This window comes from Saccopteryx leptura, chromosome 12 (assembly GCF_036850995.1).
Source record: "Saccopteryx leptura isolate mSacLep1 chromosome 12, mSacLep1_pri_phased_curated, whole genome shotgun sequence".
NCBI classification, from domain to species: domain Eukaryota; kingdom Metazoa; phylum Chordata; class Mammalia; order Chiroptera; family Emballonuridae; genus Saccopteryx; species Saccopteryx leptura.
Genome location: NC_089514.1, coordinates 13,763,425 through 13,899,671, shown reverse-complemented (window position 1 = coordinate 13,899,671; position 136,247 = coordinate 13,763,425). Strand labels below are relative to the sequence as shown.

The 136,247-nt window shown below is 51.9% G+C and overlaps 11 protein-coding genes, 1 long non-coding RNA gene and 1 pseudogene across 19 annotated transcripts; 2 read left to right on the top strand and 11 right to left on the bottom strand.

The window, feature by feature from the left end:
- The first annotated feature begins 2,434 nt into the window (after positions 1-2,434).
- LOC136383856 (ATP synthase subunit d, mitochondrial pseudogene) lies at positions 2,435-2,932 on the top strand (annotated as a pseudogene).
- A 15,328-nt stretch (positions 2,933-18,260) lies between these two features.
- On the bottom strand, positions 18,261-20,918 carry HOXA1 (homeobox A1). Of its 2 annotated transcripts, XM_066353991.1 has the most exons (3): positions 20,505-20,918; positions 20,207-20,301; positions 19,609-19,733 (listed from the first exon to the last, which is right to left on the bottom strand). In XM_066353991.1, exons 1-2 carry the CDS (start codon positions 20,859-20,861, stop codon positions 20,242-20,244), a joined length of 417 nt encoding a protein of 138 aa, XP_066210088.1. In that variant the 5' UTR covers positions 20,862-20,918; the 3' UTR covers positions 19,609-19,733; positions 20,207-20,241. The 2 variants fall into 2 exon arrangements, with proteins under 2 accessions (XP_066210087.1, XP_066210088.1); XM_066353990.1 differs by having other exon boundaries at positions 18,261-19,733; positions 20,207-20,918.
- Positions 20,919-25,195: 4,277 nt separating this feature from the next.
- HOXA2 (homeobox A2) lies at positions 25,196-27,657 on the bottom strand. The gene is made up of 2 exons (XM_066354038.1): positions 26,938-27,657; positions 25,196-26,300 (listed from the first exon to the last, which is right to left on the bottom strand). The coding sequence occupies exons 1-2, from the start codon at positions 27,317-27,319 to the stop codon at positions 25,561-25,563; spliced, it is 1,122 nt and encodes a 373-aa protein (XP_066210135.1). The 5' UTR covers positions 27,320-27,657; the 3' UTR covers positions 25,196-25,560.
- Positions 27,658-32,711: 5,054 nt separating this feature from the next.
- On the bottom strand, positions 32,712-76,939 carry HOXA3 (homeobox A3). 5 transcript variants are annotated; one of them, XM_066354022.1, is made up of 6 exons: positions 76,815-76,939; positions 64,480-64,583; positions 51,211-51,390; positions 46,430-46,939; positions 35,024-35,663; positions 32,712-33,631 (listed from the first exon to the last, which is right to left on the bottom strand). In XM_066354022.1, exons 5-6 carry the CDS (start codon positions 35,541-35,543, stop codon positions 32,826-32,828), a joined length of 1,326 nt encoding a protein of 441 aa, XP_066210119.1. In that variant the 5' UTR covers positions 35,544-35,663; positions 46,430-46,939; positions 51,211-51,390; positions 64,480-64,583; positions 76,815-76,939; the 3' UTR covers positions 32,712-32,825. The 5 variants fall into 5 exon arrangements, with proteins under 5 accessions (XP_066210119.1, XP_066210121.1, XP_066210120.1 ...); XM_066354024.1 differs by having other exon boundaries at positions 46,857-46,939; XM_066354023.1 differs by lacking the exons at positions 64,480-64,583; positions 76,815-76,939 and adding an exon at positions 52,490-52,623.
- Positions 52,964-55,180, bottom strand: HOXA4 (homeobox A4). Its single transcript, XM_066353993.1, has 2 exons — positions 54,507-55,180; positions 52,964-53,954 (listed from the first exon to the last, which is right to left on the bottom strand). Exons 1-2 carry the CDS (start codon positions 55,111-55,113, stop codon positions 53,602-53,604), a joined length of 960 nt encoding a protein of 319 aa, XP_066210090.1. The 5' UTR covers positions 55,114-55,180; the 3' UTR covers positions 52,964-53,601.
- On the bottom strand, positions 65,486-68,357 carry HOXA5 (homeobox A5). Its single transcript, XM_066354028.1, has 2 exons — positions 67,453-68,357; positions 65,486-66,475 (listed from the first exon to the last, which is right to left on the bottom strand). Exons 1-2 carry the CDS (start codon positions 68,345-68,347, stop codon positions 66,225-66,227), a joined length of 1,146 nt encoding a protein of 381 aa, XP_066210125.1. The 5' UTR covers positions 68,348-68,357; the 3' UTR covers positions 65,486-66,224.
- HOXA6 (homeobox A6) lies at positions 70,053-72,167 on the bottom strand. The gene is made up of 2 exons (XM_066354029.1): positions 71,714-72,167; positions 70,053-70,312 (listed from the first exon to the last, which is right to left on the bottom strand). Exons 1-2 carry the CDS (start codon positions 72,153-72,155, stop codon positions 70,053-70,055), a joined length of 702 nt encoding a protein of 233 aa, XP_066210126.1. The 5' UTR covers positions 72,156-72,167.
- A 1,393-nt stretch (positions 76,940-78,332) lies between the features above and the next one.
- On the bottom strand, positions 78,333-81,776 carry HOXA7 (homeobox A7). Of its 2 annotated transcripts, XM_066353970.1 has the most exons (3): positions 81,711-81,776; positions 80,776-81,363; positions 78,333-79,823 (listed from the first exon to the last, which is right to left on the bottom strand). In XM_066353970.1, exons 2-3 carry the CDS (start codon positions 81,152-81,154, stop codon positions 79,507-79,509), a joined length of 696 nt encoding a protein of 231 aa, XP_066210067.1. In that variant the 5' UTR covers positions 81,155-81,363; positions 81,711-81,776; the 3' UTR covers positions 78,333-79,506. The 2 variants fall into 2 exon arrangements, with proteins under 2 accessions (XP_066210067.1, XP_066210066.1); XM_066353969.1 differs by lacking the exon at positions 81,711-81,776 and having other exon boundaries at positions 80,776-81,641.
- A 5,205-nt stretch (positions 81,777-86,981) lies between these two features.
- HOXA9 (homeobox A9) lies at positions 86,982-90,160 on the bottom strand. Its single transcript, XM_066354224.1, has 2 exons — positions 89,354-90,160; positions 86,982-88,305 (listed from the first exon to the last, which is right to left on the bottom strand). Exons 1-2 carry the CDS (start codon positions 89,931-89,933, stop codon positions 88,067-88,069), a joined length of 819 nt encoding a protein of 272 aa, XP_066210321.1. The 5' UTR covers positions 89,934-90,160; the 3' UTR covers positions 86,982-88,066.
- A 6,149-nt stretch (positions 90,161-96,309) lies between these two features.
- HOXA10 (homeobox A10) lies at positions 96,310-104,651 on the bottom strand. Of its 2 annotated transcripts, none has more exons than XM_066354223.1 (2): positions 97,824-98,769; positions 96,310-96,661 (listed from the first exon to the last, which is right to left on the bottom strand). In XM_066354223.1, exons 1-2 carry the CDS (start codon positions 98,767-98,769, stop codon positions 96,387-96,389), a joined length of 1,221 nt encoding a protein of 406 aa, XP_066210320.1. In that variant the 3' UTR covers positions 96,310-96,386. The 2 variants fall into 2 exon arrangements, 1 of the variants encoding a protein (XP_066210320.1); XR_010747530.1 differs by lacking the exon at positions 97,824-98,769 and adding an exon at positions 104,125-104,651 and having other exon boundaries at positions 96,525-96,661.
- Positions 104,652-106,899: 2,248 nt separating this feature from the next.
- HOXA11 (homeobox A11) lies at positions 106,900-109,699 on the bottom strand. The gene is made up of 2 exons (XM_066354090.1): positions 108,970-109,699; positions 106,900-107,508 (listed from the first exon to the last, which is right to left on the bottom strand). The coding sequence occupies exons 1-2, from the start codon at positions 109,697-109,699 to the stop codon at positions 107,276-107,278; spliced, it is 963 nt and encodes a 320-aa protein (XP_066210187.1). The 3' UTR covers positions 106,900-107,275.
- A 296-nt stretch (positions 109,700-109,995) lies between these two features.
- LOC136384050 (uncharacterized) lies at positions 109,996-113,880 on the top strand. The gene is made up of 3 exons (XR_010747516.1): positions 109,996-110,160; positions 113,105-113,425; positions 113,543-113,880. It is a non-coding gene; the product is annotated as an uncharacterized lncRNA (long non-coding RNA).
- Positions 113,881-122,729: 8,849 nt separating this feature from the next.
- Positions 122,730-124,596, bottom strand: HOXA13 (homeobox A13). Its single transcript, XM_066354206.1, has 2 exons — positions 123,678-124,596; positions 122,730-122,974 (listed from the first exon to the last, which is right to left on the bottom strand). The coding sequence occupies exons 1-2, from the start codon at positions 124,594-124,596 to the stop codon at positions 122,730-122,732; spliced, it is 1,164 nt and encodes a 387-aa protein (XP_066210303.1).
- Between the last annotated feature and the right edge of the window lie 11,651 nt (positions 124,597-136,247).

Genomic DNA, 136,247 nt, shown 5'->3' with positions numbered 1-136,247 from the left:
TTTGTACAGTGGCCAAAAATACTCTAAAATGCACAGTGATTCTTAGGTACACATAAAAACACTCCATTATACAGTCTATATTAGGGTTAGAGTACAAAAAAATCTGGTATTTTTGGCTGTAGTTTCATAAGCATGTTGTCAGATGAACGATCACATTACAAGGCCCACCCATGGCCCACCCATAGCCCACCAGCTCAAACCTGTCTGGGGCTGTCAACATCAAGAATAACAGCTGAATCCCAAATGGACCCTTTGGCCTCACTATGTTTCCTGAAAATTATCTTTGACAATATAAAGCACATTTTTGCTCCAGACGTGCAAATGGACCCCACTCCACTTGTGGATTCTTTGCAGCCACCTTACCATTCTTGAATAAATTGATACAGGCTTCCAAAGCCTGTCTCAAATGAAAGAGAATAAATTCACCTACTTCTTCTGATAAGACTGATAGAGAAGAGTTTTCACCAGCTAACACCCTAGATGTTTTCTTCCAGGGAAACTGGGATTAAATAAATATTAAAGGGGAGGAGGGGAGATTGAATCAGGGAGGGATCCCCACCACTACCATTATTTCTTAGTGATCCAGGAATGATAAATTTTTAAACTCATGTCTTATTAGCAACAAAAGGTGGCTCCGTTACTGCTCGCCCCTGTTGGTTGTCTTATTATTGATCATTCCAGATTCTCCACATTTTTTAACTGCACTATTGGTATTGAAATTGCATATGTAATTTCACTCTGTTTAAAAGTACAGGTTACTAACATCCAGAATATATAGAGAACCCCTAAGACTCAACAATAGAACAAATAGCCCAATTAAAAAATGTGCAAGGACTTGAATAGACATTTCTCCGAAGATGATATACAGATGAGCGATAAGCACATGAAAAGATGTTCCATATCACTAATCATCAGAGAAATGCAAATCAAAATTATAAATACCACCTCACACTCATTAGGATGGTTACTATAAAAAAAACAAAAACAAATAAACAAACAAAACCAAGAGCCTGACCTGTGGTGGTGCAGTGGATAAAGCATCGACCTGAAATGTTGAGGTCACTGGTTCAAAACCCTGGGCTTGCCTGGTCAAGACACATATGGGAGTTGATGCTTCCTAATCCTCCCCCTTCGCTCTCTCTCCCCCCCTCCTCTCCTCTCTAAAAATGAATAAATAAAAAAGACAGGCAGCCTGACCTGTGGTGGCACAGTGGATAAAGTGTCGACTTAGAATACTGAGGTCGCCAGTTCGGAACCCTGGGCTTTCCCAGTCAAGGCACATATAGGAGTTGATGCTTCCTGTTCCTCCCCCCTTCTCTCCATTTCTCTCTCTCTCTTCTCTAAAATGAATAAATAAAAATAATTTTTAAAAGACAAGCAATAACAAATGTTGGCAAGGATGTGGAAAAACGGAAACTTTCATACATTGATGGTGAGAGTATAAATTGGTACAACCAGTTTAGAAAACTGTTTGGCAGCATTTATTAAAGCATAACATATACTTAACCTATGATCCAGCAATTCTACTCACAGGAATACACAGAACAGATATAAAAGCATATTCTCAAAAGAATATTGTCAAAGGACATCAACAAGGATGTTCATAATAGCTTTACTCAAGATAGTCAAATATTAGAAACAACCCAAATGCCATCATAGTAAGATGGATAAATGAAATGTGGTATGTTCATACAATGGAATACTGCACAGTAATTTTTAAAAAGAATAAATTATTATTACTAGGTATAACATGAATGAATCTTAAAGATATTACATTAAGAAAAACAGCTACACAGTAGCTATTATATGATTATATTTATATGAAATACAAATAAGACTAATACAATGGTAAAAGACATTAAGTGGGAAGAGGGTATTGACTGAAAAAGGACATGAGAATTTTTTGGGGGTGCTGAAAAAGTACTCTATCTTGATATAGGTGACAATTATACAGATATATGATCTATCTTAAAAGCATAATAAAAAATTCAGACAGAAAAGTCTATATATGATATGATTTCACTTATATGACATTTTGGGAAAGGTAAAATTATAGGGATAAAGAATTGATCAGTGGTCACCAGGAGCTTGGAGTGGAAGGAGGAGACTGACTGCAAAGGGAAACGAGAGAACTTTTGAGATGATGGAAATGGCCTCCATACTGCGTGACTGCTCTGCTGTTACACAACAGTATTCAGTTATCAAAACTCATCGAACTATATGTTTTTTAAAAGGCTGAATCTTATAATTAAATTATAATTTGATATCTACTTTTAAAATATTCAACAATATGTACACTTAAAATTAGTGTCCTTATGTACTTACTATATTATGTATATGTAATACTTCAATTTAAAAAGTATAAAAACCATTACTTGCTGCTGTGAACTATGGGCTGCCGCAGTCAGTGAAGGATCTCTAGACGGCTGAGTGAAAACTTGCTCTAAAAGCCATTGACTGGGTTGCTTTGGGGAGATCCACCCCAAAACCAGAAGGTCATTGCTAACTCCCTGAAATCCTGGAATGAGACTCTTACCTTCAGGCTGGCCACTCTACCTGAGATTTCACCTGATATCAACTAAGCTTACTCTAAGCCAATATAGTGAAGGCCAGTTTGGTAGATGACTTTGAGAAGAAGTTTAAAGCCCTGAAGGTTCTTGTGTGGAGAATAAGTATAGTGCCCTGGTAGATGCTAAAGAAAAAGAAGATGTGAAAAGTAGTGTTGAGTTTTTGTCTCTCTCAAAGAGCAGGATTGAGCAATATGAGAAAGAACTGGAGAAGGTGAAGAACATAATTCCACTTGATCAGATAACCGTTGAAGATTTGAATGAAATTTTGCCAGAAACTAAATTAAACAAAAAGAACTATCCCTACTGGCCTCACAAACCAATTGAGAACTTATAAACTTGAGTCTGGGGAAAAGCTCTGACCCTCATATTATAAACTCTGGACATTAAATAATAATAATAATAAAATATAAAACTTTTTTTTAAGTAGAGATTAAGGGTTATAAAATATGTGTTTCAATCCAAACTTGACTACTGTTTTGCTAGGTCAAATACTCTAGCTGTTGCAACTGGAGAGAAACATGGAAAGCGTAAGGTCTGGAATGAGGCCTGAGGATTATATAGTCTCTCAACTGGGCCCAGGAAGGAAAAGTGATATGTAATATGTTACATAGCTACACAATGTGGAGCCTGAAACCAAAACCTTGGACATCTGACTCTTAACCCAATACTCTAATACAATTCCAGTTCAAGGGAGATTTAAAAAACTGATTATTTGGCATTGCATAAGCAGCCAATTTTTAACCAGTTCTATAGCACTGGGCCTCTGTTGGTACATAATTACTTTCAATTTTCAAAGGTACTGAGAGAACTACCAGAAGTTTTCAAAGTGCCTTGAGCTATTTAAGCAGCTCTACCTGAATAATCTAAGGGAGCAGAGTTCCTTTGAAAACATAAATTTACCATAAAATATAGATTATGGCAGTGCCCATTAAGGTGGTTCTAATTCAAAATCAAATCCTGCCACAACTTCTACCCTTCCCTGTCCAAGGCCATCTCCAATATCACTTGGTCAGGCTAAGTGCTCAAATTGTTCTATTACTGGCAGAGATATTTTAGGGTAAAATCTAGATTATATGATCTTAAGTAACCTCTCTGAAAAATACAGTTCCTTTGCAGCAAAGTCAACTTTTTAAAGTACACACATGCACAAACACCCAGATCTTAATAAGTTCTATAAGGTAGTGTTGGTGTGCAAAATAGTTCTCAACACTATACTCACAAAACTGTAAACATGAGCAGTTGTATCATACTTCTCTCCAGAATCGAGACTCAGGAAGTGCTAAATCAGCGGCCTCTGGGTCCCCTTTCTGTGTCCTTTTTCTACCTAGATGACCCTTTGACCTCCCATCTTCTTTCACCCCCACTAAGCCCCAAGCACCAACTTTTCTCTGACCTCCTTCCCCTGTCAAAACAGAAAAGACTTTAGTATCAGTTATTTACACTTTTTGATTGACTGATTGGCTTCAGTTTAGTTTCAATGAGCTTTAGAGTCAGTATGTTAATTCAAGCAACATTTATATTTAAACCATTTTACAACTCATTGTATAATAAAAGGTCAATTCTCCATTAAAGAATTTTGCACTTCAAATTTAACTGGGGTAAGCAAATAAAATATTTTGGAAACAAGGAAGGACTTGAAATTACTGTTTGTGTTCCTAACCTTGGGGAGTCGTGAACCACAGCAGAATAGCTGAGAGGCTACAGAAAAAACCCAAAGAATTGTTCCCTCATTCACTCACTCATTCATATATTCAACAAACATTTATCAAGTACCTACCTTGTGCCAGGTATTACAAGGCAGAAAGAATCAATGATTAATAAGATAAGGCCTCTCTCCTGAATTAGTTTACAAAGAAGAGTCACAAACAGGTTAACAAAGTTTAAAGCCCCAGTGAGAAGTGGTCTGACAAATCAAAAATGCTAAAGGCACCCAGGGAACAGGCGTGCACCCTCCCTATCCCTGAGGCAGGTTTCACAGATGACAGACCCGTGAGCTCAACTCGTGGGAATGTGACAGGGCAAAAGGCAGAGAAAGGGGTGAAATGGGTTCCCTAATCTTCTGGCCAAATGGGAGAGGGGTGGTTACCTTTCCTGCACAGAGGGAATTTAAGGCAGAAGAGGCTCACACCAAGGCCAGTGTCTACTGCAGCCACAAACATAAAGATAGCTAATCAAGGCATATATGGGAGTTGATGCTTCCTGCTCCTCCCCCTTCTCTCTCTCTGTCTCTCTCTTCTCTCCCTCTCTCTCTCCTTTCTAAAATGAATAAATAAATAAAAAATTAAAAAAAAAAAAAGATAGCTGAGGCTGTGGCAGCAGCTGGGCCCCTTCCTCCTCTCTGCAGTCGTGTGGGGAGGTCGGCTGATGATAAGCCTTGCCAAGATGCCCTTAGCCACTTGTGGGAGGACAGGTGCAAGCATTGTCATACAACTCCACACTCAGACTACACTTGTGGAAATGTTATTTTTGTATCAGGATGCATCAGTGGGACATAAATTTTGTCCATATCCTTTAAAATCATTATTTGGTTTTGCTCTATTTCGGGCCTTAGAATTTCAGAACCTTTGTTAGTGTCAAATTTAGGATAACAGAGAGAAAGGTTGGTAGTCAAGTAACATCCATGCCTCAGAATAGCTCCTTTCCTGCCAGTGAAGGATTAGAAGGAAGTCTTATGTCACCTTAGCAGCTAAAAGCTGATTTCTGGAAGCTTGTTAAAGCAGACACTTTGGAATACTACTCAGCCATAAGAAATGATGACATCAGATCATTTACAACAAAATGGATGAATCTTGATAACATTTTACGAAGTGAAATAAGTAAATCAGAAAAAACTAAGAACTGCATGATTTCATACTTAGGTGGGACATAAAAACGAGACTTAAGAGACATGGACAAGAGTGTGGTGGTTACGGGGTGGGGGGGAGAGAGAGAGGTAGAGGGGGAAGGGGAGGGGCACAAAGAAACCCAAATAGAGGTGATGGAGGACAATTTGACTTTGGGTGACAGGTATGCAACATAATTGAATGACAAGACAACCTGGAGATGTCTTCTTTGAACATATGTACCCTGATTTATTAATGTCCTCCATTAAAATTAATAAAAAAATAAATAAACACAGTAAAATCCAAAAAAAAAAAAAGCAGACACTTTGTCCCGAAAGGAGAAACCAAAAATGTAAAACTACATTTGTAAACTGTGATAAGTATGTAAAAGAAACAAAGAGGGTTCTAACTTAAGGCCTCACTGAGGAAACATCAAGTAACTAAACTCAAGGATTTGGGAAAAAATGGGGAGGGAGCATTCATCCCAGGCTGCAAAGTCCTGAGGCAAAAAAGAGTTTACCTTTTGAATGGAACTCAAGAAGAAAGGTGAACAGTGTGGCATTAGGATGTAGGACAGTGATAGCCTGGTCCCTACCGCCCACTAGTGGGCGTTCCAGCTTTCATGGTGGGCAGTAGCGGAGCAACCAAAGTATAAATAAAAAGAGAGATTTAACTATAGTAAGTTGTTTTATAAAGATTTATTCTGCCAAACCTAGCAAAAATCCAACATAAAGTACTTGGTAAGTAATTATTATTATATGCTTTAACTTGCTGTAACTCTGCTTTATAAATTTTATAAAGTAAAGTTACTTCCCTACTTTATAAATCACCATTATTGTGGAACCAGTGGGTGGTTAGAAAATGTTACTACTAACAGAGATACAAAAGTGGGCGGCAGGTATAAAAAGGTTGACTACCCCTGATGTAGAATGAAAGGCTCTTCCTAAAGATATCTTTGTGTAGACATATCTTTATTTATATATACATATGAATGTATATAATTGCATAGACACATTCAATTAATTTTGGGTAAATTATTTTTGCTTTTATAGTTGTTCCTAACTCAATTTTCTTTTTTGAACTGGAAGTGTTTTCAACCTTCCTCTGGCCTGACCTGTGGTGGCGCAGTGGATAAAATGTCAACCTACGTTTAGGTCGCCGGTTGGAAACCCCTGGCCTGCCTGGTCAGGGCACAGATGGGAGTTGATGCTTCCTGCTCCCATCCCTTTCTTCTCTCTTTTTTTTTTTTTTTCTCTCTCTCTCTCCTCACTCTCTAAAACTGAATAAACAAAATCTAAAAAAAAAAAAAAAACTAGTTCAAACTTCCTCTGGTCTCTCCCATATCCCAGCACCAGATCTAGAAACACTGATACCCTTGAAGCTGTAAAACTCTGAGTTAGTAGCATCTTTAGATTCAGTCTATAGAATTTTCCCAAAATCAGATCTTCTTTTTCCTAAGCACACAATCTTCCCAGGGTCATTTCCATCTATTGTATGCTCCCTTTCCATCCTTTCCCACTCACAAACACTTGAAAAGCCCCACGTTTTTATAATTCTGACCCTCTTCTCCTTCCATTCTCTTGACTTTCACAGGAAAGCTAGGGGCATGAAGTTTATGTTAACATTTCCCACACACTTTGTCTTCTGCAGTAAAAGCCATCATAAAACCCAAATCACATGTTGATCACTGTCGCAACCATAATTAAAGGCTTTCTCTCAAGGTAAATTGGGGGAGAAAGAAATGCCGTTTCCAATTACTCTATAGGACTTTGATAATAAAATTCTAAAAGTTTAAATGTCTAACTAAATTCTAATAAAAATATTAATAAGTAATGTGATGTGACATAAATTAGGTAATAGGTTATGTTTTATAATGATTTGTACATTCTTTCAAAAGGGATGGTATCTCCCCACTGCAAAAATTCACATCACCGCTGAATAAATGTTTTCATTAATGAAGGAACAAAGCTATGAGACCAGATTCAAGTATAAGGCAGTAAGAAAAAAACCAGAGTAAGTAGGTGAGAGAAGTTCCAGGAGGGGGAAGAGACAGATTTAGGGGAGGTCAGGAAGAAGTGAGCCAGAAGGAATTCCTAGAACCAGAAGAACAAACACCTAGGTGCTTCTGAAGGGCACGTGCAGCGAATAGGTGCCAAGCAACTGAGCCCTCCCACAGTTATAGATGCTCATTCAGGGACTGGACTGGATGCCTTCATGTCACTTTCAAATAAAGGAAAAAATGAGAGAGGGGGTAGGAGTAAGAAAAGGAAAATCAGGTCAATCAATCAGTCAAACCAGTTAGGGGAAAGACTACATACAACATTATAAAGAACGAGTAGTCAGGCCTGACCAGGACATGGTACAGTAGATAGAGCATCGGCCTGGGACACTAAGGACCCAGGTTTGAAACCTCAAGGTTGCCAGCTTGAGCATCGCTCACCTGGCTTGAGTGAGGGCTCACTAGTTTGAGTGTGGAGTCACTGGCTTGAGCATGGGATCATAGATATGATGCCATGGTTGCTGGCTTGGGCCCAAAGGTTGCTGGCTTGAGCAAAAGGTCACTGGCCCCCAGCCAAGGCACATATGAGAAAGCAATTAATGGATAACTAAGGTACCGCAACTATGAGTTGATGCTTCTAATCCCTCTCCCTTCCTGTTTCTCTCTCTCTCTCTCTCTCTCTCTCTCTCTCTCTCTCTCACACACACACACACACACACACACACACACACACACACGCATGCACGCACACACTAAAATAAAAGAAGCTAGACTCAGGAGCTAGACTGCTAGGTTTAAAAGTAAGCTTCACCATTTTCTGGCTGGGTGACCTCTCCCCTCAGTATTGTCTTCTTTAAAATAGAGATGATAGCACCTACACCTCATCATAGTGTTGTGGAGATAATTCAAATGAACCAACTCGCATAACGTGCTTAGCACAACACAAGCTATCAACAAGCCTCCACTACTTTTGTATATATAGACTCAACCTCAAAAGAATAACTACTCACAATGAAAAACTAGGAAAGCTATAAAATAAAATAGAAAGTAAGTTCTTGTCTACAACTCAATTACATAAATTTGTGTTTTCTTGATGAGCAAAGAAAAAAGCCATCTTTGACTCTTTTTATGACTTTGTTTAGATTTTTCAAGGCAAAAAGGTATGCATTAAAAGAGCCCGAGGCTGGAGAAGGACAGAAAATGGAATTTGAAGAAGCTGCCACCTGGCCTATCTTATATAGATACTTTCTAAATCACATAGCCCAACTTTCATCTGACAATTCCAGAGCACTGCCCACAGGCCCTAAAAAATGTCAAAGGACCATCGTTTGGTATAACACATGGCACATGTATCAGGATTCTTAGTTGTAAGCAAAAGAAACTGACTGTTGTTGATTTAATTGGAAAAGGAACATCTGGGTAACTCATAAAATTGCTAGGAAAACTGGAAATACAGCTTAAAAAATGAAAAGCTTGCCAGTCAGAGTTAAGTGTCACCATAGAGCCAGTCTGGTGAGGGGACAACTGCCCTGGCCCCAAACCCTGACTCAGCTACCTGCCCTGCCAAACTTCTAGATCTGGTTGCTGCTAGATGCCATCTCTAGCACCTTCACCATGGCTCTGCTGGAAACAGCTGAGGCTACTGAGAGCAAAGATTTGGCCTTTCCTGACTCACAGTGAGAAATTACTTGAACATAAAAGGTTGAGATGTTGGTCAATCCTACAGAAAAAATGAAGGAAGGAAGGAAGGAAGGAAGGAAGGAAGGAAGGAAGGAAGGAAGGAAGGAAGGAAGGAAGGAAGGAAGGGAGGGAGGGAGGGAGGGAGGGAGGGAGGGAGGGAGGGAGGGAGGGAGGGAGGGAAAGAAGGAAAGAAGGAAGGAAGGAAGGAAAGAAGGAAGGAAGGAAGGAAGGAAGGAAGGAAGGAAGGAAGGAAGGAAGGAAGGAAGGAAGGAAGGAAAAGGGAGGGAGGGGAGGGGAGGGGAATGGAGGGGAGGAAGAAAAGAAGAAAGAAAGAAAGAAAGAAAGAAAGAAAGAGAGAGAAAGAGAAAGAAAGAAAAAAAGAAGAAAGAAAGAGAAAGAAAGAAAGAAAGAGAAAGAAAGGAAGGAAGGAAGGAAGGAAGGAAGGAAGGAAGGAAGGAAGGAAGGAAGGAAGGAAGGAAGGAAAAGAAAGAGAAAGTAAACTATCTGGTGCAATAAGTAATGGTACATTCACTGTTTTAACCAATCATTAAATAAAAAATATGTCACATAAACACAAATAATATTTATAATTAATCTTTATGATATAACATAAATGTATCTACATGTTTGTTTCTGGGTTTTTTTGTTCATTTATTTTGTTTTTTATATTTCACATTTAAGTGAAATCATATGATAGAAAGCAATTAAGTAGAAATTGCCATGCTGGCAAGTGGCACAAGGGACAGAGCATCTCCTGGAGAGCCAAGGTCACCCGCTTGATCCCAAGAATGCTGGCTTGACCCTAGGTCGCCGGTTTGAGCCCTGGTCAGGACATGTATGAGAAGCAATCAGTAGGTGGAACAATGAATTGATGCTTCTCTCTCTCTTGCTCTCTTCCCTCTTTTCCGTTTCTCTCTCTCAAAAAAAAAAAGAGTGAAAATTGCCACCTAAAAATAGTCACAGAAATGTAAAGAAAAGCATAGGGAATATAGTCAATAATATTGTTATATATAACTATGCATGGTGTTAGATGGGTACTAGAGTATCAGGCTGATCACTTATAAGGTATATAAATGTATAATCACTATGTTGTATACCTGAAATTAATATAATATTGTATTCATATTGCATATACTATAACATAATATTGTATAATTCTGTGATGCTAATTGTGATTGAAAAAAATTTTTTAATAAATTGTCACAATTTGCTAAAGTCTGGATCTCTCTCATTGAAGGAATATTTTTTATCTAAGTTAATGAATTGCAAGTGAAGTCCTTGTGCTCTATAGGGAACACACCAATGTAGCCAGAATTCCTCCTTGACTTCCATAGTTCCTGACCAAACAGCAAGCAGGGAGCTAACATGCTGTCTGAATGGCTGAGGCAGACAATTAAGAAGTTTGACTTTCCTCTTGGTTTTGTCTCTGTCTCAACTGTCAGACCATATACAGAATTTCTGAAATGAAAGAAATGAAATGAACTGGCCACTTTATCTTTACCCATGGGAGAGAAGAGACCTGGGCAGTCAGTCACCCTTTTTGTAGAATTCATGGAGGTAAGCAAAAAGGAAGTAACCCTCTGGCCATAAATCTCATTATTCAAACCTACTTATTCTTAATAACTTTTAGATCTTCAGTATCTAATTATTATGCTAATTAATTAATGTAATTACTATACTTAATACAATAATTAATTAATGTTATTAACATAGCTAGCCTGAGATTAATTTTTTACTGCAATTTTTAGACCCACTTAAGTTTATATTACAGATATAAGAAAATATTTTTTTTCTTACCACTATTGCCACTGGCACCTTTCTGGGACTTAGTTTCTTTACCTGTAAAATAGAAAAACCAGATTAGATGACTTCTAACGTCTCCTCTTGTCTTACTTCTGTCATTCTATGACTAAATATTAGAAATATTGTAATGTTTGTAATTATGCCAAGTCCTTGTTCACTTATAAAAGTTGGAAAAGTAGAAGAAAGCAAAGTTACATTCTTCTATATACAACTCAATCTGACTTTATGTCAAGTGAGTTCTGAGAAGAACTGGAATCTAAAGACTTGGTTCTCTTTCATATAGTTCTTGGCCTCATAATATAGTTATTTAAACTCTTGTTGAACCTGATTCCTCTGATTATTTTTAATCAAGAAGTGCTAAGAAGTAAACTATGAGGCCTAGCCCTTTTGGGTAAACATGAATTACTATTTTCTGTTGTTGTTGTTCAATATAGATTGTGACTGGGTTTGTAGTACATAAAATAACCAAATGAGAATTCTGGGGTGGAATATCATGCTTTCAAATGTTTCCAACCATATGGATGTTAGCTGTCATAGACAAAATATCTACATTTTATATTGACTATTTCCATTTTTGTCCACATAGTGGGTGTGCCGCAAACATAACTTGTGAATGAAGATAAATGGTTTCTTTCTTCTCTCTGCAAAGAATTCCCTCAATCGATTAGTGTCAGAAATGGAAAAAAGTCTTTTACTGTTAAAACAGTGCCTTCACTGACTTTATTGCTAAATTTAACCTCTCTTCAGCTTTGTTTTCACTCAAATATTTGTCATTTCCTTATTTTCTCAAGACTGTGTAGCAACAGTTTGTATATAAGTCTGATATTTAACAGTTTCTCCAACCCTCTAATTCTTTACCAGTAAGCAATTGCCCACTATAGTACCTGTATCAACAATGATAGTATGGTAACTCTTTGTTGAAGACTTGTGAAGTTATCCTGTATAAAAAGCACTACAACACGGTGGATAAGAGTTTGGGCTCTGGGTTCAATGGACAAGTAACCTGTCCATTTCTTTACATGTAAAATCAAAAATAATAAAAATACCTCCTTCTTGGTGCAGAGTAAGGACAAAATGACTTAAGGTATGTACAGTATTTGACACAGGATTGGACATCACTTGGCTCAGAATAATCCCAAATAAATACCAGCTTTTCAGCATACCGAAAAACCACATAAACTTTAGAGGTTGAAACTTAAAAATCAACAAGAACAGTCCCCTTAGTGTGTGATTTAAGAATCTGAAAGTGTAGAAAGGTTAAGCACTCTACAGGGGGTTATCTCTTCATGTTGCGGGAAGTCAAGGGCCCTGCCCTCAAGAAACATAGGATCCTTTAGGGAGAGTCAATACTACTAACACACGGGGACAGTCTGACTCACAATCCCTGGCTTCTGTGTGTGTGACGAGGTTTCCTGTGTAAAACGTGGAGTTCTGAGGAGGGGCTTCGCTGAAAGGGTGGGAAGTGGTGCAGACAACTTTCCAAAAAGAATCGAGACTTGAGGCGAGTCAGGGTTCGCCCGTGGAAGGAATGAAGACAGGGCCCGTGAGAAGGATGCGTCCCTGCCTGGAGGGGCGCTGGTCTCTAGGAACCCCCAATGTTCATCTCACCTGCACCCCCCACCTCTACCCTCCAAAACCTCCAGCTGAATCAGAAGGTGGGGGGATGTTGCTCAATTACATGTGTTTTGAAATATATCTGGGAGGAGGGGGCCGGCAGAGAGTAAGCTCTCCCTCCCCCTTTCAAATCTGAAGAACTTGAACGAGGAGGCCAGGCTTCCGACTCGAACTCTTCCTCCCGGGTTAGGAGTGTTGGGTCCCGCACGCTGGGCTGGCGGCCCGAGGAGCATGGCGGCCGCGCCCTCGGCCGCGGCGTCTCCTTTCCGGAGCACCTGGCAGCGCCCCGAACTCTTCCTCCCGGGTTAGGAGTGTTGGGTCCCGCGCGCTGGGCTGGCGGCCCGAGGAGCATGGCGGCCGCGCCCTCGGCCGCGGCGTCTCCTTCCCCGAGCACCTGGCGGCAGGGCGCGCTGGCGGGAAAGGAGTGAGGGGCCGGCAGGCCTCGTGGTCCCTTGAAGACAAAGGGGGGCCCTGGCAGCCTCCGGGGACGAGCCCCGACTCTGTGCCAACCCGCCCCGGCTCCGGCCGCGCCCCGCGCGGACGCCAGGCCGCCGGGCCGCGAGGTCCGCACGCCGGGAAGGGCCCGGATGCTGCTCGCTCCCCGCTCCGCGTGGGTCCGCGGGGACGAGCGAGCGCGGCGGCGGCCGCAGCAGGGTTCGGGGAGGAGGCGGGGACGCCAAGGAAACAGAGCCGTCTTCACCTTGCGGGGCCGCCACGGCCGGGACGCCGTCCGGCCTCCGCGCCCCGGCCCGGCCGCCTCGAGGCCGGCTCTGGGCCGCGCGCGACGCCACGCTGGCGGCGCCCGAGCTCTCGCGGCCGCGCGGCGGGGGAGCTGAGCGCGAGCGGCTCCCGCGGCTGCCCTTGCGCTCCTGGGGCCGGGACCCCGTTCGCTCCTCACGATGGACCACTTCCCGGAACCGCGCTGCTGAGAGTTCATGCGGGGGGGCAAGTCCCAACCATTCACAATCATCACTTACTGCATTTTTCCTACGGTTCTGTGGCGACTTTTCTTTTAAAAGGAAGTCTGTAATCGCTTGTAAACCGCCCAGCACGGCTAAAGAGTATCCTAGTTTAAAAAGAAAAAAAAGTCCTTTAATAATTTTTCTTTTATTTTCTGTTGCAAGCAGTTGCCTATTTTCCCCCTAACCAAAGAACCAACCAAGCCTAAATTGAAAACGCAAAACAACCTGATTTTCAGAGATTAGCATTGGGACTAGATGTTTTACGAACATATTTCTAATACTAAAGAATGTAATGGGCTGTTTAAAAAATGAAGGTTTATTTTGGTTGTGGCTGGATATGTTGAAAAGGGATGTTGGTCTTTTCATTTATTTCCAATAAACCGAAAATGCCTTCCTTTTTTGGAATATTTTGCAGGGCGTAATGGAGGTTTGGGGTTGTCTCCCCCCCCCCCCAAAGGGCATATTGTTCATAAACTAGAGTCTGTGGAGCAGAGTTGCTTCATTGATACTTGGTTTGCAGTTCTGCAATCGAAGCTATATCAGCTATATAGTTGATGACTGGTGTTATTAAAAATAAGGATATAAAACTCCAGGGATTCCAGTTCAGCTTTTCAAACAGTGACAGTCATAAATGTCCCGTTGGGCATCGGTTTCTGCTGAGATCAGTAGAACCCCACGGAGAAAAGAAAATGTAGAAATTTGTGTTGCAGGGAAACTTTAATTGTTCTGGCCGATGTGTGTGTGTGTGTGTGTGTGTGTGTGTGTGTGTGTGTGTGTGTTAGGCACATCCATAGGTCATGAGAAATTTAAGAAATATGGACCAGAGCAATTCAGGAGGCTATGCTGTGTCACACGAACCAAACGAAACTAGCAGGAAAAAGAAGATTCAGGGTTAAGTCACCTCCTGGACTATTTTTTTTGCATCTCCAGCCCTTTCTAGTTGAAAGCTCCTGACAATTTAGTGGAGGTTGATCTTGGGTGTAGGCAACTCCTCTTTCATTGTCTATATTTGAAAACAAGATAAATATGTGTTGAATTTTACCTGCTTATCTCTTTTAATGTTTTTAGAACATATGTCTTTAACAGCAAGTAGCCTGACATTTTATTGTTCAAACAAGATGGCAGAAACATTCAACTGGGAGGTGGTTTCAAAGATTCAGTAATCCTGATGGCCTCAAAATTGAGGACTTTACAAGTAAACCAGAAGGGGAAAAAACATAAACAATGTCCAGGCTGAAACAAATTCCATATAATAAATGAGAAAGGGCAAAATCAAATCAGGGATTTAGAATTAAGAAGTGCAGTGGCTCCAGGTTCTAAACCACCCTAGTTTACATTTAGAAAGTAAGAGTACTGATTCTATGGGCTCTAAGTCAAAACCATCCACCTCTAGATGTCTTGTCTTTCTGATCCATAAAATGAGAGGCTGGATAATGTGTTCCTTTTAATTCTGGATATCTAGGTACAAGTAGTCCTGAGGCAGAACTTTCGTGTACTCTCTCTCAGGCAAAAACTAGGCTTATCTACAGCAGAGGGTCACTAAACTAAGCCATCTAGTGAACAGCTTATCTGATAGGAACATGTTAACTTATGTCCTTGTGTGTATTGAAGAAGCAATAGCATTTCTAAGAGTTTGAGATGTATTTTACAGTCCCATTCAATATTTTAAAAAGATGCTGTCAATGTGCCCATTTCAAAATTTAAAAACAAAAGGTTTGCCTGTCATTCAAAATAGTAAATTAAAGACTCAGACTTCTAGAGCTTCTACTGCAAGAATGATTATTCTTCAGAAAGAAACACAAGCAGCAGTGACCGGTTGTGGTTTTTTTTTTTTTTCTTTCTCCCCACAGACGTGCTCAGCCATCAGGAAAGCTTAATAAATCCCTATTTAGTATGCATTTATGCAGTGATTACATGAACTTTGACCTCTGAAGAGCTGTAGCAATTAGCTTCAGTGTCCAGCATCTTCTCCCACCATTCCCCACTGGCTCCCTTCGGTCATCCTTTTTCATTTCAGTAATTCGTGCACTAGGAGAGCGTAAAATTTTAAAGTTGACTTTCCACCAGATTATTTGCTTCTTCTGCACAAGTCAATTCCTTCTTCTCATCCTCCCCCCCCCCCTCCTGTCTAAGCAGCCATCTCAGATGGATATTGGGGCTCTGATTGTCGATATTACTCAAACGCAAATGGATTTCAACTCAATCTTGCCCAGTACTTTCGCAAAGAAGATAAACTCTAATGGCCCAAAGAGCTTCGTTTCATAGCTCGTGGCATCTGAAATAAATCGGATCTCTTCTGTCAGGCTAATTTAACAATTTTTTTTTAATATTCAATGTAATTTATTTTAAGTCTTAATGAAACCTATAGTGGTTTGGCAGAAAGCAAGAGGAGGAAGCGAGAGAAAGGCAGCTGGAAGCTCCTCTCCCCCCTCCCCCAAAAAAAGAGCCAGGAAGGGAGATGAAAGTGTTTTAACTTTCTAGTAAACACTGTTTAGCAAAAGAATAATAGGAAAGTTGCCCCTTTCCTAAAGAGGGATGGAACTATAATTGTTGCCTTCAGCGGAGAGCTCAGATAAACCGCTGGGACTCATTCTAAAGTGACCCATCACTGCATTCATCTCTTCTTGAACTTTCGGTGAACCTGAGATTAAACAGGGGTGAGCAGCTAAGCAGTTTGTTGTTAGCAGCCTTTTCAACAACCCTTTCAGACTGAGTAAATATTGATCGGTTTGAATCTGATTGCCCCAGAGGAAAACACCACGGCATGTGAATAGCCTCCAAAAGTAAACTTTCAAAGGTGAAGCCGAGAGCAGAATTCAGAGCCACAGCGAGAGCTCAGCACAACCTAGTTCGGGGACTCCCAGAATTTTGAGAGCACTTTGAAGAAATGTGAGTGAAGAGAGGAAAAAACATCTGAAAACTGGAATTTTATATAGCATTTATCCCAAGTCCCTAATTGAGACTCTTGTCCTTTTCGAATCTATCAATAAAATGTTATTTTCTGTTTTCCCTCTTTTGTCGTTTCAGTTGCCATTGCTGCCATTTTTCAAGGCTCTAACTGTGCTCCTCAGAGACCAAAACAGTAAAAGAGAGACCTTGAAATAGGACGTGTTAAGCAGCTTTGATTTAATCGATTGGGACAACTACAAAGATACAAATGTTTTTTCCTTGTTGAAAGGTATATTAATGTTTCCTAGATGCATTGCTTATTAACTGATTTATTCCATGACCTAGAGAAGGCTTGGGATGTTTAGCTATAATTTATCGTCTCTCTCTCAGCTACATTAAAACCAGCACCTTGAAGATTGGAATCTCCGGATTCCCGCGGGTCGGGCCCTGCTTTTAGATATTGAAATCTCGGCAGTGGCATGCAAATGACACTTTAACACATTAAAGTATTTGAAAACCAGCCATCTGTTTTGCTGTGTGGCCTTACACTAATAAACAAAAGATACTATATAGGGCCAGGCCCGGGGAAATGAAAGAAAGAGTTGGCCCACTTTGAAGTTCTCCCCCATCCACTTGAGTCTTTTAGAAGCAACTCCAGAACCCAGGAGCCGCGGGGAGGACACCGGGTGCCCTTGATATGGCCGCAGCAACTGTGCCTGCCAAGTCCTGGCTTTCCCCTTTTGACTGGGAGGTACAGGAAATCTCAAAGGTGCTCTAGGATGCCTGCGAATTTCAAGATTTTGTAGGATTTCCTCCCCCCAGCCCTCCATTCTATCCTTTGTAAAACCCCCTTTCGAGAGGAAGGAAGTCATACGTCTGTATTTGTTTGTGATGCTATAAAATTTCCGCTCTACCCTGGTGCTAAATTTAAGCCTATAAAAATGTGTGAAAGTAAAGTAAAATTGGTAAGCAATCTAGCAGAGCCACTAGGAACTCTTTGATTCACCGGCTTCCTCTGTTAGAGAAACACAGGCTTTGGTCAGATGCAATTTGAATAGTGAAAGACTTCAGTTCTTTCAAGTTCACCTGGAAGAACCTGTTGAGCCCAGAGAAGAAAATCAAAACTGTTTTTCCTAGGGTCATGTGGCATGGAACTAAGAACTGAAGACCCATTACAGCCATGATGGCTATAAAATCAAAGCTGAATCTGATGGGAACGAGTGTGTAACCTAGAGGGAACGGGGGCATTGTGAAAGATGGCAGGAGGGGATATCTATATTGATGGCGGGAGGGACACAAGGGCTTCCTGAAAACAGACCACACTCAATTTAAAGGGTAGAATAGATTGTGACATTGACAACCCAAAAAGAAGGAAGAAGGGTAGGATTGGGTCCCCATCCTCAAACAGCTTTATATGGGAGCTAATTAAATGTGAATCTCTTAGCTCTTGGTTCACTGATGTGAGGAAAGACTTGACGGAAGAGTTTCTGCTTTTGAAGGGGGTTCTGTTTATATATACATCAACATTCAGTTGGAGGTGAAAAGGTTAGCACTTGACCCAGGAAGTACCCATGTTTGTTTCAAAAATAGATCTGCTTCATAAAATTTTTCACCATTTTTTTCCATTATGAGCTTTGATTATATTAATGGAACTATTGTTATTTTAAAGAAAACAATGTTATAGACATTGTTTAGGTCTAATTACACTGGTAAGGGAAGCTTCAACTATACATAGTGGAAAGCCCTTTTTGCCCCCAAGAAAAGTCCCACCTCTGAAAATGCACTGTCGTATTTCCCTTCCCCACACAAAGTGGCCCAACTTTGTAGAAATCAACAAACTGCAACCAAACCAAATACGCGGATCCTTAAGTATATCTGAAACTTGAATATATTTATTACAGACATCTTAAGACCCGTAAACTCTGCTCTAGATCATATCACTCAAGGATCTCAGAGCTATTCATGATTGTACAGGAAGTGGGGAATATCATAGGCTCACAAAGGATAACTGATAGAACTCAGTGTGGTACTTCAGGGACATCAAAACATTGTGCGACATGCAAAAGACTATTCACGAATCACACAAAATATACATTCATTGTGCCATCCATCACATTAACAATTGAGCTGAAAATACATCATATCCAGCTAAGATAACTGTGGAAGGAAAAAAGCTGGTTTGAATACTATCTTTCATTTCCAAATAATCCAGCATAAAGTTTAAGTAGAATGTGGCCAGAGAAATAAGAAAGGGGTGTGGATGGGGAGAGACTTAAGCACAGGAAGCAAGGCTTCTGAGCCTTGTGGTCTGCAGGCCTCCTTGACTCACTAAAAGAACAAATTGAGGCTACCTCAGAAGCATCCGATTGAGTTTAAATGAGAGCTTTGATTCTTTAACCTATAATCACATATAAAATTGTACCAGCTTTGAGAATTTGCCCACCCTGTTTTAGTTACTTAATCTAAACATTGCTAGAAAATCTGTATAAAGATAAATCTCTCAGGACAAAGTATTTACAACCAGCAAACTCACACATGAAACTGAATTAAATTAAAAGGCGAATGAATTGTGTAAACACGCTCATAGTGCATCTATCTCTTCTTCATGAGCTCCTGGACTCTCTCCTTCTTCTCTACCTTACTTTGAGGGCCAGGTAGGGGAGAGCTATAAATACGCAGATAGACTGAAGATGTGAAGACCCTTTTGACATTGCTTCTGCAGGCCAAGGAGGCTACTTCCCAAAGGGCACCTGAAAGGAACAGTGGGTTCTGTGGACATCTTCTAAAAGTAGGGGCCATCAGAAAATGGGTGCTGGCACCCAATCTGTCTTAAAGAGTTATACTCTCCCTCCTCAAATCAAGCATCTAGTCCAGAATTCTCTGGAAAGACATTATCCTGCCCAGGAGCTCCCCAGATAGGATCAGAAAGAAAGCAAGAGACTGCAAATAGAAAGGAAGATAAGCTGAGAATGTGCTTTGGGTAAGAAGTCCCAGCGCAAGAAGTAGCCTGGGCTATGGAGTCTGGGGCTGGGCCGGCCTCAGTGGGAGGTAGTCAGCGTGTCTGAGGTAGAAGACCCCGGGGAAGGAACGCAGGGCGAGGAGCTGGACTTCTCTGAGGATTCCTCGGCCTTCTCCTCGCTTCCCGGCGGGGTGGCGGGAGAGATGGGCAAGAGGCCTTCCTTCTCGCGTTTCTTCTGCTTCATTCGGCGGTTCTGGAACCAGATCTTCACCTGGGTCTCGTTGAGCTGCAGGGATGCTGCGATCTCCACCCTGCGAGCGCGCGTCAGGTACTTGTTGAAGTGGAACTCCTTCTCCAGCTCCGTGAGCTGCTTGGTGGTGAAGTTGGTACGCACCGCATTGGGTTGACCGACGTAGCCGTACTCTCCAACTTTTCCTGGGGTCAAGGTGGGAAGTGATGAGAGAAAATGGTAAAAATTTAAAGATCGATATGAGATCCCCTACACGTTTAGAACAATATTCAGACATAGAGGAGATCGAGAATTTCTCAGCACAAATCGGGCTAAGGAGCATGAGTGATGAGGTGTAAAGTGTTCATTTGAAGCCAACCATTAGCTTGGTCAGACCGGTGATTAATGGAGCCTAGAGATATTACCAGAACCCCCCCCCCACCCACCCACGCACACCTACCCGCTTCCTATTTCCAGAATCTCTAAGATTCAAGCCCTTTGGAAACACCACAGTCCCAGATACTCCTTTGCCCCAGCACATCTGGGCAATCCCCCAACGCCCTACAACACCCGTGGGAAGCAAGAACTTCTTTTTAAAATACTATTAATTTTCCTTGGAAGGAGCACAGCAGCTCCTCTCAGAATCATCAAGGAGCCCCTACGGAATGGCAAGACTGACCTGTTTTGGGTGGGTTTCTTTTGACTTTCATCCAGTCAAAGGTCTGCGCCGGAGAAGACGACTCTGACGCAGGGGAGCGACAGGCTTCTTGGTGGCTGGCGTGGAGAGGGGACAAGGAGTTATTATACGTGGCCAGGGCCAGGCTCTGGTGCTCTTGTCCATATGAGTGGTGAATGTACTGAGGCGAGCCCACCGCTCCCCCTGCATAACCCTGGTGGTGGTGGTGATGCTGGACCATGGGAGATGACAGATTTCCAGAGTAAACAGCGGGAGCGCACGAGGGGTACCCACCACTTACTTCTGCTTCCTGATTTAACGCGTAAGGGCTGTAAGGCGCGCCGAAGTTCTGCGCGCCGTAGCTTGGACCACAACTCGAGTGGGAATAGGACACCCCCAGGTTCCCAGGAGTCTGGTATGTGGCCGGCTGGGGGTGGTGATGGTGGTGGTGGTGGTGGTGGTGGTGGGGCGAGCTGATCTGCACTCCTCTGCCCACCAGAAAGCGGTCGTCGCCGCCACAGCTGTTGGCACTGACGGCGCACGACTGGAAAGTTGTAATTCCATGGTCGGAGGAATAGGCTCGCGCTGAGCAGGTCCCCGAGTCGCCACCGCTGAGCATTGGGTATTCCAGGAAGGAGCTCATTCTTGCATTGTCCATCTGTCACTGAGTGACCGGGTCCTGCGAAGCCCTAGGTGACCGTGCCAACTTTCTCACTTCCTCCATGGGGCCAGAGAAGAAAAATGATATGAATGTACAGTGCGCAGGAGGGGGGGCGGGAGGGCGGAGGGCGCTACGGGAGGGCCACGTGACTACGGCAGCCAATGGCGGAGCCCCCTGCGAAAGTTTGCTGGCTCCAGCGGTGATGGATCACCATTTCAGTGGCATTTAAATCCCTGGCGCTGCTCAGTCTAGGTGACGCGCAGTCAACCCCCCCAGGCAGCCCAGGCGGCGGCGGCAGCTGCGGCCGCTGCAAGGGCAGAGTCGGAGTGCCGGGGCGAAGGGGAGCAGAGGCTCCTTCTGCGCGCGCCGACTCCGCTCGCCCCCCTCCGGGAGGCGGGGGCCTGGGGGCCGGGAAGCATCTCTCCCCCGCGCGTCCGCCCCCCGCCCCACCGCGCACAGAAAGATGAGCTGGCGAGAGGTGAGAAGGGAAGAGGGCTCCGCGCGCTCTGGGGTGGGGAATCCGTGGGCCGGAGCTCGAATCGCGCCGAGCAGGAAGGGTAGGAACCTCGCCGACACCGCAGCCCAAGTTCCCCGAACGCTTTCACCGCACAGTCCCTGCTGTGCTGCCTCGGAGGAGCGAGGGGCGCCGAGCGCTGTGGCGGAGCACCAGGCTGGGCCCCCAGCCATCCTGGCTCCGATGGAGAGGAAAGTGCGCAGAGGGTCTGACTGGGAGGAACCCGGGTGGGCGTGGAGAAGACGTGGACAGGAATAGAAACTTCCCTTCTCTACGGAGGGTCTCCACAGCCCACCCCACCTCCCTCACACTGGCTGTTAGCATGGCAGTGAGGAGCTTCTTGTAATTCGACCCTAGAGCCGGGCCAGCCCTACGAGCTGAGCTTGCGGGAAAAGGCCAGGCCTGGTCGGGCTCATCGCCCTCCCTCTCTCCTCGCTCTCCGCCCCTTTCTCCTCCCCACTCAGCTTTGCCATGGGAGCCCTATGGGAGCCCGAGCCGCTCCGCCGCTGGATTTTGAGGGGTAGTAGGCGGGGGAGAGCGATGACGTGGCCAACGTGGGGGCCGGGGCGGTGCGCTGCAGGCCATCTGCCGGCGCCGCTGGACTCAGGAGCCTGCGCGTTCCGGCGGGGGCCTCGAGGGGCGAGACCACAGCTCCCACCAAGTGCGCGGACCCTGCCCCTCCCCCCCCCGCAGCGTTTCTCAGTTTCTTAGGGGGGGGAAAATGTTAGGAGTGGGTAACACTCTTTATTTGCACCCCCCCATTCTACTGCACGTCTTAAGTGGGGGTGTGGGCTGGCAGGTGGGAGGGAGGGTGGACAGATGGCTGATGGTGGACAGGACATTTTCTTCTTCCCCTACACCACCTCCTCTCTTTTGTAACTGACTGTATAGTTCCTAGTGGGAACCTTCAAGTCTTTCCCTAGAGAGACACGTGCAAATCTAAACGTCATCCCGGGCCAGGGGTCCTGTTCTCCATCACCCTCAACCTACCATGATGCTGACGGGTCGTTAATTGCTGTTTACTATTAGGTTTCGTGTCAACCCTTGGCTCATAAAGAGAAAAGGCCAAACAGAGGCCGAGAATTGATGCGTTCTTAGGTAACAGAAATCCAGAGATCCTCCTGGAAGCTTTGCAGCCAATGATGTATAGATTTTTACTCTGACCATGTTTATCACATCGGAATCCGACAGATGAAATTTATCTGAGGATTGTCTGTGGATTTGGGGATCCCACATCCCTCTAGCTTTTCCCCAGTTAGTAAAAGAAAGTTTTGCTTAAGGCAGACACATTTCAAAGGTGTTAATGAACCTTGCAGGTTTCTGGGTTCTGTTCTCCACTTATAGAGGTTCCCCCAAAGCCTGTCCCCACAGAAGGGAAAACTTGCAGACATTTGCCTGTGGACTCCCTTAAGTAGCAAAGAAACACTTTCTCTAAACATTTCCTATTTTGGGTGACCTTTGACCCATCTCCAATCTCGGTTAAAAAGAGCACAGGCAGGAAAAGTCACTCCTGCCCCAGTTTCAGCAGCTGGGGAACCTCATTCTGGAGAAGGGAATAGGCATGGCGGCCCTCCTGGAGGCGGTTTCCTTGGGAGCGCCAAGGCCTCCTGAGCTGGGGCGAGAAGGGGCTTCTCTGGGGGAGGAGGCGGGACGTGAGGGATACGTGCTGGCACTGCGGCTGATCTGCTCTCCGAGCCAAAGCTCGCCGGTACGTTCTCCCCCTTGGCCTCACTCCTTCCCCTGTGACGGCCTCCAAGGCCCCGGGTTTACGCGACCCCCTCTGCCGCGGAGATGGTGCCACAAAGCCACCCTGGGCCACAAACCCTCTCCTTCTTCTGCTCATTCTCGGCCTCTGCGCTCTCCTCTCCTCTCCTCCTGCAGGGCTCTTTCTAGATCCAGCAGGGGTGGGTGCATTTCTGAAGGTGGGGTCACAGGCTTGCACCGGCACCGGGGCCGGCGCGGGGGGCCCGCGACCCTCCCGCCTCCGCGCACTGCTCCCGGCAGGCCCGGCTCCCGCTGCCGAGCCGGCTCCGCCCTGGCCGGCCGCCCTGAACGCGGAGCTCCCGGCGCTCTCACAAAGACAGCCTCCCTGGCCTCAAACCCGCAGGCTTCCGTAGCTCCGATCCTTCCCCACCCCCACAAAATCCTGGGGCTCAGTCCGCCTAGGAGGAGACCCTCAGTCCTCCCGGCGAGTAGGCCGGAGCCCACGATGTGAGCTCAAGTCCCATCCAACGCCCGGGGGCGGTGGGCGCAAGGAGAGTTCGGTCGCTATTTAAACGATCGCCTGCAAGCGGTCTGCACGGCTCCACGAGCCTCTTTCGGGCTCTTCTCCTAGAAGGGAAGGAGCGAGGCGCAGACAAAACGCCGCCGAGGCGCGAGCTGTTTCTGGCATCCGCGGCTCAGCCAAGCTGTTGTTTTAAAAGAGCAATAAAAATGAATTATGACTAAACGCCTTCTAACTTAATGCTTTCGGACGGGGATCCCCGGCAAATACGTAAGAGGATTTTTATTTGTGCATGTGTTCCTGCAATTGATCTCTTTGATGACATTCTCATTCATAGAAAGCGTTTGATTTATGAGCGTAGGACGAATCGCAAACAGCAGCGGCTCAGCCCTGGCCGTTCGGAGCCGCCCTGATCCGTGCTGCGCTGGAGGCAGGAGACCCGCCCGGGTCCTCACGCGCCTCCGCCGCTACCGGGACTTAGGGGGCAAAGGGGTGGGGGAAGGTAGGGAGCAAACCCGTAAAGAAAGAGCCCAATTTCATCATTACTTCCAAGCCTGTGCTATTAAGAGCCGGGTTCTTAAATCAACCCGCCCCCACACATGTTGCTTACACGCTGCGTTTTCTCACGGTAAGTAACCAGCAGAACAGAGCTCAGTAAGGGGAAAATAAACACGGGGAAACGTCAGAAGGGGGGCAAAAAGTAAAATGACCCAGTAACACACCCTAGATTACATTTTATTCATATTTCATTTAAAGTACTTTTTCTCTTTTTCTAGAAACTGGTTAATTTATAACCTAGGGTGCAGAAAAACTTCATTTTAAATCTCAACTTGCTAACCTGACTTCAAAGCTTTAATGCTCCATTATTTGCCATGTAAACAGACTTAAATTGAAATATTGATTTCTCAGACCCCTCCACCCCCACCCCCACCACCAAAAAAAGATGCCCAGAATGACTAAACCAGAGGATTGCAAAGAACCCTTTATGAAGTGTTATTTTCCAGCTAGTGACCAGCTTTTTGTTTTATTTTTGTTTTTCTCTATCTTTTAGGTTCTGTTTGCCTGGACCCATCAACAGCTGGGAGACTAATCAACCACACTGAAAATATTCAGGATTTGTGGGGGAGGGGTTGGAATGTAGATGTTTGGAACAAATGTGTATAAATAAATGAATTGTTGATAACTTAGTTATTGACCTGGAGGTTGGTAGCTTGTTAAACTCCATGTTCCTGGAGTTGGGGGTTTCTGAAGGCACTTTATTTCTCCACTTTCAAAAGCTTGGGCTTGACCCAACTCTGAGGCTTCCCAATCCTGTTTCTATTACCAACTTAGATCTATGGCTTGACTTTCTATACTGGAAAACCAAATCCATTAAAAAAAAAAATCACTTCCCTGACGCCCTGACCATTTTCTGGCTTTCTCTTTTTGTTGCTGTCTGTTAAAGATTTTGAACATGCCCCTTAATAAATATATTAAAATTGAAAAAGAAAATGAATTGTGACCAGAATTTTATTTACCAAGTTAGACTAAAAAAAGAAACCGTTAGGAATTTTGAGAAAGAGGGGAAGAAAAAAAAATAAGAAAGCTACTTATAGCAAAGGAGAATTTATTCTACCAAAAATACGCATGACAATGCATCCTAATGTAATACAAAAATAAAAAGAAAGTGAAGATACAATTATATGATCACTTTCTTGCAGGCCTCATATTGCTTTCAGTAAATCACATAGAGGGTTGTTGGATTAGATTTAAAACAACTAAAACTCCAAAATAATCTGTAAAAGACGCCTCTGAAACTGGGTCAGGGGAATCACTAAACAGAAAATCTTCAACATTTAGAGGAGGGAGAGGGTAGGTCAAGAAAAAAATAAAATTAAAATCAACTCTCAGAATAAAGGCCAAACCACCTGGTCAAGGGGGTTTTTGTTTTGTGATGCTTTGTTTTTGCTTTAATGTTTTTAGTAATTCAGATGCTGCAAGTCGATTGTGGTGAGTGTGTCTGTAAAAAAGTCAAAGCTGTCAGCTGAAATATCTACAGGACTGTCGAGGGAACCTGGCAAACTAGGCGAAACTGCATCTGAAAGCTGCAGGCAGGAATCTGTGGAAAAAACGTTAAAGTCCTGCAAAGAGGGGACCTCGAGGGCCTCGGGACTGTCATTGTTTAGGCCAGAGCCACAGTTCTGCCCCATTGTTGACAAGCCGTTAGGAACAGTGGGTGACTGGTGCTGAAAATGTTTCAGATTTTTCTCATTGCTGGTTAAAGGCGAAACTGGGAAACTTTGGGAGTCGCCATTGTGTCCATTGGGAGCCTGCTGCTGAGAGAGGGCATTTTGCTGAAAAGTGTAACCTTCCCTCTCCAGAAGGGCCCCGGAGACGCTGAGAGCTTGCTCGAAGAGAGACTTCTCTTCCTCGTCCTCTTCCACTTTCTCGGAGTCTTCCAGGCTTTTAAATTTCCCCTCGCCGTTTTGGTTCTCCTTGCACTGGGTCTGCCTCTTGTGCTTCATCCTCCGGTTCTGAAACCACACTTTCACTTGTCTCTCAGTCAAATCCAGCAGCGCTGCTATTTCCACCCTCCGGGGTCTGCAAAGGTACTTGTTGAAATGAAATTCTTTCTCCAGCTCTAAAAGCTGCGTGTTGGTGTAAGCAGTTCTCAGGCGCCGGGAGCCCCCTCCGCTGCCATCGGTGATTTCCAGGGATTCTGCGGAAAGGGAAACCAACAAGAGACACACGCACAGTTGGAGGTGGAGGGGTCCGAGCAGGGTTATTCCACTGGAGAATAAATATAGCAGAAAAGATCAACGGCAACAAAATGGCCGCCCCTAGATGCAGTAGAGCTATTGTGCTGCCTTTCCTGGGAGCCCAGCCCGGGGGAGACCCCCATCTCTTCCACCTTCGTCCGATTCTTGCCTGGAGCTCTCCCCAACCTCTCCATCCAGGAGCAAACTTTATATTAGCCACACCACAATTTATAATTAATGCATCAGCTGCTTAGCTGAGCAAGAGCGATCTATCACTCTTCATTACTGTCAAAAAGCCAAACTCTAGGACAACTAGACAAGAGGAGGTCAGTTCCAACTCAAATAAATCATCCCACATTACACAAGTTAGGGAAAGTTCCACCCACCCCCCCTTCCTAAAAATATATGTCTCATTGTGGAGCGCAGGATGCCTTTTCTCCCCGTCAAACCCACTCCTGAGCCCACAGGGGAAGGGAAGGCAGCCAAGCCTCTCTCTCCCCCTCCCAGCCCACGCTCCCCTCCCCCCAGAACCGCTCTCAGGGCAGCCCCGGAGGGGACCAGGGTCCCGGGGACCTGGGGCCACGTCTTCGGACTGACCTTTGTGGCCGAGGCAGGCAGGGCCGGTGGCGGCGGTGGCGGCCGAGGCGGGCGGCAGCGTGGTTTTCTTGGCCGCCTTCTTCTCCTTCATCCAGGGGTACTCGGGCGGCTGCAGGGCGCCGGCGGGCCCTGGGCTGCCGCGGCTGCCCGCGGGGCTCGGCTTGGGGCGGCCGCCAGCGCCGTGGCGAGGGTGACTGCCCGGGTTCAGGCTGGGAATGGTCTGCTCAAAAGGAGGAGGAATCAGTGTCGAGTGTGAAAGCGTCGAGGTCTTGATTGATGAACTTTGAAATGTATCAGCGACAGGGGGAAAAGATGTCAGGCACTCAGCGAGCGACGGCTGGCTATTGATAAAACCAATCTCTCGCTCAAATTCGTAATTCATGGCCTTCTCCTTGGAGCCCCCTCGGAGAAAAAGTTCCCTCTTCTGGAGGGGCTTTGGGGGGGCGAGGCCCAGGAAAAAGGCGAGTGCGGAGGGGAAAAAAAATCTATCATAGAAGATCGCTGCTGGGGTGTTTTTTTTCTAATTCACTGATTACAGCCGTATGGGGACCGCGCTACTATTAAACTATTGAATTCATGGAGACAAGGTTGAAATTGGACCGAATTGGCTGTCACATGATTGCTTCTGCCCAATGACAATTTGGGCTTTAATCAAAAGAAGCCACTGTCTGTTTGATTGATCCAAAAAAGTCGGGAAGGAACGCCTCATTGGGGGCCAGAGAGGCTTTATTTACACTTTTTTCTAGGCAAAAATACATAGATGTGGGTGTGGGTGGGGATGCCCGGGCTGGCGTGGGGGGCGAGGGTGCCTGCCTGCCTTCCGCTCCGCGAGGACCCGGTGTGTGCGCCTGGCGTGCGTGTGCGAGTGCGAGTGTGCGAGTGTGCGAGTGTGTGCGTGTGCGAGTGTGTGCGTGTGCGAGTGTGTGCGTGTGCGAGTGTGTGCGTGTGCGAGTGTGCGAGTGTGCAGCGCGAGCTCGCGGCTGGGCCGCCGGAGGCTGCCCTCGGCCTCCCCCGCACACTCCGCGCATTGTTTGGGACTGTCGGGAAGACGCCTCGCACCTCACAAATCATTTAAGCACCTCAGCCTGACGCCTGCAGTCATTAACAAAGTAATCCATTAATCTTCAAAGTTTTGACACCCGAGGGCCCGCAACCCAGCCACAGAAGTTCTGCTAAGGCAGGAGGAAGGAGCTGAGAGGAGAGATGAGAGAGGAAGAGAGAGAGGAAAGAAAGAGAACAGAGCGAGAGAGTAACCCCCCCTTTTTTTTATTTCCCTTTTTCTCGTCCGCCTTTTCCGAAACCATTTCCTGGGTCTCAGAACCGCTCCCTGTCGCTGTCTTCCTTCCTCTCCGTCTGTCTTTCCTTCTTTCCCTCTCCTCCTTCCCCCCCTCCCTCCCTCTCTCTCCTCTGGCCACTCTCCTCCCCCCACCCCTGCAGGCCCTCGCCCCCCTCCCAGAGCCCAGCGTCGAGTCCGCGCCCCGAGACCGGACCCCGGCCCATTGTTAGCCGGCGTTTCCACAGCAGCTCTGCGTCTGGCTCCAGGGGGAAGCGGAAAACGGGAGGCTGCTCTCGAAGCTTCCCGACCTTCCTGCGCCATCAACTTTTCAGGAGTGGCTCCAGAGAGATAGATGCATGTGCCAAGCGAGACAACAAGCCCAAGTCCATGTGTTCAAATCCCTGTAGCCAGGGCGGCGGCAGCCAAAGCAAAGCGCCCCGAGCAGGCGCGCGGCTCCTGGCATTCTGGGTTTCATACCCGTAGGGCTCGGGTGCGGTGAGTATTTCCGATTTCCAGGAAGTCTGGTGGAAGTGAGCAGCAGAGAGGGAGAAGGCGCTGGCTTTGCTTTTCCTTTTCCTCCACTTCACCTCCTTGTCGCTCTGCTAGGGGCTCGTTGGTTCAGACGCAGTGAGCGCTCCCCTTGGCAGCCCGAATTGTCGCCCGCACCTTCCTGCTCCTTGGCCACCAGGGATGTTTGCACTCGGGCTCTGTTGTGGGAAACAGCACCGCAGGTGAGACAGGGCAGCCCAAGGGAGGAATTAGAAAGGTTCTCTTTCTCTGTTCACTCTCTCTCTCTCTTTTTTTTTTTTTTTTTTTCCAATTCGGAGACTTCAGGCTGAGCGATCTTGAACTGGGCTGGAGGGTTCAAAAGATAACACCTTTAGGTACCAAACAACAACTTTTTAAAAAATCCACCAAGCCAGAGAGAAGGGAGGAGGCTGAGAGAGAAATCTGAAGGTATCTCTTTCCCCCCAAACCCTCAGGAGGATGATTCGCATTTGCTTCCTTTGAAATGGACCAAGTGATCAGACTCCCCTAGGCCAGCAGGCAACAGTGGCAGCAAAATAAATCATTCTGATGGCTAGGGAGACAGAGGCTGGCGGGAGAGCAAGCCCTACGTGGAAAACGAGCAAGGCCGAGCAAGGCGCAGGGATAGGACTCCATCTCTGAGGCCAGCAGCAAAGGGGGCTTGGGCTGGAAATGAGATAGAAAGTACCCTCCGTGGTTACCAGCCCAGACCATGGCCTTACAGATAGAGATGCTATTTTGGAAAATGTGAGGTTTTTTCAGTTTTCTTGCTTTTATTCCAAACAAAGCTCTGAAGGAAGTCTGGGTGCGATCAATCTTGCTCACCAAAAGCCTTGACAGCTTCTGGCCCTTAAGAACACATTTCAGCTTCGAGCTCTTTCCAAGATCAAATGTGGCCGAGCAAAGAGGAGAGCAGGAAACGCAAGTAAACAAGGAAAACTAGTCTTTTTAAAGATTTTTTTTTTTTTTTTTTTTTTGGCAGCGGAAAGAGTTATAAGACTGCTTTTAGGAAAGGTGCTTTGCGGACTCTGGGGTGGCAGCTTTTGGCATTTGCTTTTACCAGAAAATACTGAGGGGCCACAGGGAGGGGAACCACCGAGAAGGCGCAGCGCTGCCCCGTTTCACGGAGGCTTTGTCAGGGGCTGCGTGGGTGAGGGCTTTCTGCTGCCTCAGCTGCATTGATTCAAATACCATCTGGAAGAAACCCTTTCTTTGACCATTCAACACTGAAGTCTTCCCCAAATCTATTACTTTAACTGAGGAGATATTTTAATAAGGATTTCTTTTTAATATCTGGAAAGCTGGGGGTGAGATCGATATATATTTTTTTCTTTGAAAGCCAAAATGAATGTCTTGACTGGCAAGATGTGGAAAATCGTATTGGAATCTCATTTAAACATCTCTGCCCTGGGGGGGAAGGAAGAAGCCTCCAGACTAGTTCTTTCTCAGCTGAAGGGTAGATTTTTAGAAATGGGTTCCAGTAGTGGAACCTCTGAGAGACGTTCCTCTCTCTGTGGACGGATCTCGATCTCTGTGTGTGTCCTCATTGTTCCTTATTTCCCATGTCATTTTAATTTTATGCACTTCTCTAAAATTATTACTTGAAAGAAGACTCTTGCGTCTGTTCAGCCTGCTTAGCTTAGATTTGAAAAGCCAGAAAGGCGGAAGCTCCAGTCTTCACAAAGACTGGTTTTCCATCCTCTGTATAACTGAGATGCGCCATATTTCAGCAGGGAGATTGGCGCGGGATGCGGAGCAAATCCACATCCTCTACAGCCTAAACTCTTGAGGAAGATGTGTGTGTGTGTGTGTGTGTGTGTGTGTGTGTGTGTGTTTGTATATATCAAGAGCCCCAGGACAGATGTAGGGGAAGCACCTCTGGCTGTGGGAGAAGCACCCAGATCTTTACAGCTGCCTAGGTTTGCGTATTCCGAGCCCTTTTTTCTTAAAACGTGAGCAGGTTTCCTGAAAGCAGCTCCCGCAGACCCTGCAGGTACCCAGAAACGGCTCCAGTGCCTGCGTATAAAGATCATCCGAGGGCGTTTCTCAGGGGGAAAGTAGAGGCCGTGAAGATGGATATTTTGGATTGCAAACAAAATGGCGACATTTTCCACCTCTGCCTCAGACACATAGACTCCGAGGAGAAGGGGGATTTATTTCTCACATCAGATGCTCCTGACTCCCAGACGCAGGTGACTCCTGGCTTCCAGCTTTGAGGGAGGGTGTGATGGGGAAGCAGTCCTGAGGTTTACACTTTCTGAATGTGGTTCCTTCTCCGAGCAGTTCTTTAAATCTGAAGCTGAAACGATTTCCCTTTCCTACTCCTGCCTTTTGCCTCTGCCAGCCAGTGGGCAGCACAGGAATAGAAGTGCAATGTTTAGGTCTTGTAGCATCAAATAAAAAAAAAGTACTTATAAAGTTGCATTTTTATTAGAAAGATATTAATCTCCTTTCTCTCTCCCCCTCCCCCCTGGGGCCATAAAAGGAAAGCGGGGAGGGAAGAAGGAGAGGAAATAAATCCAGAGAATGCCAGATCCTGAATTCGGAGAGGAGGCCGATGCTGGGACCCCAGCAGGTCAGGCGAGGGCTCGGGCCTCCTTGTGCTGAAGACGTGGGGGAGCCTCGCAGTTTCTTCGGACCCGCCTCGCTCCCAGTGGCAATGGTAGAAGTAACTCTTTCCTCCTGGCTTGATAAAGGACCGTGAAGCATCCTCGGAGAGTCCGGCTGCTCCCAGAAAGTGCTCGGCATCCTCCGGGCGGCTGGCGAGGCCCCGGGTTACGGCGTTCGCTGGTCCGCTTTGCCCGGAGGAGGGTCGTGGATGAGGAGACAGCCCGCCTGGTCCCCCGCGGGGCCGCCGCGGCACCTGTGCGCCCCCCGCCGCGCCTGGGCCGGCTGCCTTTGTTTCTCCCGCACTGGGCTCTCCGCAGCCCCCGCGTCCGCCGCCGGCCTCCGGAGCAGCTGGGAACCAGGCGGCCCAGCGGGCTGGCCGCTGGGAGTGTGCAGGGCAGCAGCCCCCGGAGCAGCGGCTGCCGTCCCGAGAATCCGCCGCGCCCCGGCCAGGCGCCCGGCCAGGCCCAGACGCGGTGCCGCCGGCGCGGCCTGCTCAGCAGTTCCTTCCGCCTCCATTGCACGCAGAGCCCCATCTTCGGCCAAAGAACCCCTTCCGACGCGGAAATTATTCAGAATAAAAACTTTATTTTTTTTGTTTTGTTTCTCAGAGTGTGAGCAGCAAGGAATGTAGAACTCTTAAAACAAATCTAGCATTTTTCGTGTTTACAGATTGTTTTCTTCGGTTTCGCCGGATGTTACAAACTGTTTTTCCGAAAGCTGGATCCTCTCTGGTATTATTGCATCATTACCGTTTCTTTTTTTATAAAGGAATCACATTTCCCTTTCAAATAAAAAAATTTCCTATGTACGCCAATACACTATTGAACAAAAGGCCCAAGAAACCTTCTGAACAATCAGGGTACAGAATTTCTTTAATATAAATACGAACGGATGGGGATAAATAATATTTAAAACTTAGATTATTCAATGCTTGCAAAAAAAATATAAATAAATCTGACTGTCCACCAGCATACACACACGGAAAGACGTACACTTAGTCATCCTTGCACAGGGAGCCCCTGTTTCAAAGCGCCTTTGATTTTTTTTCTCGTTCTTTACAAGAAGTGCAATAAAAAAAAAAAAACACCTAAAATTAATTTTTAAAAAAGTAATCGCTTCCCCTCGGGAGCCATAATGTACGAACAAATTCACATTGAAGAACTCGGCTAGAAAATTTGTTCATATACCCTGTTTCTGATCAAAGAGTAGAGAAGGGAAAGGGCGCAGGGCCAGCGGCCGAGCGAGGGCAGGAGATAAATATCGCTACTGATACTGACAGCCGTTCCAGCAACCGAGATTGCTACGTCACATAAACTATAAAAACGCGTTACCAAAGAAAACAAAACGGGGGGGGGGGAATGGGCGGAGGAGAGAGGGAAGGGAGGGGCAGGGAGAACCTTAAAACAAAAAAGCCAACGGAGAAGAAAGGTGGGGGAGGGGCGGGCTCTCCTGGCGCACAGCCCCGAGCCCACCATCACAGGTGGGTGAGCTTGGGGGCTTCCTGAATTCTTCCCTGAGAAGGATGGTGGGCGGTAAGGTCCGTGTAGGTGGGGTGCGGCTCCCCTGGCCCGGGCCCGTGGTGGTGGCCGCTGCCCAGTGGCCCAGCACCCCCGTAGTCCATGGCGGCCGAGGCGGCGTGGGGGAGGTGAGTTAGGCCAAAGAGGGCAGGCCCAGAGTTGCTCATGGGCTCCACATAGCTGCCCCCCACGAAGACGGGGCTTCCCTGTAAGTGTGGGGTCCCATAGCTGCCGTTGCCCTGCAGGCCGTGCGCATGCGGGTCATAGTCGGGTGTGCCCCCTGCGCTCGCCACCGCCGCCGTGTAGCGCTTCTGTGGGGGCGGCGGGGGCGCGCAGCTGGGCAGGGGTGCAGGGTAGGAGGCAGGGGGCAGCCCGTAGGCACCCTGGGGAGGCTTGGAGAAAGGTGGGGGCGACTGGGACTCGTAGGGGACACTGTTGACTAGCGAATGCATAGAGTTCAGATAGCCGCCTGCACCGGGAGGCACAGGGCTGCGACTTGGGGACTGGCCCCCTGATGACGTCAGCATGCCCTTGCCCTTCTGATCCTTCTTGTACTTCATGCGGCGGTTCTGGAACCAGATCTTGATCTGGCGCTCAGTGAGATTCAGCAGGTTGGCCATCTCCACCCGGCGTGGCCGACACAGGTAGCGGTTAAAGTGGAATTCCTTCTCCAGCTCCACCAGCTGCGCGCTTGTGTAGGCCGTGCGCGCCCGCTTGGAGGATGCCTGGCCAGGCGGACTCTTGTCGCCTGCGCAGCTCTCCCCTGCCGGGACAGAAGAGAGAGGGAGAGTGGCGTCAGGGGCTGCTCTGCAACCCCACCCAGTCCCTGACCCAACAAGGCCCCTCCTTGCACCAGGCCCCAAAAGCCCTCCACTTGTCAGGGTCCAGAAAGGGGGAGGGAGAACTAGGTGCTGTCCTCCCACCTGGTGGGGAAGCAGTGCTGGCAGCTTATTCAGTCAAATTGCAAATCATAGGCTTCTCCAAGGGGGTAAAGAACAGAGAAGCAGAACCCTCAGTTTGCCTTCCTCCTCTGCATTTCCTTCCAGAAGCAGCTCACATTCTGACTCTTAATGATCCTGCAGGCCTGTCAGACTACAAGCTCCTTGTGGGCAAGTCTCGTCTTCTTCATTCCCTTCACAATAGCTAGAATGTGGGCCACCTAGTATATGCTCAGTAAACCTTTCCTTCATTTACTGTCTGTCTGAAGGATTGGACACTTGTCTCAACCGGCCACTTATTTAATCTCCCCAATGGAGATGGGTGGTGTAGAAGCCACAATCTGGAAGCCTGCTCCGCCCAAAGGAAGAGATTCCGCCAGCAGTATCCATTTCCGATGGGGAGGCCCAGGCCCCTGATACTGGGTCCTATTAATTAGGGTTCTCCATGTCATCAACCAGCCTGCCCTAGCTTTGCCCACTAATCTTGTGGCCTCCTGTCCTCCCTGGCCCCTCAAATCCTGGCTCAGGTCCCAGATTCTCAGGACACAGCACTGGCAACAGGAGAAGGCAGGGGCAAAGGTAACCAAGATACTGTGAAGACCCAAGACGCAGGGCCTATCATCTACTGGAGTCGGGTTCCAGGAAGCCCATGTGGTTCCTATTAGGATGACAAGTCTGAATCCTCTCCCCCAGGAGATATCTGGCTGCCTTCATTGTATAAAGTCTGAATAGGGCCTTCCCAGAGGTTAGGCAGCCACTCCATCTGCTGGAGCAAAAAATTTTAAAAGGCTCTGATTATAAGCAAAGCTTTGATTCTGAACTGAAGGGTGATTAGGCCTGCTTTTATTCTGCCACATTTCCGTGTGGGGTGGGAGTCACTATTTCATAAAAAATCAGGTGTTGTGCTGGAAAAAGAGTGGAGCTCAGGAGTGTTTTGCACCAAGTCCCCAACTCCAAGAGTGGAACAGGAACAAGAAGAGATTCCAAACTCACTAGGCCCCACTTGCTCTGGGAGCAGTCCAGAGAGACTTCTATTAGGTCTCTCACTGGGATTTCCTGTACACAGTCTGTCACCTCCCTAGCTGCAAAGACTGGAAACCTGTGTAGGGTGGAAAGAGGAGGAGCAGCGAGTCCTTGGAAAAGTTCCAACTCTCCAGGCCGTGCTGGCTGTGCCTGGAGGTGGCCTGGGGACCCTCCTCCAGAAGGCACCCCATTACCTGAGCTGGAGCCGCTGGTTTTCTGTTTTGTGTTCTGCCGAGACTCCTTCATCCAGGGGAAGATTTGTTTGGCCACGGTGGGCGAGTTGAGTAGGGGGCTCTTGGCTGCGCTGGCAGGGGTGGGGTTGCTGCTGGCATTCTGAGGTGGGGAGACGGAAGAGGGGGGCGGGGGCACGGCAGGAGCTGGCGCAGGGGGCTGCGGCGGTGGCTGAGGCTGCTGAGGGGCAGGGGGTGCGGCCTGGGACGGCGGAGGAGCCAGGGGTGGTTCGCCCAGGCCCGGGGGCTGGCTGGGCTGGCCGCTCAGGGTGTGCAGACACGCCTCGCTCAGCTCGTGCGCCTTGGGGTGGCCCCCAGCGCTGGCGGGTGATTGGAGTGAACAGGCTGGTCGGTGGTACTCGCCATCGGAGCCTAGTGCCACTGGGTACGGCTGCTGGCTGGCATTATAAGGGAACCCGTTGGCTGCCTGGTAGGGGTAGCCACCGTAGATCGCGGAGCTGTCGTAGTAGGTCGCTTTTTGCATCGCGTTGTTTCACGATCTTGATCGCACACTCTGACAGGGGCTTGACACCCGTGAGGGCGCACATTGGCACGCCCCCGCGGTCACGTGACGCTCCGCCGCCAATGGCCGCCCCGCGCAGACCTGGGGGGGGGGGGTGAGAATCGCCGCGCGGTGAGGGCTCCGCGCAAATCCATCTTACTCTCAATAGCTAAGTGACATGAAAGCCATAAAAGAAAAAGTGGTCAGCAATATTTAGCAGCACGACTTGGCCCCGGGCGCAGAGAGCCACGCTATAAAAAGCCGCTGGAATTTACTGGCGGCTACAAATATTTGCTTAACTTGCGTCTGGAGTTGGGGGGTTTTCTGAGGAAAGAGGAGGAGAGTGAGTAAGGGCTGGAAGCCGAGTCTCAGGAGCTCGAGTCCATACGAAGAAAAAAGCCTGATGGGCTAGAAAGGAACAGATTGGGATCCTTCTTTTCCGGGGAAGAAGCAACTCGGGGTGTCCCTTCCTCTCTGCTCCTTGGCCTCATCTAGCAAGCCCCGCGACTCCTTCCCTCCAGGGATTTTGGGGAAGATGCAAGGAGGCAAAGGGGAGCTTGAGTCGCCAATTTCTCTTCCCTCCAATCTTTGCTTTAGGACTTATATTTGCCAAAAAGAACCCTGACACAGGGTGATGTCCCATCCAGCCCCTTCTCGGACGATCCAGGACCAAAGAGAGGTATGCACACAAAAAATTCAGGCAATTGCCCTATTCGACCCTACAGGATTTCAGAAGCTGAGATTGTTAGGCAGTTCGTCTACCCTCGTGCAGACCCACCTCCAAATATGCCCCTTGTCGCTGAGAGGGGAGAGAGAAAACTTCAGATGGAACATCCTGTATCCAGAGGCACCACCAACACCACCCACTCCAGCCAGTCAAACTCAAATTCTGAACAGCCTTTTACTCCTCTCCTTTCCCTATTTCTCAGGCATGTGCCAGCAAGCCCCTCCCACCTCTTCTCTGCTGTTACAAAAGGTCCCCAGACCCTCCTGCCTTGGACTTTCTGAGGTGCTGTTATTCAGGGCAACTATCAAATTCTACCTGTTAAAACATGATGGATTAGAGAAAAAAACAACCCACCAGGAACCTGAAAAACCAGCGTTCATCTCCATGACCACGGCTTGAACTCTCCTTCCAACTTAACGATAATAGGTTCTGTCTTAGAAACTGCTATGTAATTTGATGTATGGGGGTCATTTGGCTCCCTGGACGAGGGATGGAAGCACAAGCCATAAAATCCTGCCAGAGTTCCCTGATCTTTTTGTGCTGTTGTTGTTGATATTTGTTACTTGGCCTATTTACCTGCTTCAGAAACACAAGTAAAGGGCAACCCTGGAAATCTAAAAACCAATTGAAAGCCTTCTCATCTCTCTCTCTTTTTTTACATTTAGAAAGCAGTTTGCAGAAGTGAAATCTGTTTCATTTTTTGCCCCCCAGCTTTTGCATGGTCAACCTTTGGTTCTGCTCAGAAAAGTTCCATGTGAGTTTATATGTTCACCCACTGTGACACACTCAGAATGTTAGTCTCTGACCATTTAAGAAAATTACAATGACAAATTTACTAATAAAAGGGTTTACACTTCACACCCCAACTGTGTGTATTCAAGTCCTGGAGTTATTCAAGTTTTCCAGAAATAGCAGATATTTTGTTAACTAGAAACAATAATGTAATAAGCACCTACCAGTGGATGATTATACTGTAATTTTGTCTTTAGTAATGGACTCCTTTGGATTTCATTATTAAGCCAACAATCTGACTAACATCTGGAAAACAGGCACAATTAATTTTCCAGAACCTCAATTAAAAATTACAACATGCCTTACCCAGAATTATTGTGTGTGATCTTGAGCCCTGGAGTATTGTTTCTCTTTTGGAAATGAATAGGAAGCTATAGATGCCAATATCAAAAGTAAATAAAAGATAAAATAAAATTTAAAACTGAATAGCACTTTAATATCTTTTTCCTGTCCTATCACTAAAAACAGTTCCTATTACATTTGGCAGTGTTAATGCCTGCCATTGTAAATTTTTAAGATACTAGGCTTGTGTAAAATAAAATGTCAGGTTAAGAAAATTACTCCAGACACTTGAACAGCAAAATATTAGATAAAAACAAAATTAAGTTGATTTTGAACATGCACTATTTCAAGTAACTTGCTAATCCATTATTACCAGGTACACCGGCCTGCTGTTTACCTAAGTCTTTTCATCAAGTTGTGTATTGTCTTGTAAAATAATAAAAATACCTTTTTAAAAAAAAAATCAAACAGCAAACAACAACTCCTATAAACTTAAAACCTGAATTCACCTCTGAGATCCCACCAAAGTGCTTTCTATTGTTTGAGGTCAGCAGATACCACCTTGGGGGCCCACAGCTTACCCCCCACCCCAGCCCAGCCCCCAAAGTTTGCAACCTAGTAAAGAAGTTGGAGATTTGCCAGCTTGGAAACTTTGCTTTGCACCCCCAAGCAAGGGCTGGGGATGGGAGGAGATTCCTCCGAAAAGATCCATTTCTGGACAATAACCCCCAGGTGCAAAGAGCTGAAAGAGTTGAGGACGCTAAGTTGAGTGCAGGAAGCAAGCCCTATTGTCTCTGTGGAAGATCTGCCCAAATTCAACCTCCTTCCTTCAGACACCGCTCCCTCTTTCCACTCCCGCCCCTTCCTCAGTTTGCTCTCACCCCAAGTTTAAGTGGGAGCACCGGCTAAGAGCCCCCAAGTCCCCTCGCCCACCCGGAAAAGTTGCGGCTGGGCTGGGGAGAGGGACGAGGTGGGGGCGGGGATGGGAAAGCGGCCTGAACTCGAAGTGTAAGGGTATCAGTCACTGCCGGGGAGGAAGCTCCGGCTTGTGAACTTTTCTTGAACCGAGATTTAAGTCTGCGGCCATAAATCACCGAGACGTAAACTCCGCCATTCAGCACCGAGAGCGGCCGGTTGTGGCCCTGCTTACCTTAACTTCTGACGAGTGCCGGGAGCGCAGGCTCGGGCTCGGGCTCCGGCCCCCGGCCCGGCTCGGCTGCCCGGCCGGGTCCCCTCGGAGCGGGACGGGCACCGACCCTCAGCATCGGCCGAGGCGGCGGGCGGGAGGGAGACCCCGAGGCCCGGACGCCGCGGCGCGGAGCGTGGCCGCCTCGCTGCTCCGGCAAGGCTCGCCCAGGGCGGACTGGGGCGGCTGGACCCCCCCTCCCACCCACCCCACCCACCCACCCCTCCCCCAGACCCCCGCCCCTGCCCTTCCCGAGGGCAGCAGCCGGCCGGAGATAAGCGCGAGCACGGCTCGGGGCTCTGCCTGGGCTGGTGGCACCGACTTGGGTATGTTTCTTATGAATATTACACGCGGAGCAGGGGCTGGTAGGGGGTGCGGTGGGGGTGCGGGGGTGGGCGGGAGGGGAGGCCGAGGCGGCTGGGGCTGTGCGGGCCGGCGTGGGGGATGGGGCCGAGGCGAGGGGAGGGCCGGGAGCGAGAGGGGGAGCTCCGCGGCGCTGGGAGGAGGGCAGCCTCCCCCCAACCCCCACGCCCTCCCTCTCTGCGCTCCCGGGCGTCACTAAAGTCCAGGAAAATTATGCTAATGAGAACAAACGGCTCTCACAAAGGGGATCTCTTGCCGGCTCTATTTCTTAGAAATCTGTTTGCAAAACCATGTAACCTTCTGCCCCGGACATTTCCAACTGAGGGGCAAGGAGAACAAGAGCAGAAGAGAGTTCCCTAGACTCTGGCCAGTTGACCTCACCTGCCACCCCCAGTTCCAGAACCTCGAAGCCAATTTTTGTGGGGTTCAGATAGGGCCTCCTTTCTCGAGAAACTTCCCCAAGCGCCTTTGGTTCTATTTCTCAGAAGAACCCCTGAAATCCCGGCAGCCAGGAAGGAAGGAGCCTGAGGGAAGTGCATGGTGGTCGGGCGGCGACATGGGAAGCTCTGGGCTCAGGTACACAGCGCCTGGAAACCCGCTTCTCCAGCTCCTGTGTGTGTGTGTGTGGGGGGGGCGATCACAATACAAACATGCAGGTCACTCACAGGAAAACACTGATAAAGCTCTGACCACACCAGTAACGGACATTTAGGGTCCCCCCCCAAATTAGTGGTATGCAGGGACACTAAGCAGAGGAAAGGCCTGCATGTGCCCGGTAATATTTCCACAGCTTTAAGGTGGACCGTCTTCCTCCCTCCTAGGGCCTCCCTCAAATACCCAGATTCAGAAGCGAGCTCTGCAAGGGTGTGTGTGTGGCAAAAAGAGAGAAACGGAGCTTTCATGCCATTCCAAGGTGTCAGCGGCCGGTCCTTCTCAAAGGAAGGTGTTAAAAATATAAGTAGTATGTTTAAACTGTCAGGGAGCCAAAGTGTCACCTTAGAGCAAAAAACAAAGCCAAGGGAAAAGGGAGAAATCAAAAAGCACTCCTGGCCAGGGTGGCCTCATGCATACCAATGGTTTTTGTCATTTATGGCTGGGTAAGATTTATGACTCGGCGCCCCAAAGCTGTAAACAGAGCACAAAACAGCAAACACTTGCTCCTATGGCATATTGCGGCAGCACAACTTAAAAGGGGGAGCCGGGCCGCGTAGGAGGCGAGAGCCAGAGACAAAAATCCGCTCAGCGGAATTTTCTCTTCAAATCGTCCGGGTCGGTCGGATGTGGCATTTGAAGAAAGAAGGCGTGGGTCAATAATCAACCCGCACTTTCTCCTCCAAATTGCTGACGCGACGCTCACGCCTTCTCAACTAAACCAGCTGCATGCAGGGCCAGCCAGCTCTCTGTGAGAACCTGCCAGGGAAGGGGATGACCCGGGCCCAGGCAGCCCAGGGCGCCGAGGAGAGGGGCCAGAGCCCCGGGGCGCAGACCTCGCCAGCAGCGCAGAGACCGCGCGCGGGGCAAAGCGTGGGGGCCGGACCCGCCGACTGGGGGCCAGGGGAAGGCTGGGGCAGGAGCTCCGGCCGGGGCCTCCACCCTCCCCAAAGAGGTGACTTCGGGGTGAGGACCGCCGCGGTCAGAGCCGGTTCCGACCTCCAGGCTGCAGTCCGGCGCCTTGGCACGCAGCCTGCCTGCCTGGATTCGGGCCTCTCTGCTGAAATGCAAAGGGCTGGGTTTTGGAGCAAGGCAGGCGAGGGGATTAAAAAATAATTTCTAATAACTGCAAGGTTTTCTGTTTGTTGTTTTTTAAGAGGAAAATACTTCCTGGTGATTTTCCATGGCCAGAAACTACCGGTAGCTGCCGCAGTGCCCTTTCTAGGCAAATCCTGCAGCCCTTCACCCGGCTCCACCAAAACCACTGAGGTTTGCTTTGCTGAGAAGACCCCTTGGCCCCCAGATTCCCCCCACGTCCTCTACTTTCAATTTCTCTCGCCTAGGAGGACCAGAAGAACCCATTTTCTCAGCATTCGAAGAATACTGAAAACAGCGAAGGCGCACTGGTGTCCTCAGGGGCCTCCTTGTGCACATGTCTGAGAGGCCTCCGTGGCTGGGCACCGCTGTGCAGCCAGCGACCAAGGTGAGGAGGAACTGTTGGAAAGAAGAGGCATGGCAATCCCAGAACGGGGAGGAAAATTAATGGGGAAATACACTTGCCTATGAGGATGAGGCTGCCGTTTCGAGAATGAAAAGGGACTCTTTTTTTAGAGCTACAGTTTAGCTATAATAGAGTGGCTTTAGCTTTTTCCTTGGCGGAAAAACCAGCCGGTGCTCTAGATATGTGACTGTTGGTTTCTCCTCACTGCGCACGCTTTTACACAGAACTGGCTTGGCTCGAGAGCCCTTCCTTATTTATTCTGCGTGCTGGTACTGACGCGAAAATAAAAAGATGCCTTCAACAGACCTCTATCCCTCTCTCATTCTTTCTAGTGAAACTATATTATTTATGAGTCTTTAACTGGGTCAAAAATGCGCCAGAACTGGGTCATAAATCAAATGAAATGCTGACAAGTAATTGAACAGCAATTAAAGCTTACATTTTATTTCCAAGGGGTGTTTTAGAGCACTTGAAACGGCCTCAGTTAAACACGGTTAGTGCCGAGGCTGGCAGGGGGGGAGGGCAGAGCAGCCTTCCGTTCTGGGCAAGAAAACCCCACTTGAGTAGGGGAAGCCTCATTTGATTTTTTTTTTCAAGTACAAAAAGGAATAAGATTTTTAAAAAAGTCACGGGTAAATCTCCTTCCCAACTCCTAGCAGGCACCCCTTTCTTCTGCTCAGAGAGCTCCAACGAGAAGACTTTGCCAGGAGTTTACATCTTTCCCAGGAGTAGTGGGTCCCCAAAGCCCAATTAGCTGGGGCTTTCCAAGTCATTTAGAAGCACATGGTTTAACTCTGCCTCCATCCTGGCTACAACACAATTTCTGGGTCTCCAAACGGGAGAAAAGTCTGCCTCTGCTTCCTGTGGACTGCGCTCTAGACTTCCCTCCAGCCCAGGGCGCACCAGCCAGCCCACCAACTCTCCAGGCCAGCTGGGGGCATACAGGGGGTGGCCAGGCCATGCTCAGTACGAAGCCCAAACCCAGCGCAGGCTCCCTCTGTCCTCTGCATTCCCACCATTCGAATAACAGAGTTTGGGGGCATCTAGCACACTTGCCTCCACCCCAAGCCTCTCCTAAATCAGAGCTGTCCTTCCCCACCCCTACCGGGCGGAGGATGTGCGGGGGAAACAAAGGCGAGTCCACGGGGTCCAGCTCCTTCTGTCCCGTATGTAAGAAAGCACGTCCTGCAACCCAGCCTGAACAAAGTGGCCTGAAGCATCATCAATAAAATGGCAGCGCATCTGCACATTCATTGATTTCCTTCTCCCAGCTGCTCCGGCTCTCGCTGTGGTGGTCAGCCCTAGCCCTCCATCCCTGGTCAACAAACAAGCAACGGGGGCAAGCGATTCCTTTTCTCCTTCACTCAGTGTCCACCTCCTCTAGGCAGTGTCGCCTGAGAGCGCACACCAGCCACCTTAGCCTGCACAGGCGCTGTAGGACCCTCCCTCTGCCTGGGGCTCAGCTCCGGGGACTCAGCACCGCTGGAGTGGACAAAGCCACCCTCGTGCTGGAGGCCCACCACCAGGCCCACCGATTAGCTCCCAAGTGTCCCTTCCTTTACACTCCCAACTCTTTACAGAGAATTAAACTCAGTCTGAGACGCTACTGGGGATCCTTCAAATGGTTTCGGTCCTAAAGGAGAAACAAAGGGAGAGAGGGGCTGAGGGTCCTGTCCCTGAACCAGGGTCTCCTCGCCTGACCTTTGTCTCTCACAGCCATAACTCACTCTAGATATGAACAATCGACGGAAATACCTTAAAATAAATTCCATCCTCCTGGTGTGGCCTCGAGTCCCATCGGCTAGCTGGCCCAGAACCGCTCCATGAGTGCTGAGAACTGCAACCCGCTAGGAGAGCGCTTGCTGGAGAAGGGGAAGGAGAAGGAGGAGGTGGGGGGAGCTCGCTCTCTGTAGAGAATCTAGACAACGTAATCACAGGCGAAGCCGCCCGGGTCTCTGTTCCAAATGCCACAATAATGCGCTGTATTATGTGCTCACGTGGTCATACGTCAACTTAAATCCTTTTATTTGAAATAGGGAATCACTGAAGGAACTAGGTTTCCAAGCAGAACATTTAGCTTTGGGGGAGGAGAAATGGGGGGCCTTGACCAGCAGTAGGGAAGAGTTTTTCTAAGTCAGTAGGATGCTGGGGGCATCTGTTCAGCCCCACCGTTTGCCACACAAGGCCAGTTATCTCCGCTTATACTTCTTCGCACTCAACCCAAACATAAGGAAACAGCAATGCTGTCCCTATTCTTTGAGTCCACACAACTTTTCTTAGTCTTTCACTCACAGACCTGCTGAACCCAGCACACCCGAGCATTCCAATCTTCTCTGGCCCTCTGGCCAGTACAGCAAAAGGCAAGGCACAGGCCCTGTTTCCAGAAGAAAACCTGGTAATGATTGGCCTGGTGAGTGGACTCCCTCATGGCCTGCCATTGTATGGAGTTTGCTAACACCCACGCCATACACCACAGCCACTGTAGAAATCAAAAAGGCCCATAATTACCTGACAAAAGGCTAAAACCCCTCCTCCAAGTCCAGTTGGTTTTGTTAAGTATATCCCCTTAGGAAAGAGGTGCTTGCTCTAGAGTGGTGGGGTGAGAGTTTGGCAAATTCTGGAGGGACACAGTGCCCAGGTCAAATTTGCACTTACCTTTTCCCTCAGAGTATATAGCTGAACAATACATAAAATTATAGGCTTCTTAATGACATTTTTTAAGGGGAAATGGTCTGTCTCTTCAAGAAGAGAAAAAAGTAACAACCTTTGTTGGCATCCCTTTAATTAACCTAATGAGACAATCTGGGACCCTCTCTGTGCAAAGCTCTGTTCACCCTCCTCTAAGACAACTGCCAGCAGAAACTGAACTGGACCAACTCTTCTCAGGAGAACCTGGCTGAAACACACACACACACACACACACACACACACACACACACACACACGCCTTCTGCTTGGTGACATTCTCCAATGATTTCAACACTTCACCCTCTCAGGAGCTGTCTAAAAAGTTCCCCGTTTCAAGTCTTAGTTTCTGAACTTTGGGAATGCTCTGAGGTGGTGAGATCTTCATGCCTTATTCTTTTGTTCCTGGCGAACAGGCCTTCCTTCCATTAGCTAGGCCTTTCTGAGCATGAGGACTCACTTGTAGCAGCTGCAGGAGGCTGTGCATGATTCTGCTCCTCCCCTTTCCTCCTCCCCTGCAGGGGAACAGAGGGGGTCTGGTGAGATTGCAAGGCCCTCAGTAAGGGGGCCTCGTCATGGGGGTGTCCAAAGTAGAATGGTAATAAAAGAGGAGGAGACCTCACCCCTTGATAGTGAGCCCTGGCCTAAGCTGGTGGCAGTATTTCAGTACGGTTCTGTCTGTACAGCTATATCACAGAGAACCTTTATATCGACTTACCTAAGCCACAAGCTGGAAAGTAAAAACCCAAAGTAAAAACCTGTTTCTCCCAGGTTTGGGGGTGAGAGGGGACAGGAAGGACCAAAGGCTGGTTTCCAAAGAGCACTCGCCAGTTGACCCAAGGACTCAGGCCACAAATACACTGTCCTGACTCCTCTTCCCCACCACCTCAAATGTCTTACACTGAGCTCTCCAGGTAGCCCGGAAAGGGCCTGGACATAGTGCCCAAGTGCCGGCAAACTCCAGGCCCCCAAGCAAGGTTTCTGTAGAGGCTTCAACTCAAGGATGAGAAGGGGCCCCTTCAGAACTCTCAGAGCAGTGTGGAGCAAGTTGAAATTCCCAAGGCCATAAATCAGTGGGCGAAGTCTTTGGTAGTGCTTCAGAGAAATGCCTTAACGCCAGCAAGGCCCAGAGGCATCTCAGCTCCAGCCAGGAGCCTTCATGCCGCTTAACAGGCCAGTTAATGCTCCAACTGCTGTTTAACAATTAACATCAGTGACTTGGGGTGCGATAAGGGATAAGGTGATATGGTGGGATATAAAGAACAAGATTGGAGGAAGTTCAAAGAAATTTAACTTTTGAGGTGAGAAATGGCTTTTCTAGGAGATACCTTCATCTGGGCAAGGCACCAGGGAATCAGCAGCTGAGGGTTCTCCTTCGCTACTCTGAAATCTCCTTTTCTGGAGCAAGGCTCTGGGCCTCTGCACCTTCCATCCCAGAGGACACAAATGGAGAGGTTCAAGTATCTAGTCCTAAACTGGGAAACCCCAGCACTAGTCCTCCATTCACTGCCTCAGCCCCCAACCTGGCCAGCCGGGGCAGGGGACACATGCCCTGCACCCAGGCCACCAGACCCAAAGTAGGCAGAAAGTTGTCTCAGAAGGAGCAGGTGACTCAGGATACAGAGCTTCAGTCAATATTTGCAAGGCTGTTGGCAGATTAGATATATCTGTATTCAAACACTGCAATCTGATTTCTCTGTCAAAAATACACTTAACATTTCTCTTCTCTTAGTTAACTCTAGTGGTTTTCTACTCAGCATCAGGTTAGGCCCTCTTAGCCCACTTTTTTTCGATGGAGGTTATAGATCATTATTTAACATGAGATATTTCTTGTGTGTGCAAGTGCACTACAAATGGGCTCCAAGTTCTCTGGACACACACAAATGTGTATATCACTTTTTGTACATGGTCTCAAGTGCCTGCAACTTTTTATACACGCAATGGTTCTGTTGTGTGCAGAGATGCAAATCATATGTGCACACTGAGTTGCAACTTCCTAAAATGCTCCATCTATATGTGATATAAGCGACATACAGTAGCTGAGAAAGTAATCAACTTTACTGTTACTCTGTTTACTTCCTATCTGATAAAATAAGAATGGTATCAGAACACCATAGCAGCTTTTCAGAGCATCATCGAATAGCCTGTTGTAATTAATTAGCAACCTGGTATTTTTTTTTTTGGGGGGGGGAGCAAATTTTAAGGGAGACTGAGGCCTACAGAATAGAAAACAAAATCTCAGAAAACTTTGTAAAAGAAGTAAATCCTCAAAGAACAAAGCAAACCCATTCCTTCATACCAAGCTTCAGAAAACTATTCCAGCAGCCCCTCCCCCAAATAGGCACAAAATTTATGGATCTTTTACAAGGTAATAAACCACAGTAATTACCTCCCTGCATCCCAAACTAATAGAACAAATTAAGCCAGAACTGGAAAAGAATTTTAAAGAGTTTTCCCTTGTTCCAAATAGGAAAAGAAACCGCTGAGACATAAAAAACCCGTGCTTTTCCTGTAGGAAGAACAGAGGATCAGCTCGGCAAGAGGAGTCGAGAAGCCCTGCTTCCTGCGACGGTCTACATGCTGGAAATAACAGCAACTTTCCTCACGCCACGGACAAGCGAAAGGACAGGAGAGACTGCGAGGCGGCCAGACCAGTTTCCCCCACGCAGAGTTGGACTGACCATAATTTCCGAATTCCCAGTCTCCGCAGGCGCCGCCAACAGTGGACAAGGAGAACGGCCCACGCAGCGGCCGCCGAGCCCATGGCCTCTACTAGCTTTTGCCCTGCAGTTCCTTGTAGTGGTTTGTTTGAAACTTGCCGGAAGAAACAAATACACCGTTCTGACACCCCTGCCCCCAACCACACACATCTTTGGTCTCTGCAACCACCCCTCCTACACCACGCCAGCTTTGCGGGCTGACTCTTTGTCTGCCTGAAGCCCCGCGTTCGCTAGCGTGTAGCTGAAAAGAAACCAGCTGCAAAACTCCTCCGAAGTTAAATATTGACCAGAAGCTCTTTCCAAGGGCTGCAGCTACCGGGAGAGCAAACTCCTGCCAAAGACTGGGTGCAAAGCCCCAAGCAGTGACGAGTATGGACGCAGCGCTTACCTCGAAAGCTGGTTAAGCCTGAACCCCAAATTGTCTCCAACTCCGGGCGCTCAGGGAATCGCCTTTTCCGGTGTCCGGGCACTCTGCGGACAAATAAACAGCAGAGGGTGAACGGTGGCTGGGGAGGAAGGGAGTCGGAGACCCAGAGTTGGAAGCGCGGCCAGTCCCGGCGCCAGGGTGGCCCCCGGGGTGACGCGGACACGGAGGAGTCGCCAGGGCATTCGTCCATGCGGCGCACTCATTGCTCGAAAGGTTCCAGTCTACAAATGGCCTGAAGATGGTGATTTATTTTTGTAAAATAAATACATACTCCATCTCCGCACCCACACTCTTCTTTTTCTTTCTTTATATAGGGGGGTGGGAAAGGGGGAAGGGGGAAGAAAATGGACGAGGCGGAGCAAGACAGGAAGGTGGAAGGGGCTTTGCTGGCGGTGCCTGCTCCGTGCCCTGCTCGGAGAGAGCCTCACGCACCTCAGCTTGGGGAATGTGAATGCACGCTTTATTTTCTTTTGCTAACAAAGGGAAGCCTTGTCTAGGAGCATTCAATCACAGACTCTCCTGAAACCTCACTAATAGTGTTCATTTCTGTTTGGCGCGAAATCAAACCCGTGCTCAGCCCCTGAGCCAGGGGCAGCCTTGAGAGGTTTTGTCTTCTGGTTCATTCAAGCCCTGGGTGAGTCACTTCTCTGCCCCAGCAGGCTGGCGGGACAACCGCATTGCCCAGTCCCTCGGAGCAGGCCAGCTATGATTGCTGGAAATAGGGGGAAACTGGGAAGGAAGTGAGCATCAGACAATACCCAATCTAGGGAACCTACCCAGCCTCACCTCGCACAGTGGGGGCAAGCCACTAGATGCCCCAATTCTGCTACCACCTCCTTCCTCAAGATCTCTGCAACACTCTCTTGCTCTCTAACTAGCAAATGGTCAGTCAACTTGGAGGAATGGAGAAAGACTCTGGGGAAGGGGCAGGAATCATCCCAGCAGTGGACTGGGGCTTGGAAAAGTTCTCCTCTGGGCTGGGATTCTGCCAGGTGGGTGGTTTCCATGGCCCTGTCTCTGCCCCACTACCTTTTCACCCACACCCGCATAGCCTCCCGACACTCTGGCCTGCCCCAAACCAGCCCTCAACGGCTGTCCCGCATCCATGCAATCCTGCTGATAGCGCCAGGCTCGGCTACCAAACAACTCGCAGTTGCCCTGACCCTCAGGCTGCAGAGCCCCTTAGCACACTGAACAAGTGGCCACCAGCCAGCAGCTAGCTGCCCTCCGCCGCCACCACCTGCAGCCCCCACCCGCCAGCAGGCACTTGGGACTCAAAATCCATGCTTGGCCCCTTTCTCTTGTTCAAACTCGCCATCTATGTCCCCAAAGGGAGTGCCCTGGCCTTGGGGCTCCTGGCGTGATCCTGAGCAAGGTGGGGCTTAGCTACTCTGCACATAGCCACTCAACTTCACCCCAGAAAGATCCGCTACGCCACCATCCGCCAGGCCACCCCCACTCGGTGCTTAAGAGTATTGTAATTATTATGGTTATTATTATTGTTGCTATTTCCTATCCCCAAGTCAAATATTCATGGCTGTTTTTCCCTATAAATCGTTCAGACTAATGAGTCACAAAGAGATGTTGCCCAGGTCTCTCCCTCTGCAATGGCCGCCGCCGCCGCTGTGGCCTCTCTCGGCGGTTTTGGCGCTCGCTTGCTCCCTCGCTCGCCTGGCGCGGGTGATTTATGAACACCGGGAAAATTGAACAAAGCCGCGCGCCTGTCCTGTGGTATCTCTGCAGCCTTCCCCAGTGTGAATCAGAACATTACCAACTGTCTGCGCATCCGTCCCACTTCATCACCAAAGCCAGGATATGACCGCAGAAAACCCGAGCTCCAACTCACATTTCCCTGGCCGCAGCGCGCTCCCGGACTCGCAGAAACCCTTCGAGAAGAGCCCCAAGTCCCTGTGTGGGCCCGCCAGCTCGGGTCCTTCCGCTGCTCTCACCAGCCCTCCTGAAGGAGTTAAAAGCCTTTGGAAATAAATCTGAGGGTGTGTGTTTTAAAAAAATCAAATAGGAAGTTGGGGGGTCTCACTTCTGAGAGATTCATTCCTAGTGAGGCCCTGACGACTCCCATCCATTCTTGACGATCGGCATTAATTATTTAATGAGTCACGTGACCCCAAAGATTACAATTTCAATATCTCCCTCGAACAGGCGCTACACCTTTATCTGCTGCAACCAGGATCTTTGGTTGGCTTTTTTTTTTTAAGTTTCCAGGCCTCCGGATCACAGACGCCCTTGCCCAGAGCTGGGGCAAGTGAAAGCCATAGAAATCCCAGGGCTAGCAAGCAGAATTAGTCAATTTGAAACTGTGAGAATTACGAACAGTGGGGTGTCCACTATTTTCCCAGGCACCTTGCTGCCAATTCTTTCCTGAACTCAGAGGTCAGCCTACCTATCTCAGCACCCTGGCTGAGGAGGTTTGGTTACATAATCTCCCTAGGAATTTTGATGGCTCATCAGGCAAGAACCCACCCTTCTAAGCTGGCGGAGCACACCTGTGGCCTTCCACGTCAAGTGTGAACCCAGACTCACTGGTCCATTCCAGGCAGAATAACGTTCTGCCAAGGAAAGATGCCTGTACACTTGCACCTATCCAAGGTGAGATCAAATCTGCCACTCATTAACATAAAGAACACGGGGGGGGGGTAGAGAGGGGAGCATTCATCAACTGTCTTAGTTTCCTCATCGGTTAACTGAGATGGAAGCAAAATGGCCTCCAAGCAAAAGGAAAACTCCCTTTTTCTTGGGATATTCTTTCAACCAGAGACCTCCTTTAGCCCCAGGAATCAATTCCAAAGAGACTGGGGTTGCCTGAAGGGGTAGGAGTTACTCCAGGCATTCGGTGCCTTGAGAATAAGACATGACAGAGTTCCAAGACAGATTTCGTATGAGTTATTTCACAACAGCCCCACAGCCTCCTTGATGCTATCAGAGTTAGGACACAGGTCTCTTTCTCCTCCCATTTTTCCCAGCCCACACTCTTTGAGAGAAGATGCAGAGTTAGTCTTGGGTCCATATATAATGTAGAGAAGGGCAGCTGTTGGAGGAGCAGCTGTTGGGAGGGGTAAGCCTGTGTTCTCCAACGCAGTATCTTGACTAGGGAGGCAGAGACCAAGAGAGTGTAAAGATCAGCCTATTGCCTGCACAGAACCTACTCATTCAGATAGGAAGCCCCGGGTTTGTTTGCTACATAGATTCTTTGGGTCCTTTCTTTCTATTCTAAAGAGTGGTTGATCTGTTTCCATGTGAAACCGCTGGAGGAGAGGCAGTGGTGGGTGAGAAGAACTGCACATTGTGGAAGCTGAGGGGAGCAGGGGTACAGAGGAGACACGGTGATACCCACCCCATGGGGAGGAGACTAAGAAGTGGGGAGGATGTGGCCACCCTGGGCCAGCTGAGTGTCAAGTCAGAGATGGTGTGTAGAGGGCCCACTCCCCATACATCTAGGTAATCTTCCCAGGAGCTCCATCCTGGGTATTAAGTACTCTACTATGCCTGTCACAGTTGAATTCCTGCTGTAATAAAACACCGGGCATATCGTAGATTTCAGCAAAACTAGGAAAGAGAGCCTGCAATGTGCCATTTTTCTTCAGGGGGAGACTGTTAAGTACTTAATTCAAACTGTGACCATTAAAGTGTCTCCTATCCTATTTAGGTTGATTTCAGATGTTGACAAAACTTTTATCTCTGGGTCATGCACAGCTTGGCTATGTGACTAAAGAAGACGAGTGTGTGTTAGAGGGAAGAAGAGAAAGAGAAAGAAGAGGAGAGCATGTGTAAGGGTCATTTTGATAGGAGAATTATAGAGCTTACACAAAATACTGTCTTTAAAGGTCAAGGGTTTGAGGGGCCAGCAGGGTTTGCTTTAAAAAAAACAATTAATGAGATAGAAAATTTGTCCTCTGGGTGAACTCCTATGGTTGCCCTAGCAAAGGGCAGACAATGCATGATTTTGAAGCACAAAGTGGGATTTTCTGGGCTGTTACAACAAGCTCCTTTAAAAGACCAAATCTGAAACAGGCAAAAACACTAGAGAAATGACACAATCATCTGGACTATTTGGACAATTTTTACTTGGTAAAACTTACCAACACCTTAATAATCAAGACAGTTTGGGTAAAAATACCATTTTACCCTGGAAAAAAATATATATTAAACTCTCATCCTCTCTTTTCCTTTTTTGGGTAATCTATAAGAGTAAGTGAGAGAAAGTTACCTCGTTTAGCCCCAGAAACTGCCTCCAGTGTGCAGCTAATTAATGCCCCCAGCCCCCTCCTTTACACAAAGGAGAAATAGAAGAATTTACCTTAAATGATGACAATCTGCCATGTGAGGTTTTGCAGCTCGACACTCAGTTTCCACCAAGAGTCTAGGCATTTTTTGAACAGACAGCCAAGATGCTGCGCCTTTGCCCGAGACCACATTATTTGCAAGAAGATCCCTTGCTTCTCCACAGAGTTTTCCCAGAGAATGCCTTTCAGAATTGCTGTTGAATTACAAAGAAGTATTTATTGTATGAGGTGATTAATGATTCCTGGGAAAATTGCTATTTTCAGCGTGATTTCATTTTGTTTTACTAGTGCGTGGAGCAGAGGAAGGGTTAATAGGTTTCAGCAGCAGTGGCAGTGACTCCAGAAATCCCTGGCACTCCTTCACACCTTATAAAATGCACTTTGTGTCACGTTTGTCCTGGCTTGGGAAGGCAGGTACTTGTCTGTCCCTGACTTTTCCTGGGGAGAGGTCGACGCCCCTCCAAGACTGGTGTCCACCGCTTCCCTCTCAGGTCTGGTTTGTTCATAGGTGGATAGCTGTTCCCTAGCCTGTATCATACACACTACAGGCAGAGGATAGCTGTTCCCTAGCCTGTATCATACACACTACAGGCAGAAGCAGGAACAGTACTGATCATGGGCTAATGGGTCCCACTGATGGAAAAATGTGTTTAAATCTCCTGCTACTGCCAAGGTAGGTGAGCGCCCCCTCCCATCTCTGCTAAAATTTTTACATGATCTAAAAATTGCCCTCATTGAAGGCCAAGTGACAATTCTAATATTCTAGGACTAGTGTGTGCTGCTGTCCCTTCAGTGACAACCAAGTCTAAATGCTCTTGACCGTTTGTAAATCGTAAACAAATACTAGGATTATGGAGATTGAGAAGTGGATTTTATTTTCGACCTTTTGAATACAGATCTCTAGGTTGGGCAGAAAACTGGGTGCATTTGAGGACAGTGACCCTAGTTCAGAGTGGCTTTCTTTTGATACTGAACACTCTCCCAGGTCTACCTTGCTTGGGGTGCAGTTAGGGGTGTTATTAAATGTTCTTTTCCTCAAAAGAAACTTTTGAGGATGTACTGGGAAATTTTGGCTTATTTTGAAAGATCTTGCTTCAAAGAAGAAGAGGAAGAGGAAGGACTAAGAAGAAGAAGAAGAAGAAGAAGAAGAAGAAGAAGAAGAAGAAGAAGACAGACACTTCCCAAGCTGTAGTTAGTGAAGAGAACCTTAAAAGCAGCAAAGAACCAAAAGGCATAAACTATTTTTTATCTCCAGGGAAACAGGCAGATTAAGTGTGAAGGTGCAATAAATACCACAGGGACCACTTCTTTCCAAGTGTGCTCAGAGTTCAGCGGGTAGAGCAGCTGCAGGAACTCCTGGGCCCGCAGCACTGCGCGGTTTCACCTTTCATTGCAGGGAAGGACACGTTTCTATGCCTTACAGAGACTTGAAGCCTGAAAGCCTGGCCAAGTTTGGGAAGAAGAGGAGCCCTCTCAGAGCTCAAGAGCCTTCATGCTCTTTGGAACTTTTCCCACAGTAGGTCAAACTTGACAAGAGTTCATTTCACATTGAACACACACAAATTACATGAGCAGTCAGAATCCAAGTGAACACAACTCAAGCCATCTACAAGATTTTCACATGCAAGGTCAAACATCTCAATCCAAAGCTTATCTTTCTTTCTTTCTTTTTTTAATTAAAAGTAGGAAACACACAAATGTGTTTTAGAACTTTAATGTTTTTTTTTAACAGTTTATTCTTAGCACATGGCTTTCTATATAGCCACATCGCAATTTGTACAGTTGCACATGAGTCTAAATGCACTCCCCTCTCCCCCAAGATTGTGCCTCAGAATATGACAACAACATCTCTACAACAATATTTTAAATAAATGAAGGAAGGAAAACTATCATGTCACATCTACCATCAAGGTCTATACATTTGGAAATTAAATAATCTTGTGAGGTCCACAATGTCTACTCATTTATTCAGTTCAAGACAAACTGTATGAGCAGCCTTAATAAGGAGCGGAGGTAAGGAAGGCGGGGAAAGGGTCTGTTTTCCTCTGTTTGCAACAAATGTATATATACATGTCCCCAGTCAGCACGAGCTATCCAGAGGACTTCAGCAATCTCAACAGCATTTGATGCCAAGTGGCCTTCTCAGGTACCCAGACCTGGTCGCCTTCTTTAGGCCGGCTGGTTGTTCCACCAACCCGCATCCTGGTCATTGTCCTCTCTTGGGTGGCAACCAGCACACACTCTTACCAGGATAATGTCATCTTTTCTTTTCTTTTATTGTACTTTTCATCAAGTTGGGTTCTGTTCTGGGGTCTCTTATGGTTCAGACAGGGAGGAGTGGATGGGGAAAGGGGCAGAAGACAGGAGAAAAGCAGGTGAGGGAAAGAAACCGGCTCCCTAGAGGATTATATGGAGGAGGGAATGGGTGTGGAGGCACCCTGGTGGGGGTGCAGGTGGGGGTGCGGGTGCGGGCTCTGAGTCTGTGCTTTCCCTGGCGGGCCTGCTGAGGCCGAGGCCGAGTTGGAGGATCGCATCTTAGTGTTGGGCAGTTTGTGATCTTTCTTCCACTTCATCCTCCGGTTCTGAAACCAGATCTTGACCTGGCGCTCAGACAAGCAGAGCGTGTGGGCGATCTCGATGCGGCGGCGCCGGGTCAGGTAGCGGTTGAAGTGGAACTCCTTCTCCAGCTCCAAGACCTGCTGCCGGGTGTAGGCGGTTCGAGAGCGCTTGGGCTCCCCTCCGTTATAACTGGGGTTGACTGAAAGCCCACAACCCCAAGGAGAAAGCCAAGGAGGAGGGAGTGGAAAGAAAGGGAAAGGAGGAGGAGAGATAAGGTGGGGTGGGGAAGAGCAATTGGACATCATCATTATATAATAACCTGACACCAAGTTCACGCAAGATACATAAAACGGCAAAGAAAATGTTTCACAGGCTATTGACAACGGGAAACACCCGAGAGCCATAAAGAATGGTGCTGGGCCTTGGGGCTGAAGAAAAGCTTCAAAGACACATGGCCTGAAGCCTCTGCCAGGGCAATTAAATTTATGGGGGCTATAATTACTGCCCTAACAGTTTGGCGTCTCGTAAATCTCCCGATAAAGGGACCCCGGGTACAAAAGGGTTCTCACATCGGGATCAGGCGGCTGGCTGGCGCGCACACACCCACATCCCACTGTAGCTTGGGCCAGATGGGGGCTCCCCTCCCGAGGCCCCCTTCCCCTCACTCTCTCCTCCTGACCCCCGCCCGGACCCTCAAACCCGGGCCGGGCCCCGGCCCACCCTTCTGCGCCTCCCCAGCGGCGCCACGTACCGGCGCTGACATGGATCTTCTTCATCCAGGGGTACACCACGGGCTCCTTGCCCTTCAGGCCCGGCGGGCTCTTGTCGGCCAGGAGCAGCGGGCACGCGGGAGCGCTGCCCCCTGTCGGGACGCCCGGGGTGGCGGGAGCCGCCTCGCAGCGCCGCGGGGGCGCCGGGGGCGCCGCGCGATGCTGCGGGGGAGGCGGCGGCAGGACGTGGCTCGCGTGCAGGCCGTGCGCGGGGCCCTTGGCGTGCGCCGGGGGCTGCTCGGGCTGCGGTGGCCGCCCGGGGCTGGCGCCGCCGCGGTAGCCATAAGGGTAGGCGGCGTCGGCCGCCCCGTGCGCGGGGTAGAGGGCGGCCGCGGGGTACGAGGGCTCGCGGGCGGCCCGCGGCGCGTAGTAGGAGGCAGGGGGCTCGCGGCCGCCGCCCGCGTGGGGGAGCTGGGGCTGCTGCGGCGGCAGGTGCTGGGCCGAGGGCGCTGGGGGCTGCTGGTAGCTGGAACCCCCGCCCGGGCCGCCGTCTCCGCCGCCCGGGCCGCTGTGCTGCGCGTACTCCTCGAAGGGAGGGAACTTGGGCTCGATGTAGTTGGAGTTTATCAAAAACGAGCTCATGGTCATTAATTTGTGAAGTGCAAAAATACTAATTTTTCTCGCGTTGTCGTTTTTCTGGGCTCGCCGAGGCCCCTCCCCCTCCTGCCTCGCTTCCCATCCCCCTCCCTCCTCTCCCTCCCCTCCCCCGCTGTCAAGCGCCCACCCCTCCCCCTCCCGCCGCCGCCAATGCCACCAAAGTTCGCGCCGCTCCTCCCCCGCCCGCGCCCGCGCCCGCGCGCTCCCCGCCCCGTACCGCACGTGACCCGCCCCCGCCAATGGGCGCGCCGCGCGCGCGGACCCGGATCAGGAAGCGCGCGGGAGGTGATGGATGCTGCTGTCCGGTCCCTGGCGGAGGGAGGGAGTTGGCGCTTCGGCCCCCCAACCCCCCAACTTTGAGTCCTGCTGGGAATTCGGGGCCCTCCAGCCTCAGGTCCTCTCGGACGCCCAGGCTGCGCCCTGTGCGTCCCTTACTCCTGGCCTAGGCCTCGGGGCAGCCGGGCGCCCGCGGCCCAGCACTGACCTCGGGCCCAGCCTAGTCTGGCCTAGACTGCTCCGGGGTTCGAGGCCGGCTAGGGGAGAGAACCAAAGAAGCATCCTCTTTAATGCCGGACCCGGCATAAAATGGATGAGGCCAACAGACCCATTTCCTCACCAGCTGAACCCCTTCTCCAGCTACTCACCGAGTCGGCGCCCGAGTCCCTGGCTTTTAAGAAGCCCGTTAAGGAGCCGCGGAGGGTGGGTGGGTGAGCAGCTGGGAGAAATTGGCCTGAAAATCTAAAGCTGGTCCGTCCCGGATAACCAGATAGGCACTTTTCATTTTCTCTTTCTTTCAGAGACAGACTCTGTTTTGTTTTTGTTTTGTTTTGTTTTTCCGGAGAAAAATCAGATCCTTCTAATAGCATCTCATTCGATGGAGGTGCTGATGTGAGAGTTAAACACGCTCGCATTTACTAAGTGCGATTGTGGTGCAACTCTGAGGGAATGGATAGAAGCGACGCCTCCACAAAATACAGTTTTGAAACCAACAACTTCCTATTTCAGAACGGTTCCTAAACAAAAACAAACTACGCAGAGAATAGGCACTGTGCCCAGTCTGATCGCCAACGGGTCTTTTCCCCACTAAGAATTTATATTGTCTTTTGGATGCTACTCTCTCAAACTGAATCTCAGGGTAAAGTTCTACCTATAGGACAGTCTATAATTTCTGAATTGCGGGAAATTAGCATATTAACAATAATAGTAGTTCTCGAAAGGGGGAGAGAGAACTGTTGCCTGCCATTTGGTAATTGAAATTTGATGGGTAAACTAATTACACCATTATTAACAAATAAATTACTTAATTCCACCTAGTGTTGATCTTTGAAGTAAATACTGATGCCTTACTCGTATTGTGTACTTTCCCTTTCCCTTTCTGAACAACAGACACACCTAGATTCTCTACTTTTCAGCCTAGATTAAAGCAGTTCAAACTAGAATAGTCACCATTCTAAAAATACTTTCATATTGGCATGCAAAGCAAGGATTTTTTCAGCTAGTGCACCTTATTTGATTTTTTTTCAGAGAGCAGTATAAACAGCTTTCTCAAAACTGAGTCTGGAAGGCAGACAAGGAAAGTTATAGCCTGGGCCTGGAGACACTTCAAAAGGAACGTCAATTCTATCTTCATTTATATCGGTTACTCATATGAGTTACTAAATGCTGGAATATCCATTTGATGGATAGTCATTTAATGCTTAGCCACATAAAGCCTATTATATGGGACTAATCTTTAAACTAATTTAGGAAAAGAGGTTTAAAAAGGGATCATGTTAGCTTTTTAACCAGAATCACCCTGAAGTGGTACAAAGAGGTTTTTCCACATTGGCTGTGTGTCTGTGAAGAGTGCTGTCCATTGATGTGGAGCACCCTGAATATTTTTTTCTAATGAAATCTGAGCCACAGGCAGAAATCAACGCTGAGTATAATCTTTAGAAATCCTCTCTAGATTTGAGGAAGAATCTGGCCTGTGAAACAGCTTGCCTAACCCAATATCTGTCTACAGTAAGGAAAGTAATACATACATATACACTGAATATATATAGCCTAAATAATATATACATAATGTAATTTAGAAAACTGGGCTCTATAGCTTCAGGGGGAGAAAAGACATGACAAGGAATTTTGCCATCGTCCTCATGTCATTAGCCTTGAGTACTAGGGTCTTAACCATGTTTGTTTAATATTATTTACAGACACTAAAACACAAAATTCATGTTGTTTAGCCTCAGAACCTTCTACCGGTTTTTACTTTAAAGTATTAACAAGGCATGGGCACTGTTTTGTATATGGTTAGCCTAAATGAGTTAACTGCGCCTGTGTTTCATGTGGTTCTATTACTTTAGGAAGATGGGCTTACACAGAATCCCCCAAGGCCTGTAACTTGTCTTTGTGGTTCGTATCATAAACACAAACGGAGCCAGGACCACCAAGTGTTATCTCACACACCGACATTTTGACATTTTACTGCAAGATTTATGGCTGTAATAAACAATCTCAGTACCTTTTCTGATCCTTCCCAATCTCTCTGTGCAAGCCACAGCATTATTCCATTGAGTCAAATTTTTTGAAAAACATTAAAAAAAAAAAACAATCCTCTTGCCTTTACACAAGATCCAATACACCAAAGTAAAGCCAGAAAGAAACTAATGCAATTAATAAATAAACTGAACTTTACCAGCAGCATCTCGCCCGAGAAAAAGATGGGATGCTCTGAAATGGAGCAGGGAGGGAGTGTGCTAATCTTCGCACACCAACTGGCTCCAGTCCCAAGCGGGGTGAAAGCGTTATCCTTTTCTTGGGAAACTGGTAAGCACATTTGCTCATTTCCACGTGCAGGGATAACATATATTCCCAACAAAAGCTTTCTTAAAATCCCATTAAGTGAAATAACTTTTCATCATGTCCTTGAATCCCAGATGGAGAAGGAGCAAGAAGGGAGTCCAAGAAAGAGGGAGGGCGAGAGGAAGGCAGTGTTTGCAGCCTAGTTTGAATCTGATTTGAATCATTTTGAATATATTTGGAATAGCCTTCCTTCTTGAATACAACCCTGTCCCAAGATTCAAAGTGACCGAACAGTGACACCGTGTGCATTTTGTTTCTTATTAATCTTACACATTGACAGTCTTTGTTAAATCACAAGGCGCGCCCTTCACCAGCCGACATTTTCATATTTGTTAGACGCGCTGACCTGAAGTTCACCTCGGCCTTGGACTTTGCGCTTCTAAAAGGTCTATACAGTGTCTTTTAGAGAGCAGGGTCTTTGCCCAGGTCACTCCTTCTCAGGGAAAACCAAGGGAGGAAAAGCAAAGGAAATGTAAACGTTATGGAATGTATTGACTGTATTTGTCCTTTGTTCTTTAGAACGAGAGTCCCCAGACTGACTATTCTCTATCTGAAGCACATCTCTGGAGCGCACGTAGGAATGGCCGAATTTCAAAATGCCTGATGGTGGCATTTGAGGGCTTTCCCCCACCTACACTAAACATATGATTTTAGAGAAGCAATACTTTATCAGCCATTCGAACAATTAATTAATTGTTTGGGGGTACAATTTCCTGGCAGTAGTTTATATGTAATGAGCACGACCCAGGTATAAAGATAGAAATTTATATTCACACTATATATGAATTTTCACCAGGATTGTGTGAGAGGCCTAAAAATAAAAATTTTCCAAATAAAAAAGTAAGCACTCTAAAAGCAGTAACTTCTGCAGCTACCGTTTCCTTTTACTTTAAACACTAGCTAAGAGGTGTCTATGATTATTGAAGCTGACATGTTTCTAAGGTGTGGAGCATTTTAAACCAATAATATAATAACAAGTTTTTCTCAAAGAGACACATAATTGTCTTGGTGAGTAATGGCGGGGGCGGGGGGGGGTGTTCAGTTTTCTTCATTTTGCTAGCCCAGATGTGGCAAAGTGTTCACTGCTGTAACAGCAGTCACCACAGTTGTTCCCTTTCTTGTTTTCATCTGGCACACCCCCATTTGGCTTCAAGCTCTTGGCCAGAGTGAAAACTTTACACATTGAACGGTGGAAGCAATCTGATTACTTCCACGATGGCAGTGTTTGGGAAATATTTACCACTGAATGTACCTGGCACCAGCAAATTCAATCAACTAAAATATATGGAGATGATCTTAGACATCCCTGCAAGAGAGTCTTACAATCTGAGTAGTTGAATTAGCTTATCTCTATAGTTAAAAAGAAAAACCTAGGGAAACATTTTTTTTCTCTTTCTCTTCTTTGCTTCCCTGCAATAATTACTTAAAGATCAATACATAGAAAAGGAAAACATGTCCCCAGAAAATATATTCTAATGGCACCAACACTTACAGTTAATGTAGGCGCATTTAAAAAATAAAATATTGTTTAGCTCTCCAGTCGCAACTCATATATGAGGCATGGTTCCAGTCGGCTTCCTTAACATACTGTTCCCTTTCTTTTCCACTCTCTCACCCTTCTTCCTTAGCTCTCTCTTCCTCTCCTTAACTTTTATTGGAAGTGTATTTTTAAAGAGTATTTTCTGGAGAATAGACGACTGTCATTATGCCCTGCCATCTGTGGATTCTACCTTCCTGCCCAAATGGTATTTTCTCTACAGTTTAGCTATTCACTTATAGATGGTAGAATTTCTTTACATTTAGTGTCGGATTAATAATAAACATAATGAAAAATTTCCAACAACAGGAACATTTTCATGGGGCCAATGAGCATTTTCTAACGTGGAGGGAGGGAGGAAGCCTGTCCCCTTGGGGAGGGTTTTTATTTTCTTCCTCTCCTTTCTAGCTCTAAGAACTCTGCATTAGGTCAGTGGCAGTTTCAGAAAAAGCATTCTGCATTTGAAAATTGGAGTACATTTCACAAGAAGTGCCGGTGTTTGCCCTTGTTCTCACACACTTTAGGGATCATTATGGGTCCTAAAAAGAAAAAAGTGGCAAATCAAAACTGCTGTTTTCAAATAAAGGTGTTTCCTGCCCGTTCTCTTGCCTTTGAAGGTACAACAGAGCATTGGCCACTTGCTAGTTATTTCTTAAAAGTCCACTGATGAGTTTTGAGCTTTTTTTATTTTGTGACACACCCACAGACTCCTGGTTCTCCAACATCTAAGGTGTTGGTGTTTCAGTAATCTAAGCCTATTTACCTGCTGCTATTCCCTCAGAATGGGAGCAATAATTCAAGATGAAATACAGCATGTATTACTCTTGAAAAGAGGAATTTTCTATCCTTTTCTCCGTAATTGAGGTCATTCAACCACTAGGGTTCACCTGGAGTCCATACCGTGATACACGCGTCACTCCAAGCCATTTTATCTTTTGTGCTGATAGTCAAGATCGCAGCTCTAACATTGACATCAAACTCTGTCTGGGCAGATGACTAAGAGTGCTGCACAACGTAAACTTTTGACCCTCAACTTTTTGACCTGCAGTTGCAACGCACTAACCACAAAGATATACAAAGCCGTGCCTTTTCTTTCAGGGGAAAGCCCCCCTCCCAGGATCTCAGGGACGCCCTACTTCTGCCACTGCCTTTTAGAATAAGAGGGTGCATTGGATATTTTTGTGTTTGTGACCGTATTTCCTGTCAAATCTGCCTCCTACCTCTTTTTGTCAGCACTTAAAATAGGAATGAGATTATTTTGAAATCACTCATCAGTACATTTACAAAGAAAATTGGGAGGAGAGCTAGGGGGCCTCACAAATAGTGAAAGAAAAAAGAAAATGGGGGAGAGCAAGTAATGAAAGTTAGAGACATTTTTTTTCTTTATTTAAAAATAAAGACGCAGCCCTAATTGTTGGGCGAGCGTGGCCCAGGCAGGCGAGTTGACTGTGAACTTGTACTAAAGCGTGCTCTGCTGGCGGTTCCTAGGGTGTGCAGATTTATCTTCTCTGCATTTACTTAACCCGGCAGTGAACTGCGCGGGCGTCATTTGTTAGGTGATGACAGACTTCACCTCTAGCAAGGGCTGCTTCACAAAATCGCAATAATTACCCAATAACCTTCATAACAAATATTATTATTGAAAAGAGCAGTTTTTGTGGGGAGGGGACATAGTGAGAGGAGGAAGCTTTCTTTGTGGAAAACACCAAACAAAACAAAACCTAGGCAGATCTTCCAGTTCTGGGGCTCTGACTGGCCAGGACTGGGGCACCCCACTCCTATGTGGGCGGGAGCCTAGGCTGACCCCCTTAGCCCTGTCTGGAAGCCCCGTTTATAGTTTTGCCATGGACCTGAAAGAAATTCTGCCCTAGAAGCCAAAGGGATGGAAGCACAGTGTTCTGCACTCTCCATGGTGGGCAGAGCTGGGCTGGACTCCCAACCTACAGCAGGGGAGAGGCTTCGAAGGGCATCTTTTAAGCTAAAAAGACTGTTTTCCTCTTCCATAGCCCATCTTTCAGGATGTAATTTGCTCTCCCCTCACTAATTGTTTGGATATAATACTCTACATCTCAAGAAATGAACATGACTCCATTTCTGGTAGAAAATTCTGCCTTGCTCTCCCAGAGCAGCCAACAATGAAGAGGGGAAAGAGCAGAAGAGAAGGAATCTTGGCATAATGTTGTGAAATTAGACCATGGAAACCCTAACAAACCCCTAAGTGAGTGTGACCAGAAGCTTCCTATTATATTTACAGTTCAGGAAATATTGTCTCTTTGGCTTGTAGAAACAAACGGGCCAGCACATTTCGGACACCTTCTCCTTTTACAAGACAAGGAACACAGACAGACACTTCTGCCACCAGCTGAGGCTGGATGTCTTCATAAAGCCCCCAGTGACAGATATTTTCTTTCTAAGTTTCTCTGCAAAAAAACAACCCAAAAGAATGCACGAGAAGAAATAACTTATCTTCAAAATGAGCAGATAACCAGCCATCCTCTTTACTATGCTTCCTATGAATACAAGAAGAAAGAAAGAAATCTCCCCAGTAACTCTCACATAGGTCTGAGTGGATGCTCTATTTTTTAAAAGTCATTTAACTCCATGTGTGTTGGCCTGCTCCTTAAGCTCTAAAGTTTTATGAAGATTATAACAGACAGAAATAAGCAAGCTGACAATATTTATAGCCTCTAATTCTCTTAAATCATGGGAAAGTTTCCCTACATTGTGTGATTCTGGATATGGGTCCAACAAGCCTTTCTACCCATTCCCACACTCCAGAGTGGGATGTGGCCACGAAGGTAGTGTGGCGGCTTACTCCAGGCAAGTGGCTCAAGTGAATCTGCCAGCAGCCCCTATCACACTTTCTTCTGCTACTAATTTTAGTCACCAAGGAATAACTCAAGCAAGATCACCAAAGGAGCAACTAAAATAAAAACTTCACCCAGTATTTTCCAACAAAAAATCCAAAACTCAGAGCAAGCAAAGACTCCAGAATTCTTACACTTAAAATAATAAAAGAGAACCCGAAGAGCGTTTCTACTCTGGTTTCCACCACTTTGAAGACATGTTTTCCTGAGCACTGAAACAGCTATGCCTTCTTTAACAGTTACAAAAAAAAAAAAATGACTTTCAGGGATCTACCTTGCTACTCACTATTCAAGAGAAGTGGGACTTGTAAGATGGTTTTGATTTTTGAAAAAACTTCTCAGGTTTTCCCTTTTGGACCTCTGACTTTGGGGACATCTGTTGGCCTAATGTTGAGTCTACGTGGCCTCTGCACAATAAAATATGTTGAAATTCCAAATCTATACTTCAAATTTTTTCACTTTAAGAACTTAGTCAATATCTTCACCAAGGGTCACTTCTAGAAAACCACCCAGTTTTTTTTAAGGAGAAAACATTTGCAGACAGAAGATCCCAATGTTTGTTTCATTTCTTAGTTGGAGAATTTGGCTTGGTCCCTCAGATAGGATAGGGGGAAATCCACTAGCTCCCTTGTGGGTACCCATCCAGAGAAATACCCCAGGACAGGCCACAGCGTCCCCAGTCATTGCTTTGCCACTGAAGAATGGGGGGGGGGGGTTTGGGGCCAGAGGGCTTGCTGAGGCCAAGCTGGGATTGTACCCAGGAAAAATTTATTTCACCTTACTTCACCCGTTAGTGCAATATTGGAGACTGTTTTGGAAATCATAGATTATGTAAATTTCCTGGGATCAAACGGAAAGAGCAGCAAACAAAAGAAAGGCGGAAATCTCCTACTGACAAACGACCAATTTCTTCCCTCAACTACCCTTTATGACGTGTCAGGGAAAACAACCTAATGGCTCGGGGGACTTTTAAGTTGGGCATGAAGACACCTCGATTTCCCCCCAAACTTTAGGGCACAGTTTGGAAGAATTCCCCCTGTTATGTCGAATGGGAGTCAATTTCTCTAATCTTTAGTGTTATCTAGGGGAACGCCTAAGTTGCCTTTTGAGGGTCCTGTGCATAGATGTTTTAATTCTACAAAAGAGGAGAGGAAAGGAGAGAAGAGAGGGAGAAGAAAGGCAAGGCGGAAGAAAAGAAAGCGCTTTAACTCCTTTTATTTAGCCTGGGGATTCAAAGACTCAAGTTAAATCCGGCCATAAAGTTTATTGCTGCAGACTCGCAGGCGGGTGAGAACAGTCCCACCGAAATAAAAAGAACGGGCAGGCCAGCAAGGTTCAGGGCCTGGTCCCGGGCGCGGGGGGCGGGGGCGGGGAGCCCTTCCCCCAGGTGGGGATCCTCGGGCGCCCGCGTCCCGGGCTCGGCCTGGCCACGCGGGGGCCCAGCCCCGAGGTGGGCCCGCGCCTCGCCTCGCCTCGCCTGGCCGCCCCCTGCCACCCTCCGGCCTTCGCCAGCCCGCCTGCAACCCGGCCCCGAAGGCGGCCGCCTCGATTCAGTGCTGCCAAATGACCCAGGCCCGCGAAGACATATTGCCACAGCCCCACAAGGAATCCCGCCAGAGTCTCCTCGGCCCTGCCCGGGCCTTTCTTTCCAACTCCCCAGCTCAGCGCGGCCCTCGGCGCCCGCGGCCCGCGCGCCACGGCCGCCCAGCCCCCACCCCGGGGCTCCGCCACCCCCCGAGGAGCCGGGACCCGCCAGCCCGGAGCGGGGGAGGAGGGTCCTGCCAAGTCTCCACGCAGAGTCCCCTTCACACACAAAAATCATCTTTTTGCACGCGGGCGAGCGCAGCGGAAGTCATTAACATCGCGGTGGCGCAGCAGTTAAAGTTAGGCCTGGGGTGCGCACGGCCACAGGCGCTGCCACCGGGGCGGCTCCGCGGAGCAGGCTCCTGGCGCTGCCCGGGGCCAGAGGGAGGGCTGGCGCTCCCCTCGTGCAGTCAGAGGCAACTTCAGAGTTATCGAACCAGAGATAGAGAAAGAGGGACAGAAAGAGCCAGGAAGAAAGTTTTTCGAGTACAAATAAACTTGAAAGCGCTCAGGAGGCGAGCTTACCTTAACTCGGAGGGAGCCATTTTTCAGAGAGTTTTGAGAACTTGTGGTTTGGACACCTCTGGACCTAAAATTGACAATTTGAATGACCAGGCGGCACACGTAGCCTGCAAAAGAGTCAAATGGAGTCCAGCGTCAGTGAGATTATATGTTATGTGGTATATAATGTTGGATGTCAACTCCCCAAAACCATAAAACTTACTTTAATGGCCCCACGTGACGTTTTATAGCCAGTGAGCCGATCTGTCTGTGCTATGGATGATTTTACGATCTAATTCATAGACAAAACCCTATTCATTTGGCACCCAAATGTCATATAGCCGGAACTGGGGCTTATAAAGTTTACTGTTTTATAACTTTTAAAAGGAAAGACGGCATGAGTGTAAGCAGTCGGTAAATGTGCAAATCTCTAGTTGCGCTTTAGCTGCTCTGAGGAGTTTCCCAATCGAGCTAGGATGGGGTAAGTACCTTCCATTTGTAGCAAATTAATTGTAGCAAAAGAAGCCAACTGGGTTCAGGGTGAGGAGTGGAAAGGGGTGCCTGGGAGGGTTAGGGGCAGAGGGTTTGGGGGCCACAACTTAGCATAGCAGCCTCAAGTGGAGGCCCAGGATGGCCTTAGGAAACGAGGCAGCATCTGTGTGGGCCCCTTGGGCTGCTAACAAAGCCCTGGGCTTTTTCCTCCTTTCTCTCTCTTCCTCTTTTCTGTACCCAGCAAGTTAACTTGGTTACCTCCGAAATGGGCAGGCTGGACTTAGGCTTTGGAGGCCCCTACAGCTTTTCTACCTTCTGCCCTGAACTTTCGGAAAGGCCAGAGTGAGGGAGGTGCGGAGGCAGGGTGCTGATCTGAGGTCGCCTTGCATAGGCAGCTGCTCAGGTAACCTCAGACTCACCGGCTTCCAGGACTGGACAGACAGAAGTGCAGAAAGAGCCGCTCACTATTTGGCACAAACCAGACCAAGAGAACTTACAATAGAAAGTTTATTTTTTTGTTTCCAGTCAGTATTTTTTTCCTTAAAAACAAATACAAAAAAAAAAAAAAAAAAAAAAAAGCTGATCACAGTTTGCTTAAACAGCCAGACTTGGACAATATTTGTAACTTTGTTCACAAAAACATACATCACTGAAGCTGCGCTTATAAGAGCCACTTCCAGAGTTCGTGCAAAGGGTCCTACAAAGGCACGCAGGGACACACCGCTTGGAGTCACAGTTTTCGTCACAGAGTCACTAGTCACTACACGTCAAACAAGTTGTGTCTCATCAAGTCACCTCTACAACAGCATTAATTACACAAGGAATATAGGTAGTTTGAATAAAAATATCTTTAACAGCTTGGAGCTATTGAGACAGGAACACTTCCACTCACATGCACAGTTAAACAACTGGAGTGCAACACACAACATTGGCACTAAACGAGGTCGAGGGGGGACTTTTTTGTGTTTTTTCTCTTTTCTTTTTTTGTTATAGTTACTTCAAGTAACACAGCTTGCTTCATATAAATAAGTTAAAACATCTATTTTTTTTTTTTTTTCAAGACAAAGCCATTCAGGACAAAGAGATGAACAGAAAGCAGATCTACTTATACAGGCGCTATAATGGCAATAAACAGGCTCATGATTAAAAGATGAATTAGGGCAACGAGAACAGGGCTTCTTCACAGAAGGAACACAAGGGAGTTTCAGAAAGTCACCTTAGTACTGACACTATGCGGGATCCGCTAATACTGCTCAGTACTTTAAACGCTCAGATACTCAGGGGCGGAAGGCCCCTCCCGCCGCCGCCATGCTCATGCTTTTCAGCTTATTATCTTTTTTCCACTTCATCCTCCGGTTTTGGAACCAGATTTTAATTTGTCTCTCGGAGAGGCAAAGAGCATGTGCTATTTCAATCCTTCTTCGGCGGGTCAGGTAGCGGTTGAAGTGGAACTCCTTCTCCAGCTCCAGGGTCTGGTAGCGCGTGTAGGCCGTCCGGGCCCTCTTGCCTTCCGGGCCGCCTATGTTGTCTGCAACAGAGAAGTCAGCGGTTTAGCCACTCAGCCCTGGCCACCCAAGGCCGCCAGCTGCACGAGCCAGGGTCCTGAGCGAGGAACAGGGGAGAAAAGCTCAACAAGTCCTCCCTCTGTGCCCGCCTCCCCCCCTCCCCGGAATTTCCTTCCCTCTTCCTTTCTAGAGTGAAAACAATACGATTTGGACTCTGGAAACAATCGGCCCATCCGAGGCTGGAACCGCGTCCCGGAGGATCGCCGGGCTTTCCTTCAGTCCTCCCCTGCCCTCTGGTCCTGCCCCTGGCGTCCCAGGGCTGGGGCACAGCCCCTCCAGGCTGCCCACTGCTCAGAAACCCACCCAAGCCAGGCTCTTTTCTGAGCGTCCGAGTGGCCTCCGGGTCACCCTCCCTTAAAGTTCCAGCCCCGAGAGCCGCCTTCCGTTCTAGCCTGCACGCTTGGGGCTCCTGCTTTCTTTTTCTTCCCTTTTCTTTCCTGCTTTTCCTCCTGCCCCCCAAATTTTAGGATCCCTCCGACTCTAGCCTGGATTATTCCCCTCCACAGCCCCTTTTCGGGGACTCTAATTAGTAACGCTGTTTCCCCAGCGTAGCTCTCCTCATAAATTATCCGTCCTGACAAGCCCGATTCACAGCCCTCCTGCCATCCTCTACCTCTCTGCGCCCTGCTCGGCTGGCCTGACCCAGGAGCGCGTTCCGAGGCGCTGGGTCTTCTCCTTTCCTCCTACTTTTAATGTCTAAACCTGTCTGTCCAAAAGCGGCCTTCCCTCCTCCCCCCCACCCACCCCAACTTGCGAGCTCAGGACGCTGCGAAGAAGTGGAGGATGGAGACAGGCAGGGAAGAGACCGGCGGGAGAGGCTCCACAGGGCTGGGAGAGGCGAGACCAGGAGAGAGACGGGGAGAGAGGGCGGTAGAAGAGAGAAGGGGACCGAGAGCCGCGCCCCCGAGGCCGCACGGGTTTAGAAAAAGGCTGGCTTTACCATGACTTATGTGTAGCTTGCGCATCCAAGGGTAGATCTGGGGTTGGGCAGGCGGCGCCGGGCTCGGCTCACTCTGCGCGCTCGCCTGCTCGCTGCTGGCGGGGGCGTCCTCCTCGGCTCCGGACGCCGTGCCAACCCCCTCTCTGCTGCTGATGTGGGTGCTGCCGGCGTTGGCCGAGGCGCCGCTGGAGTTGCCCAGGGAGTTTTTCCCGCCGTGGTGGCTGTCGCTGCCAGGCGAGGGGGCCACGGCGGAGCAGGGCAGCGGGTCTGGCGGAGGCGAGTGCGTGGACGTGGCCGGCTGGCTGTACCTGGGCTCGGCGGGCGCCGCGCTGGCGCCGGCCGCGTAGCTGCGGGCGCGCTCCCCGGAGCCAAAGTGGCCGGAGCCCGAGCGGCCGACGCTGAGATCCATGCCATTGTAGCCGTAGCCGTACCTGCCGGAGTGCATGCTCGCCGAGTCCCTGAATTGCTCGCTCACGGAACTATGATCTCCATAATTATGCAACTGGTAGTCCGGGCCATTTGGATAGCGACCGCAAAATGAGTTTACAAAATAAGAGCTCATTTGTTTTTTGATATGTGTGCTTGATTTGTGGCTCGCGGTCGTTTGTGCGTCTATAGCACCCTTGCACAATTTATGATGAATTATGGAAATGACTGGGACATGTACTTGGTTCCCTCCTACGTAGGCACCCAAATATGGGGTACGACTTCGAATCACGTGCTTTTGTTGTCCAGTCGTAAATCCTGCCTGATGACCTCTAGAGGTAAACTCGTGCACTAATGGGGGAGTTGGGTGGAGGCGAGAGGGGTGGCGCGCGCGCCCCAGGCGCGTGCCCGCCGCCCGGCACCGCCGTTCAGTCGGACTCGAGCGCCACCCGCTGGAGGCATGGCGCATCGCTCCGCTTCCGACCCGGGGCTGCAAGGGCCGGGGTCGAATTGAGGTTACAGCCCATTATGGCAAAATTATTGCATTTCCCTCGCAGTTCCATTAGGATGTACCAATTGTGAGGCCGTCAGCTGCCGATCGCGTGCCCGGCGAGGAAGCAGAGGACTGGGGGGAGATGGTGGCTTGGATTTTATTTACAACAACTTTATTTCCCCGCTGTGCAGCCCCTCTTATTTTTTGTGTCGAGGTTGGGGTCGGTTCTGCCCGTCCTGCCGGCAGCTCTGAAATTTGAAAATACAGATATCACCTTCGGGGAAGGGGGGAGGACATTTAGCCAATTGGAGAAATAAATCCTGCCCGCAGCAGCAGCTACAATTACGGCTCTGTTTTTGCGAGCGCATGAGGGACAGTGTCCCTGCCGCTCTTAAATGACAGGCGTCTATTAAAGATAGCTTTTGTGTAGTGTTTCTCCGAGGCGAGGTCAAATTCCATACACTTTTATAACCAGATTCGATTTTTTTCTTTCGTGTAAATATGGTTTTCGTGTCATTAATTTGCTATTTGGTTTGCTTTAAGTATCCAGCCTGGAGAATCTTCACCACTGGGTCCTTTCCCTGAAGCCAGCAGGGCCCCAAGTCGGAGGGTTCTCGGTGAACCCAGCTAGTGGGCCCAGGCTTCCTGCAGCCACTGAAACTGCTTGGGTGCTGGGGAATCCGTGGGCCGAGTTATTAGGGTCTTGCTTAGACCTCCAGGAGTAAATTGAGGGCGTTAATGGAAGCATTTTGTGGCAGTGCCTAGTATCTCCGTAGTTATTTTCTTGGGATCTGAGAGACGAAGGTAAATAACAAATATAGCCGAAAGGCATGCAAGGGTTTCCCCGCTGGAGGCCCGGCGTGGCAGGCGCCCCTGGCAGGTCTAGAAACCATGACTCTCGCCGCTCCCTGGGCCCTGGGCCGCCTCCTTCGGGCCTGAAAGCTGCTGTGGGGGCCGCGCCAGCACTGGCGGAGGCGGGGAGCCGGAATCCGGAGCCCGGAGCCTTCGGGAGCCCAGTCGCTCCCGAGCTGTAAAGTTCCACCCGCGCCCAGGCTGACTGGGCTCAGCTGAGGCCGCTTCTCTTCCACGGACGGTTGCGCGCTTGGCCGAGAGACCAGGCTCTCTCGGGGTCCCCTTTGTTCCTCGAGCTCCTCCTGCCTGGGGGCTGCCTGGAAGGCCACCACGGTGCTGGGGCCCCGAGCTCTAGGCCCCCTCTTCGCAGTGGCCGGAGTCGATTTGGTGGTGCCCTCCGGGACTTGGTGGAGAGGGACCGAGGCCAAAACGCCCAGACACCACAAGGGGCTCGGTCCCGGGGTTCTTTCCTCTCCAGCGACCCCGCGTCCCGAGCTCAGGGGCGCGCAGAGGCGCTAGCACAAGAGCCCGGGACGAATTTGGGGCGCGCCCTGGGATCCGGAGTGGACCTGGGCAGCCTTGGACAACGGGACTGCGTGTGCAGTGCGCCCCGCTCTGCTGCTGGAACTGGCTGTGTTTGATTATATATATGTTTGTTTTTTTTTTTTGTAAGAAATAAATGCTCAGGCGTTTGCAAAGCTCCGGGCTCCCCTGAAGCTGCGAAAGCCCCCCGGAAGGTAGCAGGCAGGGAGAAAAGTTGGGGAGCAGACGAAGACCAGGGGGCACAGCCGAGAGGGCTGCGGCGCTGGCCTGGTTCCTGCCCAAGCGCCTACTCGCCCGCCTTTGCCTCCGCTTCCTCCCCGCTGGGCTGTGTGGAATTGATGAGTTTATTTTCCTTTTTCCACTTCATGCGGCGGTTCTGGAACCAGATCTTGATCTGGCGCTCGGTGAGGCAGAGCGCGTTGGCGATCTCGATGCGGCGGCGCCGGGTCAGGTAGCGGTTGAAATGAAACTCCTTCTCCAGCTCCAGGGTCTGGTAGCGCGTGTAGGTCTGGCGGCCTCGGCGCCCGTGACTCCCGTACACAGCACCTGCAGGCAGAAATGGCCAGGCGCCCATGAGCCAGGATCCGGGCAGCGGAGCCAGGCAACCCACACCCCGAGCCCCGGGCCTCTGGACTGGAAACCGCCCGCCTTCACTCCAGCCTCTCTCACTAGGTCTTGGGCCAAAATCCGGCTCGATGGGAGATAATTTCATACCAGCCGAAATGTTTTCCACCTAAAACGACTTGAGGTGGGAAGTTAGTGTTTTTGAAAAATCTACTCTGTAAGAAAACCATTACAAGCAACTGATTATAACGAGCATTCTTGATTTGGGGTACTGAAGTCGTGTTTTGTGGGAGTGTAGTGTGTGTGTGTCTGGGAGTGGGGTGTGGAACCCCATGGGTAGTGTAGACACTCTGAATCCACATACAGATTTTTGTGAAGACGTTACTGTAGCCAGCCATCTCAGGACTCAAAACGCTTTTTGGGAAATTAAAATGCCAGTTTTTTTCAAATCTTTGCAAGTTCCCCCAAATTGTACAGCTCTTCTGAGAAATGTAGAGCTTCTTTGGGAAAACAAATGGATTTTAAAGCAAAAAAACACTGTTTTAAAATCTGCATTAGGCGCTGTCCTGCTCCAAGGGTTCCCTGTGGAGTTTGTGGAAACTAAGGGCAAAGAGATGGAGCTGTGGGCCATCTGGGGTTCCTGGAAACGTAGGTCTGTGATGGACCTTCTGTTCTGGTGCCAAAGGACCCACGGGTGGGGCCCCCCCCAAGCTGGGTGTCTCAGATTCAGGCAGGGTCTCAGAAGTAGGCAGAAGTTGGCTGTAAGTGAACAGTTGCGTGGGAGGGGGAGGGGGAGGGAGGAGAGAAAAGAAATACTGAGACGGGGTAGGTGGCCTTCGAAAGCTTTGGGGAGACCCTGGAAGAGACCAAATAAGGGTGTCTATGTGTCTGAGTTTCTGAAGGGCAGGAAGAAAGGGGGTTAGGGGGTGGAGGGGATCATCAGTGATGGGTGCAGAAGGCCTTCTCCGCTTGGGAACCTGAGCAGGGGGTTCCCAAGGTGCAGTGTGGGCAGGAGCTCCCTCCCAGCCAGCCTGGCTCTCTCGTTAGGTTGCCCCTGTCTTGGGTCTCACATAGCCTGGCAGTGACCCACACACACACGCACCCTCCCCTAAGGTGTCGCCTTACACGAACACTGGTGCCCTGCCTTCACTGCTACAGCTTGATTGCCCCATTGGGAATGGGCTGGGTTTTTGTTTTGTTTTTTTAATCTCTTTTTTTTTTAAGTAAAAAAAACTTTGTTCATTCTTTCCTCCAGTCTTTCTATTTCCTCTTCCGACTTTCTCTGTCTCTTCCTTCCTTCCTTCCTTCCTTCTTCCCCTGCCTCCTTCCTCCTCTCCCTGCACTCTCTTGGGGGGGAAGGGTGCTTGCAGGGAAATGCCTTACCCGCGCAGGAGTTCATCCGCTGCATCCAGGGGTACACGGGGCTCGTGTACTTCCGGTCGCTGCCTTCGTCATGGAGGGCTTTGCCCGGCACGCTGCTGCTGTCGGGTTTGTACTGCTGCTCGGGAGAAAAGTGCAGGTAGTCCCCGGGGCCCCTCTGCTTGCCACTGCCCGAGGGCGAGGCGCCACTGAGATCCTTATCGGAATAGAAACACGAGGCCCCGTACTCGTAGGACGCCCGGTTGCAGGCCAGGACCGAGTTGGACTGTTGGTAGAAACAAGGTGAGGTGTACGTCTTGTCCGGGAGGCTCGACGCCCCGTACGAGGCCGGGAAGGGCCTCAGCGCGTCATAGCCGGCCGGGTAGAGGGGCAGCTGGCCCAAGAAGGAGTCCTGGCCGCTGGGCAGGCTCCCGGGGAAAGTGGGATTCACAAAATAGGAACTCATTTGCGCGCCCCTCTGCAGGACTGTGATTTGTTGTGTATTAGTACATCTGGCTATAACTATTAGTAGTCATCGAACTGGTTTGTTTCTGGATGGCCGAACGCCAAAAGCGACAGCAGCAAATCGCACCAGCTGACGCGGCGGCGGCCAATGGGAGCGAGCGCCGGAGCCCGCTCCCCGGGGACCGCGGCGACCGAGGCAGCAAAGTTACAAACAGCCCCCAGCCCGCCCGCCCGCCGCCCGCCGCCCGCCCGGCAGATTAATGGGCGCGCACAGCCGGCCGGCCCGGCTCCCTCCCCGACCGCCAGTGGCGGGCACAGCCCGGGCAGGGGCGCGCGGATCAGGCCGGGGTAGGGTCACTTGCGCCCAGGCCGCCGCCAGGCCCCGCCAGGCCCGGCCAGGCCCGGCCAGGCCCGCTCTTTCCTCCTCCCCTTTTTCCTTGTTGGATTTTGCTGGTTTCTCTCTCCCAACAGGAAAGCTGACAGCCCCGCGCCGGGAGGGGCGGTGACAAGACTGGCTCTACCCCGGGCCTGCCCTCCCGGCTGGGCGCTGTCTGCCCCTCCCCCCGCGCGCCCCTACCCTTGGGTGCGAGCTCCGGAACAGTGGAAGGGCTCTGAGAAGCCAGGCCTGAGCTCCCTGCTCCGCACTCCTGCGCCGTAGGAATCAGTGCATCCCCTCCTCCTCTCTGTCCCTACTCCTGCTGAGGGCCTGGGGCCTGCCAGCAGCCCAGGGCAGAACGCTCACCTGGAGCTGACCAGGACTTGGCCAAAGGTAGCCTCTCACCCCGCCAGCCCCCTGCTCGCACACACAACACGCCTTCTTTGGGTCCCCACTACTCCTCTCTGAAGGCCAGCGACTGTTTGGCCTCAACTCACCCCCACAAGCTTTGCGCCCCCCCCCCCCCCCGCTCCGCCTTTGAACCCAGGAACCGGGAGGCCAGAAACCACTGGTTTCCACAAGAAAGGGACCTACAGAAAAGTGGCCTTGAGACTGAGTCACCCAGAAGCCAGCCACGAGAACTGCTTGCCTCACGCAGAGCCCTGGGAATCGCCCTCTGCCACCTGGACCGCTCAAACTGGGACAGATCCAGATATGAAATCTCTGTCCTCATTCCAGAGGTGCGGACGACCCGGGGTCCCTGGCCCAGCCGATCATAGAGGGCAGCTCGCATGGGCCCAAGGCTGCGGGGGAACTGATGTGCTTGGAGTCTGGGGTGCTCTACGCCCCGCACTGTCCTGGTCTGTGTTCTCTTTTCTGCCTTTCCTGGGACTGGTCCCGGGCTTGGCCCAGACAGTCGCTCCAGAATGGGGACAGTTGTTTCACCAGCTCCAGGAAATCGTCTGAATTGCTTTTACCGCAGTTCCAGGTTTGGCCTTTCCCAAACAAGACATAAAAAGCCTGTCCTGGCTGCTTTCTCTGGCCTGAGAGGTGTGCCTTTCAGACAGTTGACTTTTACAGCGCATGGATCAATCTCATTTTGTAAAATATGATATCTTTCCAATGGCATTTTTACGGCTGTATTTTTTAGGCTTGTAAAACCCCTTGAATTAGCTTTAAAATCCTCAATTCTGTGGATATTGAAGAAAGACTATTTATATGATCGGGTTGAATTTCTGTAGGCTGTTTATAAGGTCTGTAAAACTCTGAAAATGCAGAGAATGGGGCTCAGAATTTGTGGGGGTGGCAATGCCCCCTAGGAATCTGGAAACGATTTTCTTAATCTCTTCCTTGCTTTTCGATTTTCTCCCCTTTCCTCACTTCCCCCAAAGGGAAAGAATTGGACTAAGATCAGTTAGATGCACAGAGCCTAGCATGCACCCTTAAAAGCAGCTGTCACCCACCTCTGGGGGCTACACCCAGAAGTCTTCTTGTTATGCCCCAATCAACCCAAGCTGGAAAAGTTTCTCCTTTGCATATATAAAAAAAAGGCCTGCCAGGAGAGCATAGAATTTTACATTCCCTTTGCTTTTCTTCAGAGAAAGACTCTAATAGATGAAAATAAAACCCATGTATCAAAATTTTTAAAGAAAAATATTTTTTTCAAACTATGTTTCAAAAAAATCTTGTTTGAGTTCTTGTTTCTTAAAACAAGACCATCAATTGACTGTGATTTCAAGCAAGTTCTTATGTAAGACAAAAAAACCCCACCCCGTTTAGAGATGTTGATAAATGATTACATTTATAATTTCTGCTTTACTCCTCCAGGTCCCACACAGTGTTGGAGCTGGTGGCAGTTTATTACTGTTATTATTATTTGTTATGGTTTGACCTGAATTCCCAATCTAATCATGGTCCCAAGCCAACAAGAGAATTTGATTTCTCAGCTAAGAGCCAAAAAATTATATTTCTAGCTTCTATAGGCACTAAGACGGAAAAATATATTGAACTGAAATCTGTACATGTTAGCCAAGGCTGGTACATATCATGTTGGCAGCCACCCAAATTTATTTCTCCAACCAGCGGAGGAATTATATATCTATATATATATAGAGAGAGAGAGACTCGGGCCAGCACAGGAGACCCAGGCGGTGGAGGGAGCCTTTCCTTGGATGGTGAGAATGGCTCCACCAGGGCTCTTTCTCTTCTCGGTCAAAGCCACACAGAATGTCCACTTACCTTTCAGCTGCTTCTCAAGGGGGACGGGACGGCGAGCAGGGCCCAACACTCCGCCCTTTCCCTGGGCTGCCCACTGAGCTCTTCGACCTCTGCCAGCCTGCAGGGCGGCCCGCCGGTGTGGAGGGACCGTGAAGGCCGCCTCCTCTGCCCGGTTCCCTAGCTCAGGTCAGAGCCCCCAGCACACAGGTGCGGCCTGGGCCTGTGCCTGTGCCTGTCACGGGCTCTTGCCTGGAGCCAAAGGCCGCCTTCTTTGCCATAGTCCTTCCTCCTCGGGACCAGCCAGGCCTGCAGGCCTCGGGACTACCCGTGGTCTCTGCGATTTCAGAATCCCAGAGCGCCGCGCTCCCCGAACCAGCGTGCGCTCCCAGAGCGCCTTGGGACGCGCAGTTTGGACAGAAGCAGCCATGACGTGCCAGGCGGCCTGTGCAACCAGTCTCCATGGTGCTGGGGGGGAGGGGACCGAGTCTAGTCGGGCGTCCGGCTCCTGTCAGGTGGCCGGGCGGAGGAGGTGCCCCGCCAGTCAGGCCCTGGGAGACCGCCCCCCAGGTCCTCCCTCTTCCCCCTCTCTTCGGCCTGCTTGGGAATCTCCAAGGGGCCAGAGCAGCAGTAGCACCAGGCGTCACGACGCGGGGCTGCGGCTGGCGGCGGTCCCGGCGACGGCCACAGCGTGGCAGCAACGAGCCGCCCGGGCTCGGTCGCAATAAATAATGGGCCCGCGGCAGCCGCAGCCAGGCCGCCCGCGGCCCTGCAATGCAAATACCCCGCTTTATCTGCCGGGAGCGCACTCCCGGCGCCCGCGGGCGGCCGAGCCTCCCCCACCTCTTCTTCCTTATCTGCTGCATTCTAATGTAGCGTCTTAGGTGGAAAAACAACAACAACCTCAACCAAAAACCAAAAAGAACTCGAGCCCGAGAACCTCAGGGTGGTTTCTGGTCACTGTCCCAGGAAGCTCCCGGGGCAAATCCGGCCGAGAGGCACCCAGACCAAACCGCGACCGGTGCCCCCGCGCGACGAAAGGCTAACCCCGTGGCCCTCTCCGCGCCTCCGCGCGGGCGGCTCCACAGCCCTCTCCCCACTCGCGGAAGGTGGGCGCGAGGTCGCCCGCCCGCTGCGCCGACGTGGAGGGGTGAGGGTCCCCCTGTCGCTTAGACTCGGTTTGCGTCCTCCTTTCGACCTTTGCTGCCGCCCCTGCCCCTCGCAATAACACCACTCCAGGCTCAGCACCGAAACTTCCCGCCAAGCAGCACCCAGCCAATTAACCCCATCCTTTCCTCCATCACAGAGTTCCACCCGCGCACCTCTCCCCTCTCCCCGCGCCTCCGACACCTCTCTCGTCGGGAACCTGCGTGGAGGGCAGCAGGCAATCAGCAGAGGACTCGGGCTGAATTAGTAAGTTTTTGTCTCCCCTCACCCCAACCTGCCCCAGTACACCTCTCTTTCCAGAAACCAATACCCAGGGAATAGAAGGTGCGGTGTTGATGCTATAAAACGCCTGTCGATAAATTCACTCTGCCCCCATCTCTCCCCACCTCCCCAGGTCGGGAACTGTCCCCAGTCGTTGGGGGACATCAATCGAACCAACTGGGTCATGAATGGAAAAGGGAGGAAAAATCCAAACCAGAGAGGCTAGCGGGGGGAACGCGGAGTGCAGGCCACTTCCTTTGGGGCTGGGCCAGGGCGCTGGGGAAGGGGAGAGGGGCCTCGGAGCGCCCGCTCCCGTGCCAGGGCGCCGTGCCACCGGAAGGGAGGCGGGCATTCCCGGCCACTGTGAACCAGGGCGAGGAGAAAGGGACTGTGTGCGTGTGTGTGTGTGTGTGTGTGTGTGTGTGTGAGCGCGCGTGTGCGTGTGTGTGTGCGTGTGCGTGTGTGTGTGTGTGTGTGTGTGTTGGGGCTGCCGTGTCGTGAAATGAGGGGGCAAATGTGAACGGGTGAGTGTGGGTGACCGGGAGTATGCCGCTCTCCAAAGCCACCCTGGGTGCCCTCGCCCACCCGCCGGCGCCGGCTGCCATCTCACCACCTTTGCTCCTGTCTCCCCACATGTCTCACCTTCAGATGGCGGCTCCCAGAAGCTCCTGCCCCTCTGACAGCTGTCGCTGGGGCAGCCCGGGGAGACGAATTGTCCTCCTTCCTGGTGCCAGAGGACGCAGGAAATTAGCCAGGTTGCGAGTTGCAGAGCGGCCGCCGCGGCGCCGGGAAGCCAGCGTGCCCCACCTCCAGCGGGAGCGGCCGGGCAGGGCCGGGCCGGGGCCTCATCTCGCTCGCCATCGCCGGACAAAGCGCAGCTGAGCCGGGCTGGAAGGCAGAGCTCCGAAGCAGGCAGGACGGAGCGGAGCAAAAGAATGCGGCTCTATTCTCGCAAGGGAAATTATAAAAAAGTTCATGTTCACGGTTCCCATCCACATGACCGACAGCGGCCAATGGAAGGGCCGAACAACTCATAAAGTTGTATTGCAAAGTTGTAAATTTTCATAAACAACAACGGATTTATGACCCTTTCCCCATCTCTAAGAGGAGGCAGCTCTTACACCGGCGCCATCTTACCACGGAGGCCGCCCCGACTTGGGGCCGCCGCTTTTACAGACCCAGTTGGGCCGGGTTTTATTAAAAGAGCAATAAGAAACGGGCCCAGCCCAGGCAGGAGACGGGAGTGGAGGTCCTCGCCCGCCCGGCTGCCTCTGTTCTGAACTGTCCCCACCACCCCTTGCCCCTTCCTCAGCCCCTCAGCCTTCCCCGCCCAGGCTTGCCCCAGGGGTCTGCGGCTCCTGACTCTTCTCTGAGCCCTCAGCTGCAGCCCTGGGCCCTAGGGCGCCCTCGCTTAGCCCGAATGCCGGCTGGGGGTGGGGGGGGGGGGCTGCGTCATAGGCCCTGAATCCCACCTCCTAGCCTGGCACCAGGTTCAGGGCTCGTGGAAAATTTGGGATCAGTCACAGGGTGATACCCCTCTGCAAACCCTCCCCACAGCCTTAGAGGAAAAAGCAGATTTTGCATTCACTCTTGGAATTTGTGGAGGGTTTTAGGGAGGTTTATAAAATATAATGTAACCACTGAAATTTTCGTTTTTAGGGTATCAGGAAGATGTTTGGGTATGCATAAACAAACCAGACAAAAGTCCCCACCCAGAGAAATGAGCATATACAATTACAAACAGAAACGTATACCCTCAAGTATGGGCACAGAAATACATTCAATTATTCCCACACAGAAACAAGATCACTCAAGTATGGATGGACACAGACATACATACAATTATGGACTTAAGAAAAAATACACATTGGCGTTCACAGAAATGCATACTCAAAAAGAGATACACACATACCTAGACAGATTCGCACATAGAAATCCACACAAAAAGGAACTGGTTGTGCATATACACCAACTCATGGACACCCACACTTGGACCCTATTTATTCTTCGACTTTTGCTTCCCTGAAGCCTGTTTAGACACACACACACACACACACACACACACACACACACACAGCCAGGGTTTGTTCTCCAGCCATGGTCACCCCTTTCCCCGGCCCCCTCCCCCCCAAATAAAGCAGTCTACATTTCTTTGTCACCAAGCATTTTTATTTTCTGTTACATAAAACACAGCTAGCTGGACAAGATGGGAAGCATACCTTCCTGTTCCTGAAACCCCAGGCTGGAGCTGAGAGGAATGCGAGGGGGACGCAGGACAACACGGGGGATGAAGGGCGCTGGGGAGTGGGTGGCTCTCCCCACCTGCTACAGAGTTAGCTCAAGACAACACACCATGCTACAAAAGATCACCCCATTAACACATTCTCCCCGAGTCGAGACATGGCCTTACAAATGAGCTCCAAGACTATATAAATGACAAAAAGAAATTCTTGTTCAAATATACAATATTTGCTATTGTAGGAAAAGTCAGGGTGTACATATGCCACACGGCTGGGGAGCAGGACACAAGGGCGGGGAGGGAGCAGGGAGTCTGGGAGCATCCCTGCAGTCCTACTAAGCAGAAACTCAGACATCTGCAGCCAGCTTGGGAATGCTCCCCTCCAGAAATGGGGGGGGGGGAATGGGCCTGAACTTGGATTACCCAGGCCAGAGAAGAGGGAGTCTAGGTTGCAGCACTTAGAGAATGCTTTGGAATAAATATATTATTTTTCAATTTAAATAGAAGCCAATGCCCTGGTCATCTGACCCCAGCACCTTCTCGGCGCAGCCTCAGGGACCCAAAAGGCTGCCAGCTGCAAGCAGGGGCCTGGCCTGGGAGGGGCCAGCACTAGGTAGCAGGCCAGCCAGCGAGCACAAAATAGGTAGTTTGGGACAAGTAGGTAGTACTGAGAGTCAGGTCCTTGACGGTGAGGGAGAGGTGCTGGGTGTCTGCCAGTGTTGGGACACTCTGGGCTTCCTGGGAGTGGAGGCCTGCTGGGCTGGGCCCATAGGTAGTTTGGGGGTGCCTCTCTCCGAGGCCTGTGCTAGGTAGTATTTTAGCCGTGCCAGCGCAGGGCCAGCCGGCTTTGGGACAAGGGGGGTGTCTGTGGGGGTCCTCAGAGGCAGAGGGAATCCCCAAGGGGACCCGGTCTAGGCAGCTGCTGTCCAGAAAAGTTGGGAGCTGGAGCGGATAAATGGGGTGCAGGTTGGGGACTGTTTTTTTTTTTTTATTTTAACATTTTCTTTTTATTTTTCCACTTTTGTAAATAAAATCGGTGAGTCTCTAAAGACGCTTTCCCGACTGTCTGGTGCAGCCAAGGCCGGGCTCGACCCCTCATTCCTCCTCCTCCTCGTCGTCTTCTTCATCGTCCTCCTCGTCCTCAGCCTTGTCAGCGGCGGCCGCAGCCGCTGCGGGGGTGGGCACAGGGCCCTCGGGGGCGGCAGCGGTGGGACCTTCCTCCTTGTGTTCTTTCTTCCACTTCATGCGGCGGTTCTGGAACCAGATCTTGATCTGGCGCTCGGTGAGGCAGAGCGCATGGGCGATCTCGATGCGGCGGCGCCGGGTCAGGTAGCGGTTGAAGTGAAACTCCTTCTCCAGCTCCAGGGTCTGGTAGCGCGTGTAGGTCTGGCGGCCCCGCTTCCTGTCAGGCCCTGCAAGCAGACATGTGGACACATGGAGACACCGGCAGACAAGGCGACAGGGACGCAGACAGGACAGTGCGTTAGCCAGGCCGCCTTCCCAGGGCTCCTACCTTTCTCCCAGCCCGGCCCTGACCCGGGGCGCGTCGCCCTCGACCCCAGGCCCCCTGAAATGAGCTGGGGGGGAGGAGTGGGAGTGACAGAGGAAGACTCGAACTGCGGTGCCAGACACGCAGGCAGTTCCCTGAAGAGGGGAGGCGCAAAATCCCAACTTTACAACCGCCCTTTCCAGCCGGCTAGGCTTCCACAATGTTCTGCTTCCTCCTGACAAAGGGAAATTGTAAATATAGAGTGTGGGCAAGTGGGAGTCTCTGCGCTTTTGCCATTCAAAGACGAGCCGCTTCCCCGCCTGGCTCAGAAGTGGGCGACCCTCGGTGGCCCGCACGCCAGCAGCCCCCTTCCTCCCAGCCGCCTGCGCCCCCATCCCCGGACCTTCCTCGGGCACTCCGACCCTCCGTCCCCGCTCCCGCCCTCACCCCAGCCTTTAAATGGCCCCTGGCACAGGGGCGTGTGAGGGGCCCTGAAGGGTGAGACTCCCTCTGCTTTGGAGAAAGAAAAGCCCAGGCTGAAAGGAGCAGGAGAAGGGAGGGAGAGAGCAGAAAGGGAGGGAGAGGGAGAGAGAGAATAGCGAACAAACAAACTTAATGTTAAAATTCCAAGGCAAATGGAAAATAAATTTACGAGGATTGAACCCATTAATTGGGCCATAAAAAGTTTTATGAGCCTCATTTACATACAATGCTATGGGCTCTCTACGCTATGGCGCCTCGACTCTAATTAAAACCAGAAAGGCAGCGCCGCCAGGAGTCACGGGGCCGCCGGCGCTCGGCCGCCTCGCCCCCAGCGCCGCGCTCCCCGCGCCCCGTCCGCCCGCCCCGCCGGCCCGCCGGGAGGCTGCGCCTACCTGAAGACCGCATCCAGGGGTAGATGCGGAAATTGGCCTCGGCCGGACCGTGCAGTGCGCCGTCGTCCGCCTTGTCGCAGGCGCCTTTGGCGAGGTCACTGCAGAGCCCGGGGATGTTTTGGTCGTAGGAGGCGCAAGGCAGGTTGCTGTAGGCGTCGGCGCCCAGGCCGTAGCCCGACGCGAAGGGACTCTGGTACAGGGGGCTGTTGACATTGTACAAGCCCGGCACGGTCGAAGCGAAGGCGCCCGCGCCCGCCCCGTAGCCGCTTCTCTGCGAGTTGGGCGCAAAGGAGCAAGAAGTAGGCTCGGCATTTTGGAACAGAGAAGCCCCCGCCGTATATTTGCTAAAAAGCGCGTTCACATAATACGAAGAACTCATAATTTTGACCTGTGATTTGTTGTCCGGCAGCTTTCAGTGTCGGTTTTACGAGGTAGCGTGATATATGATAACATTACACCCCCAGATTTACACCAAACCCCATTTTCTTTTGGACGGAGCTCGCCGCAGCACGTGACCGCCCACATGACCGCCTCCGCCAATCTCAGCAGCCCTCACAGGTGGTCTTGCTCCGCGGGGCCCGCGGCAGCCTAGAATGGAAGGGGAAAAGGCTCAAATATGTGGCCAACGAATCTGCCCGCGCCGGGCGGGCCTGGCGCGTCCTGCGGGTCACAGACACCCGGCTCCGCGGGAGCGCTCAGCCCGCCGCCAGCCTAGACGCCGGGCCTGCAGGGGCCGAGGGGGGCCGGCAGAGCGCAAGCCGGTCCTGTCTATTCCCGAACCCTGGACCGAGCTCGCGAGTCCTCTCTGCCCCTCTTTTGCCCACTGACCCAGCCCAGGGAGGGTCTCTACACCCCGCGCCCCCCGCGCGCCCCACAGTAACCCCGTGGACAAGTCTCTGCTCTGGGTAAACCGACTCTGTGCTGGTGTCTCCTACCGCCCAGGTCCAGAGGGCGATGGGCCGACCTAGACTCTGATCCAGATGGGACCGGCACAGCGTCGATTCCAGCGGCAGCAAGACCGCCCCCGCCAACTGGAACCATGTGGTTCGAATAAAGTCAAGGTCTCCCGGCTTCCTTTCCTTAATCAGGGGCGCACTGTTTATCTGCCCTAAAGGAGGCAGTGAAATATTTATCTATTAATGAGATTCATTTGCCAACAGATTGAGTAACTGAGATTGCCCTCCTCCTCCTCCTGGCCTCTGCTGGCCCCTCGGCTCTGCGCTTCCACTCCTGAGCACCTGACCGGCTGGCTTCTGGCCGGCCGAGCACCCCTGGCTTCTCCCTGGCTGAAGGGGAATCAAGTCTCCCCCAGCGTGGAGGACCCTCAGGCCCCGCACCTTTGCAGGCACCGCGTGTGCCCTGAGGTTTCTGGTGGCCTTCCCTGCGGCCGCTCCTGGGCCTCTACAGCTCCCCATTGGCCTGAGCACCTGGAAGCAATACATGCTTTGGAGCCAGTTTGCAGGGGAGAGAGAGGTGCCCGGATGCCTGGGAACTGCAGCCCACTATGGGTCTCCATTTGTTCTGGAGACCCCAAAGATAAATAGGGAGACCCCTCCCCAGAGGTCCACCGGCTCTGGCCGCTTGTCCTTTCCAAAGACCAGCTGACCGAGAATGGAGCTGAGTGCATAGTAGTCTCACTCCCTCCCACCAGGGCCCCCGGCTCCTGGAGCTTACCTTCCCAACCCTCCAAACCCTGAACGGGGCTGGAGCAGCCAAAGCCCCTGCCGCTCCCTGCTCCCTGGAGGGGGGGGGGCCTTCCCCTGAACGCCTCATAAACTGCCCACGCCGAGCTGGGAGCCCGGTGGCCAGGTCAGTACGCCTTTTACTGCTCAGCTCGATTGCACACCATAAACCCGACCTCACAATGGAATTGCCCCGGAAATTCTCCCCTAAATTATAGAGTTTGGTTCTTCGTGTACAAAGCATTTCCCATCACTTTGAGAGGGTCCCGGCCGCCCCTGTTCACCGCATCCTCTCAGGGGGTCCTCGGAGCACAAAAGGCTGCAGGAAGGTTCAGAGCTGGATGCCACGGAGCCCCGGCTCGAGCCTAGTGGACGGACGGCCCAGGGCCTGGATGAGGAGGCGGGGGCTGTCGCCCGCGCCCCAGGGCAGGTGGGGCCAGGGTGGTGTCCCCTGGAGGTACGGGGACGATGGGGGGCAATATCCGGGAGACCCTTTATGGTGGAACAAAATGGTAGCTGCCTTGGTTGTGGAATAGAGGGGCTAAGTCAGGAAGGGAAGGAAAAAATAAAACCAAATAATCCAATAGCGTCCATTTCTGGCAGGAAATAAAAACCTAAGAAAGTTATGAAACAAACAAGAAGAGGTCTAGGAGATCAAAGAGGAGGACTCAAACAACTTTAGACCAATAAATTGTTCCTCGAGTGAGACAGAGCAGGATGTGCAGAGAAAGGCCTGGCCGCCGACCGCTGTCTGTCTAGACTGGGGTGGCTGAAGCAGCGACAGCGATGGCGTTTCAAGGGGAACCTGCCCCCGAGTGCGCTGGCCCGACACAGAGCCGGAGGGATTTCGGGGAGTGCGGGAAGGGACGCTGTCCCGGCCCACAGCGCTGAGACTCCGGGCCACAAGCTCCATTTCTGCTGGATTTGGTCCCGCGCAGGTCCGAGCGCGCCTGGCAGGACACTCTGCCGCTCCGCCTGGGCCCAGGAGGCCCCAGACCCTGCCTCGGTCTCGGTCTCTGTCCTCGAGTCATCCAGCTGGGCCCGGCGCTGCGAGTGCCCAAACCTCCCTTTCGTTTCTGGCCTCTCTCTCCCTTCCTGCCTTCTGTGGCAACGTTTTAAAACGAAAAGGCCAGACAGAGTCAGGTCTCAATAAAGCCTTTTTAACCGCGAGTTCTTGAGCCATTGGTTTCTCACAGATGTGGCTTGAAACGACGCTAATGCCCTGGGTTCTACGCGATAACATTCACAGAAATGCTCGTTGCCGCTCGGCCTGGGGCAGGCACGTGTAGGCGGGGTTCTCATCTGCCTCGATGTCTTTAGATAAAGACTTTGTCCTCCGCTCCCTCGGGGCTGGGTTCCTCTATACCAAGCAGAATGTCTCCCCTGCTTCTTGGTACCAAATAGTCCTCAACATTTAACTCCAGCTGAGCACGGAAAGCCCCCCTCTTGGGCCGCGAGCGCGTGGGGCCCGCTGGAACTGCGCGGCTGGCGATTTGCTTCTCTAACCATTTCCCCCCCCCGTGCCCCTCGCGCGACCCGCGCGTCAGTTCTCCATCCAGCGAGCAGTGTACGGTCACGAGCGGGGAGAACTCATCCCCGACGAGTGCGAAGGAGCTTGGGCCGGCGCGGGGTCTGGTCAGGGCGGCTCACAGGGAAGCCTGTCCTGGGCAGCTGAGCGGGGAGAGCCGCTTCCCAAGCGCCGGCAGGCCAAGGGCAAGAGAGGCCCCGCCTGGCTGCCCGCGAGGCCGCTGAGACCCCCGCCGCCCGGCACCTACCTGGGGCCTCCGTGACCTGAGCAGAAAAGGGGTGACCACTGACCCGGCCCTTTGCCATTTGTAAGTAGTTACAATAGCCGAGCTTTCTAGCTGCCGCCTGGATACACGGCCACGGACGGCTCCCGGGAAGTGATACAGCCCTTCTTACAATCAGATGCCGTGAAACACTGTGTATTATGTAAAGAAATCTAATGAAGGCGTGTGTCTGTAATACCAACGTGTGTATATAAACAGAGAGAAAGGAAGGCGAGGCGGAGAGAGCGCGCGAGAAACACCCGGGAGAGATGTCAGCCAAAACCAGCCCCCGGTTTTATAGCGTGTGCAGCGCCGAGATGCAGGTTGTAAACATTTTGTGGGCTTGGCAGAGACTATTACAGCCCGAATAAACGCGCCGCTCGCCGCGTTCACAGGCTCCGGGGTGCGCGGGAGGGCCCTCCGGCTGCTTTTGCGTTTTCGCTGGGAAACCGTCCTGCATCTGGGGCTGGTCCTCGCCCCCGCTCTTGGGACGAAGGCTCCGGGCATGTTCTCCACTCAGGGTCGGGGGGACAGGCCGGGCCCTGACGGGGGTCCCCTTCCCTCCCCCTGAGCAGAGGAGGCCACAGGGGCCTGAGGACCTGCACTGCCCGGGAACGCAGCTGTGAGATGAGGCAGGAGCGGCGTTCACGGTGTGAGAGCCTGTCCTGGAGCTAGGATGTTGTTTTAATTGTTTGAAACATCACACTTAGTTTAGAAATAACTAAAGCAGCTCCTGGTCTGTCCCCAAGGACTCCCACCTCTAGGCGGCTCAGCCAGCAGACCTACACTAGACAGTCACCGAGAATGCCTTCATGCCCAATTTGCAGCCGCCTAATTTTACTGTCACACATTCAAGGCGGCCGAGTCCCGGGGTTCTGCTCACCCGCGGGTGCTGGCTCCTCGGGCCGGTGCCGGGGCGCAGCCTCTGGGGGTCTCCCGGGCCCCAGGACCTTTGACCACGGACGCACCCTCTGCGCACCCTCTGGGGGGGGGTCCCCAGGTCCGGGAGCTGTAGGCCTTGGTTCCCGTGGCTGTCCGCCGGTCAACCCGGGTCTCCGAGCGAGCGTCGCGCTGTCCCAGGCTGGTCCGAGGATGGGGATGGTGACCCTAGATTCGTCCCCACGCCTGTAGCTGCAGTCGGGCAGCGCTAGGCCTCGCAGTGGAGGGACATGGGAGGGTGCCCGTCGGGAGAGCCCCCGGCACTTGCTTTGTCCCCAGTGAGGCGTCCATCCTGGCGTGAACAGCACGGAAAATATGCCACCGCTGTTCACTCAAATCTAAGATTTCCCTTCCAGAAAGGCTTGCGTCAAGTCGACATCTTAGAAACTTCGCAGGGTGGCGGCTGCGGGAGATGGCGGCGCGGATGCTTCTTGCGTGGAGCCACACTGCCATCTGCTGGCCGAGTCCCGGTACTGCACGCAGAGCCGCCGGGCCTGAACTTCGTCCGCCGCCGCCGCGAACCCGGCGCCCCACTCCCACAGGCCTGCGAAGGCCGGGTCCCCGGGGGGTCTGCATGGAGCCCGGAATCGACGCTGCCGAGAGGGCAGTGCCCATAAAAGAGAGCTGTTTCCGCAGCCGCTTTATCGGCGGCAGACAGAGCCAACAAATGAAAGGGCTTTGGTGGAAAATCTTAATTGGGGCTGGACAGTTGTAAACTCATTAAGGGCCGAATTCCAGACAGTTCGCAGACCCGGCCTTTATGGCACACCCCAGCGCCCATTCTTTGAAGTTCCTTCTGTCTGCGACAACAGAGGGCGTCCCAACCTGGCGGCAGGGTGGGGGTGGGGGTGGGAGGGGACGCCCCAACCCCCCCCCCCGCGCCCCAGTCCCCCTTCTGTGTGTCCGAATAAGATACCTTTGCAGAAGTCGGGGGGGGGGCGGTGGCTGGGCAAGAAAAGAAAAGGGGGCGACAAGGCTGAACCCTCCGGCCACATCTAGAAGGCGCTCGGCCTCCGAGGTTGTAGCCGGTCCCTCGCAGCCCTTTACACCCCATAAACGGTAACAGCCCTCATTTTCTTTTATGGCGTTTCGGGCTTGTCCGTTGCCTGGGCCCTGCTTCTGCCAGGACTTGCGCTCGGGGAGGGGCGCGCGGAGCAGGGCCCAGAACCCCCCGATTCGGCCTGACGAGGTGGGGGCGCCGGGGCGCAGGCATCTGGTCCCCTGAGAGCCCCCAGGGGTCTGTTCCTGCCGCCGCGTTGGGGCGATCTGCCCCCCGGGGGAGCCTCGGAGAGTCCTGGGAGACAGGCCCTCAGCTCACGGTCCCTGCGTGCCCTCCCCCCTCCCACCGCCAGGGCAGGCCCTGTAGTCTCCCTGGACATGAGTTTGAGCAATTTCTTGGGGGCGCCAAGAAGAAAGAGTAGCCTTTCACTGCTACCAGCCAGCCATACTCAGGACACCAGCCCAGCTCCTCAGAGGCCTCCGGGCCGTCTGGCAAAAGGACACGAAGCGGGGACCCCGGCCTCGCCGCCCCGTGTTCCCCAGCCTCCCTCTGCTAGTCCGCTGCTGGTGCCGCCAGGCAGCCGGCCCTGCGGCCTGCCCGAGGCCGCCTGCGGTGGTTCCCGCTCCCGCTGCCCCGCAGAGCAAAACCGAGGCTCAGTCCTCTTCCATCCCAACCCAGCGTCACCCAGAGACCACCGCGGCTTCCCTACCCCGGGAGAAGAACGTGCAAAAAGTTGACCCGCAAAAAAAGGAAAGAAGAAAAAGAAAAGAATTAATATATTTTATTTGGCAAAAAGTTAAATATCTCAACACAACAATTTGGTCAGTAGGCCTTGAGGTAACTATTGCAAAATATACAGTGTATGTTCAGCCCAGTGGAAACCCCAGATTCATCAAGAATACAAATCTACAGTAGCTCAACGGCAGTTTCATAGTGTATAATTTATTATCAATAAAATTAGCTCCATTACAATATCATTTTACCCCAGTTAAAATTAAACGTAAACCATAGGTAGTAACCTCTGCACATACGTATAGCTCCGAATTTCCTCCGTTTGGTGCAAAAACAAGATGTAAGTTGATCTGATTGCTTTTCTTTCATATGTGGATTATATATACAATGGACAAGACAGGTCTATAGAGCAGATAGAGATTAAAATGCCTGAATTTCAAAAGTAGAGAAAACCATGAATCTATGCATCCCGGAGAAGCCTTTAAAAATTTTTTTATTTCACTGGGAAATCCTTACAACTCATTTACAATCAAAGGTTAACAGCCTAGTTATACAGAAGACATATTCCACTACAGAGCTATACTCTATGCAACTGTTTCCCCCCATAAACAACCTGAGTTCAAATTGAATTCTAGCTTTCACAATCACAACGGGTTCGTCCCCCAGCACAGAAGTTTGAGTCACAAAACATAATTACCACAATAAAACACAGTGTTCAAGTATCCGGGCAGATTTCTCTGCACACAAAGAGAAAATTAAATTAACTACACAGACTAAAAACTATACAGCCCACAGTCAACAATTGTGCATTATAAAAAGGTAGTTTTTTTTTTTTTTTGTCGTTTGTTTTAAGTCAGGAACAGGTAGATTTTATGAAATATATACAAGCTAGCGTACACAGCCGTCAGCGCTCATGCCCCCTTCTTCTTTCAATAGAAAATGGAAAACTTACAATTCCTCCTCCGTGAAAGCGGCAGGCCGAGGAGCCAGCCCGAGAAGGCTTGGCCAGGGGCTTGAGGCCTGCGGTTTAGCCCGCCTTGTGCGGGTGCCCTGGGGGTGCGACAAGGGCACAGTCAGTCCTTTCTCTCTCCCAGTCCTTTCTCTAGCTCCGTCTGTTTTCTAAACGAACTCAAGTGGCATCATTCGCATCATTCGTCTTTCGCTCGGTCCTTGTTGATCTTCTTCATTTTCATCCTGCGGTTCTGGAACCAGATCTTGACCTGCCTCTCCGTGAGGTTGAGCAGCCGGGCCACCTCGTACCTGCGGTCCCTGGTGAGGTACATGTTGAACAGAAACTCCTTCTCCAGCTCCAGCGTCTGGTGCTTGGTGTAGGGGCAGCGCTTCTTCCGCGTGGAACGCGCGTGGAGCCAGTTGGCAGCCGGGTTGCCTGAGGGGGGGGGGAGAGAAAGGGGATTTAGAAGGAGCAGCACCGCCCCCCCTCCGCTGGGAGCCGGGGGACCACCTGGGGTCTTCGGCCGAAGCGCAGGACGCCGCGGAATTGCTCGGGGAAGGCGGCAAAGCCTCGGACACAATGGGCCCCTGGCAGACAGACGCGGGGATGGTCACTGACAATCGCCTGCAGTCAAATCTCAGCTCCCCTCCCCTACGAGGCCCTGCTTTCTCCTCCTCTGCACTCCTGTCCTTCCCTCTCCCCTCCCACTCTCCACACAGCGCGTGACGAGTGAAACTGGAAAACAGATCTCCTTCTCGCCAGGCAGGGGGAAGCCACGGCGTCCTGTGTTCGGGTAGCAAGATGAATATTCTCTTCCCCCTCGCAATAATTCTGTGTGCCTTCCCGTCCCCAGCTCTCCGTCTATCCTCCCCTACTCTTTATTTGACCTCCCTGGAAGGCCTTGGGAGCGGGGCTGGCCCACACGGCGCCCCGAGGCGCTCCAAAGCTGTTGATCACTTCTCTAGTGTATTAGAATAATCTGGCATGAGGACCCTCGTGGTGGGGTCGCTTGCAGCCTCATCTTGGGCAGGATTTACGCCGCCACTGGCTGAGAGCGAGAAAGGAAGGGCGCCTTCTCCAGCCTCCCGGCTGCATTTGCTGCCGCAGCTCCTGGACAATCTGGTCGCACAAAAGACTCTCTGAGACGCTGCTTTCGAAGAACGGCCCAAAGTATCTCTGTCCTGGTCCCGGGCAGCCAGGGAGAGGGGTGGCTGGTCTTGGCTCTGCCCGCAGCGCCCGCCCCGCCCCCTCTCTCGGTAGCAGCCGCCTACCCCCCCCCCCCAGCCCAGCGGCCACTTGTCACAGCTCTGTGGACTTGGGGCCCCATCCTGGGCGTCCCACACAGCAACTTCTGGCTTCGGGCTCCTGCTTAGGACGTTCCCAGCGCAGGGTGAAGGCAGGCTTGAGAGAAAGCTGTCAGGCCGCAGATCCAGGTGGCCGGCGTGGAGGCAGCGGCTGGTTTGGATGGGGGGGAGACACTTACTGGGATCGATGGGGGGCTTGTCTCCGCTGCTCTCATTCTCAGCATTGTTTTCGGAGAAGGCGCCTTCGCTGGGCTGTTTTTCTCTATCAACTGGAGGAGAACCACAAGCATAGTCAGTCAGGGACAAAGTGTGAGTGTCAAGCGTGGGACAGTCACCCCTTCTGGCCGACAGCGGTTCAGGTTTAATGCCGTAAGGCCGGCTGGAGGGCAAGCCCGCGAAGGAGAGCGCGCCGGGCGTGGGCTCCAGCCAGGAGCGCATGTACCTGCCGTCCGGCGCCGCGGCCGCCACGGGCGCCTGGGGGTGCACATAGGGGTGGTGGTGAGGGTGGTGGTACACGGCCGCCGGCACGGCGCTGGCGCCCGCCGCGTGCACCGGGCTCCACGAGGCGCCGAACACCGCCGCCTTGGACTGGAAGCTGCACGGGCTGAAGTCGGGGTGCTCGGCCAGTGCCGCCGCCTGCCGGGCCGGTGGGCCCAGGGCCCCCGGAGCGTAGCGGCCCAGGCTCAGCTCGTCCGCAGCGTCGGCGCCCAGCAGGAACGAGTCCACATAGTAGTTGCCCAGGGCGCCCGTGGTGGCCATTGCTGTACCCCGCGCCCTGCCGGCCGGCCCGACCCGCGGAAATTATGAAACTGCAGATTTCATGTAACAACTTGGTGGCACCAGGGGGGGAAGTACAGTCACCTAATAAGTTGCCGGCGCCCGCGCCCCCATTGGCCGCGCGCGTCACGTGGCCGCCCAGCAGAACAATAACGCGTAAATCACTCCGCACGCTATTAATGGCCCGGTGTTTTGCAGTCATAATTTTTATAGCAAAAGCCATATGTTTTTATGCAAAGGGGATCGCAGTGCTCAACGATGGGGTTTGTTTTAATTGTGGCCAACGAAGATTAAAAGATCAAATCTGGCCTTGCCTCTGGACTCCCTCCCCTCCCACCACCACCACCAGACACACACTTCTTAAGCGGACTATTTTATATCACAATTAATCACGCCATCAGCAAGGCGCGGGGACCGCGTGCGAGTGTGGCCAGCGGAGCCCCTCACATAAAATTAGACAATAATTGAAGCCATAAAAAAGCAGCCAAATCGCATTCTCGCTCTACTGTATTTAAATCTATATTTATATTTCATAAGGAGTTATTGTTTCAGAAGCCACACAGGCTGGTGGGAAGTTGGGAACGACCAACTGATTCGTTTACCTCGCCGTGGCTCCCAGCTGTAAAAATTTACGAGGACTTGGAAAGGTTAAATTAGACTGTTGTGTTTGGTTGGCGGGCTCCCTGTAAATAATCCCCACGGTCTCCGGAGATACGAGTTTACCACAGGCTGGCCGCGAAAAGTCAAATTCAACGCAGTAGCTGTCCCAAAACGAGACACCACCGCCCCTGCCCCAGCGCTCCGGGCAGGGACGGGCCTCCCAGAGGACACAGCCTCTTGAGGGTCCCTACAATCTGCTCAACCCGACCGCAGGGTTCCCAGGAAGCTCCCAAATTCACCGCTGTGCCTCCAGCGAGCACCCCACTTGGGAACGGCCAGCCAGCCCTGAGCGAAGGGTGTAGGGGGCCTGGTTGTGTTGCGCGTTCGGCCCCAACCGCTCACACGCGCGCCCGGCGCGCCCTGCTCGGCGTCAGCGGGAATCCCGATGCACCCACCCCTTTCCCAGTGAAGCAGCAGACACCCGAGCCCTGTGTCCCCACCTCCGAGGGCCTAATGCTGAGTTCTGGTGCCCTGTCGCGCTCCCCAAGCCCGAGCGACAGAAAGAAAGGAGAAAAAAACAAAACACAACACGGGGCAGCATCAATAAAGGGCGAACTCGGCCTGAGAGCCCCACAGTGGCGCGCCTGGCCGCCAGGCCCAGGATGAACCCTTCAGCTCTCCTCCTTCCTTCCTGCCTGCCTGCCTTCCTTCCTCCTGGCCTCTGCCCCTGGCGGACCCCACTCGGTTACCCACGCGGCCGGGCGGCCCCGCGGAGCTACAAGGCCCAAAACTTGAGCCGGCCGCAGCTCAAGTCCAGAGCCCAAAATTAAACCGGGGAGGAGCACGGAGCATTAACTTGAATCCCATCCCTCAGTTTGGCCAAACTGAGGAGGGGGTTTCTCACCCCTAGCCTTTCAGGGGTAAATTAAAAGGCCTTGGCCTCTCTGTTAATTGGAAGGAAAAACCCACCCCAAATACGAACGGAAAACTACGACTCCTAAAAGCGGGGTAATTAAATTCACGTGTGAACACGGTGCCGGCCAGAGTGTGTTTCTCATTAGCCCACTTCCCTGGCGGTGAGGGCGGGCGGTCTCGGGCGCTCCGTCTCCTTCTTTTTCTTTTTTTTGTCTTCATCCTCTCCAACAATCCCAGTAACCCCCCAAACTCTGAGAATTCCTATGCCGCACGGGGACCCTCAAATGCCAGGCTCTTCCCGCGGCCTGAGAAGCCGCTGAGACCAGCCTGGCGCCCCTCTCTGGGTCCGCGCCGGAAGAGGGAAGTGGCGGACACAATGCACTCCTGCGTGGCTGGCCCTAGTCCCCTCGGTCCCCTCCCCCCTCTAATATTTTTCCTTTCCTTGTAAATTCCCTCGCGTTTTCCCCACCCCGCCAGCAGCCCAAGATATCCCAAATATTGGGCAGTTCGCGGGGCCTCTGAGATTTTCATGAAGAAAAATTAATCCAGGAGAAAACCTTTGCTCCAAATTGGAATTGTTTGCAAACGGGCTGAACACGCTTGGCTGCTTTTTCCACCTTTTTTTGTACCCAGAGAAGATACGAATTATAGTATTTTCAAAAAAACAAAGGGACTTCTTTAAATAGCCTTAGCCCACAAAATAGGGCAGATACTAAATAATTAGCAAGGATTAAGTATGGAAGTATTGATAGTCCGGTGCCTAGAAAACAGATCACAAAACCAAAATTATCCCTCTCCAGCCCAGAGGTTTGGGGAGACACAAGTCAGGCTTTTGTGTCTGCTTTTCCTTTAGAAAGAAAAGGGGTTGGGTGTGCATAAAGAAATAATAAAGGGGTATTACTACACTGCCTCTTTTTGCCTAAGGTTTCTAGAACCTTGACCTCCAAAACAAATTCATTATCTAGGTCCTGAAAATGGCAGAGATGAGCTGAGGGTAACATGGTGTGCGCCTTTCGGATAACAGGACCGGCTAGCAGTGGAAACGGTCCCACAGCCCAAAGCCAAGCTGGGCAGGTCAGCGCTGCCGGTGGAAACAGTGAAGGCTCTGCTTCCGCGTGCTCTGGGGGCTAGGGAGGGGTGGGAGTTGTTTCCAGTTTCCAGTAATAGCAAGAAGGGTCCGGTAGGCTTCCAGGGGCGACTACAACTTGGAACAAGGACTCAAGTTTGTATTCCAATGGTTCTGGAATTTAGAATTCTTCCCTCCTATTATTTGCAACACTGGCGCTCAAAGGGTCCCCCTCTCCAGCAGTCGTCCACACAAAGATGCCATCTCTATCATACTCTGAACCTGATAGAAGCTGCCGGCAAGCAGGCAGCCAATCTTGTGGGGCTTCCTTTATCGCGGTTAAAGGCGGATCTGAGACCCACAAGGCCTGGAAAGCCTAGGAGGAATCCGGGAGAGTCCCCTTCGTGGCCGGGCTCGGCGCTGAGCTGCAGCCCAGGTCCCAGTCTCGGGCCCCCGGGGAGGCCAGTGAAGGCCTCCTTGCCCTCTCGGTGGGCACACAAACCCGCCACGAATGCACCGTGAATCGGATCTCCTAGGCTGCTGTGGCTGACTGGTGGCGCAGGAAAGCAAGGCCGCCGCCATCCGGTCGTGATCGTAACCGAGGCCTTGTCTGCGCCGCTGCACGCCAGGCCCAGATCCACAGCCCTCGCCAGACGCCCCACGCGAGCCCTTCCTCGGCAGACTACGACCTCGACTTGAACGCGCAGAGAAAAATAAGACAACTCCTGCCCGGATCTCCCCGGGCGAGCCAGCCCTGGGGCCCTCCGGGAGGAAAGGCTGGGAGGAGAGGCGGTGGGGAGGGAAAACAAACACAAAACAAAACAAAAGGAGACAGAGAGACTGTCGGGAAAACAAAAATAAAGGGAAGGAAATAAAGAAGGAAGAAGGAAGGAAAGAAAGTAGTAAAAAAAAAAAAAAAAAAGGAGAAATGGAAAGAAGGAAGGAAGAAAAGAGTCAAAGGCGACTCCCGGGAGCAGAAAGCAGCTTACGTACAAGGGAGAAGGGTCAGTGACAAGGCCAGGGTTCCACCCCGTCTGCCCTGCCTGTTCCATTAGCTTGAGTGTCCCTGGCACAGGGTCCTTCCTCGTCTCCTGCCCTTGGATGGGGTTGATGCTGTCCTTACCTTTGCAAGAGGATGGCGGGTCCCTGGCCAAGCACAGGCCAGGCGCAGGGGAGGCCCGGGGGCAAGTGTGCGCCCCTGACCTTGAATGGCCCGGGGCCCAGAATTCCCACCACGCCCCCGGCATGGGCTGCGGCGCAGCTCTCCCGACCATACCTGCTCAGGGCCAGGTGGGGACGGGCCGAGCCCGGCAGCCTGGCAGAGCGCTGAGAGGGAGGCACGGCTGAGGCTGCTGCGCAGGAAACGCCGAGGTCGCCCCGCAGGCCTGGCACCACCGGGGCCCGGACGCCCCACCCGGCCCGGCCCCCGCGCGCGCAGGTACCTGGAGACGATTTCAACTGAAGTAATGAAGGCAGTGTCGTGCTGTCGAGAGAAAGGTGGATCCCAACAACAGGAAACTACCTAGATCACCGACCAGTCTGTGCTGCCCGCGCGGGGCTGCCTCGCCCGCCGCCGCCGCCGCCGCCGAGGGGGAGCCCTGCGCCCGGCCCGGCCCGGCCCTCTCCAGCCTGCGCCCGCGGCCGCGGGGTGCCCCGGGCTGCGCTGCGGCGCGACGGAGAGAGCGGTCAGCGGCCCCTGGGAGGTAACCTGGGAGAGGGAGAGAAGGTGAAGGAGAGAGGAAAATAGGAAGGAGAAAGCGAGAGGAGAGAAGGAGCAGCGCGCATGCCGGTTTCCCCGATCGGATCGTGCAGCTCAGCGAGCGGGCGCCGGGCGGCGACAGCCCCGGGCGACTCGGCAGCGCCGGGGACAGCCCCGAGCGCGCTGTGGGTCTGGCCGCGGCCTCCCGCGCTCGCTCCCCGCCGCTCCTCTCCCCTCGCTCCCGCCCTGCCAGGCAGCCACCGGGGCGCGCGCTCCCGCGCCCCCTCCCCCTGCCGGCGCCCCCCCCCCACCTCCCGCGAGCAGGAAACGCGTGGCCCCGCGGAGGGCGACCAGGTGGGGGAGGCTGGGTGGGGGAGGGGACCAGCAGACCGGCCGCGGTCTACCTAACCGCTGCCGCCGACTCCGGCGAGGCGCTGTGGGCCCAGCCCGCTCCCTGGATCCCTAGACTGGGGGTCATCCCGGACCAGGAGACCCACAAAATAACCAGCCTCTGCGAGCCTCCCTGGGGCTCCCGAAAGAAATCCTGTTTGGCTTCCTCTGTCCATGAAGCTCCTCTCTCAACTGAAACCACCGGTCCAAGACAGCCACAATCCAGATATACTAGCAAGTCATAAAACTGAACAAAAGCCGACAAACCTTACGGCACCAGGGCTATAGGGCCCAGACAAATTACGACTGTCTAGGTAATATTTAAATAGATGCCTAAAGTAATTGCAGGGGGCGCGGGCTAGTCCTCCTGTTGTAAAAGTGGTGGACGGCATAAAGTGGAAGGTGAAGATAAGAAGTCAAAAAAGAGGTAAAATTAAAAAAAGCTTCATTCCACAGCTTTTATTCTTCTATAAGAACATAAACATCGTCTTTTTTTTTCCACGCACAGCAGCATTACAATATTAATTTATTCTGATTTAAGATTAGAAGTAAATAGAGCTAGAACTAACATTTATAATAACGATAGAATGCATTTGCATAAAACAAGATTGGCAATTTTTCATAATAATAGACATTTATACAGATTTGCATTTATAGTTTTTTTTTTCTTTTTCTGCACCTACAGGTTTGACCCTTTTATGCATGTAACTTCACAGTATAAAGGAAACCAAACAACGTCTCCCTTCTCTAGTCTATTCCGCTTGCCCCAGTCCTCCTCGGCTTCCATGAATTTTGGGAAGAAAAAAAAAAAAAAGAAGAAAAGAAAAAGTGAGAGAGAGAAAAAAAAATAAACACCTTCGCAAGACAGGGAGAATTGTGGTGTGCTTGTCGTGTGTTACCAGTGGTAACAATTATTTTATGACAAAAATCCACTAAATCCACATGTATAAACAAAACTACACTAGATTATTTATCTACAGCCAGAGGATACGGAAATTTAGAGGGAAGGGGAAATAATTTAGTTCTACAATGCAAGATCTTAACACAAACTGGAAGAGGCGTTTCCTTGTCCAAGTCATTTTTTTTTTTTTTTTTAAGCTGAGCTATCTTACAGAGGAAGGAAAAATTCATCTTTCTGACCCTCGATTTTCCAGTCAGTCAAAGTCAAGCCCTTTTGCCAAACTGTATGCCCATGCCCATAAGTTCTTCTCTTTGCCAAGGAAGAAAGGAAGAGAGAAAAGAAACCTAGGGGCTGTATCCCCTGATTAAACACAGCCCAACGCTCCAGGCCGGCGAGCCCGGTGGAGACTCCCTGCACCATTGACCTCAGGCCAGACACCTCAGCGCCTACAATGGGACCTGGGCCTTCCGGCTGCCATTCCCCAGGGCCCTCGCAGGAAACCAGCTCCGCCGGGAGGACAGGGGCCATTTTGAGCAGTGGAATACCGAGACAGCAAACCATCCCTGTTCCCCTCTTGACACTTAGGACAATATTGATCTATCTAGAATTTTAGAGCGATATGGCTTTTTCCCCCAGAAGAACAACAAATAAACCAGCACCTAGCAAACAAAGAAACAAAAAGTCAGAACAAACCAGCCCTGCACAGACGTCACGGCCAGCGAGATGGCGAGTGTGGGAGGGAGGAATGGGGTTCCCACACAGGTGCGAGTTCCTGGGCAGAGGCCGGAGACAGAGGGAGGAGAACGGCTCTCTGGAAGCGGAAAAAACAACAACAACAACCAAACAGCGTTGCCTGGAGCTTCATCAGGAAAAATTAAAGTTGGCTGTGAGCTCCCGAATCCGGTTTTCTCGGTTCATTTTCTTCAATTTCATCCTGCGGTTCTGAAACCAGATTTTGACTTGTCTGTCCGTGAGGTGGACGCTGCGGCTGATCTCTAGGCGCCGCTCTCGAGTAAGGTACATGTTGAACAGAAACTCCTTCTCCAGCTCCAGCGTCTGGTGCTTGGTGTAGGGGCAGCGCTTTTTCCGGCCGCTCTTTGCAGTAAGCCAGTTGGCTGCGTTTTCGCCTTTGGTATTGCCTGGCATGTGAGGGGGAAAAGTGGGTTAGGTTAAATCGAGGCTCTGTGGGCTGACTACAGGGGTGAATCTGGGCTGCGTCTGCCCAAGGGGATGCCCTAAGTCACACACAGAGAGCTCTGCCCTCCTCCCCTTAGCTTGCTCGCCCAGGAAGAGCAGTTCCTTCCAAAGGCATATGCAGAATCCAGTGGGTCTCCAGACTACACCTATCGTCCCAATTTACATTTTCTTCCACTTTTCCCCCCAAACACCTGTTTTGAGCACAAAGCTGCCAGCCAGGTGCTTGCAGAATGAATGACCTGGGAGGGCAGGCCTGTATATCTTGAACTTAACGCATTATTTTGTCCTAAAGCAGACAAGCACTTCCTGCGAGCCCCCAGGCTGGGGGCTGGGGTGCTTACTTGGGAGGGGGGCGGGCAGCAGGGCTCTGTCTCACTGCAGCCCCCTGGTTGCTCAAGGTCGGGTGAGGAGGGAAGGACATTGCTGGGACATAGGCAAGGCACCAAAAAAAACCAACTGATTCGGGGTCAAGGGCCTGGCGCCCTCACGTCTCTTCAGGAGCCAGGGACGTGCAGTCCGGGCGATCCTGAGTTCCAGGGGGAGCAAAAAGGTCTCTCTCCGACTCCCCGCTCAGAGCCCCGGCGTCCGGGCGGATTTGCCTTTTCTTTAACCCGCAACGAGGATTCCCGCCCCTCCAGCAACTTTGAAAAAAAGCGTGGGGGATCGTAAACTCGAACTTCGCCGGTTAATGGGCTTATTTATTGGTGCTGGCGGCTGCTTATTTTGGATGCCTTACAAACATCCGCGCTATCTGCGGGCGAGCCCTCGCCTCCCTCCCCCTCCCCCAGGGCGGGTCGCGCCGCGCAGATGCGCCCGGCCGGCGGCGGAGGTGCTGCGGCCGCGGAGAGGAGGGCGCGAGCGGGGGCTGCTCGCCGGCGCCCGGGCCCCGTCGGGGGGAGCGGAGGCCCGCGCGGAGGCGTCTCGGTGTGGGGCGCTGGCTGGACGTGGGTTTTTACGGCGTCCCCACGCCCGAATATTCAAAAGCAGGTTCACAAGGTCAGCGCGCCTGCGGCTCCGGCCAACGCGGCCGCCGCTGCGCGCACTCCCGGCTCCGCTGCTTCCCTGTCGGAGCCGCCCGCCTGCGGCCCCGCGCGCCCCGCTTACCCCGGGAGTCCTTCTCCGGCGAGGCTTTGCTGCTCTCGGAGGGGGCCGGGGACAGCTCCTCGGCGGCCGAGGACGACGCGTGCGCCTCCTCGTCGCCCTGCGAGCCCCCGCCGCCGCCGCCGCAGGGCAGCGTCGGGGGCGGCGGCGAGTCGAGGGCGCGCTCCTTGCGGGCCGCGTCCGCCGAGCCGGAGGCGAGCACGGGCGGCGGCTCGAAGCCGCGCCCGGGGGGCTGGGCGGGGAAGGGCCCGGCGCCGAGGTGCTGCGCGCCGGCGCCGCCGTAGCCCTTGGCCGCGCCGTAGGCCTGGGACAGGCGGAAGTAGCCGGGCACGGGCACCCCGCCCGAGGCGCCCAGGGCGCAGCCGTCGGGCGGCGCGCCCCGCGGGAAGGGGCTCAGCTCGGCGGCGGCCGAGCCTTTGGGGCATTTGTCCGCCGAGTCGTAGAGGCAGTAGGAGCTCTCCTCTTTGATGTTCTGCGCGAAGGAGCACGCGGTGGCCGGCGGCGGGGGCTGGGGCGCGGGCGGCGGCGGCTGGGGCTGCGGCGGCGGCGGCGGCGGCGGCCCCTCGGGCGGCTCCATCCGGCACGACCGGGGCGCCTCCAGCCACAGGTCTAGGGGCGCGGGCGCGTAGCCGTGCGCCCCGGGCCCCAGGGCCCCGCCGCCGCCGCCGCCGCCCGGCGACGCCGCCTCATTGCGCTTGCCTCCCAGGGCCGGGAAGAGCCCGCAGCTCTGCAGCCCGTACGGCAGGTCGGCGGCCGGCGGCAGGTAGACCCCGCCGGGGGCGAAGTAGCCGCCGCCGCCAGCGCCCCCTGCGCCGCCGCCGCCGGCCTCGACTCTGCCGGAGCTGATGAGCGAGTCAACCAAAAAGGAGTTCGCGGCGGGGCCCTCGGAGCATGACATTGTTGTGGGATAATTTGGCGAAGGGAGCAGATAGCCCTTTCTGGCTGACATTTCTTGTGCAAAACATGCTGAATACGATTAGCAATCCCCCCGCACCGCGGCGGCGCCCGCAGCCAATCCCGAGCCAGGGCTCCCGCGCGACCACTCCCAGTTTGGTTTCGTAGGCGTGGGGCCGCTCTCGGAGCGCGCCCTCCGAGCCCCGCGATTGATATAAATAAGTAATCTGTATTGATGGGCCGCGAGCCTCCCACCCGATACCTCAGCCCAGAGGCCAGGAGCTGTGGGGGCTGCCCCGACGGGGCTGGGGGGGCGGGGACCCGGCCCTCGGGCTCGCCCACTCCAGGACTGGACGTGAACCCTCTCTCGGGGTATGGTCGCAGGGCCCTTGGGCCCCGCGCTGTTAACAAGTGGGGTGTTTATGGTGTACACCCTGGTCCGCCTTGGGTGCCCCTCTGCCTCACCCCAGAACCTGCCACCAGCCCTCTGCACACTCGACACCCGAAGGGGTCCCCTCAGGGCCTCAAGCTCGCCCCATTCAGCTCTGAAGCTGTCTTCCAAGAGTGGCAGACCTGGTCCCTGAGGCCACCAGGACCCCCAGAGTGCCCCAAATCCAGGGCAGACTGGAAACTAATTGCCACTTCTTTTTTTCGCATCTTACAGAATTTCCCCCGGAAGGCAATGAATGCCCTGGCCTCTCAGCGCCCTGGCCTCTCCTTTGCCAGTCTGTTGATCAACTTAGGATCTTTGCCTCTGGTGTGCCCCTGGGGCTCGCCTATCGGTGGACGTTGCTAGCCTGGCATGAGTGGGGGTTGTGAAGTATATGGCAAAATAAAAGACTCCGCGGCCCTAGCCTGAGGTCAGGGCCAGGGCCAGGCACCTCGCAGCCCCAGGACCCTGGCAGGCTCCAAGCTCCAAGCCCTTTCAGGGAAGTGAAAGAAACACTGGCCTTCAGGGTCCTTGGCTTGCCCTGAGGTGAAGATCTAGAAGGGAAACTTGGAGGAGGGGTGACCACCGGACGCGTCTGACCCCGTATTCTGGAGTTCTCCCTTTAGCCTTGGCATCTGCACGCTCCTGGAGGCTATGACAAGAACCAGTGTCACCACACTCCTGCCTCTCTGTCCCCTCCCCTCTCCCCCCTCCCCTCCAAACCCGCGGCTGGGGCAGCCTTCACTCCCGCGGTGTGCACAGTTTAACGAGGCCCGCGGTGAGGAAATCCGTTCCCTGCAAGGCCGGGCTGGGCTCCTGGCCCAGTTCTAGGAGCCCTCAGAGGCCGGGCCCTTGCTCAGCAGAACCCAGCGCCTCCTTCTGCCTGGGCCGCAGGGCGCTCTCTAAGTCCACTGGAAATGGCCGGCCCAGGGCCCTAGCCCCCAAGTGTGGGCCCCAGACGTGTCTCAGGAAATTCGACCTTTTCCGGCCGGATCCAGTCGAGCCCTGGAGGTCGCGGCCTTGCCCCTGGCCTGCGGGCTCCAGCTCTCCGGGATGCCCCAGGCCTGCCCGCCTGGCCAGCTCCAGCCCCTGTAGAGAGAGGCCTTGACCGGGGCTGCTGCGCGCCGGGACCGCAGGCAGCCGACCGCTCAGTTCTCTGCGCGGAGGGGAAAGACCCTGCGTCCCCGCTGACAGGCCGGGCGTTTGGCGACGTTCCTCCCTGAGTAAACCAAGTACGAGGAGGGAGCGGAGCCTGAGAGGACTCGGGGAGAGCGCACGGGAGAGCAGGCGACAGGGCCCGGCGCTGGCTGCTCAGCTGCAGACAGTAGCGGTCCAGGCTAGCCGCCGCTGCGGGGGCGCAGGGCCTGGGAGGCCCCCCAACTCCTGCGCTGCGCCCCGGCCACGTCCATCTCCACTACCCGACACGACTGACCCTGCGGACTGGGCATGGGGGTGGAGAGAAGGGAAGAGTGAAAGAAAGAGGAAGAAGGACAGAAGGAGAGAGAACAGAGGGAGAGAAAAGCGAGAGGGTGACAGGAGAACAGAGAGCCGAAAAGCCGGTTGTCCCCACTCTGCCAGGGTCTTGAGGCTGCAGCTTCCAAGCGGACCAATCAAGTCAGGGGTCTGTGCGCAAGATTAGAACTGCCCTTCCCTCTCCACGCGCCCTTCTGAACGAGGTCAAGGCAAAGTCCAGCTTGGCTTAGGCCATGAGGCAAACCAACCTGAACACAGGAAAGTTCCAGAGTCCCGCAGCCAGGACTCTCCCCCGGGTGGGCCTGACCCGGACTGCTCTGCTCAGCAGCGCTGCTGAGACATGGCGCAAAGCTGAGGGCCACCTGAGCAGGGGTTCACCCCTGGGCCCTGTTCAGACCGCCCGGGGAAGCTCCACCACAGGTGAAGTAGGTCACAAGAACAGGAGGGGACTTCTTAAGGAGAACTCGAGCCCCAGCAGGCCAGTAGGCCAGGACTTGGTGCCTCTCCAGACTAAATGCAACAAGCAACTCCCCAGACCACAGGCTGGGAAGGGCCAGTGGCCATAGACAGAATGCTGGAGATGGTAGAGGCTAAGAAAATAAAGTGAAAAGCTATGATCTAAACCTGTCTTTCTTAACCTCTTTGGAAATTAAGCCCCCTTTGCAAAATTTAAGGCCAAGTTCTGCCTCTTGGCCTGTGAAAAATGCAGGTCTGTGCAGTCCCACAATTTTCCCCATCCTTTTCAAGGAGTGCGCAGAGTCCTCGAAGCAGAGAAGGCCCTCCGGAAGGCTTGAGGCCTCTCCCGGAATCCAGCGCCCCTGTCAGTGTGCCTGGTAAGGCAAGGCGGTGCCCGGCTGTAGGCAGCTCAGGCCCCGTCTGATCGGGGCTGCAGGCTGGCCAGATGGGCTTCCAGGCTGGATGCGATCCAAAAGCGTGCACGGGCCAATCCGACTGAGAGAAGTCAGCTTGGTTGTGCATCTGCTATAAGGAGGCTCCTGGCCGCAGGCTCCCAGACCGTGGCATTGGCACTGGGGTCTCCACCGCCCTTTGGGGAGAGCTGGAAGTTGTTCTCCAGCGTCCCCCCACCACACACACACTCACACACACACACACACACACACACACACACACCCTTTGTGCTGTTTCTTGCTTTAAAAAAAAAAGTGTGTAAACCTGCACAGGGACCCCTCTTTGGCCCAGGACTGCTGCCTAGCTCCCCCACCTGCGTGTGCTAAGCCGAGAGCCGAAGGAGAGGCTGCAGGGACGCCTGGGAGGCGCACTAACCTGCTGCCGCCAGTGTGAACGAGAAGGTACCCACACAGCAGAAGCTCCAGTTAAACCCTCTCAGCGCGTCTCAGAACTCCCAGCACCGCCGGCCACCCCCGAGGCTCCACACTCCCCAGACTGCAAGGCAAGGTGTTGGCTTACTCCATAGAATATTCCATCTATCCAACGCCTCGGCCTTCCCGAGGCTTCCCCCTCCCCTCTTCAGAGATTAAGCAAAGCGATTCCATTGCAGCCAGGCCCGGCTTCTGGACCCACTGCCTCTCGCCCACTTTTTCGGAGCCTCCCTCCCTCTGGCCCTGCTTCCCGGCCGCTGAATTTCTCTCGCCTTCTCGATGCCTTTGACCTAAAACTCTCGGCGACTGCTGGCTTCAACCAGGCCTGTGCAGGGTTATGCGAATGCCACCAGGCCCATGTTTTTATTGAAGAGTAGATATCGCCTATTTCTACTTGGATAATAATACCCCTCTCCCATGGCTGCGGGCCGAAATAAACGCCAGGCGGGTGAAGTAAACCCTGTGGCTAGGATTACGATGCAGCTCAGCGAATAGCGGATTCCTCCTCCTGGGAAGGCCCTTGCGAACGATGGGAAACAAACTGTTATCACACACAAGAAAAAATCCTTTTTAAAATACTAGTTATTGGGATCAAGATAGGAGGTAAACAGCTAGTATCTAAAGGTCTCTCTCAATATTTTCCAGGCTCAGACCTGTGTGGAGCTGGGCCTCGGCCCGCAGAGGAGAAAGAAACGCTACTCCCACGTATCTGCTTTAACAAAAAACTCTGGGCTGCTCCGATTACGGAATTTACTGCGGTTAGACGTTCTTTTCCTGACCATCTTTAAGAATTGTGATATTTCCAGGGATATTTGATGTGTTTTTGCTTTAAATCAATCAGGTGCGATCAGTTACAAAACCCTCTTAAATTTTTTTTTCCCCCTAAACCCAATCACTGAACTGGTCCTTTTCTCCTGAAGGGGGAAGTATTGGGGCCTTTTCACACACATCCTAAAATGCAATATTCTTAGTTTTGTTCATAATAAACTGTCTCTGGCTTTGAAATTCCAGGTGGTTCTGGGATTTTAGAGACAACTCCGGCTGCAGAGCACCGTGTGGGCGCTCACGCCCTTGGCTGCCTTATGCTGGCAGGTTGGGAGCTTCTGTTCAACAAAGACTAGCAATGTTTTTAATTTTATAATTTTATTTAGAAAAGACTAGTGACTTTGATGGGCAAAACTTACACATCTGTATATACACACACGTACAGACATAGGCAGCACCTACTTCCTCGAAGGTCCCCCCACTCACCAATGCACTATTTGTAAACAGAAAACAAAAAAAGTTTTTTCTAGAAACGATTGAAAACCTATTAGAACAAAGACTTAAATATAGGAAAGAAGGACTGTTGAATCTTCCCTCCAAAATGTTAGTGAAATGATTATTTAAAGATTGTTTTATGAAAACCCTGATGGGGGGATTGGTCGACTAGAGTTTATCCTCAGTGTCAGCTTGAAAAAAAATACATAGGTATTCACCAGTACAATTTTTGCATATTTGCAAAATAGGCAAAGGATATTCTTTTTATATCTAAGAAATATGCTGAAAAACCTCAGCCAAGGTGATGGAAGTACATTCCAAATAAACAATAAAGACAGCCTGCAAACCTCGAGAATCAAATGCGACTTTTCTGACTTGGCCTTTTACAGAACAAAGGTTTCCTCCAGGCTGCTGGGCAGACCCAGAAACCGCACCTAGTGGGAAACCAGCAGCTCCTCAGCGTCTACCCCGGGGAAGAACTCCGTCCCGGCGACCACGGGCGCTGAGCACATCATTGTTTCCAGTAGAAACTTTGTTTTCCCCAGTCCCGCCATCTCCTTCCTCGCCACCCCCACCCCACCCCCACAACCCCCTATCGGACAGGACCCTTTCTCCTGAAGGCCCACCGGCTCTGGCTCATCTCATGCTGAATACTTTTACAAAGTCGGAAGAGTGCCTTGGGCCTTTAGCTGGTGGTGCAAGGAGGTAAAACCGTCCACTTTTGCTCGTAGGCCTCCCCTTTCCAACCCTAAGGAGCAATGGGGGGGGGGGGTAGGTGGGCTGACCACCTACAGCGTCCCCCAGGAGCACACAAACCCAGCCACTTTCCCCAGTCCTGCTCAGACGCCGGCCACCTCCCCACTCGTGCCCCAGCCAGTCTGAAATCGCTAAACTTGTGGCCTCTTACCTGGACGCATTTCCGAAATCACTGGCAAGGGACAAGCTGGCTCTTCTGCGCCGCGACGCCTGCGAGGCCTAGAGAAGGCGCGTTGCTTTAAATCACAACCCCAACCACTTCTTGCAGGTGAGCCCCCATTTTTTGACATGAAAAAGAGCAGGACAAGTGAAATAATGTAACGTGCTGCTCTTAGTATCAGAAGCGAACAAAGGCCAAGAATCGCGCAGGGGTTCCCGGCTCCCCGGCGGCTTTGACATTGATCGGAAGTGCGCCACCTCGTGGCGGCGGCGCGCCTAGGCCGCCCCGAGCTCCGACCCAAGCCGGGAGAGGCGAGCAGGCTCACTCCAGGCAGAGACGGAGGGAGAGAATGTGCCCAGCGCGCTGCTAGAGAGATCTCACTTTTACATCTCAGAAATTGCTGCAAAACCCCAGCCGGGTTTATAGCCGCACATTCCAAATATGCAAATTGGCCAGTCCCGGACGGGTTTACGACCACATTGTCACAGCCATCCGAGGATGGGCTTTTATAGGGCTCAGAAATCAAACCCGCGCCCGCCCGCTTGCCGCCCGCCCGCGAGCAGTACTCCTGGCTGGCCTCTCTCTAGCAACTTGCAGGACTTTGGTTAATCTTTAACCATCCCAAAGGAAATCTTCCCTTAAACCTCAAGCTTCCCTGCCCCCCCCCCCCGCCCGCCCCTCAGGAGAGTCCTTGTTCACCTCTGTGTCTGTTCAACCTAGACATTCATCTCGAGGGGCTGTCCCATTCCCCTTTGAGCTCGATTTTTCCTGTCGCGCCAGTTAGACAAACACACAAACAAATAAACAAAGTAGGGTCTGGGCCTGGGGCCTGTCTCCAAATCTGATCCTCTCTGCGCCTCTGGCCCTGCCTGGGGTGGGGTGGGGGTGGGGGGTGGCAACAAAAGGCTCTGGCCTTTCTGCCCTGCCTCTCAAGGTTATGGGTGAGGTCCAAATTTAAGGCAGAAGTTCAACGGCAGGAAACAAAGGGGAAACTGGCACCTTTCTTTCCCCAAATGGAAGAAGCAGTGTCTGCTGCGAGCTGGGGAGGAAGCACCCTCAGGCACTCCTGAAAGCCTGCTCTGTCTGTGCATCCAGCCCCGGCTCCCTCTTGCTGAAGGGTTCCCCAGGGCACCCGAGAGTGGTTCCACTTCAGTCCTGTTAGTACTGAAGTGAGGGAGCCCAGCCTGGGCTCAGACCCCCTGGCCACCTCAAGTCCCAAGTTTCTTCCCAGGCTGGGTCAGTCAGAGGAGGAAACCCCGGCCCCAAGTCCTGAGATACCAATTCCCGGGACCCCACCTCCCCAAAGGACCTGGGCAGACCCTTGGTGTGCTAAGCCTAGCTTCTGGTGGAATTCAATCCTAAGTCACCTCTCCAACCCTCAGGGGCCTGGTAACTTGCCCCTTTCCTGGTCTGTATGTGGAGGGTGGTGGGGATAGACATTTGGCAGTAAAAGGTGAGCAAGGAGAGAAATGTCACACCAGGGCCCAATACTCAAGTTTCCACAGTCTTTATTTTCCTTGTACCCTATCACTTGTATACATGCTGCGACATCCGTGGTGGGTGAGAACAGAGGAAAGGCCAACACTCCTGTTACAAACAGAGCCACCAGACGCTTCTTAATACAGGGAGACAGAGGAGATTCAATGGGAGGGGATCTGGCTTTCTCAGCTGAAGTCCCCAGACAGTTTGGGGCAGAACTACCTCAGAGAAAACCCCCCAATGCTTTCAAAATATTGCAAGAAATTAAAAAGACCATTCCCAACACCCTGCCTGCTCCCTATAACTCCCTATAACACCCCACAAGAAGTCAGATAATGGCAAAAAAAAAAAAAAAATAATAATAAAAGTATTCAGCCAAAATAGGTTATGGTTCCTTTATTTACAAGTCTTTTGAACACCATCCCTGTATGAAGCATACATTCAAATATTCTTAGCAGTGAGTGAGTTTAACCGTGGAACACTGTAAACAGATAGAGCCTTTAAATATTTTCATCATCTTCCCCCCCACCCCCCACCCCCCACCCTACATTGCATCTTTTAAAATTCGCTTTGGTTCCTTCAGGGAAATATATATATAATATAATATTTATCTTTTAAAATAATTCCAAATCACTCGAGTTCTTGGAAGGTCGCTGGAAGCTTCCAAGCTCAGTTCTGGGGCATCGAAGGACAGAGTGTAGCGCTGGAACCGGGCGTTTGGGGGCTCTTGCATCCTCCTAGGTGGGGATGGCTGGCCGGGCCGCTCCTCCGCTGAGCACATCCAAGCTTCAATTAAGTGTGGCAGAGCCTTTGCCAAGCTGCCGCACTCCACAGGCACTTCCTGCAGAGATACAGGGGCCAGTGGCCTGGTCGCAGACTCTTTACTCTCTGATGTCTCCCACCTCAGGCAATAGTCTACTCTGCAAGCAGGCTTTAGGCCTGCCTCATGGCAGACCGGGAGGAAGACCTTCCTTGATGGGAAAAACTAGGTGGGCAGCAGAAGGCAGCTGCTAAGAAGCTCAGGCCTGAGACAGTGCGGTGAGTGGCTGGAAGAGTGGAGGGCCGCTCATGCCGCCTGGAATAGATTTTGTTGTTGTTTTCCCCTCAAGGATCAGCAACTCTCTCCCACCTTATATCCACCTCTCAGTCCAGTCGTCTTTCACATTGCTTTAGGAAAGCTGCCCCTTTCTGGACATCTAGGGACCCTCCGCTCTCCTCCTGCTCCTGTCCCCAAGCTGAACTGGGCTTGGAGATTAAATGGCGTCTTCAGGCAGGGGTCCTGGGGGGGTGGGCAGGTTCCAGGTGGAGGGTCCTGGGCGGGGGTCTATCTCCAGGGGGGCCTGGCAGGGGGCCCAGTCTCTGATGGAGACCACACCCAGCCCAAAGCTCTGCAGGCTCCAAGAGTGAACCACCAGGGGTCCCAAACCATTCATCCTAGTTAGATGCACCACTCCCCGAATCCAATTATTGTGAGGAATCTGAACCACAGATGCACGAGGGAGTCCTGGACCACCTCCTCTGGGGCTCTCTCCACGTAGCGGCCCCTCTCCTGTACACCTTCCTTCTTCAATAGTCACCGCGTGCCTTGACCTTGTCAAGGGCAGAATCCGCATATAATCTCCTGTGTATGAAGCCCCCCACCCCATTCCAGCTGGCTGGAGCCTTAGAGGAGCGGGTTGGCCGAGTAATACTGTAACCGGTCTCTGTTAATTTTTTTTTCCTTCATTCTCCTGTTCTGAAACCAGATTTTGACTTGACGGTCGGTGAGGTTGAGCATGCGAGACAGCTGCAGCCGCTTCTCTTTGTTGATGTACACGCTGAAGAAGAACTCCCTCTCCAGCTCCCGGATCTGGTACTTGGTGTAGGGGCAGCGCTTTTTCCGGGTGCGCTGGCCACCTGTGGAGGAAGAAGCAGGGAGTGAGCCAGGTGTGGGGGCTGCAGTCCACCCCAGAACCCGAGAGGAGCCACGGGGCTGGCCCCAGGGACTGGCCCCAGCAGGGTCTCCCCAGGTCTCTGCCGTCAGGTTTCCACTGTGGGCTGGGGACCGGTTGCAAGCAGAGGCTCAGCCCCAGATAAAAGCCGGCTCCCTAGATAGGCCCCCAGGGAGGCTGCTCGTGTGGCCTCCAGCGCAGAAAGGGGGGTTCCTCCCAGCAACAGGCGAGTTGGTGCCGGGGAGGCCGCTTTCAAAGCATCCAAGTGGGGGTTGTCGGCTGCCTCCAGCCTGGCCAGACTAAACAAACAGCCGCCTGAGCACATTTCACCTTCCAGCACCTGGGCAGCCGCTTCCAGAGGCAGGAAAGGCCGCCCCAGCTCCGGTCTTTCCCCTTCCAACATCTGGGGCAGCTGCCGGGGCTTCGTCAGCCGGACGCTGGCCACCAGCTCCTGCCTCCTGGCTCCCGCGAGGGCAGGAGGTGGCAGCGGAAGCTCCTCGCCCTGGGCCTTCCCCGGGCTCCAAACCCACACGACCATCCCTGGGCCTTCCCCGAGCTCCAAGCCCACAGAACCATCCCATCCCTGGGCCTTCCCCGGGCTCCAAGCCCACACAACCATCCCGTCTCCCCCGAGGGCACGGCTGCTTTTTAAAAGATAGGGTGGAGGTAAGAGGGGTTCCCCAAAGCTGAGGGCAGGCTCGATTCGCTCTCCCTTTGGATAAAACTCCACAAGACGGTTTTTTAAAAAAAAAAAAAAAACACAACCCTGCTTTTGACAGATTGAAAAACAATTGTAACATGAGGTTGGACAGAAGGCGGCACGTAATTGCCACCGCGCCGGAGGAAAATGGCTTCCTTTGGACAAAAAGGCCAACTTTGGGTTAATTTGTTCCTTTTAATATATTGCTCGAGCTAAGCGGGCTATTTTATCTGTTAAACACGCTTCTAGCGCCATCGTTAAACAGCGATGCCTTTGAATCCCGGCCGGGGCTGGAGCCCCGCGCAACACATGGTTTTTATAAAAATCTCCGGATTACCTCGCAATCAAAGGCTCCCGGAGCCCTTGCAGGGGGAATTTACAGGCGCCCACCTCCGGCTCCCCAGCCCCGGAGCTGGCCCCGCGCAGGGTCGGGCTGCCGGCCTTGGGAGCCGCCGAGAAGGGGAAGAAGGGAAAAAGGGAGGTTTTTTTTGTTTTTGTTTTTTTTTTTTTTTTGCAGGCATGCCTTGGCCGGTGGGTATTTCACGGCCAATTTCAGCACTCGCCACGTGATCCCGCCTTTTATAACAAAGTTTTGTTGGGGGGAAACCTAAAGGCCCTTCATAAACCTTATATGCTTATAAAACAGCATATAAAAATTTAACAGCGGTGCTGCGCTAGCTTTCCAAGTCCCCTTTCATAAAGCGCAGGCCCTGCCTTTATACGTACTGGGGCCGCCGGCCTTGTCCTCAGTGGGGCCGGAAGACGACTCGGGGCTGCTGCTGCTCTCGGGCCGCCGCCGCCGCTCCTTGGCCTCCGCCGCCGCCTCCCGGCAGCCGCCGGCGCCGCCGTCCGAACTTGAAGTTGCCGGCGCGCCCGCGCCCGCGCCCGCGCCCGTGGCCGCTGCCACCGCCGCCGCCACCGCCGAGCTCGCCGCGGCCGCCGGGGGCCCCTTCTCGGCGCTCTTGTCCCCGGGGTAGTCGGAGGAGGAGGCGAGGTTCTCCGTGGTGCCGTAGGCCGTCTCGAAAAACTGGTCGAAGGCCTGCGGGAGGACGCCGTTGCGGCCCACGGCGCTATAGAAATTGGACGAGACGGCGGGGGTGGGGTGGTGGTAGACGTTGGCCGAGCCCTTGGCCAGCACGTCGCCCGGCACGCCGGCCGCGCTGGGCGCCTGCAGGCAGTCTCTGTGCACCAGCTCGTCGGCGGAGTAGCAGTGCGCCAGGTTGCCGCGCGGGTGCCACTTGGCGGCGGGCTCAATGGCGTACTCGCGGAAGGTCACCTCGCGCACGGGTTGGACCTGGGGCAGGTTGGAGGAGTAGGAGTATGTCATTGGGCGCGAAGACGGGGTCTGGGGCAGAAAAGAAGGGAGGCTGGAGAAATCTGGACCCGAGACGTAGTAAGTACAACTTGGCAAATACATGTTAGAGGAGCAGGGACCACGCTCATCAAAATCCATCATTGGGGCTACCTGGGGCTCTCCGCGGTAGCCGCGCTTAACATGATTCTCCACTGCAGCTGCCTCTTTGAAGCGGATCCGTGAAGTAGAAATTTGGAGACGTAAGCTGACGTGGAAATCTATCCCCATCCTTAGCAGGGAGGTGCTGGTCATGTGACCCGATGTTGAAATTGACAAGCTGCGAGCTGGTCCGGGCCTCTCCCCCCCCCCCTTCTTTTTTCCCCTTCCCCTCCCCGCCCTCCCCGGCTTCCTTTCTTTGTAGCTACCTCAGGGGAAGCAACAGATCGTCACTCGGTGTTCTCACCGAAAGCACGTAATCGCCGGTGTAACTCATGTTGGCTGCGGGGGCCTCCCGGCGCGCGGCGAGGCTGGGGTGCACCCGGCCTGCGCTCAGCTGCACGGTCCCGGCCCTCAGGCGCGCCGAGGGGGTGAGAGCTCCACTCCTGCCACCCACCGCTCCCCGGGTGAGGGTGCCCCGGGCTGGAGGCGGCCGGGCGGGAGGGAGCTCGGCGCTGCGTGGCCCGTGCGTGCTCGTGGAATCCGTTTCTTTGAAGGGTCGCGTTCGCGCCCTCCTTCTTCGCTGTCCCCCCTGCCACAGGCTTGCTCTGGGGAGCCACCCCTGCCTCCGACCCTAGCCGGACCCCTTTCGGGGCCAGGGTTCGCAGCCGTGGATGTGCCTGCCTCGTGGCTTGCCCGATTTGCACGGTGACTTGATTACACGCTCGCATTCACGGTCACTTCCGAACCGCTTTAGTGCCTTCCGTCCCTAAACCGCCAACAACCAGGGCGGCTTCCCCCGCGGTTTTTCAGGGACCCGCAAGTCCCGGAGGGCCTTCGTCTCACCCGGGATCCGACTCCCCTCCATCCTCCTTGGCAGGCTCCTCACCCCACACCCAGCCCTGGGAGAAACCCCCTCCTCCTCGCCGCCTGCCAGGGTTGGGGAGTCACTGGGCGCAGCCAGGTGCTCGGGGGCTGTGCAGCTGCGCGCTGGTCCGCCCGCCCGCCTGGTCTTCTGGAGCTGAGGACTCGGGGAACCGTGCAGGAGAGGCGAGCCTGGGCCGCTTCAGAGGCGGTGACAGCCGAGGGGTCTTCCCCTGAGTATGTTGTACCCCCGGGGGGCTCACCAGGCGGCTAGCGACCTTCAGAGCCGTCAGGGTAGTGGGGACAGTGAAGAGGGAGCAAGGGACAGGGAGCGTGGCTGGGAAAGAGCTAACACGCCTCCCCTCCTCCCTTGCAAAGCTTGAGAGCCAGGGATGCACACAGGACAGAAACGCAGAAGGCTCGGCGCCTTTCCTGCTACTCATCCCGCAAAAGAAACATAACGCCAAAGGAAAGAGATGTGCTTCCCAAACAGCCAGCACCTTGGGCGACAGGGCGGCTTTGGAGAGGCTGGGTTTGAGATAAAGAGAGAGACAGAAGCCATAACGGTTAGTGTGAGTCTAGGTTTCTTGGGAAGAAGAAGAAAGAAAGAAAAAAAAAATGATGGTGAAAAATGCTCACCACCCTTCAGGATTGACTGAGCAGTGTTTGGGAGAACCGAAAGAAGAAGACACAGAGCAGCCAGGCAGGAGCGGGGCTGGGAGGGGCCCGGGCCCGAGGGCTCCCCGCACCTATCTTCCTGGAAGGAGCTGGATGTCGCTGAGGCAAAGTCGAAAATGAAAAAAGGAATGACCTTTTCCCTTTTCCCATCCAGGAAATAGCTGAAGGTATTTATATATCTTGGGGAGATTTAGAGTATAAACTCTAAGATCTTTGGTATTTAAGTGTCAACATCGATTTATTTATTTATTGCTGAGCTGACTGTAACTGACTCAATAACAAATCTAATCACGTATTGCACTGGAAAAGGAATATCCCCATTATGTATTCTCACCAAATGATAGCTCACCCTTGCATTGGAATGCCCGCTGTAAATATCAATAATATCGAGTAATGACTCTGTAGTGGAGTAAACTAATTTATTAGCATTAATGTTTATGTGGCTCCCACTCCCCTGCTTTACAAGGGTAGCTCGTCACAAATCATACTACCCCAACACATTAGTTTAATGAACTCTTTATTCAGGGTTTGCTGCAAGAACTTTCATGCCCCTTGAATCCCTGAGAGCTGAGCTCGAAATGACTTGTACATCTTCAGCTTGACATAGTCGTCCACTGTGGCTCGTGCAGAGGGCAGTGGCAGGGTGAGGGAGAAGGTCTGGTGAGAAGGAAGGCTAGTGTGAGACTTCCAAACGCTGGAAATCACAGTTATGGAATTGCCTTGAGGGGAGGGTGGGACTTTGATTTCTAAGGACGACCAACAAGGCTAAATATTTCTTTCTCCACAGTATCTCTCTTTTTTTTTTTTTTTTTTTTGAGACGAAATATAAAAAGGAGGAGAGGTTTTCAAATAGCAGTATTCGAGCCATTCCCCGGCTTGCTTTGGGCTCTCCCAAACTCTCTCCCAACAGCCCACCCAGTCCCCGCCACCCCCACCCTCGAACAAAAGGAATGCATGAGGGGTTTCAGCGACTGTGCCGTAACAAAGGCGCCACCGTCGCGGGCTTTGCCCCGCCCCTGGGTGAAGGCAAACAAATTCTTGCACTTGTATTAGGGCTTTTAAGACTATAATTGAACCCGGGGGCGTCTAGGGGAACCGAAAACAGTTCTAGACAGACCTGGGGTTTTATAGCAGTTTTGGCAGTCAACTTCAGCTTGTGCCTGAGCAGACCCACTGCGGTGGCCCTCCAGCGGGGGACGCCAGGCCGCCTCCCCCAGCTGCTTGCAGCCTCTCTCCTAATTAGACCGGTTTTCCCCTTGGTGCCAGGGAGCAGGGGTCCCCACAGAAAGGTGGGTATGGGGATGCGCTGTGGTAGGCATAGCCAATGCCTCCCGCGTCCTTGAGAGCCAAGCCAAGCCGAGAGGGTGCTGGCAGGTCTGGCTCCCATGGGTGTCTGCAGGAGACAAAGGCGAATTCCCGAGGAAAGCCTGGAGCAGAGGCAGGCGCTCGGGAGCGGTTGGCGGGGCGGCTCAGAAGGCTGCACAGAAGCGGGGCGCCGGGAGGCACTTGTAGCCTGGAAGGGGGCATGTGGGGGCGCTGGCACGAAGATGGACAAGGGCAAAGGCTTTTGATGCCAAAAGAAGGGGAAATGCCTGGTGTGGTGAATGCTTTAGTTTCCACAGCACAGACAGGAGAGGGTTCTCAGCTCTCCAAGGCTGTGCCTTGTTCCCAGCTTTGCCTGCTCCTGCCCTTCTCGCCCCAGATATACTGGCTGTGTGGATGTTTGTGTGTGTGTGTGGGTGAGTGGGGGGGCTGAGGGTGGGCGCAGCTCTGAGGATCAGACCAAATCTCGGGGAGGCAGGGGAGGAAGAGCTGCGGGTCCTTAATTTTGATTTTGCTCTGAGCCTAATTGACTCTTCCGCTTTGCAGGAGGCCCAGAAGCGAGCGGAGCCCACCCGGCTCAGGGGAAGACCCGACGGGGGTTAAGGCCTCCCTGGAAGTCCAAGTCCGAGTAGTTGCATTTCTGGAAGAGGCTGAGACGGGCAAGGCTGTGACATTGGCCCTGGAAACCGGTTTCCCAGGAGCTGTTCTTTCTCAAGAGCTCCACACGCGGGGGCCATCTCCAGAAAACAGTCCTCAATGTGTATTTCCTTTTATCGTCAATCCTGCAGCCCCACGGCAGCTAACGCAAGAGGCCAAAAATGTTTTAGAGGAAGAAAAACAAAGGCAGGAAGTGGCGGCGGACTGACGGTGCGTGTGTGTCTGCGGAGAAGGGAGGGAGCCGTTTCAATCTCTTCTTGTTTTTCCAAACTTCTCTTCTTGTTGTTTTTCCAAACTTCTCTTCTTGTTGTTTTTCCAAACTTCAAGGTCTAGGCAGCCCTTGCAGGGCCGGCCCCGTCGCTCCCCGCGCAGCGTTTGGAGATGGCCACCCGGCGAGGAGCAGGCTGGCGCCCGCGCCAACCTCGGCAGGCGGAAATGGCTAACGAGGAGATTTGCTCAGCAAAGCAGACCAAGCCCTTCCAAGGCATCGTGTGATTTGGCCCTAAAGTTGGGGGAAGGTGTGTGTGTGGGGGGGATTCTGCAGCTCCTCCGGACCCTCCTCGCGCCGGCTGAGTGCGTCCCGGTGGGGACGGGATGATTCGTGCGCCCTGCTCTCCACGCGCCTTCCTAGGCGGGATATCGGAATAAAGTATTGCCCAGGTGCCTCTGCCCAGCACAGCCGCCTCCGCTTCTTCTTGCAGCCGATGCGTCTGAGCAGCAGCCGGAGGGCGCTTGTCGGCGGTGCCCGCCCGCGGTTAGGTGGCCTTGGCGCGGTCAGTGCGCACCGGGGCAGCGAGAGGCCTGTTCACCGGGATTGTTGTGCTGGGGGTGTTTCCAGCACGGTCATTCGAGAGACATGAACCTAAAGGACTGTCACTTGATAGGCGGCTTAACGCCCGCTCACTCCAAGGGAGGATCGAGCTGAGGGCTGGGAACACCTCCAGACACGGGTGTTCCCAACCCCAACGGGGGTGTTGCTAGGCTGCCCTCTTCTTTCTTTGAGTCTGCTTTGGGCGCTAGCAGTGGCTCATTGTCACCCAACTCTGAGACTCCGAAGCCCACCGTGCCTGCACTTGCACCCCTTTGCTCAGTGTCTAGTCCACAGTGTGAATGCCAGTAGCAGGCTGCCGGCTCACCCCCTTCCCACTCTGGCCCAACCTGTCTCCCTGCAGCTCCCGCTCCCTGTCTCCTGCTCTGCCTCTTTCCAGCCTAGTCTCCTCTTCTTTGGTTTCCTGCCTCTTCTGATGCCTCTCACAGGCTGGGCGAGAACTGAGGTTCCACTGGAGGGCACCCAGTACTCGAGCACAGAGAAGGGGCGCTGTGAGGTTCCTGACTCTTCCTTAGTTCAGGCCTCCACCAGAGATCTGAACTGGATTTCTCACTTTCTTAACACTCCATTCCAGGGCCCTACCGCATCCTTTTTCTCTCTCTCCCTCTCTCACCAGCATTTCCACCTTCTCTCCTTGGGACTCAGCTTTTGCTTTTTAAGCCCAGCAATCCTGAATGGCAGCTGGCCTGGGAGGAGTCAGGCCCACTTGACAGACAGAAACTTTCTTCTAAAGATCTACCATCAGATGTCTGTGGATCATTTAAGAAGAGGCATAAAAAATTTTTTTGCCTCTTCTTGCTGGTCTGAGCCTACCTTCCTCTGTCCTTAAATGTAACACCTGTTTCTAGAAAGCTACACAGAATACTATTTCAAGCCTGGTGACCACACTGCACACAGGTGCAGGAGCCAGCTGAAGAACCCAGGGTGGAAATGACCATAGAGCCTTTCCTGGGTCTATGGCTCTCTCCTCCCCAGTGGGAGATGTCCTGGAAGTACATCTGTCCTCCATGTCGGTCTGTCAGCAGATCAGGGCCAACCTATCATTTCCAGGTGCTGTCCAGAAGTGGCGCTAAGGCTGAGAGGAAATATCAGGAGGCTCCCCTCTATCACTGCTAGGTGGAGGCAGGAGTTAATTTATTCCCTTGGCTTGGCAAGGCACCCACCTGTCCACAAACTCTTTAAGCACAGGAATAGGTAATGCCTTGAACTTGACCTTTTGGTTGGTTCTGATCCACAGTTCAATCATCAGAGGTCCTTAAGGATCTGAAGAAGCCCACATCCTTCCCCTGGTGTCTGAGGGGTGGGGCATAGGACTCAACTGAAGGTCTCAGACACCCGAGCAATCTGGTTATTATTTAGTTTAGTGGGTCCAGACTGATGGGAGAAAGAAAGTTTCTTTCTTTTTTTTATTATTGTGTACTCATTAATCCCCCCCCCCCCATGGAATAGAAGCAAATGAGGTAGGGGGAACTTTGAAGGGCAAATCCTGATTCTCATTGTCTGTCTTCCATTCTCCCTGCAACTTCGGCCCGAACGGGTTTCCCCAGATGACGTGTCTGCAATAAAGTGGACAGATGAGTGTGGCCCAACCAGAAGGTTAGCTTTGGCCTGGGGGTCTTGGTCTCCCCAGCTGGAGCTCACAGGAAACCCCCATACCTGTGGGAACAGTTCCCCAGGCTTCTCTAAGGGTGAGCCCCTGTCTAGTCCAATCCTGCCCTAAGAGTCTTCCTCACGAGCCCTGCAAGGCAGTTCTATGATGATACCTATCCACAGGCAATCTTCTCAGTAACTAGAATCCCCTCAGGGCCCTGCTCCATCATGCAGCCTCAGAGATAAAGCCTTGCTTTGCTGTTTGCTTGGGGGGGGGGGGGGCGGGCAATCTTTGGCTCCCCTGGAGCACTAAGCTCAGTGGCAGACCAGGCTCAGGCTATTTGCTATTTGTTGACCGTTGGGCCTGATGAGGTGACTTCCTGCCACAGGCAACAGGCAAAGGAAAGGGATTATCACTCCTCCAGGAGAGTGAGGGCGTTCTTGGGCCCCAGGATCAGGGATTTTTACCTTTGGCAGAATGTACCTCACTTCTTGGCCCAGATTTTGGGCAGAAGAGGAAGAGCATCAAAGGTTTCACAGAAGGCGGTCCTGGACTCAGAGACCTCAAGAGAGGCTCCCAGAAGCGTCCTTGTTCCCTCATTCTATTCCTGGCCCCGTTGACCTGCCGCCCTACCTGGTCCTTTTTCTCTGTGGTGGTTAAGGACTCGGAACTCTGGATCCAGCCATCTCTGGTTGCTCCACCTTGCAGGCGCTGCTGCCTCTCACGGGAGGTAGGCCTCACAGACTCCAGTCTCCTGGGCCCTGTTCTCCCAGGACTTGATGGTGGCATAGCCTGGGCCATCCCCGGAGAGTTTCAATAGGTCTGGGGGCCATGGAGTTGGAAACCGAAAAAGAACGCCTGTTCCCAGACTTCAAGCCCCGGCCTGCCCCCGGCCAGTTGTGTGTCCTGTGCCGTCCTGGGGCCTGGGCAGCGACCGGCCCTGACCGCGTAGGCGGCCATAGCGGCCATAGCGCAGAGGACTTGACCTTTGCGGCTCTAGGGGAGGTCGCTCTCTGAGCAGGAGGGAGGAGGATTCTTCTGACTCCAGGCTCTCCCACCCAATAGCAGCCTGACAATTCTCACCAGCTGCACTGCTCACCCCCATTACCCCTCCATTTTGTGCAGGATCCGCAGACCCTCGGCCTGAACAAAGCCCCCAGCCGCCCTCTCGCCACCTTCTTTCCCAGGTCTTGTCCCCAACTCCCCTAGGCCAAAAGGCTGAGTTCACGCCAAGCAATCTCAGGCCCTCCCCAGAGCTCTCTTCTCTCGCTTGACCCCAGCCGCCCTCTGTCAGCGCCAAGTACTACCGAGGGTGCCAACTGGGCCCTTGGCCGTGCCAACTTCGCGCGCGCACGCGGGGCCTGGTCTCAGGCTGCGGCGGCGCCGGGCGGAGCAGAGCGCAGAGGCGCGGGGCGCGGGGCGCGGCCAGGCCGGAGGCTGCCTCCGGGGCCGGACGGAGGCCCACGGCCGCCCGGGATTTGGACGTTCGGGTCCACAACGTGGCCCTGCGTGCCCACCTCTCCCTCTGCCCCCTCGGATCCCACCCCACCCCTCCGCCGAGGCTCGGAAGACGGAAGTGTTTGGTAGAGAAAAACACGGTTTCTTTTCAGCCCGTCTCCGAACCCCTTTTAGAGAAAATGCTCCTGTCAAGTTTTATTTCCCGTTGCAAACCACCTTCCATGCTGCCAAGAATTAAGACCGGGAGAGATTAAATACCCGACTCTTCTCTGGGGGAGGGCGGGGAGGGCGGGGAGGGGGCACCGGCACAAAACGTTCGTTTCGATCGGTTTGTCCTCATCACACCCGCCGAGGGAGGCCCGCGCGGGCGGCGCTGACGTCAGCCTGGCCCTGCGGGGCGACTGCGCGGCGTGGGGGTCCGGCGCCCCGAGTCCGCCCGGCGCGGGCCCGGAGGGCCGGGGGCCTTGACCTCGGCCTGCGTCCCGCGCACGCCCGCGAGCCCTCAGCGAGGCCGGCTCTGCAGGGTTGGAGCCTCCATTTTGAGTCGAGGGTGCTTGGACAAGCGTGGAGGATTTTGAGCCCTGCCTCTGTCACCGAGGGCGCGACAGCGTGCGCCCCTGAACGCGCCGCGGCACCTGGGGACCCGCGCGGCCGCCGCCGCGGCTCCGTCGGCTCAGGGGCGCGGGGTCAGGGCTTGTGCGCGGGGGGCCCGGCTCCTCCGCGGCGCGGCGGGCTGTGCAGAAATGAGATCCACTGTGGCGAGGCCTTGGCTGCGTCAACCGGGACGTTTTTCTGTGTTAGCGTCCGTTTTCTTCCCTTCACAATTCAATTAAAAGCAGCAGACAGCTTTTAGGCCTTCGTGGGCGACGGGCAGATGCGCGAGAATTGAAGCAGCCGATCAGAAAGTGGATATTTTCATAAAGAATAGAGTCGCCTGTTATTTACCCGGCGGCCTAGCAGATGAAAACCTAATTATTGTGAAACCTAGACAAAAATCCCCGCAGGCCTCTGGAATAACGCTACATCGCTGCCTATGAAAAATAGGATGTGAGCAACGCGTCGCATGTTTCTGATTCTCCGGGTCTTGGGCTGCTGACATGCATTCGATCAACTTTAAAAGAATGCGCGTAAATCAGCGAGCCCCTAATGTCCCCTCCGAAGAGGTCCTCAAATCCGGAGGGGCGCCTCTGAGCCCACCGGGTCCACGGCTAAGCAGTCCCGGGGCGGCGACAGTCTCCGCTCGCCCGGAACCTCGACAATTCGAGAATTCGCGGAGAGGACACGAGAGGCCGCATCTTCACCAAACGCACCCAGCGGGGTGGAAGCGGGACATATATTACACAGTGAAATCTGTGTCATTACCCGCACAAGTACTGCCACCCTCAGCTGAATTGCGTTGCCCCGAGAATTTTTAAGAAAAACATTTCAATTAGGTTGGATTTTTGAAAAAAAGAAAATAATTTTCCCTTTTTCTTTTTTACAAAATTTTCTTTTACTATTAAAAAAACCCAACCCCACACAATTTAAATGCAAGACTTCAACTCTGCATCAGGCATAAATAATAGTAAAATGCAAAGTGACATTTTACAATCGTCCATTTAAAATACCTTAATAAATTTGATGGTATTGAGAGCAGATGGAAAAAGTAGGGTTTTTCCCCCCCTCTAAATTCCAAATTTACAATTTTTAAATGGCAACACGACAGGCCATTACAGGATTAAAAATCTTTGCTGGTTTAATAAATGAAAACGATGTCTAGTTGTTTGCATATTTACAATGTCTTATTCGGAAAGTTTCCCTTTTAGAAAAAAATACACTCAGAATCAGCTATTCAACACCACTAGCCCAGCGTCTGCCATTGTTTTTCCCATATGAAGGCTGGCTTCCTCCTGGATTTTTCCCCCCCCTAAAGGTTTAGACTAATTGATTAGGGGGCATTAGGGAGCCATCGGTAATCCATGCTTACTTCAGATTGTCTAACAGATTCAGGGGAATTTTAAATAAGAAAGGAGTTAGGTAAAATTATCAACAACCATTTTAGAATGAGGAGGGGGTAATAAAAAAAAAGCAACCTCTGAAATATCTTCTGTCATTAGTTTCAAAAACTGCAGAGAGGAGTGTGTGTGGGGGGGGAACGGCTACTTTACCCAGAGTTCCTGCAGTGGCCACAGGCGATGGCTCAGTGAAAGGGGCGGTATTCCGCTGCAGAGCTGCCCTTGGCCTCCTTCCTAGGCCTGAGGCTTAGAATATTTCTTACATCTAAAGAAAAATATCCCCCATGAACAGAAGAGTCCCCTTTGGAGCTGTTCAAAAATACAAGGTTTGGTCCAGTTTTTAGGGCATTTTCCCACCACTTTAAATATTCTGGGTGAAAGCTGTTACTTTGGAATGACGGCAGCTCATTCAGAAATGGAGTGCTGAGGCCCACGACTTGGGGATGTTGACCCAAAGCATCATTTTCAGTTGTTTCCACAAGTGGAGTGAAGTCCTAAGGACAGCAAAATTTGATTGCACTTCAAAAGGCCGGTCCATCTGTATGTTTCAAGACCATGATATTTTTAAGATAGCTTTAGAGATTCTTTCCATAATTCTCCATATATAAACAAGCTTTGCGCCTTCAGGTCTGAGAGGTTTCCATCTGGTTTGAAATCAACCAATATTATTTTCTATAAAATGATAGATATGGTTTTTCCGGTCACAATGATGTCCTTCTAACATAAAGATATAATTAAGTTTATCGCAAAGTTCTTCACCATAAGGCTTCTGGTTTTACCAACACTGCAATAGATATGTGCATAGCATGGATTCCACAAAAACATATTACCCTATGTGAATATTAAATACATAAACATACATATGTATTATTCATGACTCTAAACACAGCACCTGATTGTTGTTAGAACTCACTAAGTAGTAGATATAATACTTATTATTATTACAGTTTTGATGATGATTGTTAATATTAAGTGTATATTTTTCTCACAAATCAAATGGCAGCTTTGCAAACACCAATGTAAGATTGCACACCACCCAGAAGCAGCACTCAGCTCTGACCTATCCAGGATAACTCTCCGTTTGCATCTATATTATGGTCATTTTGTAGATATGAGATCTTTAAGCTCTCTATACTGACCTCTTAAGAGGTGGGTTTCTTTGAATTTCTGAAATGTAACCCTAGAACTCTAGAGTTAGCAAGGCATCTGAAGCTTTTTATTTGCCGTATAGACTGCCCTATAGCTCTAATTAGGATAGTAGACCACCTTGGAAGGTGAGGGCCAGGAAAGAATGGTTATTTAAGAACACCTCTTAGATTGTAACGAAAATATACAGCTTTAAAGCAGATCTGTAGAAATCTGATGCAGAGCAAGTCACTATGAAAACAAATTAAACTTGGCCATTAAAGAAAAGAAGCAAAAACTTCATCGGTAAAGTACATTTTGTACCTCAACTCTAGAAATCACCTTAAATTACAACATCTCAGGTCATTAGTAATTAATGATACTATATCTGTACAGAGTCTACAAATATGTATATATATATATACACACACACAAGCACACACAAGCACTGATATGCATATATGTATACACATATATGATATATATTCACATATGTACAGGCACACGTATAACTTACATATATTCAAATTTGCTCTGTCTGGAGCCAAAGAAATAAGTACTAAATCTCTGAAGAGTCAAGGTAAGACCTTTTGATTCCCTTGAAGCAGAAGAATTACAAGGAAGCTAGCTTGTCAACGCGAGGTGGCGCCCTTGATCTACTAATCCAGCCGTGGCCAATTCATGAGCTGTCAAAAGTCAAGGTCACAAATTGTCCTTTTTTTTTTTTTTTTTTTTTGTCAAGGTCAAGGTTTAAGGCCTTTTCTAGTCCTGTCATTTCAACAAATATCAAAACCTGCCCTCTTAGACGCACGCAGACCCAACAGCAGATTAAAAAATACGACAGCCTGGTCATCGCTGATACTAAACAACTGGTTTTCATTTTCTACAGGGAGCCTGAGAATTTATACTGTCTCTTCCTTCTTTTTTCTCCTTTTCAGAATACCTGATGTTTTAACCTTCTTGAAGCACTTTTCTAAATTTTTAGAATTTTAGTTATGAGGGATTTCTCCCTTTCCTTAAAATACTTGAAGGGGAAAAAAAAAGAAAAAAGAAAAGCTGCTAAATAATATATTATAGAAAAAAATGGTCCTTGGTTTGTTTAAAGACAAACCCGCTTCTTTTTCTTTCTGTGAAGTGCACATTTAAATAGGAAAAAATAATGAGTATTTCTTTCAGATTTTAATGGCAGTGACTATTTTATTAACAATTAACACCATTATATCACTATCTACAGGTCTAAGGGTTCTTTTTTTAATTTTTTTTTTTTTTAGTAAAAATATTGGGGAAGCAGGTGCACAAATACATTTTCACAGTGTGCTGAATGTTTTTATTTACAAGATAGCATTTTATAGTGAATATGAACAAAATGAATGCGCTGACTGAAATAACTGCTTGATTAAAAATGTGCTGTGAAGATGAATTCCTAAACTTTCTAGTGCAGTCTCATAACACAATAAACCAGGAAAAATACGAATTCCTTAATAGGTCAAAATATAGAATGTAAACACCTAAATATTTCTGGGGACTGGATTTCCATTTTGAGTTTTCTTAAAAAAATAAAAAAATTAAAAATTATTTCTCCGCAGTCCTTTTAGTAAATATTGGAAAATAAGCAATTTCAATTAAAAAATTAATTGTATTTAAAGCAAAGTCCACCATGTTGGAGTCGCGCCTCTCAGGAGATCTGATATAAAGTGAGTTCTGTGAATCGTCTGATGCTTTCAATATTTTAAAAAATGTTATCAAATCATTTGGAAAATAAATGATATCCAGTCAGGAAAAATAATCTAAATGCCACAAAATATGTTTGTTATAAGCAAATAAAAATTATTATTGGAAGGACACTCCCAACCTGGGTTCCTTGGTAGCGTCAAAGGCTCAGCTGGTTGTATTTGCTACCAAGACATATGATCCTTGGAAGAGCTTTCTCTCCCTATCTCCCTTCATAGAGAAATAGTCCAAAATAATTTTTTCAGTACCTTCTTTCCTTTTCCCCTCTAAACCAATACAGGACATGTTTTGCAGAATATAAAAACAATAGGATTTTCACTAAGATTTACCTGAGCAGTCACTTAACATGCAAAGGGGGTGGCGATGGCCAAGGACAAGCAGAAGTTTACAACAGCTCCTTGCTTTTGTAACCAGTTTTCAGATGATTAGCATATAACATAATGTCTTAAAATATAACGGTCACATAAATACTTACAAGATTTCTGTAAATGCGTAACTTATCTGAAATTGCGTATTTGGGGGTTGACATTTGACTCTAGAGTCTGTCATTTAATGATCTGGTGGGGTTGGCAGAAGAACTGGCAGTCTTTACCATTTCTTAAAGTTTTAAAATAGTTGATTCCACCAAGGAGAAAGAGAACCCCCTTAGGAAAGCAAAATGCCAGTGTCTCTCTCTTTCTCTTTCCCATTCTTCCATTGTTATTAAGTATTATAATCTTTGTCTGGGTAAAGCAATGAGTTCCAAAGCATTTCTTCAAGTTGCCCTCTTTCTCCAATTTTAATCCATTAACTAGTGGTCTTCAGTTTGTTGATGACTTTTTTCTCTTTGACCCTTCTGTTCTGGAACCAGATTGTAACCTGCCGCTCGGAGAGATTCGTGGTGGCTGAAATACGCCTTCGTTTGTCCTTGGTAATGAATTTGTTTGTAGCGTATTCCCGTTCGAGTTCTTTTAATTGCACCTTGGTGTAAGGGACGCGCTTCTTTCTCCCTCGTCTGTAGGAACTGGCGTCTGAGGGATGAGAGACCACGTCTAGAAGACAGGGAAGAAGACAAGTTACACAGGGATCAGACGCAGGCCAGGACACAGGCGACAGCAGGATCTGAGCTACCCGCTTTGCAGCGCCCGATTGCCCTTGGCCGCACTCTGCAAAATCCAGCCTTTTGTCCAAACCTGGAGGGTCAGTGGGGAAAGTGGTTACTGCTGCACTGAAATGAAATTGCCCAGGACTCCAATGACCATCCCAGCGAGGCCACCGTGCCCGCACAGCGCGCCGGGTTCCCTGGATCGCCTGGCCTAGCGGCCCACACCTTTGCACTGGGCTTAGGGGACAACAGTTCGACGCCGAGCTTCGCTTTCTATTCCCCAACCCCTAACAATTGATGCGCCTATATGGTCAATTTAGTAAACCGTCTCCAGGTCAAGTTTCCCAACCTTAAGTCGATGTCAAGGGCTAGGGAGGGCGGGGCACAGAGGGAGAAGGAAGCCAGCCAGGGTCCCAACAATCTCCTTCCTAGTCATCCCTCACCCAGGAAGAGCCAGGAGCAAGCCCAGCTCAAGGGCAGGCAGCACGGGGAGCACCAGTCAGCGGGTCAGACTCGGGCTCTCGGAGGTGCAGCGCCCGCAGGGCAGGGCAGGGAGAGGCAGCCGAGGGTACCAGGGTGACCCGGGAGCCAGCGGAGGAGAAGCTAGAACAGAGCCGGAGGACCGCAGCTGGGAAGGGGGCGCCATTTACCGGGCAGAGTGGATTTCCAGAGGTGGGGAGGCTGCGCCTGCTCTTTAGGGCAGTACATTTGGCCGTTCCAGCCGTTGGGCAGCGCCCAGGGCTGGTAGCTTTCCATGGGAAGACCCAGGGGCTCGTGGCGCGACTCGCCGGGGCCCCCGAGGCCGGGCACCACCGGCATATCCAGGTAGCCGGGCACGGGCTGGTGGTGGTGGTAAGGCCCGGGCGCGTAGCCCTGGTGGTAGAAGGCGAACTCCTTCGCGCGGGAGCTGAACTCCTCGGCCGCGGGGCCGGCGGTATCCATGTACTTGTCCGCGAAGGCGGCGGCGGCGGCCGAGGCGGGCTGCGCGCAGGACTTGATGGCGTTGGGGTGCGGGCCCATGCGGGCGCACGGGTAGTAGCCGCTGCCGAAGTAGCCGTAGGGCAGCGCCGCGGGCCCCGACGAGCTCTGCGCCGCCGCCGAGCAGGGACTGCACTGCTTGGCCGCCTCGGATCCCGCCGGGCCCGCCGGGCCGGGCCCTCCCGAGGACGACGCAGCCGCGGCCGCGGCAGCCGCAGCGGCGGCGGCGGCAGCGGCGGCGGCGGCCGACGGGGGCGCCTCCCCCGGCGCGCTGCTGTAGGCGGCCGCGGCGCCGGGCGCCAGGGGCGCCGGGTGCGCCATCAGGTTGCGGCACTGGTTGGCCGCGGCCGCCGCCGCCGCCGCGGCCGCCGCCGCCACCGAGAAGTTGCCCCCCGCGGCCGCGGCCGCCGGGTGGGGGAAGCCCCCGCCCCCGGCCCCGGCCGCCGCCGCCGCTGCCGCCGCGGCCGCCGCGGCCGCCGCCCCTTCCATGTTCTTGTTGAGCTCGTCGGCCACGAGGCCGCCGCCGTTGTCGTAGAGAAACATGACGGTGGGCTCGATCCAGCGGGGGTGGAGGAGCACGGAGGCTGTCATAGCCCGAGCCGCATGGAGAAGACCCCAGTGGCGCTGTTTTAAAAAGCCCCCAAGAAGTGAAGAGCGCGCCGCGCGGGGCCGGGGCCCGAGCGAGGGGGGCGGATCGCGCCCCGCGGGGTCGCGCCAGGCGGCCGCCCATTGGCCCGGCCCCCCGCTCCGCCCCCGGCGTATGCAAAGCGGGCGGCTCCGGCCGCGGCTCCGCGCTGTGCACCCGCCGTCCCCGCCGCCGCCCGCGAGGTCCCCAGCGCCAGCGCCCGCCGGGCGGCCGCGCACCGTTCACCCCAGGGGAGAGGCAAGGGGCGCGGGCGCGCGGCGAGGCGGGGAGGGAACGGCGGCTTCCTCGCCTCTCCCCCTCCTTTCCCGTTTCCCAGTGGGGCTCGGAGCAGCGTCAGGCTGGGAGGCGACAGGGACGCGCTGTTGGGTTGCGACCTGAGGCGGTGGGGACAGGTCAGGTAAATCTGAGGGCGGCTGGGGATGGCACGTTAGTCCTGGCAGGGTGTTTCTTGGGGCCTCCAGAGCTGTTTTCTTTTCAGGTATCTACGCGTCTTTCTGCAGCGAGAGGCCAGCGCGGACACTAGCGCTTTCCGATTCTAGAGCGTCGCGATATGGCTCTATTTTCAGGGGAACAGTGGCTGGGCGGTTGTGGATGCGCCTGGCTCGTGGGTCCCAGGATATTCCACTGGAAAGCTTGGACTGCATTTAGGAGCTCCCTCCCCTGCCCTGTCCACAGTGTTGGTGGGCAATTTCATACACTCACGCTTAGGCCGATGGGCTTAAAACGACCCATCACATTCACACTGACACACATTCCAGTGTGCCCTGATCACACATTCACACTTCTGTATACAGATTGTTCCTTATTCTGCACGACTTGAACAACTCTTCCTCCCAGAGACTGTGAGATGGAGAGAGAAATTTGTGTGCACCGTTCTCCAGTGCTTCCACACCTCTAGCCGGTCTGGCCAATCCTGGAAAGAGTTTAAGAGGAACAGTCTGGTAGGGTGCTGGCTGGGACTCAAAAGAACACCTTTCTGGGGCCTAATGAAGCTTCATAGAGCCTGGGCAGGAGCTGACTTCCCAGGTACTTGGGCTCTCCCTATTTTACTCTGTTCTGGGAGAGAGAAAGGGACTCTTTGGGGCCACTTGACATCTTCCCCTTAAGTAGGATTGAGGAGAACACTGTCTCCGTCCTGCAGAGGGTGCCGGGTCCTCCTCCTTCCAAGAACCAGCCCAACGAGCCTTTTCTCTGTGCCTGGGGAAAGCAACCCTTTTCTGAAAGCACGACGGGGACGTTGGTGCTGGAAGAGCCAAGCAGTGCCACGATCTGGTGAGGAATTCTGGGGGTTCTGTCGCTCTGGAGCCACGAACCTCTATTTCTGATTGTGCAGGCTGTGATCTGGTCAGATGCCCTGGAGGGAAACGTGCGTTCAAAGTGAAAGTGGGTGACATCACCCTGACGGGAACATCAGGGTTGGGGAGCGCAGTGCGCCACAAACACTTCTTCCCCAGGTAGACTAGTGAGCAGCCAGGCTTGGACCTGCCCTCGGGTCCCAGTTTGCAGACTGGGACCTTAAACTCAGGCCACTTCAATATCCCTCTCCCCTATCACCTCACTCCTGGTCTTCCTGCAGGGTCCAGACCAGGGAGGCTAGCCTCCGGCTTTTATCTATTCTGATCCCCAGGTTTGCCCGGGCTAATGCAAGTGTTGCCCAATAAAACCTTCTCTGCTCCCACAAATCACCATCCACATAACCAGTGTGTCCTTTCCGTCCTGCCTTTTTAGTAGCTCGGGGTAAATATTGATTTGCCCCCAGTTTACCTCCTTCTTGACTGTCCATTTGCAGACTAAAGAATCGGCCTCTGTAGGGACATGATTTTTGTGTGACTTTCCGGGATGTTTGCCCCCCTTCCTTCCTCCAAGTGGCATTGTAAAACTCGTGGTGACAAAGAGGCAGGGTAGGGTTCAAGGCCCCAGTTCCTGAGAACTTAAGGGCTGTTTTACATACGGGTCAGACGCGGCTGGAGGCCAAGGTCAAGTTGAAAGTTGCAGTCTAGCCAGCATGAGAATTGCCATGCAAGCCTGGAGAACCGGGCAGTTGCGAAAGGCCCACTGCCCACCTCCCCTCACTCCTGACTCTTCTCTCCTTTGGAATTCTTGTTTCTGGCTCTGTTTGGTTACCGAGATTTTTTTTTTTCTGTCTTTGTGGAGTTTTTGGGGCGGTGTTTACAGACTCTTCTTCTCTGCCTCCGCCCTGCTTTTGGCCCGAGCATCAAGCCTCTTCTGTTTTCTAGCCAAACCCAGAAAAACGAAAACACAGCTCGGGGAGCCCCCACCAGCCGGCGCCTGTGCCAGGTCACCTCTGGCCATGGCGCAGCTGCCGGTGCACACAGCGGCCAAGGCCAGCTCCACATTCCTCAGTCCCTCTCCCCTCTTCACCGGAGACCAAGCCCTGCGAGCAGAGGAAGGGCCCCAGCTCCACAAACTGCCAAAGTCGACTGGGTCCCTCCTCACCAAAAATGGTGAGACAAGATTTCATCTTGTCCTCTGAGGAGCCGCGAGCAGGTTTGTCTGGGAGGGACGGCGCTGGGGGGGGGGGGGGAGGCTTTGGGTTGCATCTCAAATTAGGCTTTGCTCCATAAACTTGGCGCCCCAGCCAGGGAAGGGTTTCAGGCCTGAACTATTTATTGAGCCTTGTGGTGGATCTTTAGTGATCAAGTTATCTGGATATTTTCTCAGTTCCTTATCAACTTTCAAAAACTCTCGAGACCTGGTTGCTTAGGCAGCCTGGTCTTCTTGTTCCCTTCATGTCTTGGATCTCAATGTCTATGAAATAATTTTTCTATCAGGCAAATCAATAGCGTCCTGGCCACTGTTTATTAAAGTCTTCAGGTCCCGTTAGATATTAAATTGTAGCCACCAACTAGTGGTGGTTTGTAGAATTTGAATGAGCTCTGTGAATAATTTTAGAGATCAATTTCTAGGATTTCTACTCGCTTTGAAGCAAGAAAATCTCTTTCTCTTTTCTTTTTGTCCTTTGTTCAGGGACATAAGAGACTTGTTAATGGTCACCAGTATACTTTCTTAGCCCCTTGGCCCTCCCGGCGGCCAGCACACTGTCTTGCTGTGGGAAAGGAAAGATTGCAGGGCAATGGAGAGCCGAGTGTGCCCGGGAAGCGAGCACACACCCCCACCCCACTCCATGCATTTCTTCTTTTCCCCAGCAGCAAGGTCAAGACTCACTTGCCTGCTGAGCTAGTTGGTCCTGACCCTGACCCCTGCTCCCCCTTTTTTTTAGTCTACCAGGCTCAGGGCAACCACAGGGATCTGCGGGAGGCAGTGGCCCTTGAGCAAGAAGGTGGCAGGGGTGGAGGTGTGCTGTGCTGGTGCTTTCTGATTTCTTCTGACGGGCCCTGACTGGGCAGCAAGGGCAACATGGTGGGGTGGGGGTGGGGCTGCAGCCCAGTGGCTTGGCCTTTGTTCCAGAAAGTGCCAGACCATTTTTTTTTTTTTACTAGACCCTTGGCTGGCAGGCATGGCTTCTTACCTCTTAGGGCAAGCTGGCATGCCCCATGGGGCTTTGCTGTCCTGGAGCCTTCTGCTGAAGAAAGACACCTTGGCTGTTCTTCTAGGGAGGGGTTAAAGGGTGGAGAACTCGTTACCAGCCTGGACCACGGGGCCCCGCACTCTTAGAGTTAGAAGAGAAAAGGACAAAGGGAAACCAGGTTTTAATCGAGTTTGATTTTCACTAGCAAATGAAATTTACCTGCTCTCACTTTAACTGGGAGGAGGCTGTCAGCACGGCTCCCTGGCATTGTTTCTCCCCGTCCAGCCAGCATTAGGATAAACATTCCTAGGTTGGTTTTAAAGACACTTTGTATTTCAGGATATTCATGTGTTTCTAATGTATCCAAGCAGCTTTATGAGCGGCATTTGCAGTACATCTTAACCCTCTCTCTCCCACTGCAGCAAGGGTGGGGGCACAGAGATCATGGCAAAGGAAGAAAGATGAGGAGGAAATGGTGGAGAAGCAGAGGCTAGCCTAGAGAGGAAGAGAAAGAGAGACAGGGAAGCACAACTGAACAGGAGAGACAGCACCTCGGAATCCGCAGTCGACTAGACCGTTTGGGAGACAAGTGGGGGGCATTCTGTTTACGGAGAGCTTAGCGAATTCCCCACTGGTATTCCCAACAGGCTGTAAGCTGTGTTTATTTTCTTAAGGAGAAAGGATAGATTCTGAAGACACCCCAGGCTGAAGTTGGTCAGTAGGCAGGGCAGTGGTTCATCCTGAGTCACTTGTTTAAGCTTTGGTTCTAGATTTTTGTGCGTTTGAAGCACTAAAGAGGCATCAAAAGGCCCAAGACTGTAGAAACAGTTTTGAACGCTGAGACGTCACTTGGCACTGTGGTTACCCAATGCGAACACAATGAAAATAGAAGTGTAAGATCCAGGAAGACCCACGTAGATTCCACTTTGCCATTACAATTCCTTTACCCCGTGGATTTTGAGGACAGCAAGCTCTGGGAGGAACAGCTGTCTGATGGGTTCCTTCAGCACCAGGCCTCCAAGGCCCCCAGTGCATAGCGCCTTAGGAAGGATGGTGCAGAAGCCTCAGTTGCATCGTTTGCCTTGAAGTGTTGCCCCAGAAAGTCCCTGAGCAGAGAGAGGGGCGCCCCCACGCAGTGTTTGGGACAACCAGCCCCACAACCCAGGCTCCTGTGAGGAGCTACCGCCTCTGCCCAGTGCCAGCCAGCGGAGCCCAGACTCCCCAGGTTGGGGCAAACTTGGTGATGGGGGCGCGTTCCGGCTTCGGAGACTGGCCGCCCTCGGGCTCAGGGAAGCCTGGCTGATTCCGCCAGCGGCGGTGGCGATGGCGAGGGTAGTGCTGCCTGCCCGGACGGTGCCTCCGCTGCTCTGCTCTCAGCTGGACCTGGACACGCAGCCTTCGGTCAAAAGACCAGAGCTTGCGCCAGAAGCAGGGAGAACTCGGGCAGCGCTCCGCCCGAGGGAGGCATCCCTTTCTCGGAGAGCTCAGCTGGCGGGGGGCGCACCGGCCGGCTGGACTCGGGGCCCGCACCGCCCAGGGAGTGAGCTCCCCGTCACTCGGTCAGGGCACCGCGAGAGCGCAGGACAGCCCAAGGAATCCGGGCAGCGGCGACGGTAAAAGGCCGAGAGGTCTCGGTCCCGACGTTATCTGTCCCACCCGCCCGCCTCCACCCCCATCCCAGCTGGACGCTCAGGCCCGAAACAAAACAGGAAACAAACGCTGAGCTTTGGGTTCATTATGTCAACAAATATGCTAAAGATATTCGAGCGTTTGAAGGAGCTGGGGGTTTAAACTTCAGACTGACCCCACCGAGTTCCGGCTTTCTCGCGGAGAAACCAGTGCGGGCGGCCTGGGCCCGCGTGGGTCCGTCTCTCCTCGGACCCTAGAGGCTCCCACGTCTCTGACCCGGGTTGCAAATTGTTAATGCTGAGAGCAACTGAAGGAGGAAAACTCACCGGCGCAGCCACGGGGAAGGAAGGGGAGTCAGAACAGAGAGGAGAGGTGTGACCGACTTTCCCAGCGCGGTCTATGCTGTAATCATCACGATGCGTGCGCCTCGATATGCACACGCGGATTCACACAGCAGCTGCGCCCACGCGCACAGTGGAAAAGACACCCAGTGTCACATGGGTGAAACACAAACATCGGTCCGGAGGAAGAATATTTCACCCTGACGGGCCAGCCTGGTGACATACTTTGGGGGGGCTGGCGTCTCCCTGCCCCTTCTGATTTTCCCGACCACTCACCATCCCCTTCTCCGGGGCTGTGTGAATACACCTGCCCCCAGTGCAAGGCGAGCCCCGGCCGGCCGGCCTTTACCTGGTTCGACTGGTCTCCCCAGAAGCTCCGGCCGCCTCCGGGGCCCCGCGCCGAGCCGCTCGGGGCGCGGGGCGCCGCTCGGGGCGCAGTCGCCGCTCCTTTGTGCCGCCGCGCCAGCCCGGCTCGGCCCAGCGCGCAGGGAAACGACGCAGCTCAATAAAAATTTTTGATATTAGTTTTTATGGGTATTTACACTCTGGTCAGAGGAGCTGAGTACGGAAGCTCCATTAATCAGCCCCCCAACCTCGGGTTTGGATGCTCCGTTTATGGGTTGGGAAAGGGAGATTGCTGGAAAGGACGCTTGGTGATGGCCGGCTGACTCCGGGCAGATGAAAAGGGAGCGAGGTCGTGTTTTGTTCTTGGAAAATGCAGGTTTCATGGGTGCCTCCACGTGCTACCCAACTGGACTGTGTTCTGATTCCAGGTCCCCGGCAGGAATCATTTTTCCATCTTTGCGTAATACATTAAAAAAATTTTTTTTGTTATGGACTTTTCCAAACACAAGGTCAAGTCTAAAGAACCCCTCTATTCCCAACTCTCCCTGTTAACAATTTTGTCTTTCATGTTTCAGCATCCACGTCCACTTTTCAAAAAAAAAAAAAAAAAAGCATTTTAAAGAAGATTCTAGACATTACATTATTCTGTTCCCAACATAGGGTTTTGAGAATAAATGTCAAGGTTGAGCAAAATTGCTCAATAAGAAGGAATCCTTTCTATGTCTGAGGGGAAGGGGTCAGTGTGTTCAGACTTGAACTGTTCTGATCAGTCTAAGAAGAACTTAAGAGTTCATCCAGAAGAAAGCTGGACCAAAACAAAGGGGGGGAGGTTTGGGATACGGGCCATCTTGCTTGAAATTTTAAGTCTATTTTTTTTCCAAATATACTTATGAAGGAGACTTGCTACCCTCTTCCAGGAGTGCGCCATTCTTTAAGAGAAGCTGGCCACTGCTGCATCAGGATTTGGAGAGGAGATGAGCCCCGTGGCTCAGTCCTATGTCCTAAACTGACATCTATTCCCTTCTTATTGAACAAATGACGTTGTTGCGTTTCAGCGCACCTCCTCCCCGGTAGAAACCAGCAGAGACTGTTCATGATTCAGCCAGAAAGGGAATGTTTGTACAGGAATGATATTCCATCGCAGCAACCACAGTTTTCCAAAAGAAATGCAATGTAGTGTATTAAAAAAAAAACAAAAAACTCCTGAACAGTAAGCTACTTTTAAAAAAGAGTAAATAAATAAAGGCATTGTGGTTTATTTTGTTTTAATTCAGTGTTCTGATTGACAATGAGCATGGTCCTTCCCAGCAAACGCTGAAGTGAGGTTGAACTAAAAGCCTTGGCTATTCTAGAAGGCAAAAAAGGCAAAAGTGAAAAACAGCAAACCATTGAATTGGACTGGTTCGACTCCAGCCGGCTGCTTCATGAGTTTGTATTACATTTGTGCGAGTAGATATTTGTGTTCATTTCTGTGGCAAAGTGTTGGGTTATTTCGCATTTGGATGGTTAATCATCTTTTTTTTTTTCTTTTTTCTTTTTTTTTGAGGCCGTCGTTAAATACAGAGGGTGCTTTTACTCTGGGATGTTCTTATGCTAATATATGCTAATGTAACTGCTCATTACAGTAGAAAAGAGCTATTTGGCTAAACTCATAAAAACGTGCAAATTAAACAATAGAAATGTGCTCAGATTTTATATAGCTCTTGAACAACTCCAACTGCACCCAGCTGAAGCCCCTGGAGGAGCTGCTTCTGAGGCTCTGCCCTGTGGCCTGCGGGGCAGCGGCAAGACGGAGCCCTGTTGGGGCTTTGGCACGGCAGCGCCTTCCAACATCTCTCGTCTCCTGACTCTGGGATGAAATGCACCAGGAGGGGTTCGGGTTCCGGTCAGGGTCAGGTTGGGGCTGCAGAAGGGAGAGGATTCGGAGGAAGAGGGGAAAGGAGGTGCCGTAACAGAAAGGCTGGGAGGGAGACAAAAAAAAGGGAGGGAGAAACAGGAAAGCAAAAAAGAAGCAAGAAAAGCATAATTCCCAAGAAAATGTCAAGCCACAGCAGCCCAGGGCAGGCCTGTGTTTGGAAAGCTCTGCAGAAACTCATTGTCTGCGGAAACCTGTTCACTGAAGAAGCCCGGCTAAGGGCCCCCAGTGGTGAGGAACAGCTGCTTAGGCTGCTCCTTTAACTGCACGAGAGGAGTCTGGGGTTTGAGGATCTGACTGGAGTCCAGAATTAAACACGGGCTTGAACTTCTGCCCACAGAGAACCCAAGCAAAAAATTCTGGCTGGTACCAGCTGTCTGGGCACAGGGCTTGAGCCAGACTTGGGACAACCGATCGAGCCTGCTAGCAATTATGTGCTCTCAGCCACTTTGAAAAAGGTCATATTTCTTTACATTTCTAGGATCTAATGTGGGGTTATGTCGGGTCATGGGACCCTTGGCTGGTGTAAAGTACTTTGATGTCATTGAGAGCAAGCAGACTCGTTTGTCACCCCGAGGAATAGACGTCCCCACAGGCCTGAGCTGGAAGCAGAGCAGAGCTGGCTGGGGCAGTGGGACCCAGTCACAGGTCCAATGCTGGCTTATTGAGGTGGGTTGACAGGGGGGCTTTCTGGGTGGCGTGTGTTGGTGCAGGGAAGCTGGAGTTCAGCCCTGCTCCAGACAAGCACATCTGCCCATGGAGCTCCTAGGGGACCCAGACTGCTCCAGGCCCTTCCATCCCAGGATCATTTGCTACAGGGTCCAAATCTCAGCTTTTCATTCCTGAAGCTAAAGCCAGTTAACACAGCCTCAATCCTTCTTCCCGCCAGCCCCCCCACCACTGCTCCCATGGTCTCTATTAGATTCAGTAAAACCTAAGGGAGGCTGCCTACCTGTGGGACAAGATCCACCCAGCTGAGAAGTGATGAAGAGGAGTGAGCAGGAGGGGCCAGAACCCTTACATCCCTTTGGGGACATGCTTCGGTGTGTGACAGGGATGGCTAAATATCTTGGGCTTCAGGCATTTGCTTAGAATGGTCTCATCCACTGTTTCTAGTTATTTTTTTTTTGGGGGGGGGGAAGTGGAGGATAACAGAAAGCCAAAAAATGAGTGTTCCCTGAGCTCTCCCTTGGGCGCAGGCTCAAGTCCTGGTGTGTGCATAGGTGTGAAAATAGGCATAGGGAGGAGGAGGGGCCACTTGTGACAGCAGCCTAAGGCGGGTTCTTCTGCAAAGGGCAACTCCCAGCAGCCATCACTGTCCCCTGCAGTCCCCACCCCAGAGGGCCTGAGAAGTCTATCCGCAGAGCCGCAGGCCCGCTGCTGGGGCCCCAGTTGTGGTTTCCTGGGATTCTTATAATAAAACGTGACCCATATGAAGCCCTTGGCCTCTATCCTCAGAAGGTTTCCTAGTGTTGCTCCTCCTCCCTGGCAATTCCAAGATGACGCAACGCCACCCAACTGGAACAGAACGGGGAACTGAGACCCAGCCGAAGTGGTCATCTGGGAGGCCCGGAGGAGGGAGACCCCGCTCTGGACAGGTAAAACTCGCCAATAGAGGGGTTGCGACCGGCATTCTGATGCCGATGGGGAAGTTGACGGGGTGTCTGCCTGTCTTTCCGGTTATCTTGGGGTTAGAACGAGGCGTGGGTTCCGCGGAGAGAACTGAGGTAGGAGACAGCATTCCACACGTGGGGCTCATTCCCAGGGTCCTGAGAGACACCCAGTCTTCTATAGAAAATAAGTTGTATGGACAAGAGGAAGCAAACAGGGCGAGGTCCGATGGCCCCAGGATGGAGACGGGGCTAAAAATACCGCCTGCGGCCCCTGGGAAGCAGGGCTCACACAGCCCTGCAGTGCTCCAGGCCCACAGCAGCCGGCAGGTGGCAGGGGTCAAAGCAGATGTCTGGACGGGACGGCGTTCAGGCGTCCGGCCTCAGCTGGATTTCTGCTGCGATCTGTTGATCCCCAGAGTCACTTAGGACCCTCGAGCAGAACCCACTCATGGCCGCCCCAGTAGTCTGCCGCTCTGGGTCCAGGAACGCTAGGGTGAGTTAGACGAGACTCCGGGGACCCCCGGGCGCTCCTGCCCTCAGTTGTCCTACCAAGATCTCGACCTGGAGAGCTGAAGGCCATTGAGAACCGGGCCTTTCCCCTCCGAGGTGGAAGCTGCGTCTTGGGCCTGAGATCTTCAAGACGGTCGGTCGCGTGCTTTGCAGGGGCAGCCTAGGAGAAAGGGTCTTTTGTCCTCGCCCTCTCACCCCCACCCGATCCCGCGGCAGCCACTGTCGCAGTAGGTGCTGCTGCAGTTCCGTCCTCTTCCCACTAGATGTCTTCCCAGTTAATCAGAATTTCAGGGGGCTGTCTGCTCCCGGTGCCCGAGACTCGGTTTCCCCTGCTGCTTTGGGAAGTGTGGCATTCCGTTGGGAAAGCAAATCGTTTTCTTTCTTTCTCTGCCCCCCACCTCCTCGCCCCACACTCCAAATCCTGGCACTGCAAATCCACCAGAATCAAACGCTGGCTCCCTGCGGGCCTGCGTCGGGACCACTCTCGCCATTGGAATTTTTTTTATGACCTTTGATGTGTTTAAATAACATAGCAAGGCTGAGTACACACCTCGGATTAAACTTTAATCGGCAGCAGTCAAGGTCGCCCAGGTGGTAAATGTGTTTCCTCCGATGTCTCCTGGCGGACACTGCGGGGTCCAAAGTCTGGGGCTGTGGCCCCCACTGTGCCCTCCCACCTCTGCCCAGGCGGGGTGGGGGCCGGGACAAGGGCCATCCCATCGAGCTCCAAAGAGGACTGAGGAAATAGAATCGGAGGCAGACACCCAGGGTGGGCTAATGACCTGAGCACAGCTTTTATAGCTTCTAGACAGAATAGTTAAAAATTCCAAGAGGCACTTCCAATTTCCCCTGACTCCAGAGAATGGTTGGAGATTCAAAGTCATGGTCAGTGCCTTGATTTTTTTCCCCCCAGGCTGCCCAAGGAGGGGTTGGGGAACTGCTGGCAATGATGGTGCAGCCAAGTGAGCCGATTGTTTTGAAGGTTGCCAAGCCTGTGTGAGGTAGGTCAGGATCTAGAACCCAGGCTGCAGTGCCCATTGCCTGTGCCAGTCATACCACGTTAGCTTGAATTGTAGCTGGGCTGAGTCACCAGGGCTGAAATATATTTTTCTGAACTAATAAACTCATCATAGAGAATCATCTTGAGAAGGTTTTTTAGGGGGGAAAAAATCAAGGTCAGGGCAGCATGTATAGTGAGGGCTAGTGCTGTTAAAAAGGGGGTGTGTACATAGGGCTGGAGACTAGGTGAGTCATCAGTAACAGTGGCTTCCACTGGGGAGAACTGAGGGTCAGAGGCTCTGGTGAAAAATTCGCCTTTTGCTATAAAATTTGTTTTAATTTAGAAATTAAATTTATTGGGGTGACATTGGCCCACAAGAGCACATAGGTTTCTGGTAAACATCTCTAGAGCATTTGAACTATTCATTGTGTATAAATTCTTTTGTATTGTTTCTAATGTGCACCAATTTCATGAGGCAACACTTTTCAGAAAATAAGATGCCCCATTTGTCTCAAGGCCAAACATAACTTTGGGGAATTCCCTCTACACATCAGACCAGACTTGCATTCAGGGGAGACATTGAAATAAGGCACCCAAAGCTTAGGCCTGAGCCTCACAGGCTACCCATTCAGAATCCCATCTCCTGGGAGGGGTCTTCTGGCCCTCCTGCACTAGGCTGGCCCTAACCTGGAAATGAACATGACAGCTCAGGGTATAAAACCCCCCCCAGCTTTTCACAGCAACAGGAGGACT

What these genes read in the sequence shown, in the direction of transcription:
- HOXA1 (XM_066353990.1), bottom strand. Translation starts at nt 20,861, where the DNA reads ATGGACAATGCAAGAATGAGCTCCTTCCTGGAATACCCAATGCTCAGC. An exon ending in AAGAAACCCACCCAAAACAG is followed by an intron (nt 19,734 to 20,206) that starts GTCAGTCTTGCC and finishes CCTTGACCCCAG; the next exon opens with GAAAAGTTGGAGAGTACGGC.
- HOXA2 (XM_066354038.1), bottom strand. Translation starts at nt 27,319, where the DNA reads ATGAATTACGAATTTGAGCGAGAGATTGGTTTTATCAATAGCCAGCCG. An exon ending in TGCCTGCCTCGGCCACAAAG is followed by an intron (nt 26,301 to 26,937) that starts GTCAGTCCGAAG and finishes CCCTTTCCGCAG; the next exon opens with AATCCCTGGAAATCACCGAT.
- HOXA3 (XM_066354022.1), bottom strand. Translation starts at nt 35,543, where the DNA reads ATGCAAAAAGCGACCTACTACGACAGCTCCGCGATCTACGGTGGCTAC. An exon ending in AACCAGCGGCTCCAGCTCAG is followed by an intron (nt 33,632 to 35,023) that starts GTAATGGGGTGC and finishes CTGTCCCGGCAG; the next exon opens with GGGAGAGCTGCGCAGGCGAC.
- HOXA4 (XM_066353993.1), bottom strand. Translation starts at nt 55,113, where the DNA reads ATGACCATGAGCTCGTTTTTGATAAACTCCAACTACATCGAGCCCAAG. An exon ending in GAAGATCCATGTCAGCGCCG is followed by an intron (nt 53,955 to 54,506) that starts GTACGTGGCGCC and finishes GTGGGCTTTCAG; the next exon opens with TCAACCCCAGTTATAACGGA.
- HOXA5 (XM_066354028.1), bottom strand. Translation starts at nt 68,347, where the DNA reads ATGCGCCATGCCTCCAGCGGGTGGCGCTCGAGTCCGACTGAACGGCGG. An exon ending in CAAGCTACACATAAGTCATG is followed by an intron (nt 66,476 to 67,452) that starts GTAAAGCCAGCC and finishes TCTCTGTTGCAG; the next exon opens with ACAACATAGGCGGCCCGGAA.
- HOXA6 (XM_066354029.1), bottom strand. Translation starts at nt 72,155, where the DNA reads ATGAGTTCCTATTTTGTGAATCCCACTTTCCCCGGGAGCCTGCCCAGC. An exon ending in GCGGATGAACTCCTGCGCGG is followed by an intron (nt 70,313 to 71,713) that starts GTAAGGCATTTC and finishes TTCTGCCTGCAG; the next exon opens with GTGCTGTGTACGGGAGTCAC.
- HOXA7 (XM_066353970.1), bottom strand. Translation starts at nt 81,154, where the DNA reads ATGAGTTCTTCGTATTATGTGAACGCGCTTTTTAGCAAATATACGGCG. An exon ending in CCCCTGGATGCGGTCTTCAG is followed by an intron (nt 79,824 to 80,775) that starts GTAGGCGCAGCC and finishes GTCTGCTTGCAG; the next exon opens with GGCCTGACAGGAAGCGGGGC.
- HOXA9 (XM_066354224.1), bottom strand. Translation starts at nt 89,933, where the DNA reads ATGGCCACCACGGGCGCCCTGGGCAACTACTATGTGGACTCGTTCCTG. An exon ending in CAAGCCCCCCATCGATCCCA is followed by an intron (nt 88,306 to 89,353) that starts GTAAGTGTCTCC and finishes CCCCCCCCTCAG; the next exon opens with GCAACCCGGCTGCCAACTGG.
- HOXA10 (XM_066354223.1), bottom strand. Translation starts at nt 98,769, where the DNA reads ATGTCAGCCAGAAAGGGCTATCTGCTCCCTTCGCCAAATTATCCCACA. An exon ending in GCCGGAGAAGGACTCCCGGG is followed by an intron (nt 96,662 to 97,823) that starts GTAAGCGGGGCG and finishes CTCACATGCCAG; the next exon opens with GCAATACCAAAGGCGAAAAC.
- HOXA11 (XM_066354090.1), bottom strand. Translation starts at nt 109,699, where the DNA reads ATGATGGATTTTGATGAGCGTGGTCCCTGCTCCTCTAACATGTATTTG. An exon ending in GGACAAGGCCGGCGGCCCCA is followed by an intron (nt 107,509 to 108,969) that starts GTACGTATAAAG and finishes CTTCCTCCACAG; the next exon opens with GTGGCCAGCGCACCCGGAAA.
- HOXA13 (XM_066354206.1), bottom strand. Translation starts at nt 124,596, where the DNA reads ATGACAGCCTCCGTGCTCCTCCACCCCCGCTGGATCGAGCCCACCGTC. An exon ending in CTGGAAATCCACTCTGCCCG is followed by an intron (nt 122,975 to 123,677) that starts GTAAATGGCGCC and finishes CCTGTCTTCTAG; the next exon opens with ACGTGGTCTCTCATCCCTCA.